Source organism: Oreochromis aureus, linkage group 1, assembly GCF_013358895.1.
Source record: "Oreochromis aureus strain Israel breed Guangdong linkage group 1, ZZ_aureus, whole genome shotgun sequence".
NCBI classification, from domain to species: Eukaryota; Metazoa; Chordata; class Actinopteri; order Cichliformes; family Cichlidae; genus Oreochromis; species Oreochromis aureus.
This window is the reverse complement of record NC_052942.1, coordinates 20,206,273-20,324,286: the sequence shown is the minus strand read 5'-3', so window position 1 is coordinate 20,324,286 and position 118,014 is coordinate 20,206,273. Positions and strand designations below refer to the sequence as shown.

The 118,014-nt window shown below is 40.5% G+C and overlaps 1 protein-coding gene across 8 annotated transcripts; it reads left to right on the top strand.

Annotated features, from left to right (window-relative positions):
* The first annotated feature begins 5,643 nt into the window (after positions 1-5,643).
* Positions 5,644-117,049, top strand: tjp1a (tight junction protein 1a). 8 transcript variants are annotated; one of them, XM_039610087.1, is made up of 30 exons: positions 5,644-6,169; positions 29,710-29,923; positions 86,690-86,746; positions 87,723-87,847; positions 87,989-88,091; positions 88,198-88,525; positions 88,744-88,847; positions 89,538-89,706; positions 90,010-90,145; positions 93,764-93,900; positions 94,773-94,878; positions 95,200-95,350; positions 96,666-96,774; positions 96,872-97,091; positions 97,525-97,709; positions 98,082-98,177; positions 101,124-101,206; positions 101,548-101,758; positions 102,342-102,442; positions 102,525-102,875; positions 103,848-104,096; positions 105,316-106,134; positions 106,261-106,343; positions 106,462-106,638; positions 106,800-106,906; positions 107,022-107,281; positions 109,017-109,171; positions 109,257-109,477; positions 110,993-111,136; positions 115,306-117,049. In XM_039610087.1, the coding sequence occupies exons 1-30, from the start codon at positions 6,078-6,080 to the stop codon at positions 115,398-115,400; spliced, it is 5,388 nt and encodes a 1,795-aa protein (XP_039466021.1). In that variant the 5' UTR covers positions 5,644-6,077; the 3' UTR covers positions 115,401-117,049. The 8 variants fall into 8 exon arrangements, with proteins under 8 accessions (XP_039466021.1, XP_039466050.1, XP_039466016.1 ...); XM_039610116.1 differs by having other exon boundaries at positions 5,645-6,169; positions 110,993-111,097; XM_039610082.1 differs by having other exon boundaries at positions 5,645-6,169; positions 106,459-106,638.
* Positions 117,050-118,014: the final 965 nt, after the last annotated feature.

Genomic DNA, 118,014 nt, shown 5'->3' with positions numbered 1-118,014 from the left:
CAGCAGATGGCAGAACTTCTTCTTTTTTTTTTTTTTTACCTAACATGTCTTCAACGAAAAAGTGTTTTTTAATCACATTTTTACCCTTTTCATTGTAAGTGTGACCAGAAATAGTGCTCATGCAGGAACAGACAAACGAAAAACACCATACAATGTGTGCATCTGTTTCTGCTGAGTCGCGTCCCATGCAGATCTCATGTACTTTTGCAAAAGTAACAGCAGGCGCTTTCCTTTCTACAAATGTTTCATTTACATATTGCATTACCCTTGGTTGGACTCATGTACTTCATGCATCCTCTGCAGCTGCCATATCTGGCGGTCCATGTGGGCCTTCTTATCACAACATTGCTCGCTGGCAAGTCTCACACACCTCACAGGCGGGTTTTTATCTTGCAGATACTGCTGGGAGTTATTGCTTTTTTTCCACTGTACATACATTGTAGTTCTCTACTTTATAGTGTTTTTCCCCCTTACCTTACATATAAACCAACGATAAGCAAGGTAAAGTACACACATTACATACATTCCTTAATTACACATAAAAGACATTTTAAAAATATAGCAAGCTCAACATTGCAATCTAACAATACATCATAGTTACATTGTCAAATGTATTTGTATAGCACTATTCAGGCAAAACTGTATATGAAAAATGTAAGTAGCCAGCATGACATCATCCATCCATTTTAAAGCTTACATTGTAGCATTTTACACTTTGCTATTTTTGTTTCTACTGAAGTCAGAAATGACCATAATAGCAAGCTTCAAGATTCTTCACCCTCAATAAACATGAAGCTATCATTTTGAGTAAAATGCAGCTGATATGTACAAAAACAATGTTTTATTTATTATAATAAATAATTGATCACTGAGGAAAATGTGCTTTGTGTAAACTGAACGTATACCAATCAAGTAAATTTCATATGACCAGATTCCATTAAAGTTAATGTTAATGTAACAAAATTACATGGAAAATTTACATGTACTTAAATTAGTTCAATCGTTGCAATATGGGTGCTGCACCAAAAACTTTCCCGTGATTGCTTTGGATGCTAGCAGATGGCCGTAGCTTGAATGGAGGATGCTGACTTAGTGAGACTGTAGGGAAACTTGAAAAATGTGACATAAACCGTGTGTGTGTTCACTGTACAGACAGGTACTTGTGCTATGTAGCATACAATAAAAATATTACAGGCTCACTAACAAGAACCTGAGTGCAGCCTTGCGGACCATCTATTTGTACATAAAGCACTCAGCAAATCAAATAATTTAAAAGATAATTCAATTTAAATGTGCCAAAAGGTACCAAAACAAACACCTTTGACAGGTTCAGTTGAGCGACCCCAATTATCTGAGGTGAGGGGGATTGACTCATATGAACAGCTGAGGAAGTTTTTAACAGTTCAAATTTACCAGCGGTCTTCACAGCCTCACAGTGACACCATTTTAGTGCTTATATCATCTTATTTAGTTTTATTTTAGTAACACTTTCATGTGCGTTGAGCAACTCAGAACTCGAATTATTGAACTTTTCCTTGTTTATCTTACATCATCTTGCTGTTGTGTATGAAGCCATATCAGGTGTCAGGGTAAAATGTGGCCAAGCCCAGAGACAGTGATGCTCTGCAGTGGAGTGTTGAGTTACAGCAGGAGTGCAGCATCCACATTGCACAGGGAAACGGCTATCCTGGTTTTGAGTCTTTTTTTGGATCATCGATAGGATGTGATGTTTACGTGGAAGACAGAGAAATCGAGGTATTCATACCCCCAAAGGTATCCTGGGTAATTCTAAAGCGGCTAACCCAACACTATATCCATTAAATGAACTTATCCGACTTTCCAGACTTTTCCCACTGTATGCTCTGGGAAACCAGAGTTGTGTAATCTCTGTACTACAGACTTGAATCGCCCTGCTTTGCCTTTTGCTTCTTCACATCTAAATTTCACACTTCCACTACAGAAAGACATAACTGATTTTCTTCATCACTCCAAAAGTGACAATTTGGCCTCTGGCAGTGGTTTTTTTCCTTCTTTGGCTGTCGTTGAAGGGCATGTGAGTACAGGCAACTTCAAAAAGCGGTCTATAATTACAACTGGGGCAGTCCCTGTGAGCTGTACAGACACCACTCAGAGCAGGGAGAGACAGATGACAGGTGAATGATGACACGCATCAGCCATTCGGTGACTAATTTTCTGTGCTTACTCAGACGTAATAATCTGCCGCTGTATGCTCAGCTGATGTGGTCCATGTGTCTGCTCCTGCTGTCTGCTTTTTGGTATGAAAGAGAGGCAGAGCAAGAGCGAGACAGGAGAGCAGTCCAAGGCTACAGATTTAATCTGGCTGCTGTGGTCATGTGATTAATCGTGGCCAGGGGCCAGTGGATAGTGTAATTTATGGCGGTGGGGGGGGATCAACACATTTGGATGGTTGCTGCTCCTGAGGGAAATCTCACTCTTAACCAAACCAGCATTCTTTTCCATCCCTCTTTAACCCACCATAACATCACATCTGTGGCAGCTGGGTTTGGGGACAGTTAGCCTTGTTTTGTTTTTTTGTCTGTGGCTATATAAGGAGGTATAGTTTTATGTTTGAGGCCATAAAATGAGTGCAGTAGAAGCTAAGTGAGGCCCAGAGAATCTATTTTAAACTTTTGGGGCTAATGGAGCCAGTAAATTGCATTTAATACCAGAGATTAAAGGGAATATCGACAGCCTGCTGAGGACCGTGCGTCAGTTTTCGCTGTCCTTTTTGGCTTAAAACCATATCACTGCTGTGGTGACCTCACCCTCCTTCAGACCACTGGCACGCTGGTGTGTGTATGTGTGTACATGTTTATTTAATCCTCTTCCCAACTCCAAGAACTGTAAATAAACATCAGAGGAGTTTCATGAGAGGCTGTGTTCAGTTTTTTGGGGTGAATTTTCTGTTGTTTTCAGAGCTGCCAATATCAAGCAGTGCTGATAACAGCAGTTTCCTCCTGACCTTCCCCACCAGCTGCTCACCAGCTTGCTCCATCCAAAATTTACCTGCCTTTGCATTGGCTTGCTGGTTCCACTGGCTTGCTTTGCATTGGCTTGCTGGTCAAAAATAGAGTTTATATCTACATTTGCTTTTTTCTGGTGCATGGGCCGTCTCAAGGGGACTATGGTTTATACTCAGTCCTTCTCCCATCCTTCATTCTGTTTATTAGTCTGAACAAATATGTAAATACAGGGATAGGGACATGCTGTTTCCCCTCGTGATGCAGCTTCATTATAAAATATGCAGGATGCAACCCAGCTTCATTGCCAAATTCTTTAATGGTAAGTGGTCCTGCCCAAGGGGTTTATGCAGAAGGAGTCTGTGAACTCTCTTTATGGTTACATCATAATCTAAATTATTCGACAGCCCTGAGAAATGCATTTCACTTGTTTGACAGATGTCACGCACACGGGGAGTAACTCCTCCTTAGGTCATGAGCGCACAGCCTCCTCTGCGTCCCCTCGTCTTTCAGGTCTCACTAAAGACTTGTGTTTACTGGGCATTTAAATTTGACACCGAATCAATCACTGAATTGATTATCATCTGTAGACACTCTGTGAACTATCAGCCCCTAAAGGGTAAGTAAGTGTAACCTCAGCCTTGCATTTAGTATGGCTTGGCATTAGGAGGTATAGCATGTATGTTAAAAACAAAACACATTAGTAATCCATCATAATATCTACATTATAATGTTAACTATAATATTCTTTAATCTAGTTATTGGAAAATGTAAAAGAACAATGTATTTATGTGTGTATAATATGCACCATTAGCAAGTATATTAAAATAAATTAAGAGGAGATATATATTTTTTACTTATTACAGTAATGTTGATTGTCCATTTTATTCAGTTGGAGCTGTGTGGTGGTTTAAGATGACCCAAGATTTTAATGCACAGCTCATGCTTCCAAAAAAGACTGGAAACTGAGTAAAATGTCTAAAAAAATAGCACAATGCAACAGTTTGCAAACCTTTTAAGCTCTATATTTAACTGAAAATATTACAAATACAACATGTTGTTGCTTATTTTGAATTTATTGCCAGTAATATGTTTCAAAAATGGTGGTACAGTGTTTTTTTTCACTGTTTTATCACCCCTTCTGTGAAAAAACAAAAAAAGAACTTGGGAAGTGGAGAGAATAATACTGAAGTATTTAAAGCAAAATGTTTTCCTATTCCAGGCGGACTTATGAGTTCGGCTTTAATAGTGTAGAGCAGGGATGTCAAACACGTTACCACATACGGCCCCCTTTGATCTTACGAGGGCGGGACCAGTGAAACACCCCTTTTTCTCAGAGTTACCAACTTTACACATTCGATCCCTGAGGTATTTTAATGAAAGAAAAAGACGTACAATTTCAATAGCACATCCCATTTTTTCTACATGATAAAGAAAAATCTGTCAGCATGACTCATTGGGCTTAAATGTGTAAAATGACAGAAAAAGTTCTGGTAGCTCATTGTGTAGACGGCCCTCTAATAATATTTTTTTTAATGTAAACCCATATAAAAAGCACAAATTTCTGTAGTAGACAGTGAAAAACAAACTTTTAGTCATTTAATTGTTTATCTATTACTTAATTAATTTGGTGTAATATGAATGGCTCTGGGACTGTGGGGGTGTGTCCATAATGTATGCTCTCCTTCACATTTTCGAGAGCCACCCAGGGACCCAAATTGGTGTCTTTGGTGGGCCAGTTTTGGCCCCTGGGCCTTATGGTTGACAGCCCTAGTCTAAAGCATTATTTTTTGTATTTTTAATTGCACTGAATAATTTTTACAATTGGTCAACAGACATGATGTTTTAATACATGCAGAGCGTGGTCATTAGTAAACGACATCATTAGTAAATGTTGCGCCACAACTTGTATTAAGCTTTCATGGTGCCTTCACAGATTTGCAACTTACCTCTGCTTCATGGTCAGATGTGCCTCATAAAATGATGGATGCTGGCTTTTGTACTCATTGGTCTCTTTGTCTTTAGTCTGGAAAATACGAGCTCAATGGTTTAAAATAAATGAAAAAACAACATATTTTGACTCCTGCAATTGGAGGACAGTTTTTTTCCACTTTGTGTGAAGCCCAGAAAAGGCAGCTGGTTTCCTGTATCATTTGCATTTATGTTTTTAGTCTTTATATAGGCACAGGAATACAGGAATAGTTCTCCTTTGTAATACATGGGGTTTTTTCATTCTTCATACTTAAAGGTCCAGGTTACCAAATCTGGTCACCTACTTGCCTCCTGATTATTTAATTCCATATGAGCTGATTTGTTCCTCTCCACCTCCACTTTATGATATTTAAATCCACCCCATGCTTTAATTCAGTTTAATGGACCAATCTCGCAGAAAACAAGGTCGAAAACACACCTTTGTCTCAGTTTTACAATCCTGGGATTTCTCTAAGCATCAGTTAGACGACGTCTCCCACCACACACACACGCACACTAAAGCCATTACATGGCTTCCTCTCTCCTCCTCCCTCCCTCCTCCTGTGTCACTCTCCTGCTCTCTCCCTCTCTGGCTGAACACACGCGCACTGTCTTTTCTACCTCGCAGACGCTTGGGTGCCGTCGCCGCTGCATCCTACCGCTCACTGTTGAACCGCCTCTTTCCCTCGACTCTTTTTCTCCACACAAACAAACCGGCATTTCACGGTTTGGCGGCCGGGAAAGTGTCCGCCATACGAGGCAAACCACAACAATGACCCGGTCCTGACTAAAATTGAATAGATTAGCCAATCTATTCTGAGCTCTAATGAGATTAGAGGGTCAGCGCGGACATGGGTCGCGGCGGCGTGGCACCTTTCCTTGAACTCCTCCGGGAACGTCCTCCCTGTCAGCGGTGCTTCCAGCGTGGAAATGGCGTTTTTGACACCGAGGATGCCGCGGATGACGCGAGGGGACAATAACAGACATTTGAATGCACGCTCACCTGTGCCGCTTTGGTGGCGCGCGGATTCCTAGAAGTAGCAGCACCAGCAGCAGTAGTTGTAGTTGTAGTAAAAGTAGCAGCAGCAGAAGCGGCAGCGGCAGCAGGAGTTGCAGAAGGAGAAGATGAAGTACCAGAAATATATAACGGTGATGCAGATGGCCATGGGAGTGACAGCCTCCAACAAAGACTGCCTCCCCGCAAAGAGACAGCTGTGGTGAGTATGGACAAAGAGGAGGAGGTGCGCGCTTTGGTTCGGAGCGTGTGTTGGTGCGTGTGGAGCGTAGGGGAAAGCAGGTTTGAAATGAACCTCTGGGCTTTGTTGTCTTGTTTGAGAAGCTCCAGTCGCGCTTTTCTGCTATGTCTGCTGTGAAGTTGAAGCTCAGCAGCTGCTGGCGGAAGCGACTGCCTCCATCCGCCTCTGTGACGCTCTTCCTTCAACAACAGTTTGATGTGCGCGCCGGTGACATCGACACCCAGCAGGTATTTAGGCGGGGAGGAGGAGGAGAGGGGTGAACAGTGCGCAGTCGCCCCTTCTCCGTGTTCCTCCTGGTGGTCTCTGAGTGTTATGATCCGCTGGTGAGGTTTTCACGAAACAGAGCAGGTGGATTTACAGCAACAGCGAAACGACGCGGACACACACCGCTTTCTTATTTTACCCGCACGCACTCGGCGATTTCAGTTTTCCGAGCAGCTCTCTGGTCTCGCGTCTATTTCTGCGATCACGTATAGTGGTAAAAAAAAAAAAAAAAAAACGCTCATCTCTTATTTAGCAGCTTCTTGCCACCTGCATTTGTGTAGGAGCGGTGCTTGGTGTTTAACTCTCATTGGCTGATCACGTCTCCGTGCGTTTCCATTTAAATATGTCCACCTAGTTTAATACACGTCCACGTTTGATATCATTTATTCGTCTAAAAATGTTCTCTGGTGTTTCCGGATGAATCAGCAAAACTTAACAGGCAAAAGACTTTTTTAAAATTTATTTTAGAAAGCTGTCTCTACATCTCACCTCTGTTGCAATTAATTCCCCATCGCTTTCCTTCTCTCCAAAAGTTCCCAGGATGCTTTAATACTGTAAGATTTCTTTTTTGAAACAAAACGAAACAAAATCTCTCTTCTCTGCTTCTAGCTTTCACAGCTACATGACAAGATGACAGCAAACGTAAGATATTTTGAAGAAATCATGTCAACATTTATAAACTCCAGATATTTTTTTTACATCACAAAACTATTAAAATTTACCTGAAAAAAAGTTTGATAATGCTGCACTGAGCTTCTCTTCAAAGATGATTTAAATATGATACCAATGACAAACTGACCTATTTCTTTATGCACTCGATGAATTGATTAGTTGGTGTCAGGGCGCAAGACGCTACTGCCTTAACCTTATTTGGCTTCTGACAACCTGTCAGAGGCTGTTATACTGTGATACACTGTGAATGTGTTTGCACTATAGGGCATAATAAAGGAAACTGTGAAGAACGCTTCTTTTACTAATTGAAATAAGGAGCATTATAAAGAAGAAAAGGAACAAAAAAAGAAAACGTGACACAGCAGAGTGGTGTTCAGTCTAATTATAGGATCTTATCACAATGAGCAGATTCAGTCTTTCTTCTACTGTAATCCACGCAGATAACATTAAGCACCCAGCACAATCCTTACAGATTTGCACTGCTTTACACTGAGAAGACAAACTCTGGTTCCTTGCGTAGGATGTGCAAGGCTTTGAGGGGGTCCATCCTACATGTGGGAGCAAATGGGTCCATTACTTTGAATCAGAAATGATCTCACATGGGAGAAAGGATAGGTTTGCTCCTCTCCAACCACTGTCAAACGTGTAGGACAGCGCACAGCGGTGACTTGGTTTTGACACTTCTCCCTTAAGAGAGGCGCGGTGGTATGTCCGGGGCCATCACATCACGGTGGGGGAAGGGACACGGCCATTAAAAGTGGATTACTGTATCGCCTCCGACAGCCACTTTAACGGAGCGTAGCTGAGCCAGCGTGTAGCTGCAGTGTGTGTTTCATGGAGTCACCCTTGGATTCTCTTGCCTGCTATTTCCGTCTTTATTCAGTGAAGTCAGAGTCCAGAGTCAGTAGGCTCACGTGCACACAAGTAACTCGCTTGCTGTGAAGACTGAGCTAATGCTTAAAAATGTAAGGTCTGACTTTAGGTTGGAATACCGAAGCAATGACCCAAGTTTAGGTGATCACCGAGCATCATAGAAGTTTAATCCTGATGTGTTTCAACCGGTGAGCTAATAGCAGTTGACGAGTTGTAGCTTCAACTTCAATCTGTTTTATATAACTGCTTTCATATTTAGAAGTAGTTAGTTTCTTAATTTCAGTCCTCCAGAGGGAAAAATGCATTGCTTTACATTCACTTTACTCTTTGACTTGTGCAACACAAGAAAGGAATTTAAACACCCGAAGAAGCCAGGCTGAACAGTTTGTATCTTCATAACTAAATGAAATGTCAGCGTCTTCTGAAAGCTTGAGTAAGTGGTCTGGTTTCCTTCCATTCATACCACAAGGTTGAGATTGCACAACGCAGAAATAAGCTGCTGCTGGAGGACCTAGCTCATACATGATTTATATCAGACTCACTTGCACTCAGGTAATGGGAGATGTTGTTCCTTAACGAGCGTAAGAACAGGACTGGCTGTGATGTCGCGACCAGAGACAACGAAAATGTCTGAAATTCAGCGAGCTGCAGCGATAACGTCCCAAATAACTGCTGCCAAGATCAAGTAGGCGTGTAGAGCGATGAACTAATCTCAGCATCGAGGTTGGACAGCGACTGCCTCCAGTACTGTCGTGGTTGCGACAGTACTGCAACTGGTTGGAGTAATTTTGACTGTCGTATAATTATTTTGTACAGTGTTGAGATCACAAATATTTGTCAGGATTCTTCACTGATTTTAGTGGCAAAAATTGTTTTATGTAAGCAGAACTTGCAAAGATTTGTGTACATCTTCACGTATTATGAGATTATTAGAATATTAAAGGTAGGGTCTTTCACTCCATTCCTTGTACCTGCATGATGGATAATATTAATAGTAGCTGTGAGATCTCTTTATTTTACTCCTGCGACAGGTTTTGTCTCTTTGGAAAAAAAGTATGTGAGGGGATAACACGTCTTTTGCACGGTGTGACCCTTGTTTTTATCAACATGTGAGTTGATGATTAATGTTAGCATTGCACAGTTTCTCTTTGACTTCATGCATTAATTATACTGCAGTTTTTGTTGTTTTATTTCAGATAGCTGAAGACGCTTTGTTGCTTTGCAGTGCAGACACACACAACTCTTTTTGCAGATTTTCTTCACTTGCACTAAATCAAAAGTATTTCCAAACAACAGACAATGATCTGTTGTGAGAAATTCGATTTTTGTCCCAAACATTTGAATTTGTTGTATCTGTTTTTGAATGCAGAGAACAGTTGGTTACTTTGTAACCTTGGTTCTCTGAGTGAGAGACTAGCTTCTGGCCGCTCTGGGACACGTTCCGATCAAACCATCACCGGTGCGACTTCTGGACAGCTGTGAGTGGAGAGATAGTTTTGATATGATAGAGAACAGCTGTGATTGGCAAATGCAAGCATGTGATTTAGGTAGCGCTTAATTTGTTTTGTGTTTTAATTGGCTGAACAGTCATTGTAAATTTCATGTGATCATGCTGGAAAACAAAATTGTTTAAAGTTTTACCTTTACAACTATAGCTTAGCAATCAACTTCTGATCACTGACAGATGGTATGTATATGAGCCAGTCCCTTTACATGCAGACTGGCTTTCTCTCTGTAGAGGAAACAGGAGGAAAGATTTGAAATGAAACTTTTTTCCACAGTCAGATAAGCAACAAATATGAAGAGGCGGCTACGCAGTGGCTCAAAACGCTCAACCCCCAGCGATAAATAAACGACTTGAGGCCATCGATCACGCTTAAAGAGCAGCTAATTGCACTGAAACAATAACAAATCACAAAATAATGAACTTTATGTACCTCAGCTGATTTACATCAGATGCTACATTTGCATTTCGCTGTTTTTGTCACTATTGTTTTGTACCTGCGGCAGGAAGAATGAGATTTAAATAATGTGGAAAACAACAGCAGCATCTCGTGTGTTTGTGTTTATGAAGCGTGTGTATTTAGAGAGCTCATTAAGAGGCCTGCAGTTTTTATATTTCCATTCCTGTGTTGTAATTGGTCTTTCATGACACAGTGGACATAAGGGCTAACATTGAAAACAGGCGAGGGAAAACAAACATAAAAGACACCAAGTTCAGATTGGAGTACTGTTTTGCTCCAAGTGCCAGATTAATCGAGCTTTATCACTGGCTTTATTCTTAATTGAATTACGACCTTAATATCAGATTACTTGGTTAAGGTGGTTAGCTGTAATAATCTGAGCATTGTCTTACTCTTCTTATAATAAGATAAACACAGTGAACCTCGAGCCACAGTACAGCCCCCCCCACCACAGCACAAAACAAGCCAGCACGTTGTTATTAAACAAAACACATGGTGTCCTGTGATAGCCAGGACACTGTAATTACTTTGTGATCATCCACGTATGACAATTAGCCCAATGACAACTGTCTAATCTGTAGGCAGCTTTCCATAATATGTGGGTGTATTGCTGTGTATTGTGTGCCAGATGCCTGCTCAGCTCCCCTCCATGGTCACAGCTCCGCCTGGTGTTCTCAGTCCACCTGCCTAATGATGCATAAAGTCAGCGCCCCCTCTACCCCCCGCCCTGTGCCACGAACACACACATGCAGCCCTCCTCTCTGCCCTCTGATTTGCCTCTCCACACTTCCTCCCTCCCAGCTCTTGAGAAGAACACACACACACACATATATAGATGCACATTTAACAACTCCTGTCTGCCTCCCCCCTACTCTCCACTCCTACAGACCCACTCACGGAGTCCACGATGCGTAATCTCACACAAACTGACAACGCCTTGCATTAGTTACCTCGGCGGGAGCCCAAGTTTATGGTGGCCCTGCCATGATAATCAGTACTTTTCTAAAAACGTGCTGACATGCTATTTTTTTCACACCTACACTCAGTAAGTCCGATCTTATAAACATGAGTCATTGCTTTAATCTTTGAACATACTACTCTTACTCTACGGCCTTCACGGCCCTCGTATGGTAAGTGCGAGGGTTCACACACATGTTTGTGTGTCTGAGTGTGTGTGAGTGAGTATTCAGTGTTTCTGTCCATTAGGAACTCGCATGTTCTTACTTTGGCAGAACGGTTGTAATCTCCTCTCAGATGGTTTATGCCACTAAAGGGAACAGATTACACAGGGTTTATTGACTCGTGGCTCACCCCCTTACCCCCTCCCACTCTCCGAGCATCCCGCGGGTGTGTGGTTGTTGCTGTCGCTGTGTGTGAGTGTGTTTGTTTGTGTCTGGGTTAGGCCCTTTAGTGATAACTTTTCTGGTCTGATTTAAATGCTGCTAACTGAGGAAAAATCGTTATTTTTTCGTAGTATTGGCTTTGTTGGATATGGTCATAATTGGAAATGAGTTTATATATGCACTGCACTTTATTCAGATGTGTTTTTACACTTCAAATTATGCAAAAAATTTAAAAAATTTGGTTTATAAGCCTCATAATAAACTGAACTATTTCTACCTTTGCGTTAAGGCTCACTGTAAATGTACCACTGAGCTCAATTCTGACTGCAAAAACATCCATTGGTCAATGCAGAAACGATGTCATCACATAACACGTCTGTCTGAGCAACTTTGATTCAGTTGTTTACCAAACTGTCGACATCGTCTGCAGCGCATGTAGCAACGTATCAGAGCTGAGCAGGTGGTGGTAACGCACATCTGTGTGTATAAAGGATGTACAAGGCTCGCAAAATTTCAAAATCTCTGGTAGCCCTTCGGGCAGGCACTCTTCAGTTTTTGGTAGCCCAAAATAAATTTAAGTAGCCCGAATAAAAAAGAGAGCAGTTTTTTAATGTTTTGTTTCCTTTACAATATTATACATTAAAGTATAATATTGTAACGGAAACAAAAATTAATCAGAAAATTGTTAAAATACAAATCACAACAACTGTATAAAAATTACAATCATCAACTCAAATACTTGTTTCTAATTGAACAGAAATTTCTATGAACTTGTAAGAACTGTTTAGAACATGAATCAGTCTGTGTCAGATCCTGAATCTGAAATTTCCACTGAAGTCAAGGGTAAGGGGTTAGTGGAACCAAGATCGAGGCCATTTGCTTTTTGAAGTTTGCAAAGACTGCTATATTTGCCCAATGGTAGTTCACTCTTTGCAACATAGTACGCTTTTGAAAGATTTTTCAGGACTTCTTCTTGTGCTTGGTTTATTTTTAGTATGTTTTTTGCAATTGCTGTTTGTTCTGGGAAAGATATTGCAGACTGGGCAATAATGCATTTCTTGCATTTCTCATGGGTTCTGATGGGGTCTTTCTTAAAATTACTGGTCCCAGTAACAAAGGCGCTTGTCGACTCAAATGAAATGAAACTCACGACACACCTGGCAGAACATCATTTATTTAGCTCGTCATATTCCAGCCACAGAAATTCTTTTGTCCATGAAAACCAAAAAAGCTGAGCTTTCTTTTTGCCTCATAGTCTGATTTGTCATAACTTTTCCGTTTTGTGGTAGGCTTTTATTTGGCTGCCCCTTCTTCACCCTGACCTGTCTTATTTGGCTCAGCAGAACTAAAATACCGGCGTAAATCCTGCTGCTTTTACACACGTACTTACATAACGGTCAGCGATTCTCTGCACAATCAACCTCTCACATGTTTAAGCTTGCTGTGGGAGATTTCACTTGTCACGTTTGAATAGTAAGCTAATGAGTGATAAGACGATGTCAGAGGAATTGGTGCGCAATTAATCGTGACTCACCAATCAGTGCTGCCGCTCTCTACACACCGTTCGCGCGATCGCAAAGTGAAAGTGAAAGCAAAAAACAAGCACAAATTCAAACGCGATTTCAATATGTCACGTATTGACAGAGGCTCATCGATGCCAGTGACATAATTACTCAGCTACATTTTCGAAAGAATGCAAAAGCATGGACATATATTTTCCTTCCTATGATAGCCCGACGGGCAGGGCTGAGGTAGATTTTGATAGCCCGACTGGAAAAATCGCTAGCCCCGGGACGTCGGGCTAGCGATTTTGCGAGCCCTGATGTATGGAGCTAATACACCGTATGCCATTTATTAGCTGTGTTAAAGCCTTGACCTTTTGGGTCATCTCAATGTTTGACTGATGAATATTAAAGCTTTCCTTATTTATTAGCATTTTGTATTGTAATGGGTATGAAACTGTAGAAGATGAGTATCAGTTTGTATTAAATAAGACTTTAAATTAGTGCCAGAGGCCATAAATGCATCAACAAAGTGTTCACAAAGTTGATTTACGAGGCTTTTTTGGGGTTGATGTTTTTTTCCCCCACAGACATGAAGTATTTTTGAAATCAGAAGAGTCGCTTACCGCTGGCCAATATAAATAATGCAGATTTAAGGTTAATGATAATTAAATGACCCCCGATGAGCAAGCAATTAGCGACAGTGAGAGGGAAAAACTCCCTTGGAACAAGAAGAAACCTCCGACTGAACAGCCATGACCGACTGGGAGTGAGAGGAGGGAGACTAACTGAGACGAGCTGAATAAGAACATGTGATGCACAAACTGCTTTACACAGTAAACATAAAACCAATGTAAAGTCTTTATAACACAGTATGCTGGAAAATTCTTAAAAGACAAAACTCTGAAAAAGTAGCATTCATAACAGAACATCAAGATGCAAGATGCATGTGTGGTTTCGTTTTCCTCTCCATGCAACTTGCTGTAGGTCACTGAAAAACTCAATTGATGATGTTATTGCTCCTGATTAGTTACTGAAATTTGACTCTGCAGCTGCATCCTCCTAACACAGCTGCAACCCAGCGCATGTCTGCGTTCATGTAATGTTGAGTCTAAATAGGCGTCTGGTAATCGCTGCTTAAAGAGCCTGCTGGCGGCAGTGATGCTAGCAGAGACTCATCGTCTCCAGTCAGAGTCAGGAATGACTTTAAGAATCTGTGAGTCACACGTTTGGGGCCTCTGGTGACTCCCGACTGTCACAGTGGCTCACTGGGGGGCCGACAAGATGGGATCCATCACTGCTACCCCACAAACCGAGAAGGACACAGCAGAGGGGATCTACTTAAGTTTGACAGAGATCCAAGTGTTTTTTTAGGATGTTATATTTGTACACGACCCTGCCTGTCAACATTTTTTTTTACGTAGTTGAAATGTCATTCAGCAGCACGAGTGAGTGATTTAAAACATTTATAAGACTGATTTGGGTTTCAAAGATCACGGTTTAATGATTTAACAATATTGATGCATGCACAAACAGAAAATTGCTTTTGAAAAGCTGGACAGATATGAGGATGCACACACTGAATGGCTGCTCGTCTATCACCGCTAATTAGCAACAAATGTCAGGTTTAATTAGTCGCTTCCTTTGACATAACCACCTCAGTGATAAGAGAGATCGTCTGACAGCTGATAGCTACTAAACATAGTGTTCAAAACAATTTAATATCAGTTGACAATAAGTTTGCCGAAAGAGCTGCAGACGGTGGGTGAGGTGCTGATCATGCACACATTTGCACATCCAGAGTGGCCTGCAGCTTTCCGAACATGATGTATCAAGGGAGGTTCCCTACTGAGACGTCACTGCGTTTGACTGATGTCAAAGTTTAACAGTAAACAACTTCTAGCCAAAGTGTGAAGACTGCTTAGCTTGACCAAGCTATTTCAAATTGACACTACACTTCCTTGGGTCTGCAGAAATGCATCCTCCAAAGCAGTGAGTGGATTGGATTAATCACACACACAGTCCTTTATTTATTAGACAGATGATATAATACCTGTAATCTGCGCAGGATGTCTAACGTTGTTTGATACTGCCGACCATCTTAGTGATTACACAATTCTCCTTTTCAAATTAAAAAAATAAATAAATAACTCATGCATAGAAACAGACCTAGCAATTAAATAGTTTATGACTACACAACAAATACAACCACACTGGGATAGTACTTAAAAGATTAACAGCTGTCAGTAAACATTAAATACTTTTGCTGGCAGCTGTTAAACATTTTAAGTGGCTTTGGTTTTCGGTCTTCTGTGAAACTCGTATGTTGGGAATAAGTGTGACCCTGCTTGCAGCCATGGGTGGTAATAAAAACGTTAGTGTTCCACTGGTACAGGTTAATTTGATTTAAGAAAGTTTTATGTCCTTAAAGGTTGATTTTGACAGAATACTGAGGTAAAACAAGTTTTGGGCATATATGATGTGTAGATACTGAGCGGAAGTAATTTATGATGCCTAAGCATGCAAAATCATTACTCAGTCCACATTAACTATATGCTGCAGTTATACAGTTTACCTTATTTTAGCATTTTCTTGCTAAAGTTTGCTTTTGCAGTGACTTGTCTTCACTGCAGATTTATGCTCATACATTATTCGTGCAGTACTGTGCAAAGGGCTTGAGCCACCCCTAATTTCTTTATATTTTGTTAGGAAACAGCGAAATAGTCAATTTAGTTAAACGTGCTTGTGTAAACAAATATGGAAATACAGTATATGAGGCAAAAACTGTTTAATTCTAATTGCTTTTCTTGGCATTTCTTTATTATAAGAAAGCTCTTCTTTGGATGTTGGCTCCCATTTGTTCTGTTTTCAGTCAAGATGATCCCACACAGTTTCAGTAATGTTGAGATCTAGGTTCTGGGGATCCATTGTTCCATTGTGTGTTTTTTTATCCACATGTGCTCTTACTGCATTATTTTGAAGGTGCTGCCAATCAGATGCCTTCCAGAAGCGATACTGTAGCATCTACTGTGGTGGATGAAAATCGGATGGTGTTTCTGTCTCTGTGTTCATAATTTCATCACTTTTGACAAGATGCTTAACTCCACTGGTTTAAATATAGCCCCAAACCATAACAGAGTCTCCTCCTTAGACCTACCACTGTTTTGTCCTTTATTTTTTCAGTTTACTTAATTTTTTAAGGACAAACTGAACACCATGTTGAAGGTGCTCTCTTACGTTTTCAGTTTATAAATCTTTAGGAATCACCAAAAATACTATTTCATGTCTGTCAAACCTTGTTATCTTTAGCATCTTTTGGATATTCAACTAAAGAAATCTGGTCTTTAAGTCTGATGTCATTAGCCATTTACGGGTCCAAACTCCGCTTCAGGTCCCAAAGTCAAACGAACACTGCAGCATCACTGAGAGATAAAAACTGTCGAAATTCTTTCATCTTTATTGAAATGATCAGTGTGGCTGCTCTTGACGGAGTTAGAAGTTAGCAGGAAGTTAGCTCGCTAGTTTCCACCCAAACATAATATACCATGTTCTGACTGAGGGATTTCTGAAAAAATTCAAACGTACACCTCTGCTATCACTTCTGACATAAATGAAGACAGAAAACTAAACAGCAGTGACATTTGTAGGGTTACCGAAGTTGAACTAGGTGGTATATAATGATGTGCTATGTGGTGGCTAGCTACACAGCTATGGTTAGCATAACATAAAAACCTTAGCATAGTGAAGTTGGAGGACGAACGCTAACTTTTTTCCACTCTATAAAAGTTAGCGCGAGGGTTCCCGATGCTATGAACGAACCAAACTTCAGTCAGGAGAACAACTGAGATAATCCATCCACAATACGAGGTTAGTCATTAATAATACTGCTGCATGGGCTGGGCTGTAGTTACATCGTAAGGTTTTAAAAACTGGGCTTTAAAATGAATAGTGGTAATAAAAACTGAGAGAGGCCGATAGTAATCACTGACTTTTTTTAAGGCCTTGTTCAGATTAAATAGAACAAAATACAAGGCCCCTTAATAAACGGATAATAGTTTGGACCTGGAAGCAGGGTTCACACGTCATCACATAAAGACCGGATGGGAACAAATAATGTGTTCTTTGTTATATGTAGACACAGCGCTGTGTTGTCCAATGTCCAATAAAAGACCTTCAGAAGCCCAGTTTAAAAAGTTACAAGAAAGTCTGGCTCCTTGAAAGCAAAATATAAAGTAATGAGATGTAATTTTAAACTTTTGTAGAGTTCTGTACAAGTGCTTTGAAGTTGTGTTTGTGCAATTTTGGAGCAGCACTTTTTGAAATCAGCTGCTGACCTTGCTGTCACCCTCCTCTCCGCAGGGGTCAGACAACACTCAGACATGACCGTTGTCTCGCCTTGTTTGATACATGTCTATATGCCTAATCTGGTCTGTCCATCTGTCAGGCCTGTCTGGCCTAATCAGAGTCTTGATCCTGCTGCAGATTTTCATTCCCGCTCGTTTCTGCCCAGGTGGCTTTCAAATGGCTTACAGGCTCCAGCTTTCAAATGTGTTTCCTTTGTTTCTTTTGCTTTTACACACCCAGTTAGTCATATGTTTCATTCCTCTGTTTGGGGACATCAGTGGGGTTTTCTAGATCAAGTAGGATGTGTCATGTACCTCTTGTCGCCACTTGTCCCATGTAGCAGGAGGGGCACCCAAGAGCAAAGTGATGCATGTTCATCGGCTGCCATCACTTCGAGCTGAACAGTCAGGCATTATGAAGCAGTCAGGGCGACCTCTGAGCCATATGCTGACTGTGTCCCTCTGTGCTTTGTCCCTTTGCATTATGGTCATTCTCCTTCCTTCTTTCCTTTGTCCTCTTTCCACCAACTCTGCCTCTCAGCACCATGTTCCTTTATGCTTTGCTCACCTGTCTCCTTTATTCCCTGCTTTCTCTTTTTGTTCTCAATTTATTTTCCCCACCTGTGCAATGGAAGCAAATGGTAAGTGTTTGTGTTTATATGGAAAGTAAAATGCTGGCTAGGTAAAAGCTTCTTGAAAAGGTCTAGGAATATAAATGGAAAGAGAAAAAGTCACTGGAGCTATTTTGGACGCGCCGCTGCTGCCTGATGAGCTGGAAGATATGAACAAAGACAAATCCCAGGGTGGAAAGGCATCCCAGGACTCTATTTAGCATTCTGGTTAGAGCACGGTCTATTGTTATTGGACATGAGCTAAACACATAGATAAGGGTCAAAAATAGTAAGACATCTGCCTGTAGTTGTAGAAAGATCTGACACCAATGTTAACTACTAAGTGCTCTCCAACTCCTCAGAAGAATTCCCCCCAAACTCCTACCTCATCTCTTTAACACCCATGAAGGAGGTTAGAGTTTAATTTAAAAATTGTCCTCCTCAAACATTTTTGAGCATTAGATGTTTAGATTCATATTTATCGCATAAAACAACAGTCAAAACACGAATTACCTTAGCAACAGTTAGAAATTTTTCTAGTCTTCTGTGAACTAAACTTCACGGCAAGCCGTTGCTAGAGTTGCTGCCACTCGGCAACATCATTGTTCGGTGTTTTGAGCTGGCAGCAGCAGTAGGGTGGTGTGGGTACTCTGAATCCTACCTACACCACAGGATGCTGCAATCCAGCTTGTATAATCTCATCACAAAGCTAAATAGAGAATGAGCACAGGTATTTTTTTTATCCCAGAGCAGATCACACTTTGAAGCCAATGTTGCTCCAATATGTAGTGCTTTCTGTTTGTTGCTGTGTCTGTTTTGTGCTGGTACGGAAGCGCGAAGCCAGGACATGAGTGCGGGCATAAAGCAGATCTTGCATCCCTTTCTCTGTGGCATGCTGATGCAATAAGCTGTTACAGAATATTTTAAAAATGCCTTGATTTAAGTATGAGACAATATAGCATTTCAATGGAAAAAGGGTATTTGTAGTTGGCTGTTCTTAAGTTTTTAGCCTTGAAACATGATATTTTTTGTCTGTAGTTGTGATTGCTTAGCCTTCAATAACAATTTTCTCTTAGCACTATTATTATATTATTACAATGTCATGAATCATTTTTTAATCCTGGAAACTAAAGTTAGCATCACCATATCATCTGTGTATATGTGGAGGTCTTGAATTGATCACATGATCTCCTTTACCTTCTTAATGTCAAGACGAAAATCTAAATAAAAAATCTTCACGTCTTTGAAATAAAACTGCTGATGAACTTCAAGTAATATGATCAAACGAGCTATGTTGAGACAAGCTAACACAACACGTGAAAGCTTTTTGTTTGCTAACGCTGAGCAGGTCTGCGTTCAGCTTTCTTACGACATGGTGGAACAAGTCTTACGACTGCCATTATTTCTTTTAAGATGTTTACCCAAATAAAAAAAAGGATGTTGCTTTCTTTATCCATGATACTCCACTCCATTTTATACAGGTAAAAATTTTGTGGCTCTACATTCCTAACTCTATTGTCTGCTCCACATGTAAACTTCTTTTACCATTACAAACAAAAAATAAATTACTATCAACAATTTGGCTCTTAGGCAACAGTACTTGAGTCCATGAAAATGAAAATTTACCTAAGTGGGGAAAAAACAAAGGGAACAAACTGAGGGACAGAACAAAAATACTCTAATGAAGGCATAATCCAGCAGTGGGCAAAAAGCTGTTGAACAAAAGGGTAGAGCAGAATTCTCGATGGACATGAAACAAAATGAAAGTAAAGTGATCTTACCTAATAAAACAGGAAATAAAACTGCCTCACTTAGTATATCTGTCTCAAATAAAACACAGCTAGCTGTACACATACTGGAAACAGAGATTTTAGTGTTGGATTGGGATTATCAGGCCAGCTGGAGTTGTTTTCCAGGCTCTGAACACAGCATGAACTGCTAAATACTGAAGCTCACAGTTCAACATGCTTCCACACCAAGAAAACCCACAACCCATGTAGACTTAGTGCCTGAAAGAAATCAGTTGGTAACTATAAAATCACCAATGGCAACTGTATCGGCGCTGACAGTGTACCCTTTTCTAACTAGCTTAAAATTGTTTGGTGACTACTTTTATGTTATATAGCGAAAATGACATGTACAAGTGTACAGCTCTCCACATTCAGTGCTCCACCAGGTACATGTTCCTCTACTTGGTAATGTGAATGCACTTATGCAGAAGTATGAGATCATGTGTAGTTTCTACTAAGCCTACTGAATAGATTTTTTCTTGAGGGTGTTTGTTTCAAACTGTTATTACAAAAAAGTTAGTCGAAAACTAACTTTTTTGCTTCTTATTATTGTTATTTATTTATTAGTATTATTTGAGATACTATTATCCTTTTCATATCTAACTCTAAAGCTCTTCCCACACTGAACACGTAACTTCATGAGCATTAAAAATACTTGTCAGACTCAATGCAGCCGTTCACAGATGTGATAATTTGGAAAGACAAAGTTGCAGCATTTATTCTTTTAGAATCAAGTTCAGTTTTTCAGATTTTCAAATGCATTCGGCAACAAGAGCACTCAAAACGTACTCTGGTACTGAATATGCAAGGATATCTACAATGCAAAATAATACTATTTTACCTCAGACACACAGCTGGATCCTGCTCTGGATCAGATGTGGTTAGGTCTATTAACAAATGCTTATACTGCCCCACTGACATCCTTAAATATACACAATAGCGGTCGTGATATATCTTCAACTCCTGGATCAAACCATGAAATTCTCCTTGCTGCTGCCTTCTCCTGAGAATTGGATTAACCCAGAATCTCAGTTTTCTCCTTTTCTTGTATATACAATATATATAAACGCACTGAATTCTTAATTTATGCTTGCAGCTTTCACAGAGCAGCATTTATAAGTGTGAGTAATTGAAGGGCAATTTCCATCCTTTTCCAATGAGCAGCTCTCATTGACCATACAGTTTTTACCTTGTTGTGCAGCATTATAGTATAATAGTAGTGATGCAGTATAAGTCAGAAATAAGTACAAAAGCAGGCTGGAAATTCTAAGTAAAAGTAATAAAATAACTACTTAACACTCTAAGATGACAAAAAATAAAGTAACTTAACCTTGTAACTTGTCAAGAGCTGCAAAATGTTGTCACCTAATAAGACTGAAAGATATTCTCTACCTGGGATGTTGTATCTTGGGTTGAGCTTTTTTAACAACTGCTTAAATCATGGGTTTTTCCACTATTTCCACCATGTACGGTTTGCTCTTCCTGTCATATAGAGCGAAGCTAGCGAGCGTTCCTGCAAAGCTCAGTTTAGCATCAATTGCTAGTTTCGTTGCTAGTATTGTTATTTCCACCTTTAGCTAAAATCAATTTTCTTGCATATTTTGCAAGAAAACATTTTGCTTTGTTGGAAGTTGTTGAAGTAGCTCCGTGGTTAGATGTTAAATCTAACTCTCGCTCTCAGATATGCCCGGGTTTGTCTCATTGTTGTGGTGCTAGGAAATGTAAATGCATGGCCTTGGTATAGCGATGATATCACAATATGACATTTTTATATCACATAAAAATTTATACCAGTGTTATCACTGGGGATAAGATGTGGCACAGCCCTACTTAAAACATTAATCAATTAATGTTTTTTTTTAATATAAATAACTTTACTTACTGGATGAAGTAATCTGTTAATCTTAGCTAGTGGTATTGTTAATCTGCGGACATGAGGGAGATTCTCTATTTTGGGCTGAAGTCTCATGTAATATTTATCCATTTCACCTCTCTCTGCAGTTAGTGCCTGATGTGTCTGAGTATTTCTTTACTTTTTGTGCTGTAAGATGCCGTCATTGTCTGTTCGCACTGGAGGGAACACTTTGAGTTTAGTTCCATGAGTGCACTCCAGCCTGTTTGTGACTTTCTCCGTATTCCTCCAGAGGCAGTGAAAAGTGAAACTAACGTCTGTCTGAACAGTCTAATCCACTGCCTTGCACAGCTAAAGATATCACACTAAATTCCTGCAGTACAGCTGAAAGTATAGTTTTAAAACCCCCCCACAAAAACCCCCAAATTGGGTTCAGAGGAAAATCATTTTTTAAAGAGTTTGGTTTCAGCAAAATGCTTTGAAAAAAGAAACTGGTGATGGGGCGCTTACCGCTGTATTGCATTACCTCTTATTTTAACAACGCTGAGTATTTCAGAGCTCTGGCTTTCTCCAATAGTCCAGTGTCTGTCAGCATAATAGGGGATTCATAATTGGCTGCAGGTGTGAACGTGAGCAGGAATTTTTGTCTGTCTCTGTGTCACCTGTTTCCCAATATTTGGGGGTTTTATAAGGTGCCAAATACAAGTGGGTGACAGGTCCAGATTGCAGTCAGGTCAGTTTATCGCCCGAGTCTTGAATTGCAGAGGTGTGCTCCTATTTAAATCGGCAGAATTTGGTCTGGCACCATCGTGCTCACATATGCAAGGCGTCATCTGGATGTCAGCGTATGTATTGTTTGTTCTTTAATGTCTCATTAATTAACAGCAAAAGCGAAAGACCACAGAGGAGGTTCAAGGACATTGTGAAGGAGGACATGGAGAGGATTGGTGTGAGGAGAAGATGCTAGAGATATGTTGAGATGGAGGAAGATGATTCACTATGGTGACCACTAAACGGAGCAGGTTAAAGAAGAAAATTTAACAAAAAAAATGTTTCCATTTTTGATGACATGTGCCCTTTTAAACTGCTCACATAACAAGCTGTAGGCTTCCTTTTCTTTTTTCAACCTAGAGGTCACAGCATCCATGGTTACCATACCAACAGTTTTCCACTTAACCAGAGTCCATCCTAAATGAGCTCCTACCCAGAGAAGGCAGCAGCATTTCCTGGTAGTTCATATGCATGTGCTTGTTTTCCTGTGTATGCCAAAGTCTCAATTTGCATTTTCGGATGAAGTGTGTTTACTGGCAGTGGTTTTCAGAAGTCTTTCTAAGCCCATGCAGTGATTTCCAGCAGAGAACTGTGTCTGGATTTTCTTTTTGTTTTTTTCAGAGATCACGACCATTCATTATTAGTTTTTGGCCTCGCCCCTTGTGTGCAGCGATTTCTCCAGCTTCTCGTAATCTTTTAATAATATTGTGAGCCAGAAATGATAAAACCCCATGCTGTGTTTCAGTGTGGCAAACACCCCCTCCATCTTTACTCAGTCTCTCTGTGCACAAGCCTGACCGTTCACAGCCAACATGACTAATAATGCGTGCAGATCATCATATAAATTAAAAGTCTGTTTTCCACGTTATGTCATATCATGGCTAATATGCTTATGTGTTTTCAGTAATCTGTTGAATCTACGGGTGATGTATGAATCTTGGTAACATCTGCATGAAGCTGCTGCCGTGTCTGAACCACATAACGATAATGAGCTATATTAAAATAATAAAAGTCAAATGGTGTAAGGAAAATTCAGTTTGCATTAGTTATGTCCTCATTGTGAGTTCTGCTTTATTGCCAGCAATTTATTATTATGATTATCATTATTTAATGTGACTTCAGTCTCAGATGCTGAAAGCCTTAAAAAAAAAGGCAAAAGTTTAAAAGTTAAACTGGATTTTTTTTGAGCGGGAAGATAAAATATAAGCAGGCAGGAGGGTGAGCAACTTTACTTAATACAAACATCTCTTTGCCTTTGTTCTGGTAACTTGTTTTTTTTTATTCCAGGCTTTTCAGGAAGTCACGTTTATCACTTTTACTACATTTATCCAGCTTGCATATAATAAACTGCTAAGAATGCACAGGCAGACATGTGTAAGCTCTAAGTCTAAACATTATAGTGTGACCACAGCAGACCCACATCAGCAACAGCTGCTGCTGCAAAGTTATGTAAGTGCAGTGAAACTCTGAGCAGTTCTCTTGTCCTCATGAATTCTCCTTTACATCTTTCCTCAGCCTCAAAAAGTATTTGAGTGCGGCTCCAGTCTTTCTTGCTCCTGTTCCAACTTTCCTGAAACACGTTGTTGGCATCAAACCCAATATTACCACGTAGTTTTATTGTAAATCACTGCATATGTTGTTTTTGTAAACGCTCCTGTAGGCTCCTCCCTTACATCTTTTATTTGGCAGATGTTTTACGCTGGAAACTCTTCCTGATGCAACCCCAAATGGATTTGTGTCTCCTCCCATATTTTCTTTGTACTTGCTCTAAATTAATCATATCAAATAGCATATCAAAGCAAACTATGGTGTTCTGGTTTTGTTTACATTTATTTACAGGATACCAGCTGCTGTTGGAAGCAGTGTTGTGCCTCAGCTGCAAGCGTGAACTTGTTCGTCTTCTGCTACTTCTAGTATTCTGTATAGTTTTTATATTTGTGCTCTGTTTTTACGGTTTTTGTGAAGCAGAAAATCAACAAGCTTACATTTTCTGACTTTCAGCATATATGTTATCTATTGATTATAGTTCAATTCCTGCAAAAATAAAAACAATTGTAAAAAAATGGCCCTATTCAAGGTATATTATATTTTTATAAAGTCTCCTCACAGATCTTGGAAAGCACTGCTATGATAGATTTAGATGAAACAATGATAAGTCCATTAGGGATGCAGGGCTGAAAAGTCTTAAAGTCTGTATTACATCATAAATCTTTTGCTCTCGTACATGACTCAAAAGTAAAGCTGCGGAAGGTCTCTCAAAGTTTTCTTTAGAAATTGGCTGCTTTTTCATTTTCAGTCCAGTCCTTGTACCTGACCATTTTCAAAAATGTGTTTGTTTTTTTAGTCACTAAACACTGACCTATGAATTATTCAATCATAAAAAGAGTCTCTATCTGAAGGGTTGAACCAGTGTTGTGGCTACACATAACAGACAACTTAGCAAAGAACTTATTTTAAATTGCATCTTTAGGCAAATTGTTACTAGCAGCCTGTCACAAAAAAGCTTCATTTGTCAGCATGGCAAGGATCCCAAACACACCGCTGTTACAGTAAAAGCATATCTGGTTAGAAGAACACTATCAGTCGTGGATAGTGAGAGCCTGGACCTCAATATTATTGAATCAGTCTAGGAAAGTAGAGCTTTGAATGTCCTTCAAGAAGCCTGGAGAACTATTCTTGAAGACTACTTAAAGGATTTACAAGAAAGCTCAGCTAAGAGAGTTTAGGCTGTGTTGAAGAACAAAGGTGGTCACACTGACTTGACTTTCAAGCTCATTAGAGTTGTAAAAACTCATTTTTTACCTTATGTGCTTTATTTCTTTATTTGCACGTTTCAATAAATTACTTAACCTATTTCTCATTTTCTTTGCATAATATAAAGAAATGGCTCAGGACTTTTGCACAGTATTGTATCTTGCCAAAAAAAACAAAACAATTTTATTTTATGTAAATAGACATCATATTCATATGAACATAAAATGCAGTGCCATATAAGCACTAATACCTCAAATCCTTGAGCCACATAGTTCCGGTTTCTGTTACCCTGTGATGTCATCTATTAGTGTAGGATTAGGAGAATGACCTACAGGTTGTAAACCAGCACACAGATACAGGCCCTATCAGCGCTCCTAATTCTTAGAAGTGTGTTGTTAAACCCACAGAGCTTCATAAGCTTTGTGTGTAAATGAAATCCCCTTGTGAAAATAACACTGGGATTACAGTGACAGAGACTAAATACACAGATGAATCAGGTGCAGGTCACACATAGAAAAGGCAAACCTTGAAGATGAAGTGCAGTGAAACTTTGCAAGTACTTCTTGATTCCCTCAGTGTTAATTAAAATGGCTTTCCTCGAGTTCACGTTGTGTTAATGATAATTATCAAATGCTGGCATGATAAGACGTTAAACTGAGATACTGAATATGGAGAAAACTGCCCTCTAACACAGCCTATAAAAATGAAGAACTCTACCTGATTTAGTACCCAATTTAAATTTGGGTGAGTTTCCTCTTTAATGCTATCACCTTGGCAAGTGCTTCCAGCACAGATGCTATTTTTAGATCTCTATTTTTAGATTTCTGTCTGAAAGCCCAGTTCAGACCAATTGCACCCGGGTCTCCGGCGCACACTCGATCTACTCCAGTATGTCAAAACAATCACAAATACAGCAGATAGGACTGGTGATGATTGAAGATTGTGTTAGTGTGTCCAAAAAAACTAGCTGGCATGCACCCAAATTCATTGCATTACGATATATTACAGTAGAACGTAATGTACAGTTTGACCCTCAGGATGAATTTACAGCACACGTTGTTGACATTAACAACATTATTTTTAAAAAAATCATGAGTTTCCTCCTGGTCACTCTCCTGACCAGATTTGCTACCTGCAGGTTTGGAAAATGTGGGCTCTTCCACTAAAAACTGCTTTTTGGTCTCTTTGTCGTTACACTAATAACCTGGGATCACTGAGAACAAAGCTGAGTTAGTTTGTCACAGATATTTGCCTTGCTGTAATCACAGAGGTACCAAAGTGGTCAGTGGTCCGATGTGGAAGTAGCAGCCACACTGGAAGCTGTACAGAGGTGCAGAAAAACATGACTTTAAGGAGAAATCAGCCAAATTTAAGTCAGGCGTGACTTTTTTTCCCCCTACCTGTAAAACACTATGTTAGCATTATCATCGTCGGTATGTTAGCATGCTTTGGTTAGCATTTAGCTTCAATCATCTACGTGCACTAAAGGAAACCTCAAAGAACTGCTACTTACATTTTAGATTCTCAACTCTTGTTAAGAACTTTGTTTTCAAAGTTGTTTAACACATTTGCTAAAGAATTGGAGGAAAATAAAATCTATTCGGTGTGTCACCTTTCTTCCATTTTTAAAAGATCAACAGGATAGCAGGGCACGATGCTGAGGTCTCAAGGCTCACGTTAGTATTCAGCTCAGACACTGTGAAGCTATCGATCTGCATTGTTTTTTTTCTCCTGTTCCATATTAAAACAGAGTTGGAGCTGCAGAAAAGGGAACACAAAAAACACAGTATATTTCTATTGAAAATGTTCCTCAGATTTCACCCTCTGAATGTGAGGCTATAACTGAGCCTTCTGTGAATAGACTCGTTTTGAAATCCAAATCCTTTGCTGGACAAAAACAAGCAAAAACAACTTTTATTGACAGTTTCAGGTCTAAATGCAGGTGCAAAGTGCTTAATGTGCATGCATTAAGGCCTTCTGATACACAACATACCACAAATAAATAGTGCTAAAATTACCACAAAGCGTGTGTTTTCAGAAACTACTATGGCTTTTGCTTCAAAGTTGGCAGTGAGAAGACTAGCTGGGAACAAATACCATCATATAAGAGGCTTAATGGGCTTTAGAAAGGAGCAGCCAGATGTATTGACAGTATAGGCGTATAATAAAGTGCTCTGTCATGTATGTTATGTAGCCATGTTGCCGTTGGTTGCTGTGATTTTTTTTTTTTCCACTGGTGAAAAGAACCAAAAATTGTAGCTTTGTTCGAATAATATAAAAATCCAATTTAAGAAATGTTAGTTAAATATATGTGATTAGGGTTTTTTTTTATATGTTTGAATGGCATGCAAATTATTACCAGGAAATCAGTCTTTAGTTTAAACGAGCCTTCAGAGGGATTGGATGGTTTCGAGCGCAGCTTGTGTAGCATGTGGTGCCACCTTCTCTTGTTTTTACTTCTGCTTGGTAACTAAAAAAAAAGGCTGGATATTAAAATGCTCAATAGACAGCGAAAACCCCTGATCATGTTCCTGCCGTCCTCATGCTCAGAAAGACTGACAGCCTGTCAGTAGGTTTATTTATTTTTTTCCTTGACACTGTCATGTGTTGTCAACTTTAACACATGACAGTATAATACTTTGGTACGAGCATTTGATTGATGACTTGTCATTATGATAGATTTGAAGTGCAACAAATAGCCCAGTGTTTGTTTTAAAAGGTTTTTAATGCAGAGCTGAGATGGCTTAGATCTTAAAATGACTTAAATGCACCGTGTTATTGTATATTTAAAAAATATATTTGTGAGCAGTTTGCTGGTCGGTCAGTTTGATGGTCTGAAGCATTCAAGCGTGTGTAAACACAAAGCCACAGAGAAAAGATATCAGCAATGATCTTCAGTTATCATCAGTTATCATTAATCATTAATTATTAGTTATTAATAATCTCTGTTGCTGTGAAAGCGTGGCAGAGCCAGCCACCCCTCCCTGAGCCTGGTTCTGCCTGAGGTTTCTTCCTGTAAAAAGGGACTTCCCACTGTTGCCAAAATACTTGCCAATAGGGGGTCATGTGATTGTTGGGGTTTCTCTCTAATATTCTAGGGACTTTGTCTTTAAATATAAAGGGCCATGAGGTGACTGTTGTTTTGATTTGGTGTTGTATAAATAAAACTTGGATTAAACTGAATCAATCTGGGAAGGATTCTGAGAACAATTTGAAGTCTGTCATTCTACAGTGAGAACGATTTTTCACAAATGGAAAACATTCAAGACAGTCACCAATCTTTCCAGGAGTGGACGTGCCAGCAAATTCACTCCAAGGTCAGAAAAAATCAAAGAGCTATATCTCAGACTCTACAGGCCTCAGTTGGCTTGTTAAATGTTAAAATCCATCACAGTAAAATTAAAAAAAAAGATTGAACGACGAGCTTCTTCTCTCTAAAAAGACCATGGCAGCATGGCTTTGGTTTGCAAGGACAGCAAAGTGCAAATGTTTGGCCGTAACGCACACCTGCACACCAAAACTATTACTAAAGGTGGTTTTACAAGCTACTGAATCATGAGGGGAACTTAGTTTTTCTCACACTGCTTCTGCACTTTGGCTTAGTTTTTGTTAAATAAGTAATGAAATGTGATATATCTTGCTCAACTTGTTCAACTGAGCTTGTCTTAAAGTAATTTTAAATTTTATAAGGACCAGATTATTGTTTCATGATGTCTTGACATGTTAAACCTTTGAACTGACAGAGTGTTCTTTATCTGTACCATGACTGTATCTTTATATCCTTTCCCTTGTAAACCATGTATGTAGGTGGTGTTTTTAAAGTATTTATTCCTTTGAGGAATTTGAAATAACTTAAACAATTGTATTCTGTTAACTTTTTAAGGCGTGATTGAGGAAACAATCAAAATTGCAGTGAACTGTTATTTTTCCAGGCAGTTCACCTTAAAATACCTTTGCAGCCAAGCATGTAAGAAGCAAAGCATCTTCATTGTGGCTTAATAATAGAAGACAAGTGGATGCTGCCTACCTAGTGCCCATCTGCAGGCTACCCGCTGACATTCAGCCCAATTATTCACACTTGCTTAAATGGCACTACAGCCAACAGGAGAAGATGTCCTTTAAAAAGTAAAGACAGCAAGAGGAAAGTTATGTCACTTTGATGCTTCAGGCATCTTTATGTTTTCCCTCAGATACAGCAGTGCTGTCTGCTAGCATGGTGTGTTGTTTGTGGCTCGCTCTTGGGAGAAATCATCTTCATAGTGAGCGCTGTTGTTTTTAATAGATGTAGCTACATCAAGTGTTTGAGCCCACGAACAATGCAATATGGGAAACATTCAAGATTTTGGCAGATTTTGTCCCCAGAAATGTTCAAAATGAGTGTAACAGGTGAATTCAAGTGAGACGTATGCGTGTGTTCATTTTCTCAATTTATAGCTATTTTCTCAAAGTTTTGAATGAGTAAGTCTAAATGCTGAGATACCTAGCTTGAAATTTTGAGATAATAACCAGAAATATTGACTTACAGATGGAAAAAAATAAAAAATAAAATAAAACCAGGGGCAGAAATGAGCTTCCAAAGATTTCAACCAACTTCTGCTGTAGATTTTTGGATTTTTATCAACTAAATGCAGTTTGGTGCTGAGTAGATACACTACATTTCCAAAAATAGAGTTGATTTGATGAGTGTGAAACTAGTTTTCTTGCACTTAACCCCACTGACTATTTCTTGACTTTTCATTGACTTTCTGTGTTTCTGTTGCAGGGTGACCCCGGCAGATGGAGAGTTATCCCCCTCAGGTGCTCCTGGATGTTTAGACGAGCCTACAGGTGCTACTGGTGGCGCTGGTGCTATGGCTATGCCTGCCACCTCCACTCTCTCGTTGCCTATGAGCCAAGGTAAACCTTCCCTGCGTCGCATCAAAGGCCGCATTCACCGCAGCAAGAGCCTGGACAGCCTCGATCTGCTTGACTCCAATGTAAGGCCCATGCACAGCTTCACTCTAACTTAACTTGTACAGAAATAGGAGGAGAACTGATGACAGATAGATACTAACACCCCGACAACTGACAAAGTTTAGGACTTTGAGTCTTATAGGAAATGTGCTGTGTATAGAATAAAAGTGTGAATGAGGGAATGTGGCTTGTAATGTGCTTTGAGTTTTTTTTAAGCAGACTCCATTTACCATTGCATTTAACAGAAACAGAGATGTTGAAGGGAAATGATTTACTGTAGTTTCAATGCAAACTAAAGGCCCAAGAGGTATCTTAATGATTTCATTCAGATTGAAGCCACAGCGTTAATACAAACACACACACAGAGGCTGACCTTCGGTTATGTAATATCTCTGTGGTTTTCAGATGAGCACAGTTTAACACTTTCCATATGTCTCTCTCTATGACTGGTTTATTCTCATAAAAGTATTAATCTGATAAATGATTGGGTAAGCTGCTTGGACTTAAAAACCCTTCCTATCTGTGGGATTGTCCATTGAGCTGAGAACGGCGTTTGGCCCACTCTCACCGCTGGTTAACTCGAGTGTACTTGTGTGTGTTTGCTCGGGTGTGTAAGTGTGTGTGTGTGTGGGCAGTTTGGTATTTGGGAAAGCAACCAACGGTTTATGATGTTAACAAATGCCAACCTGCTACTAATGCATGCTGGGTAAGGCTGTGGACACACAGATAAAGATCTCCTTCCCTGCACGGTGCTACTGTATGTCTTTCTTTTCCGTCTACTACTGTCTTTGTGTCTTGACCCTCTGTAGATGTCTCTCCTAATAAATGTTCGCAGCGTGATGTTTCCTCATCTGCCCCCGACCTTCCTCTTCATGCTGACAGTCTGCAGTGTGTGTGTGTGTGTGTGTTTGTGTGTACACATGTGCATGCTTGCTTTACTTGTTCAGTGCATCAGCCGGCCATAATTGAGAGTTGCCTGGTGTCTCTGTGCACGGAGCCTTTGTTCTTCACGACTGGGACTCGTTAAGATTACGTTCAAGAGAGGCAGCATTTGCAGCTTGCACAAGTTAATCCATTTTTGATGTGAAGGTGGTTTGAAGGTTGAGAGAAAAAGTCACAGGGTGGAGGTGACAGTCAGGAACATGCTCCGAGATGACACAGCACAGCATCGGTCTGAACGACGCAGCAAACACACACAAACACACACTTACGACCGCTTTTGTCAGTTTGATTGACTGCTGGCATGAGGTCTCCTGTCAGTTTCTAATTTTGAGACAGAGGCGAAAATATCTCATAGATTTTTAAAGCAACCTTGAGTGCCCTGCTGCATAATACTTGGCAGTGAGCCGTCTGGCCTAAATCAGAGCATTTTTTTTTTCTACCTTGCAGACGTGATTGAAGTAAGAGCAGAGGTGGGTTGCACTGGAGCTGTAGAGGCAGATGGTCAATGAAAGTTAGATGTGACTTTGCTGTTGTGTCATCGAAGAAAACAAAAACGTGCAGCACTCATGGCAGAGTTTTGGTTGAGTGGGAAATGAGCCGTGCAACTGCAGCAGTGCTGTTGCCAAGGATAAAAATAGGGCTGAAAGATTTAAGGAAAAAAGACATATAAGTAGGCATATATTTATTTCTTTTATTGACAGTAATGTGCTTTCTGCACTATTATTTCAGTTTTAAATATGTAGGCTGCAATAATAAAGACCCTGAATGTATCATTTTTTCCCTGCATTTCTTATTAAACCCTTTTGACTGGTTTCAGAAGGGCTTAGGGTGGAAAAGGTGATGCTTGCTATATTGGTTGTTTTTGCTAGTGTTTTTGCTAGTGTGAAATACAAAAGCACTTTTTTTTTTGCTTGAATCAGAATTTTTTAAATTAAGAAAAGTGAACATCTGACTGGTGTTTTTAGGAACTTTTATGTATGATACATAAACACTTAAGCACCAGTCTTATGGGTGTAGACCAGTTGGCAACCCACTGACTACCACCAGTCTCAAGGGTAGAACATGTTTATATACCAGCAAACCCAACTTCAGCAACCTTAAAAATATTGCTGCAGTTTACTTTTTAGTTTTCTGTTTTCTTTTATGTCCAAAGTGACATATTTGTTTTGTAGAAATCCCTCCATAAGAACTTGATATGTCGCTAGTTTACGGAAACTAGCGAGCTAACTTCCTGCTAACCTCTAACTCTTTTAAACTTCCTCTTTTACATGGATGCCTGGATGTTAAAATTTACTGTAACACCTAGGAGAGCAGCCACACTGAACATTTTAATGTAGATTAAGGAATTTGGGACATTTTAAGTAGTGCAGGAACTGAAGAAAAGTTTGGACCCAGTAGCTAAATGGCTAATGATGTCAGACTTTGAGAGGCACATAATTTGCATGGTAAACATGGACTTGTCTACAAACATAAACACAGTATGACACTAAAACTTGTGATACAAATCTGAAATAGAGAATATCTGGCTTCAAAGTTGTGTCGTACTACCAACATATTAGAAAAGGAACATATGTAAACCACTGAATACTGTAAAATGTTTGAATCCCCTTTCGAGGTTAGCTCCAAAAGCAGGTCAATCTCCATAGACTTAAAATGTCCAACTTTAGAGCAGAAACAAACATGTTTACCGCCTGGTACAGAAAACTATTTTGATCCTCATCCCTTTGTGACTAATGTACTCTGGGAAATTTTTTATTTGATCTTATTTTTAGATAAATCATCAATTTAAATTATATAAAAAACTGTAAAGCCTAAATTTCTCCATCATTCAAGCCCTGGCTGCTTTGACTGACAAGTGTATGCCAATTAGGTCAGTAGCTGTTCTGGTAGGAAGCACCACAGCCAATTTAAGAAACGAGACATCACAACCGAAGTCAGGGTAACATCAGCTGTCAGATGTGGATTACTGTTGGGACCATGGCAGTTGTGTAGTTTATTCCACTAATAACTAATAATAGTCCATTCAAGTCTTGTGAGCTCTAGTTTGGGGCAAGTTAAATTCATATTTTATTCATTGCTTAGATTTATTTTATTTAACCTCACAAAGGTCACTTGGACTGAAATATTGTATTTTAATAAAAAAATCGTGGTAATTGAGACACTGCAGTCAGTCATGGTTCCAAAACAAAAACTCAAAATGCTAAACTTAAAACTTTAAAACAGCAGTTTACCAACCAATGGGTGACATGAATGTAGGGCTGTGTGATATGACCAAAGTTTCATATCCCAATATAAGACATTTATCGTCCCGACAAAAATTTTACATTTTCTGTAAATTCTATGAATCTCAGGCAACTCGACTTGCGTGAAGTGTTTTCAGCTGGGCGTCGTGTACCTGGAGTCGAGTGTTACATAAGTTGAAACGGCCGCAATTTTCTTTGTGACTATTTATTACACGGCGTGCTGCAGGGAAAAGCCTGCTCTAAGGTTTATTTTTTAGCACCTGACGGCTCTTTTTAGCTTCTCATCCGTAAACACTCTGCATAGTATTTCATGTGATTCAGTTTATTTTGAAAAATCTGAACAGGATCTTCAGCTTTATTGTGAAAGGTTTATGTGGAAAAGAAATAAGTGGATGGCGGAGCCAAGCAATGGTTTTACCATCGTTGTTGCTAGCAACAACGCTTAAAAACAGTCGCTTGTCCGTCCGTAGTGTGGTTATATTAAATTTAAGAGAAAGAGAGAACTTTAAGAAATTCTACAGTGACCATCATAACGATGAAAAAATATTGCCTTAAACAGTTTATTTTGCGACAAAACGAAACAAATGATAGCGTAATATGAAACGATAGACGTTTTCATACCGTAATAAACTGTTTACCTGTCCTATAGGTAATATGTATAAATATTAGCAGCACTGGCATGAATGTACATAAAAAAGATTATAATTTTGTGTCACATCAAATTGAAAAAGAAAAAAACCTTGCTTCAGCTTCACGAACTTTTCACTTTTGTTCTGGCACAAGTCCTGCACTTCCTAATCTGTCAGCTAGCGCTGAATTTGTAACATGCGCCGATGTGACTCCTGCAGGAAGTATTTTAGGCATCAGTGTAGGGAAGCCAGAGTTGCTCTGAGACTCAGAGTCAAAGCGATGCTTCACAGTCTTGTCTTTAAAGACCATCCATCAGCAAAGATAGTCTTCAAACACAGCCTTGAGAAAACCTGTGATTTAAAGCAAGCCTTTCTTTCTTTCTTTCTTTCTTTCTTTCTTTGTGTTTATTTTTTCAAGCTTACGTTCTAACTGAAACATAATGAAAGTAAATCTCAATATTTTACATTTTGCATTAAAAATATAGACGCTGCAGACTGCAGGCTATCCATTTCATCTCACTTGCTCCACACTCCGTGTATCAGAGCATGTTACACAAATACATTTACTCCTGTTCGCTTGCCCTGCTGTGGACCTCCGCATGACGTCCATGAATGTAAGTTCGTAGCATGAATAATAGATGGAAGAAATGATCCACGTCGTAATGTAGTGTTTTCTTTCTTTCAGTTGCAGCTATTTTTGCACATTAAAAAAAATCAGCTCAGTGAGAACTACAGAGAGGAGAAGCTGAAAAAACTGTGGTTAAACTGGGTGAAGCCATCTGAGATTTCAGTTATTATTTATTCAGTTCATCTATTTATCTTCTAATGCAAAATACCTGCCAATGTATATTTCAGTAGGGGAAAACATTGATTCCCTACAACGCTGTCAGTGCTTAGATAGATGTGTGTATGCATATGTGTTGGTGTAAACTGTGAAGTGTGACCTGATATGCAGAGACCTTGAGCTGAAAGTACACAGTGTTTTAGTGAAATCTGTGGGGCACAGCGCCGCGTCTGCTGCACTGTAGCGTTTATTTATCACTTAGTCTGTCCAAATAAGAAAACAAGAACATCCAAAAACGTTTTGAATGGCAGTTATAGGAGAGAAATAAAGTATTTATCTCAGATTAAATGTTTTTTTCATGAGGTTTATATGTAAGTACTGCAAAAAGATCTCTTATCCCCAATTCCAGTGTCAAGCTCACAAGTTTTAGTCTGTGTGTTACTTACTCACTATGATTCATTTATTCCTTGTCTTATTATCAGAAAGACACACAGTATAAAAGATGCACATTCACTGGCTATGTCATTATGTACACCTGTTCAATTGCTCGTTAACGCAAACATGTAATCAGCCAATCGCATGTCAGTAGATTTAGGCATGTAGACCTGCAGACATGGTCAAGATGAACTGCTTTAGTTCAAACTGTACATCAAAATGAAAAAGAAAGTTTAAGTTTAAGTGATCTTAAAAAATGACTCACCATAAGCCAAATGTCTGTATCGCCCCCTGGTGTCTGGCTGTGGTATAGGTCTGTCGCCAGTTAGGGGAATGAAACGTGATATGAAACCTGCTGCTCACTTGTTTTATTCAAAGTTTCCATGTTACCAGTGCTCTGAGTGTATAATGGATGTAAAACTGTTTACATCAGTTTGTTTGTTTCAGTCTTATGTTAAAATCTGAAATTATAACATTAAATTTCAGATAATCCTGATATTTACAGTAACACTAGGCCTCTGTCTAAAATAACAATAATTAAAACAAAGGTGTGACTAATTATTCAAATATATACAGTATGACAGCTACAAAGGTGTTTAGTAATGCTAAGTAGCTAATAACAAGCCTTTAACACAGTGTGCATGCTAAAGGCTAATCTAGCTAGCACACTAACAATAGGAGCTACAGGGTGATATAAGATGTTGTAGCACTATAAGATGATAAGATGACTTTTTAATAATAGTGTCGTGGTTGTATTTACCTTAATTTAATGATCCGCCAGGCGCAGTGAAACCAACATCAGAGATCTCAAAAGTGATGCAGCCAGGATACGTAAAAAGTGCAGGGGGGTTGGCACACACGTCCAGCAGGTGTGTGGGCGGGGGTTTGGCACAGCAACACCCCCCAAAGTCGCTACTGCGCAAGCTGTGGCTCCAAAAATGCTACATGGTAGCCTCATGAACAGGAAGTTTTGGCTTTATTTTTGTAGAATGGGAGGAAGTGGAGCCATGTCATCCATCTTTTATCCAGTCATTGCAGTCTGCAATCTACTGACATCTACAGGTGATACCTTTACCAAATAGTGTTAAAACTGGGAGTTTGTTTGGATAATAAAAGGCAACAATGCTTCCTCAGTTATCACACAAAGGAGAAGCAATCTGGGAAGTTAGTAGTTAGCACTGAAACTAGAGCAGTTAGTAAGTAGCTCGTAAAACCAACTTTGGTAAATAACATCAGCTGCAGGTTCATAAGGTAAAGTTAATCGCACTTCCAACACCTAGTAGCTTCTGGACTTTTTGGGTGCGTTGTTAATATCTGGCAGGAACATATCCTGTGGACAGTGAATAGCCTTTGATGAGCAGTTGGTGATGAGGTAGGCTTGCCTGCTTTCTGTCGGGATAATGGCCACAGACCAGAGATGGCAAACCCACAAACACAGATTGACAGACGGGTGTGAAAGAGAGATTACAAAACAGAGTCATAAATAAAAGGTTATGATATGAATGGCCGAGGGAGGGCTGAGAGAGTGGTTTGGCAGCGGGGTTCAGTGTGTACCTCCTAGATGAATATATTTCCCCTGGACAGACAGAAGGCTCTGCAGACACCTTATAACTCATTCTCCTCGTCCCTTGTTTTCAAGGCACAGTGGTACAAAATTGCACATCACATAAAGTCGTTTATTACAGCAGCGCTGAAACAGGGTGCTAAAAACAGTCCGCAGCCTTTGTGGTTATGAACGATATGCTGTGCCTAAAGAGTGTGTTTGTGCGCGCGTGTGTGTGTGTGTGTGTGTGTGCATGGACTGAATATGGTATTACAGCAGCAACAGTGGTTATTTCTGAACAAATTATTAAATCTACAGTAGCGCTAAGCTTCTGGGATCATCATCATCAGTGTGGGAAATTAACAACAAATAGGAGCCAAAAGCTGGTGGATTTTGTAAGTTACATGGCTCAGCCAGCACTGAACTATGAAAAAAATATATCTAATCAAAATACATGTAAAACCTAAATTATAAAATTAAACAGATATAACTGAAGTTCATAATTAAAATCATGTAAATCATACCACCTTAATAGAGAGGGAGTATGAATATGCATGTGTCCTGTTGCCAGGTCAAACTCTTAAAGTGGTCCCGTTTCTTGGCTGTACAGTGTTACTGCTGTTCTGCACAAAAGCAGCCCTGACGACATACACCATCACAATGAGATCGTTAGATGTGATGCAATCGCGAGAAATCTGCAATAAAAGTCAGCATGCAACATCTGTCAGAGACCACAGCTCTACTCGTTCTTTGCCCGTCTCAAGTGGAAGCACAAACGCATTTCATGTTGAATCCAAAAGGAGGTATGGAGTGTAAAACAAAAACTGGCAACATGAAGTCAGATGTGTTTTGGCACATTATTATTATCAGTGGTGCACATAAGTGGTCCGCAGGTGTGCATTCGCTGTCAAAATAAAAGACGCGCACCAGATAAGAAGTTGCAACACGTGTTTGCGTACATATAAAAGGCATTGTTTTTGTCCGCTAGAGTGGGATTTTCACGGCATATTCTGCAACACATCTCTGTGCGTTCATCATTTGTTTGAAGCCAGCTCACCTCCTGCAACCACTTTTCCGAGAATACGCGCTTCTTTTGCGGTTCTTTGGAGGTGGAGGAAGACCAAAGTAATTGCTTAAAGGAGCTTGCTTCTTCGACATCTTTAGGAGTTCTTAACAAATGTTTGTCCTCCTCCAGAAATTCTTATGTACGCAAACGCGCGTTGCAACTTCTTATCTGGTCTTTTATTTTGACAACGAATTCGCACCTGCGGACCACTTATGTGCACCCCTGATTATTATTTTCTTGTCATGAAGAATGAAATGAAAGAAGCTACATTAAATAAAAGTTAAACATAAAGGGGAATTTAATTTTATTTAATTTTGTTGCGCAACAAATTGCATGTATGTACGGTGGCCCTGAGAGGCCAAACGGACTGCAACTTAAGAAAACACCAGCAATAAGAAAAACGCTGCAAAAGCACACAAAACACAACGGAAATAGGAAAAAAGAAAACAGAAATAGAAGAAAACAGATTTCCAAAAGCACAAGGGAAGTGTTTCCTGGGAGACAATAACCCAACGGACCAGTTGCCGCACTTGTGGTAGCTACCTGGGTTATGTGCCACTTCAGTATCTTCGATGAACTATTGCTGTGTGTTTTATTACTATTAATGAAGGCTGCATTACAACCTGCTAGCTACAAATAATCATGTGCAGTTCTGAAAGCAGACAGAAAGAAAACATTACTGATACAGAAATAGTTTTCTATGCGAGATCACTGCAAAAAGTGCAGCCTTACCTAATGTCCACCCTACTCTTACTCATTTTATATTAAGATTTAAAAATCTAGTTGGTATTGCTTTCAGAACTGCACATGATTATTTGCAGCTAGCAGGTTGTTAATGCTATCCATCAAGTCTAACAGTCTGCGGTCTATGAGCTAACCTCAACTAACGCCAGCTAACAATGTTAGCTTGGTGACAAGTAGCCTTTAGTAGTAGTAATAAATCACACAGCAATAGTACATTCATGTAGTTGTAAAAAGCATGACAATATATCAAGTAATCCAAAGTATTCAGAATATGTTTGTCACATTGAGTAACTTAACAGAATAAGTTACAAACTACATTTTGGGCCATTTTCTATTCTGTAATCTGTAGTGGAATACACTTTAAAAGTAACCTTCTCAACACTGATTATATTCAAGTATATGAAACTGATAAGACAAATAATGCTGTACGATTAATACTTTTTCTTTTGTTACCAGGATTCTTGCTTCTGCTCCTTTTACTTGAATAAAGAGATCTTGATTAACAAATGGGACATTCAGTGAAGCATTATCACTCCTCATCATTTGCATTAAGCAGCAGCACATCTATAGGCTGTAGCTTTCAGGCTCCTTATGGCTTTCGTTTTGATTCCAGTGATTCATTAACTTTTTAAAGACACAAAGGCCTCTGCATAATGACATGCTTTTTGCCTCTTGTGTTAGCTCGTCCTGCGGCCGCTGTGCATTAGTAATGTCAGGCAGGAAGGGCGTGCGGGATCAATGATGGTTCTATAGATAGATGAAGCGATGATCTATGCCAGCCACAGCATGAAAGTGAGAAGGCTTTATATTTAACACAGGGTCATTTGGAACCATTCGCATTAAACTGGTTTAATCAATCGCTCTCACTTTGCAGGGTCAGTCGGATGGGACATCAGTGATGATGTAGCTAAAGGAATTCCCGGCCTCATTCGTTGAAGGTAGCGTTCGTGTTGGTACGTCTGGCAGTCTGCTGTCCTCCGTGCAATATTGATTGGTCGCGTTAGGGAGTCTGCAGGTCAGCGTTTCTCTAATGGGGGCAGAAGAAGATGGAGGAGAACAGAAAGTAGGGGATGAGTAGATAGAATGAGGTAAGAAAGGAGGAGAAAATTAAAAGCGATGAGACTGACGGGATGTCTGACTTAACGTGTAGCTGTACTGGTGTTGTTTTTCTCACGCGACCTCAAGCTCAGCCCCATCACAGCCCTGCCTCACAGTATTGATTAGATGTGCTATAGCTAGTTAAAGAGGACCTGTTGTTCTCGCCATCATGCTCTTTGTTTACAGCATATTAATACAAATGTTTGCCCACCTTCACCTGGGCAACTGTCAATATTGAATAAATAACATCAGCGAGAACTGTACTTGCCTTGCGATGCTTACTTAATGGCTCAGAAGAATTAATTTTATTGATCAGGTCTGACTGGCTGGCATCACAATGGCACACAGTGCATCCATGTGAGATGTTTTTGGACAGCAAACTACTGGTGCTTGTGATAGGTAAGCTTTAATTTTGTCCTAATTTACATGCTATTCACTTGCTTGTTATTTAACAGCCTCAGTGAGTGGCAGCGTTTCCTCAGTGACCTTCGGTGGCTCTGGTGTTTTCGTGTAACTTTAGATCTTGCTTTCACATCCATCCTTGTTTGAGTCTCAGGGCTGTTTTAGTAGCGCTGAAATGTCTTCTTCTGAATAATTTATTATTCTTAAAAGCGACACCTTGAAGCCCCGGGTAAAATTAAGCCAAATGGTACGACGGATTCCCCATTGTTTGTTTGTTTTTGTGGGTTTTTAAAAAAATGTTTGGGTTGGTGATGTGTCCGCTGGAAGTAAACAACGGGTCCTGCATGAAATGTGTCGGATTATGAAAAGAGAAGATTGGGTTAATGTATGACTTCAACATTCATCTTGTACCGCGTGTCCACAGCAGCAGCAGCAGCAGCAGCAGCCGCGTCTAATTAGATGGGATGGAGTCTCAGCAGCTCCGCTGTTTCCATGGTAACACAATTACTGTGCCCTGGGTGGGAGGTTAGGGTGATAATGCATGTAGGTTTACACAATGTCAGCAGACAGTGTTTTTTTGTTTGTTTGTTTATGTGAAGAGGAAATATTATATTATGTTTAGCTTCTCTGATTTATTTTTTTGCTTGTGTGTGTAGAAGAAGGAAACACTCACTCAGTAATGGCGAACATAAAAATTAATATTTACCATCTGATGTCGAGGCTTCGTATATGATGTTATTCATGAGTGTTAAGAGCTTCAAATATTTGATATGGCAGATGTGATGATCATCAGTCTGTTCTATGTTTGTAGAGAGAAAAGATCCAAAGGAAAAGAAGAACTGATTATAGCATTATGTTATGTACTGTAAGTCTTATTTGAAAAGCAAAAAAGCTACTTTATGCACAGGCTACTCCTGTTAATGGAGTTGAATCACTCACAAATAAAACTGTTCCCTTGATGAAATATGCAGAGAAAATTCAATTCAATTTAAAGCTGGCACAAGAAGATGCAGACACTCGAAGGCATGGAAGTGGCAAAAAAAGACAAGTGCTTCAAGGAAGAAGTAGGATCAACCCACCACAAGTCCGACCAAGTCAGTCGGAACTCAGAGGGCAATGTTGATCCAAGAAAACAGATGAAAGCCATAACTCTGGGAACAATGGTCCGATTATCGTGTCATGCCCCTGTGGCATCATTGATAACCAATAGCATCACCGCTAGAAGATGAATGGTGCACCCGTTATGGTGGGACTATCCACCCTCCATAATGCACGATGACTCTTTACCTCCAGGTAAAGTGGAGAAAAGGGGTGATGATGTTGCAGTGGAGAAGTCTGCACCTCTAAGGCAAGAAATCCTGAAAGTCTGAAGAAACCGATACAATTATCTCCAAAGAGGAAGTTAGAAAAGATGCAACTTTCCAAAATGCTTCCACAGTTAAAAAACAAAAAAGCAAACAAAGAAAAAGAATAAAACAAACAAAGTTTGGACATTAAATTTCATATTAAAGAAAAACTAAAAAGTAAACCTAATTCTCCAGCGTCAGTGGGATAGCGCCATGAAAATATTCTGTACACACCTAGCAGTGTCTTGTACACACAATTTACACATGCCCAGTCAGCGTGTGGCCCAAAAAACAGAGTTTACATATTGACATACAATGATGTGATGACTTATTACTAAGTAGACGGATATCAGCTGAACAGCCAAAACATTATTAAGTTTTAACATTTGCCAACTCTTTACTTCTCACCTTGGAAGTCCACAGTTCATAGTTTGTTTGTTTTCTACTGTTTTCTACTGTGCACAATATGGTCTCTCCTTCCTGGGCCCTGCACTGCGCCCTCACCACACACTGCAGTTTTTTACTGAAATACCTGAGACATGAAGAAAATAAAAAACTAAATACACATCTGTTTAAATGCAGTCACACTCCAATTTAAAAATTAACCCAGCTGTCAGAAATATCCTCCGACTGGATCAGTGTAGTCACTCCACACACACACACTTATGTGAAGATGCAACGTGAAACTGTAATGAGGCCTGCTCAACTTATAATGGTTCTGATAAAAAAAAAAACATCTCTGACAGGACGTACACAGCACGATTTGGTGGGTAACTTAGCACACGTACAAATACTGATGAAAGACCACAGAATGAACACACACAAAGGAGAGCAGGCTAAAAAGAGATAAGTGAATACAATCAGGATCACTGAAAACACATGAGAATGATTGTCAAAGTAAAACAGGAAGTGGCAAAAGGATCCAAACAAGACAAAGTACAGAGGACATGAGGAACGGGAGAACACACTGGCAAGAAACACACACACAGAGCAACGACCATAAATATCCGCCCTCATTTGTAAACTTTAAAGTTGCATTTTGTTTGCCTTGCTTTTTTTCAGAGTTGATTATGAAAAAGAAAGTTGCATATAGTAATATAAAGATGATGTATTAGAATTTCCTAATATCACTTGTAGCCATTTTTATTTCTCATCAGCAGCTTGTAAAGCAGCATTGTTCTACTCTGCATCTAAGATGTGTAATTAATGACATCAGTGTAATCATATACCTGAAAAAAAATTTGACTTTTTCGAGCCATGATCAGACTTGAGGATGTCTTTTTTTTACATATAAAACGTATCAGAAGTCAATAAGGAATTAAATTAAAAGACGAAAAGTAGAATTTAGTGGTATAAACATTTTTTAGTCTCAGTCATAAGTTGTAGCTATGTTTCGTATTAGAAACAATATTGTGCATTCTTCTACAGATATTTTTGACTTGCTTTTTGACAGGTTTTTTTGTTTACCTAAAAATTGATTAAAACAAAAAAAAACCCCAGAATTTACAAACTAATTGCATTGTCTAAGCATTTTATGCAGACTACATATCTTGAAATGTGAGTATTTATTATCTTCTTAGACCCCTGGCTTATCTGATGTGTGCTGTAATATCAGTTAAAGCGAAGATGATCGCGTCTCTTTTGTCCCAGTACTTTTTATCATCTTTCTATGTTACGCTCTTTCAGCAATGTCAGCCTCCCCGATGCTGCTGTACACCGAAAGATCTCTCTAACCTTTCCTACCGTGCAGGCACGTTCAGGGGCTCTCATTACACGTTTGACTTTTATTTTCCCTCTCAACTAAATTGACCACCAGAAATTTGAAACTTTGTCAAGTGAGACACCCCCGGGGGAAGTCACGATGGCAGCCTGCACCCTGGCTCTGTGGCGTCTGTCTGCAGAGGGGACTAAATCGACTGAGTCGAACAAACAGAGGACGGGAAAAACAAGGAGAAATGAACGGGTTAATCAGATCCGATGGATGGACGGAGATACTATGTGTGTGTCTTTCTGCTTGTCACTGTATGCGTGTGCCTCAGGAGGACTGTTTGCTTGGGGACAAAGGGGCTCTCAGGATGGATTCGTCAGAAGCCGGGGGCTGTGCTGTGCACCATTAGGATCAAGGATGCTATTTCAGGATGCTACCTGCTGAGGGATGTACTCTGCTCACAGTTTTGATGGCCCCCTCCGCTCAAGTCCATTAAACAAGGCAGAGATGGCCTCTGTGGCTGCTGAGTAACCGTGATAGCGCCTGTTTTCACAAGCTGACCACCTATTTTAGGTCTGATATTGATATGTTTAATGCTTGCATTTTGTGAATGATTCTGGTCTTCATCTATATTTAAGCTCCTCACTAATATACAGTCAAACTCCATCACTGGCGAGCGTTTGATTTCATCCTTATCTAAGATGCTTGTCCTTAAGGCATGACCTTTTGTGGGGTTGCATAACTGTCTCCACTTTAGGTGGGTTTATAAAAGGCATGCAGAGAGTCTTCTGCTGCTTTCCTAAGTATTAAAACAGGTACAGGTGAAAGTTCTTATGATACTGAGTTTGTGGGGCTGTGAACATCTTTAAACAGTCACTTTGTACGTACTCAGCTTTTTTTGAATTAAAGTTTTTAAGTTTAAGATTTAATTTAGGTTTAGGTGAAGAGCAAGCAACTAGTCTTTATGGTGGTATTTATGTTAGGCACCTCACCGGGATATGAATATTCCTCTGTGTGTGTGTGTCTGTGTGTGTGTCTGTGTGTGTGTGTGTGTGTCTGTGTGCACGTCTGTTTATTTGAGGAAGATGAATCAGCATTGTTTGCTGACTGACTGGTGCAGCACAGGGATGCAGGGTGACCTTGGTGGCCTTTGGGGTTAAAAGTCATGTCTAGCTAAGACTTATGACATGTTATTTACATTTTTGTTTTTGGTTTTTTTTTGTTTTTTTTCCACGTAGAAGATGTGCGATTAAGTAAACTGAAAGGAATAAAATGTGATAGACTGGCAACCCTTCCGGGGTGTTCCCCACCTTTTCTCCAGGATCCAGCCCCCCTCCAACTCTTAATTGGATAAGTGATTTTTTTTTTTTTTTTACAATTAAGATGTGGTAACACTTAAATTTTTGTTTTTAGCACTTTTTTTCTATTTGATTAATCTTATTTTAAAAATATAGAGACTGTAGGGTGGTATTCTCTCCTTCCTCCTGTTGTCATAAGTGGCTTGCTTAGTGTGGGCTGTAACAAGTTAGTCTTTCTCCGACATTACTGTTCTGTAATTCACCTGTGTGGCCACTAAAAGTGCTTTTGCCGCACCGAAAGAATTAAAAAGGCTCCGAAGCACTTCTCCAATCAACCCGTCTGGAAAACAGTGAGGGCTTTAATCCTGCAGAGGGCAGAGTTTCACTACGAACCACTTTAACCCTGCTGCTGAGGGGACTACTGACCTCCTCAGCAGTGGTCTCCATTTTAAAGGACAGCATGATATACCCATGAGTGGATATATGTCATATGCTGCACACCAGTTTTAACTCTTACATAGATAATTATATCTCTACCATATTTTTGAAATTCAGTTTGTGATGAATTGAAAAACAAAGATCAAGAGGTCAGAAAAGCAAGTCATCAGCTTTCATGTTATTCTAAAGACAATTAGAATCAAACAGCCTGCTTTTACTGACATATGAACAGACATAATGAGAGTCGCCGCAGTGAATTTCTACTATCTCCAAATTCAACCACACTAATATCACATTGGATAAATATGTATATTTAATTTGCAATAAACTTCAAGCCTGTAGCTATTGTGCATCCCTCTGTGACTTCATGGGTTAGCCTTCAAAGCAGATGCCAGAAAACTTGATTAACTGAAATCGACATATCAGAAAGACCTACTGGGGATCGCGCTGCCAAGCAGAGAGACAGATCTGTGTACCAACGGAGAAACAGAGGGGCACAGGCACAGATTCATCTGCAGATTAATCACATGCTTCTTGCTAAACATGCTATCTAGTAGTATTTGAAAAATGAACTCGGAATCTGGCTTTAGCATGAATATAATCAGCATTACGTCTGCACTGAAGAGGAAGAATGTGTGAACAGTGAAGTATAAAAGTTCTGATGTTCTGTTCTTGTCCTGGTTCATGAAACTGTAAGGGGCGACTTGAACTCCCTGGCAAGGCTGTTCATATTTATGAGGTGGTGTCGAGCTGGAGCTGGAGATATTTTATTAAAAATAAGAGAGGGGGCAGAAGGGAGAGCAGGAAGGGATGACTGATCAGTCAGCTGACAGGGTTTTTATCATCCATGGGTCAGCGCCTCCACTTGAAGCCTGCCATGGAGTATTCTCTAGCTTTCTTTTGAACATTGAGTGCTGTGTGCCTGGTGCCACTGGTAGCCTTGAAGTTCAACTGGACTGTGCACAGTTTCAGAAACTCTGCATGGTCAGAGGAGCAGTGTTTAAAGAGGCACCCTCAAACAGTATATATCTCTGGCTCCTGTTCAGTGGACGCTCCCTCTGAGCCTCAGTGATGTTGCCAGTGGATTAGCTGTGCTCATATCCCTGTATCCTTTGTTATATCGTCTGCTTGTTTTCTTTTAATAAAGCTTGCTAGCCTCCTTAGTCCCGAAGGAGGCTGGCAGACTGACAGGCATACGAGACACTGAGCAGGTGGACAGGAATAACAGGTAGGGAGGGTGTGATGGTGACAAACTGGGCGGAGGGGGTGAGGTGTTGCGCGGGTGCTAGAAAAGGTCACAGCACCACAAACCCCTCTGCTTGTTTGGCGCAGTCACACTTAGCGTCACATCCTGCGATGTTGTCGCTTTGGATTGTGTCTTCTTCGGTGACGAGCTACGTTCTTGTCAGTCGGAGTTGGAGCCAGATTTGCTTTCATGCATATGGGCACTTTTACAGTCACAGGCTTTGGCACGAGCAAACCTGCTCGGGAGGGGGAACATCACTTACCTTTGACACCCCCTCCCGTCAGTAGCAAATCAAAAGGACGTGCTCTTGAAGATAAAAGAGAAACTCGACAAGAGTTTTAGGCTGTGAAGAAATTTTGATCCGGTAATCGTCCCAGTCTGATGACTAACAGCCTGCACCGGTTACAAATTTAGCGTGCAACCTGAAATGTTGTTGCTCATTTGATTCTCCGGGGGAGGCAGATGGATGTGTTGGTGACCCCTCATCCCCCCCCATCGACCGGCCGAGCTCCACCTCCCTGCAACGGCAACTTAGTCATCATAGCCACTGATGGTTTGTCCCTAATGGCGATCCATAAATAAAGGAGCAACCAATGAAGAGAATTGATTTCCACAAGCATGGAGGAGATTTATGCTCTGAGTTGGACTCCTCTTCGCAGCTCTATATCACTCCTCCTGAGATGTTTTGCCCTTCATCTTTTTTTTCTCTCCTGTCTCTGACTTTAACATCCAGAACAGAGAGCTCCCTTTCTCTTTTTTTAGATGATAACATTTGCCAAATGTCTTTCTCTTTTACCTTTGATCTTTTTTCACTTTAGACTCTATTTTATTAGCCCACATGCTCTTTTCACCTGGCCAGTAGCAATTGGGTTTTTCTCTCTGCTCTGCATCTGTCTGTTTTTCTCTTGCTTTCTCATTCACTCACACGCAAACACATCTGCACGCACACACACCTTCACCGAGTGAAACTGGCCAGACTCTAACACACCAGCCTCTGACTTTTCTGGAATTTGCTCATTTTGCTGATTTTTCTGTTTGACTGACTCAGGTTAAGGATCTGAGAAGTGGACGTTTTAACTTCAGCATATGCAATAGCAGTGCCGTATATCAATAAAAAGATGTTCTAGGGGGGGAAAAACAGTTTAATTTTATTAAACTGATTAATAAAATGTCATAATTTTCTTGCTTGCTGGTTCTTCAGCATTTTATTGACCTGATCTGTTGGGTCTGCATGCTTTAAAGGATCATACAGTTTCCTGTAATCCAGCCCTCTGATTCACTTACATAGTTAATCCACCAACACAGCTACATATGCATTGGTTTGCTCCAGATTTGCATTTCATGTAGCAGATGTTCTCTCTGCTTCTCTGTGTTTGTGTGCATGCTTTTATGCTGATCCATCCTGCCGTGGACATCCAGGTGCTTCTAACACCAGGAGCCATAACAGACCTGAGTTTATTAATGTTGTTCATTTCCTCTCGTCTGTTCGCCTCTGGCTGCCTCGCTGCTCGACTCTCCAGTCCAACATTCCACACACTCCACTGGAATTAAGGGAGAGGCCTGCGGCGAGGCAGGGAACGAGCTCAGGAATGTCTCTGTTATCACAGGGAGAGATGATGGAGGGAGGAAGGGAACAGGAGGTCAGGCTTGAGGGCCTCAGCGTTGTTAGACTGATTTCAGTCAGGACCGCTGGAGTCGTAGGAGTTCCCAGCATCAAAGCTTTGTGCACTACACACAGCTCTGCCCATAGGCTCATGTTACCACAGAGGTGCGGGCCTCTGGCCCAATCAGAACACATAGGAATCTAATTTTAGAGCTTCGGCTTTTTAAATCAATATCTCCAGTCCTATCAGTGGCAGTGTCATGTAGATTATCTCACGGCTTTCATAGATGTCACACCAGGTTGGCTCTGCTCTCAGTCCCCAGCGCGCACTGTTGAGGATCACCCCACATTCACTCACGCAGGCAAATGCACTGGCTCGCAAACTGCACGTGCATACGGAGGGGCACATACGCAGGCAAAAGCATCCCTCTGGGTTAACCGTAGCTGGAGTCAGAGCGTGTGCAGACATATGCACATGTGTGTGGTGAGTGAACGTGAGAAACGAATTGATATGGTATGACGAGGACAGATTAAAATCAAATGCCATATTTTGGGAGGTTAGGCAGAGGCATCATGTTTTGCATGTGAGTGTTTGAATATCCGTATGATTAATTCAAGCGTTTGGTCTTCTGGAGAAAGAGGATCAGAGTGTTATTTTGAAGGTAAATGTTTCAGTGCAACACGACATAAGGATATTTTCTCGTTTAACACTATATTTTGAACAAGAAGTACAAAAAGGCGTGCAGTATAGTTTTAATGGGAGTGTGTTTTTGTTGGTATTTTGTGCTCTGACTGATTTGACTCCTCTTTCAGCTCTTGTGTCTCTGTTGTGGGATTTGGTGATGGTCGTAAATTAGAAATGAAGAGGAAGAAATACAAGAAATACAGAGCTTTTGAACATTAATGACAGTGACATTAGAAATTCCGGATTAAACCAAAGTGTTTTCTGAGAGGTTCATAACAAAGCGAGAGCAGAAATGACGGTGGAGCTTGCTGTCGATTATTGTTTAGAGGCACAGCAAGAAAATTTATGGATGTAATATTAAAATGTTTTGGGTTTTTGTTTTTGACCAGCGAGGAGGCGTCGGTTTGTTTGGAACACAGAGCAAGAAGATCTTGTTTCAAACATCTTTCTCTCTACTTGCCTTGGTTTCCTATAAATACTCTAGATTCCCTCTATCCCAAATCCATGCATATTAGGTGTAATATTACAGTGTAAAAATTCCCTTCTGGTCTCTGCAGAGGAGTTGAAACCTGGGTTCTGCTCCTATAGTTTATGTGTAAATGCAGAGGGCACATTTCTCCTTGGGAAGTAAAAAAAAAAAAATGTTTATGGTGATGGTTTCATATTGAGCTTTAGCTGCTCTTCAGTTTTTCTCCTTTGTCATGTGAGAAAAATGAACTATTTATCACTTTTTCCTTACAGGCAGTTCAGTCCTTTAAACAGTTCACTGTGTCAGTGTGAGCTTTCAGTGAATGGATTTCTGTGTGAAATCCACTCAATCTTAGGCATGCATAATGTTGAATAGTCATTTTTTATTTTTTATAGTTTTAAGACTAGGCTTACCATGCAACAAATCAGAGTTACGTTAAATTCATTTGATGAATAAAACTGAATGGAAGAGATGTTTCCTCTAAGTATTTAAAAAGTCATGCTGTTTTTACAGTTTAACATTTTTATATCTAAGCAAAGGTTAACTGCTGTGATTCAGATGCTTTCTGGTAGAAAATCCTGTTGTCCTGTAATGTGTCATGCAATCTGACCTTCCCGCAGGACTGCTGCCCCTGCACATTACACACTGACTAACAGCATGACAACAGAACTAATCACAGCCTTGTAGCTGTGGTCTGCATAATGTTCCCTCACACACACACGCACACACACACACACACTGTGATTAAGGATATGCACGTTTCAATAGTTACACATAGCACCTATCAGAGTAGTTTTTAAATCCTTCGTAATTTTAAAATTGTTTTCTTTTGACACTGGTGTATTTGAAGTGTCGTCTCTCTCACAGTAGAGAGATGTGATGTAAATTTTGATTTTTTGATGAATTTTGATTTAGAGAAAAGATTTGGAATCTTTTCAAAATTCATGGATTTATGAGCCAAACTCTAATTTCTGTTTATTTTGTTTCCAAGGAGCCAGATTTCCTTTCCATTTTTTTTAAAGCGGTCTTGAGCAAAAGTTCTCCAGGATTTCTGAAGGTCTTTCAAAGTTTCCTTTGGACATTGGTTGCGTTTTTCCATGCAGTTCTTGTACCGAACCATGTTGTTTTTGTTTTGTTTTGTTTATAAAGCCTCCACTTAGCTTGTTGTGCAGTATTTTAGAAACTATGTGAAGCAGGACAAGTGGAGATTAGAAGAAGTGGCAGCCCTAAAAAAAAACTATGTACAACAGATAAACAGTATCTGAAAGTCATGTCCTTAAGAAACAGGGAAAAAATCCAGCAAAGATCTGACACAGGACCTCAGAGATGCATCTGGACCTTCACTTGATCCATATGCTGTTCACTGAAGCCTCATCAGAAATGGTCTCAGTGAAAAGATCCCAGGTTCAGGCTGCATTTTAGCCAGTGGTGTTTGGGATCTTTTCAAAATTCATGGAATTATGAACTCAAAAATGTTTGGTCACATTTTGATCCACTGTACAGTATTTGTTTGAGGATGACAATGATCCCAAACACACTTTATTAATACAGTAAAAGCATACCTGGTTAGAAAAAACCCACAATGGAGCACTACAGCCCGGACGTGAAAACAACCCTTGACAGAGAACAGAACAAAAGGCACTGAGCATTCAAAGAGAAGCTTTGAATGTCCTTCAAGAAGCCTGGAGAACTATTCCTGAAGACTACTTAAAGGATTTACAAGAAAGTTTGCCTAAGAAAGCTCATGCTGTGTAGAAGGTGGTCATAGCAAATATTGACTTTCAAGAGTGGTAGAATTGCTGTTTATTTACACCTGTTTCAATAAATTGCGCCACCTGTTTCTCATTTTCCTAGTGCAATATAATGAAATGGGGTTGGCTCAAGACTTAATATAATGTGTAATAGGCAGGTAATTATAATACTATCTTTCAGATTTGTTTTAATAATAATAATAATAATAATAATGATAAACTTTATTTATAAAGCACGCTTAAAAACCAAGGGTATCCCAAAGTGCTTAACAAGTAACATAGAGGATAAAAGGAAGATAATAGAAACGGGACCAAAGCAAGTACTAGGTATGCAAGCAGATAACTGTCACTGATGCATAGGAGAAGCAGCAGATACAGAACAAACAAGATATTAAATGAGCATAAAAGTGCATAATGTAAAAACATTTGTAAAACCTGTCAGATCTATGAAAGCAAAACTCAGCTGGCTTGTCTGCTCGGTAAAGTGAGGCTGTGGTGTTTTGTAGGTGTATTTTTTTTTAACTCAGTGATCCCTGGTGTTGTTATCCTGGCAGTGCTGCTTCCATATGCTGTTTACTGTACATGTCACATGGTTAGGCCAGTGGCACTAGTTCAGCTGAGGGAGGCCCCAGGTGATAAAGAGCTGTAAGCAAACAGAGGCAGATAACAACTCTACGCAAGCCTACATTCCCTGTTGGTGGTGCAGCAAACGCAACAACAACGCACACACGCTGCCATTTTTTTTTAAATTTCTTTCTTCTATTTTAAAATGGGACCAAAAAAAAAAAAAAACGTATTCCAAAATTCTCCCATGTGACTCTTAAAAAAAGGGTAAGTTCATTTTGTGTATTTTGAGAGTTTAAGGGGGTCATACAACATTAGAAACAATGGGCTTCATTCACACAAATCTGTGGTCAGACCACGCCGACAAATGAGTCACGCACAAATCTGGGATGTTATGTGAAAAAATTTAGAACTGCTTCAGAGAATCTTAAAACAGTTAAACACCCCCCAATAATAATAATAACAAGAATAAGAATAAGAATAGGTTCAGTATTTTCCAGTTTTCCAAGACATCAGCATAAACAGAATTAAGTAAAACTTAAAAATCTGTGTTTTTCCTACTCCAATAAAAGCTACAAAATTCACTAAAAATATAATCAGAGCTTTGTTTTTATTGTAAAGGATTAATAAAAATGTGTGTGAACATTTTTCTGCTTCTGAAGGGTCGATATTTGAGGGAAAAACCAGAACGCTCCAGGTTGAGCTTGCGCACTTTCACCTCTTAGACTATGAGTTTCCACAGGTGTCATATGGATTGCAGGACACATCAAATAGTTCAGAACCTCTAAGTTTGCTGTTACACTCCTGTTGTTTACAAAAATGTACATATCCGTTTTCCAGGTTGGCATCCATACACGTGTCACTACAAACTTTAAACTCAAATATATGCAAATGCTCTGTTTGCCTGGTGGATCCGGATGTGTGCGTTCAATGATCTCACAGGAACTGGCTATATACTGGAGGATAGGATATTGTAAATCCCTGCCCGCCACCCAACTCAGTCCTGACCCAGCTCAGGCCCCACAGCGTCCACCATCAGAAAGGTGGCTTAGAACAGCTTTTTTTGGTCAGCCCCCTTTGTGCTGAGTTCATCAGGCTCGTCCTCTAAACAGAGAGCCAGGGCTATTGCCTTGTGGCTCTTTCTTTCTTTTCAGGCAACAAATGTGCTAAAACAGCACTCCATAATCACTTGGCATTAGGGGCTGTTGTGTTGGGCATTAGAGGCTAGAATTGACCAGTGGGACGTTATAAAAATGAGTCTGACAAGGGAACACCAAAGCTGATGAGTCTGGATCCTGGCACTGGACGGCTAGAGGATTAGTCAGCTAACACACTGGCTGGGGCTTCTGCAGGGTCGGGTCCCATCGCATCTCATCATCACCAGGCTAGAAGCGGCCCCTGTGGCTGCCGTGTCTTCATCCGCTTCTCTGGCTGGCGTGCTAGCTTTGCTACCCATCCTCCACCGCTCTCCGTCCTCCGTTGGACCATCGTGTCTTCTTGTAGCACGGTCCTTTCACTGGAGGAGCAGTATGATGTCATAAGCTTAGGATGGGAAGGGTTAAGTGGCAGTGGAGGGGCATGATTCAGTTGAGTTCAGAGAGATTTTGGTTATCACAGGTCAAAACACTTATCAAACACACACAGACTATATTTAGTCATTTTCGAGTCCAGCTGAATGCACTTTGTCTCTGCTGAGACTCTCGCTGAAGTGATGTGTGTCGATAAGGAGAGCGAATACACAGCAAGCTGCTCAGTTCGCTTCTCATTCTCCTAATCTGCCGTATCACATTCGGCTTTGAAAACGCTTAATCGACACTAAAAAAAAGAGCACAAACTATATTTTTTCCCAAATGGAACTCAGATTTGATGTTTCCCTCGGTATTATCTGCCAGTCACAAGGAGAAACGCATTTACCTCATTATCAGTGAACCATTAAATCACATTTACCACGCAGCAACTAACCACTTATTTTGCTTTTGAAGTTAATTCAATGGATTTTTTTTTACTGAATTACAGCCGCTTTTGTCTGACAGGCACATCTCAGCCTCTCCTGCCTGTGCCTGTTTCTCTGGAAGCTCCTGCTGTTACCACTTCTTTGCCCAGTGTGAGCAGCTTCATACTGCTGGAATGTAACAGTAACAGGCAGTACCATGGGAAGAGTCACCGACTGGGGGTGAGCTGCACGCCCTTTATTCAGGCCAATGCCGAGCTCACTGGACTTGAGACATTTCCTCATTCATCATCATTTTTTTTCGCACGGTTGTATAGCTTGGCCCAGTCTTTGTTTGTGTTACCCCACCCACTGTTCTCTACTCATCAGCTCTCACTACTCTCCCTCTTTCTGTAATAAACTTAGTCTTCACTTTTAATTTCTTTCTTTCCCTGTTACCTTTTCCTGTTTTAGCGTTCCTCTGCTCTTTTTCACTTCATAGTCCTCCTAACAAATTATTTTTTCTCTCCTTTCAGTGTCTCGCCTTTCCTTTATCAGTTTCCTTCCTCTAAAACATGGGATCTCCTCATGATTTTGTCCTGTCAGCATAACAAAGGAAGACTTTTTCTCAGTTATGATAGTCTGTCAAAATTTACAAATACTTTACTGACATAATTAGCTGGAAATTAAACTATACTGCATTGGTTACACCCTCTTAGTATGAGGTCAGACCTGCTTTTGGCTTCAGAGCTTTTCCTACAGTAACTCTTCATGGTATTGACTCAATAAGCTGCTGAATTTTCTTCCATATTGACATGACAGATGGAAGCATCACACAGTTGCTGGAGATTTGTTAGCTGCACATCCATGATGTGAATCTCCTGTTAGGGATCTATGCTTTCATGTTGTTTATGCCAAATTCTGACGCTTCCATCTAAACGTCACAGCAGAAAATCAACACTCATCAGACCAGGCAACATTTTTCGACTCTTTTACTGCCTTATTTTGGCGAGCCTGTGTGAATTATAACTTCAGCTTTCTGCCCTAAGCTGATAGAAGTGGCACCTGGTGTGGTCTTCTGTTGTTTCAGCCCATCTTCTTCAAGATTTGACCTTTTGTGCATTCATTGATGCTCTTCTGCATACCCTGGTTGTAACTAGTGGTTATTTGAGTTACTGTTGCCTTCCTATCAGCTCAAAGCAGTCTGGAACATTCCCCTCTGACCTCTGGCATAAACAAGGCATTTTTTGCCCAGAGGATTGCCACTTGCTGGATATTTTCTCTTTTTTAGAAAATTCTCTGTAAACACTAGAGATGGCTGGTTTGGATTTTCCCAGCAATTTCTGAAATACTTCTGAAATGCTCATACCAGCCCATCTGGCACCAATAACCACATTCAAACTAACTTAAATCACCTTGCTCGCTTTGAACTTCAGCAGGTCGTCTTGACAATGTGTACATGTCTAAATGCATTGAGATGCTGGCATGTGATTGGCTAGTTTGATATTTTTTTTGTTGTATGTGATAATGAACTAAAGATTTGGAGGGGTGGGGGTCATGGTTAGTCAGACAAAACAAGTTTTAAAGACTTACTGTTCTATCTGTGAGAAAATGAACTAGCCTCTTATCAGTTATGGCAGTTGCTCAGAAAGAAAGTAATTATCAAATACTGATGTTTCTCTAACTCTGTATCTGTTCCTGTGATTAAAAGTGACAATTTCAGAACAGAGTGCTCTCATAGCAGCTTGTTCCTTTTTCAAGATACTGTATCTTTGTAAGGGAATTTTAAATGGATGCAACATGTTGATCAGAACTTTGAGAAAAGACAATTCTGAATACAAGCGTATTTGTGTTCAAGGTTGTAAGTTCCCTGTTGACATTACAAACAGTGGTGTAACTTGCATGGCAGCATATAGAATTTCTTTTTTTTTTGGTCAGCCAGAAAAGTTAAACAGTTAGAAGGAGTGAGTGGATCCATTCCATTCAACTGTGTTTATACACAAATGTATAAACACATAAAGACAAACAGTGCAATGACACTAAATGCCTAAAACCTGGTCCTTAAAAGCCTTTATTTACTTCTTTGTTTTAAAAATACTGACTTACTGACTTGTTTTTATGTTTTCTAAAGCATTGAGTTTCAGGTTTACATGAGCGACTGTTGGATAGCAGCAAAGCAAATCTTTCTAACAGAGGTTAGTTGTGTTCATACAGCCTGAAATGTGCAGTTGCCCCCTCTGTTAGTCTTGTAAGTCTTCACTCTTCCTTGAAAATCAATTACATGCCACTTAGAGTATGTGTCAAATGGCATTTTAGTGCCTGCTGCCCGCTGTCAACACAATAACTTGAGCTGCAGCTGTTGGACTTACCAAGACATAATCCTGACTCTCAGTTTAAGTGGGGCAGATTTGGAGGCCTTGTCTCCAAAGCTGCCTATTTATTAAGACGGAGATTCAACACATGCGTGGCCTCCGACATATGTTGACACGCTGACATTTGCACGCGCGCAAAGTCACTGCCTTTTGGAGAGCAAGACATCCCTCGCTTGGCATCACTTGTGATCTGTAGCCAACAGTTATTGGCACGCTGAAAATGTTAGGAGAGTGCTGCATTTTTCTTTAATTTGGCTGAATAGAAACACACTGGTTCTGACATAAAAGTTGAAGTAGTGACGCTGGCTGAACAGTGTTGAATTCATGCTCCTGTTCAGACAGGCAATGGAGCGGTTCAGATACATTATATATTAAAAGCACACACAGACCTTTTATGGCCACATGTAACAATTCTCAGCTGTTAGGTTTCAATACATAAAATAATACCTTTCTGAAAAAAACAAAGTGAAGATGGCTTCAGGATGGAGAAGGTCACCAGGAAAGTAACCAGCTGTGTGTTGATGCCTGCTGACTGCAGACTCATATGATGACATATGATGTTTGCCCTGCTTCACCTAAAATTGTTAGGATGAATTACAGATATATTGTAATAATATAGCTGTTGTATTGTTTCATATCCAGCTTAGTGGAATAATGCACGAGCAAGTAAAAAGCCTCATTATCCTAATACTTCTTGATTTGAATGTTTTTCTATTTGTGTTGTGATTTATGATGATAAAGAAAATAAACTTCAGGTAATTTGCACAGTACACAATGTGTTTCTGGACTGTTATTATAGCCTAAGGTGAGCCTTTATTGGAATTGATGCTAGACAGTTTAACTGCTGCTTTTATTACACCCCTTAACCCTGTGGTCCGTGGTGATATGCAGAAACAGTATGGGATAATTGCTGTATTTTTCTGCGAGGCTAAAATTGAACTAATAGCACGTCTCTGACACCAGTGTCACTGTTTGGCTGTTTTATTTTTGTAATTTAGACCTGGTAAAGCCTTAAAAGAGGAATTTACTACGTTGACATAATGGGTTGCGGTGTAACCTCCAGCTGACATGCACCTTCTGGAAGAACTCTGGCTGAAGGAAAGGTTAATGTCCTCTTGTCATGGGAACAAATTATGTGGACTGAGGAAGCTAAGCGTGCAAAATATTGTGACACATTCATTCTGTGACCTTGAGCACAGGTAAACATCGGCCATACTTGACAACTTCATCAAACTGTTTGCAGGAATTGCTTCCAGAATTCCCGGACGAATCAACAGTGCAGCTCCGGTGGTTTTAGGGCTTGCAGTAGCAAATATTAAGGCTATTCTCGGTTCCCAATGTGTATGTAATGTGAGGATTTTCAGTAGTTCCCTGCACTGATGCACTGTTAACTCAGAGTTTTCCCTTTTTAAGCACTTTCTCTCTTCAGGTCCACTGTTATAAAAGATCACAGAAAGTTTCCATTTTACAGACTCATGCATGCTTTCTTTGAATTTATGTATTTTTTCTGTACCTATTCTCACTCTCTTTCACATATTTCTGAGTTTCTTTTATCTCCCATAACCAAGGAGCTTGGAAAACTCTTATACCATGTCAGCAGAATATTTTCATGCACCAAGCTGTAACCTAGTGCGCCTTAGTGTGTAAGTGGGTGATAAAAATCACATACAGCTGCAGCCAGGGTGAAAGTTATTTGACACGCTTCTGTGATTTTTTTCTTACTTGCTTTTTTCCCTATATTTTTCCTTTTTTTGGTACAAGTTGCTTTATTTTGTTATCAGTCTGCATGGATTGTGGTATGAAATTTTGTAAAAACACTCGGCACTTTGTATCTGCGTAATGATTTGGAGGCCACACTGGCTTGGCACAGGCGCACTGTAATCCATTTATCTTAACAAACAAATGGGACTGGGTAGCAACAAAGTGCTGCTTGAAGTTGCATTTGCATTGTATGCCAGAGCAACAATGAAAGGAAAAGCTTGAATTGTTGTTCATGAGGTATTTACCGGGAAATCACACACACACACACACACACGCGCACACATGCTGAGACACACACACACACACACTAGATTGAGCTGAGAGTGTTGCAGCATGAGATTTGACATGTTTTCAATTTATTGTCTCATTCTGCAGCAAACAGTGGGGCTGTCACGTGGATGTAAAGCAAGACGTAATGGCTTAGTTTCAATAACAGATTTGTAAAGCACGCGAGTGTTAACGGGTGTGGCCCACACACTACACAGAAATAGTGATCTGACAGTCTGTATTTAGGTTTTTGAGGGGAAGAAAATCTTATCACCCTGCTGAATAGTTATTTGATAGACCTGCAATGAGGCTTAACTTTGGCCGTCCCTGGTTGAGCTGCTGTACTTCAGGTATTCACCGAGAAGCAGAGTGAAGTTCAGCCAGGTTCACTGCAGCACTGCTTCTGCTCTCCAGCTATAAAAGGCACAGCAGCTCCTGTCTGATGAGAAGAGAGAAAGAGGAAAACTTTCTTGGTTGGTTGATCACAGGCTGCCTCTTGGAGTAAATGTTTTCAGAAGATTAAAAGGAGCCAGCTTCACTATTATCAGCCACTGACCCACCATGGTAAATTTAGTACTCCAAAAGCTTCTTTTTTTCTTCCCTTCATCACAAGAAGAAGTGGAACTAAGTGTCGCTCAAAATAACAGCACTTCAGACTGTTCTCGCGCACGCTAACTTCGACTGTGGTTGTGAATGATTTGGATAAAAATATATATAACTGACAATGGCAGGGACGACAAGCCAGCTGCTTTTAAAAGTAATGCCATTTTCGGTTCGGTTTATATGTGCAAAGCTCCTGCAAAATAATGTGTGCTGTATGTAATCGGGCTTGATTGATGACTCACAAAAGAAGGGCCGCATGACTGGTCGCGTCAACAGGTTTAGAGGCTATGAGCGTGAACTCCTCGGCCCTGTGTGTCCTCTGCGAGAACCCTTTTCTGACACGTGGTGAGATATCAGCTCAGATAATGAAAGGCTTTGGGCAGTTTGTTATACTATTGTTTTTTTTTACCCAGTGTTTTGAATTATCTGCATAGTTTGGTTTTATGGATCAATAAATCTGACCTTGGAGATCAAACTATTTTTTATGACATGTTAAATCCATGTTTCTTGAATTCCTGAGCCCACATGTGTGAGCGTGCGCCCATGGGTCTGGTGGACACACAGCATCACTAGGTTTTGACTACAATTGAAGAATAAGAATTTATTTAAAATTCCTATCCTTAAATTTCCTTTAGTTTAACTCTGTACTTCTAGATTCACGGTGTCTATGTGTGTGTGTGTGTTGCACTTCTTGCACTCGATGGCATGTGTACTTTGTCTTCTTGTCCTACTTGGGTACACATAGGCTACGTCCCAGCACTTCATTTTGTTGCTACTGGCTGAAACCTTGAATGATGAGAGCAGTTAGTGCAGGAATAACGCCTCTCTCTTTCTCTCTTACACACACACACACACACACACACACACACACACACACACACACACACACACACACACACACACACACCTCTACACAAACACACTAAAAGCAGTCCAAGGTAGGAGGGAAACTGAGAGAACAGCAGATACTTTTATGTTGTTTTCACCTAAAATTTCCTTCAACATATGACACACAATCTAAATGTGTAATGAACAGACACTTTGAACTTTTTTCTATATGAATGACAGAAATGAACCTAGGCCAAAGTATTTGGTTAAGAAGAGAATTCATTGAATAAGTTCTTGTTTCACTAAACACTGAAATCAGATCCCACAATCCTGAACTTCACACAAAGCTTAAGTCCTCACAAACCCTGAACAATATTGATCTAGAAGGTCAGGGGTGCGTTGGTGAGATGCCTACTAATCCTGTCATATGATACTAATCTGGTTAAAAACAATTGACCTCTTACCAGAAATGTGACATTATATGCTGATCATTAACGATTCATACCACACCCCTTCCCCTTGTAATTTTTTTCTTCTTCTTTCATAAAATCCAGTCGAAAAGTATATTTAAAGTATAAAATTTAACTGATTGGATTGTAAACTAATCTCACTGCAAAATCTCACTGCAAAAGCAACACACACAGTTGTGTATAATAATAAAAAAATATGCTACTTGCATATTAACAGTTTTATTATTGTCAAAGCTGAGGATTAGCTATACTTCACTTGTGTGACACAGAGAACTTCGGTTGCTCTTGTCTGTCCAGAAGGTTTCTATTAGCATAAAGAAACAAAGAAACCTGTGCTGGATCTGCAGAGCAGCCTTGAGTCAACAGAGAGCAGGAGGGATCAGACGGCCTCTCAGAGACTCCTAACTCAGGACAGATGAAAACAGGGAGTCAACATCTGCTTAGGAGCTTTCTCCAGTGTTAAACAACTGGTATAGATCAAACATTGCATTCTTCTTTATTCATCATGGTGTAATTCAGTGCCTCAATGTCTGTAGACGCATCTACATCCGGCTTTACACTTTTGGGGTGTGCGGTGCACATTAAGCGGTTTCACTCTACATTAGGCTTTTCGCTGCAGGAGAGGCAGGGTTGAGTGAACCTTGTGATGTGCTCCAGCCGAATGCAGGTCTGCATGTTCGCTTTTGTTTTCCATGTGCCTGCTCTTCCATGAGCGCACCTGAGCTTTGAAGCTGCCTGTTGTCCAAAAGGAGCTACATCTCCGTGCTTGTGTGTGTGTGTGTGTATTTGTGAGAGTGAGAAAAAATAGAGATGGGATCAGGGATGCAAGCATAGAGGACAAAGATAGCTTTGATCACACGTGTCACTAATGTCCCGATCCTCTCTGTAAGAACATCTGAGGTACCATCACAGCTGCTGATGAGAGTGAGATGCGAGCAGCAGAGGAATTACTTCTGTTTTTTTGTCATTTTAGTGCCATTTTTAAAGGCGGTTAGTTGTATTTTTTTTTAAATTGGCTATTTTGATTTAAAATTATTGTTAGTTGACACCTGAGTGACCATGTTAAACATCCTGCTATCTGCCCTGATGGATCCTGACAAGCGTTTACGGAGCTTCAGGAGGAGCGAGCGACTTGCATCCATACTAGTATGTATGGCCCTGGTGTAAATGTTTTTTTGCCTGTTTTGTGCATGCACTTTTGCAAGACTGTTGTAAAAACGTTACCAGGAATCTTTTCATTTAATACACTTCAAAAGTGGTCATGTGTGTCCCTGTGTTAATTATGGCTGCAGGTTTTAGAGTTCTTTGTCTGTGTTGATCCTCTTCTCAACTTGACCTAGCCTTTTCCAGGGGTGACCATTTACTTGCAGCCTTCAATATATAACCTGACACTTCTGCTTGGTGGTATTTTTTTTCCTTGTTGGATTAGATCTGGTGGAATTAACTCCTTAGACCACCTACACTGTCTCCAAACCCTCCTCCACGTTTGAGGCACAGAGGAAGTGATCATTAGAGGAGCTAGATTGGGGGATGAGATTGCTCGGTTTGTTTGGAAAAAGACAGGGTGTGTCTTTGTGTTCATATGCTCCTCTTCACGTTCACCGTATGGCTGGACACTGAAAACTTTAGTTGTGTGCCACTGCTTCGTCATCTCTTCTCCTCTAGCCTATTTTAATATTTCAAAGGCCATTGTTTGCTGGAAAGAGAAGTAAACTGTGAAACAGTGCAAACCGAGATTGTTGCATCCTGAGGGCGGGTTCTGGTTTAGGAAGTCATAGAAATTTCACTGCATTGGCTTTTGGGGTTTCCTGTGAGGTGACTTATCAACCGCAAACACCGGCTGTGCCTATACGTGCTTTTAAATACGGTCTCCCTATTTAGTTTATCGACTCATTTTGTAATCTGCCAAGCTAAATGCCCCAATACGACCCACACAAACACAAAGGACAGGGGACAGAGTCTCGATCATTCCTTATGCAACTAACTTTAGATATTCTGCTCACGTTGTTTTGCTCTAAGGGCAGGCATCCCGTGGCCTATTTTTTTCCCACGCCGATATGCGGTGAATTTCACTTTTCTAAAGAAAAAAAAAAGCCCCCAAAGATGTATTTATAAACAGAATGCAAGCTGCGATTTCCCTCTCCTACAAAATTAAGATTTGAAAGGCTGCTGTAGTCCTTGTGTAATAAACCATTCCCTTCGTCACACAGGGAAAGTGAGCATTCAGCATCAGCAGGGACAGCGGCGTCGCTTCTCCTCGTTGTATCCCGGACTGTTAATTCCAAGCGATAGTGGGGGTGTGCACTTTACCGGCAGCGGTAAAAGTAGATTCAGAACAAGAATAAAAACAAAAACACGATGAGGTAATAATATATGGATGAGTAAAGTTTAACAGGAAAATGATAATAGAATGGTCATAAATAAAGTAAATGCACGATGCCTCTGTTTCCTCCCTGAACTCACACCCCTACTTAGGCGCATTGGTCCGCCCCGCACAGAGACGACACTGCCGTTGCTCAGTGAGCGGAGAGCAGGGAAAGGTTTACTCAGCCTGCCATTGCTGCACACCGTCCTGGTGATGCCTACTCTTTCCAACTTTTCATCCAGAGGTTAGCGACGGAAATACCAAAGTAAGGAGGTCTTGTTTGGGTCGTACTTTCCTTTTTTTCTCCCTCCCCACAATCCACACTTCTTCCATGACTTTGTACCCGAGTGGACTAACGATTCTGGTGGCGAAGATAAGATAATGAACTTTAGACTTTCCACACGGCTATTCGTGGCGTTTCCCGTCGTCCTGGATCAAATAAAATAACAACGTAGCCCGGCGTGGCGGCAGCTGGGCGAAAAGTGAACTGGACTGGAGGGAAAATAGCGCAATCAGCCAAGTGATTATCAAAACAGAGACAGGGACAACTTTTAACCTGCCACTTTTCAACCGGAATAGCGGGGGAAATGACCTCCAGAGCTTCAAATAAGGTGGGTACCTGGCAGGGAAAAAAGTCATGTGTGGACATTATGCTGCTGCCTTATGTAACGCGTGTGATATACTGGAAGGCTAGCACAGGCCAAAATACAAACAAAGGTGAATTTTCCAGCCAATCAGCTATTTATAAGTTTGTAGAATATCAGTAGGCTTGTGATAGTGAAGGATGCTTAATGGTGGTGGTGTTCATCGGTGTGTGTGTGGCTCAGAGGGTGTTTTGAAATCCACACCTTGTAACACAGCCTGCAAGCAACTATGCAGTTTCTAGTAAACTAGATTAAAATAATCTGTCTTTTATTGATTGTCAGTGATAAGTCGCCTGGTGGTTTTTATACCAGGTCTCAGCTGAGCTACCTGTTGATTTTTAGTCCTCATTTTATTAAAAGGGTGGCAGGAAATCCCCATGGATATGAAAAGTAAGTGAGCCTCTGAGGCAGGAATTCTGCTACGGGATCTTCCTTTCTTTACATTTCAGAGACCCAAGAATGGATCAGACCACAAAGTACATTGAGTTTTGGTGGGATTACAAAACTCACAACACTTTTAGGAAACACCTGCAAAACTGTCAGTATTGCTGCGAATATGATGAAAACACCACTCTTCATAAGTAAGAAGCAATCTTATTGTAGGTGGTCTAACTCTAAATTAAGTTGATTGTACTGGGACGTCCCTTAGCATGCCTCTCAGGTCCCTGCTGTGTGTAATTATCCATTCATCTGTCTAAATATCTGCTAAGCCTTGATAATTTCCTAGTTTATATCAAATGTAAGCTGTGTACTGATGGTATGATGTATACCGGGCGTTTATTAGCAATACAGTTACACACATGTGATTGTGCTGTTTTATAAACCACTTGTATTTTACTCATGTCTAAATAAAAATTTCTGGAAAGAGAATTTAAGTAGATTAGACCTCGTGTTGGCTCTAAAATACCTCCCAAAGTCTATTGTGTAGTCTTTTGTCTTTTAGGGTTTTACAGTTTATTAGTTTTTTCCTCACTTTGACGAGTTAGGAATGTGCTGTGTTTGTCTATCACAAGTAGTGAGATTCAGGTTTGGGCGGTTGTTCCAGTCAGACGAAACCTCCTCCCTCATCCGAGCTGATGACGATATGCTGTACTGTATCTTATGGCTGTAGTCACACCTCATACAACTCACTACTGAGTGATACTTGAGGCTGGTAATGAGCCCGCTGTGGTTAACCCTTGTGTTGTCCACGGGTCATTTTTGTCCTCTACAGAAATCTTTTGCTATCAAAAATATGTTTTTTATTCATCAAATGGTCTGAAAATAACAGAAGTTATTCATTACTATACTATGCATGATTGGAATAAGTTTTAAGTAATTTGATTTATTTATGGGGTTTTATTCGATTTTATAACACCTGTTGTCCTCGTGGACAAAAATGACCCCAAAGTACAAAGTGTTGCAAAAGGCCGTATTTTCACAACATACTGCTATCAAACATCTTTGATCTTGGATCACTGATGTTTGGGGTCAAGCACTGGTCATAACAACCACAACAACAACAACAACAGGCAGCACAATGAGGAGGCAGGTGCTCTATATTCAATAAAATGTTATTTATACTGCGCCAAATCAAAACAACAGTCGCATCAAAGTGCTTCGTATTGTAAGGTCGACCCTACAATAATACATACACAGAAAGTATGCTCACAAGCCTCCATTGCACTAGAGATTTGCATACTTTGATGAGCATACTTTTTTTTTACCATGTTGTGCAAAGCAATGACCAGTAGGACAAAGCACATATTGTCCTCTAGTATAATGAGGAGGAAGAATCAATGTTCAGGAAGATCCAGGGTTAGAAGATATAGAAAATATTGTCAATATTTAGAGCACATGCTACCCTTTCTCTGAAAAAGCACATCACCCACCTGCAGAAGTGGAAGAAGGCTATGAAGTGAAGAAAAGTGATGAAGAATCTGAACTATGTTCAAGTAGGTTCTTGGGCATCCAGGGCATTGTAGTCTGAGGAACTTGGAAAGAAAGTGACTGGGCTTCTTGAAGTTTCTTGAGTTTTCAGAATGTGAAACTGGAATAGAAGATGTGTCAGAGGACTGCACATCATCCATTTCAATTATGATGAAGACAAAGAATCAAGCAGGAAAGAGGAGTCAGCTGAGACGGAGGAATATTTGCAGTAATGTGAGGAAACATTGATCTGGTCTTCTAACATCCCAATGACAGACGATGCATGACTCTCTCATGTGCCACAGAGAAAGATAATCTATCACAGTCCAAGCACATATGCCAGGTCCCATACTCCTTCATTGGCTTTTCTACTCGAGCACTGAACGCATTATACACAGTGTTCTGCTTGTATTCTGCTTTTTAACGTTCACATGCCAATGGATGCATCAGAGACCAAGTTGGGGTTCAGTAACTTGCCCAAGGACACCTTGGTAAGAACTCCAGACTAGAGCACACAGAGACTGAACCAACAACCATCCAATTAGCAGATGAGCTGCTCTACAGCTAACTCTATGACGAACAAGGAGGGACAACAAGAGGGGAAAAAAATGGATCGAATGCAGCTGTAGTCTTATGTGGGTATGTTGATTCTACATCCGGTGGAGTCGCTACGGACAGTTTATGACATCCTGAGTCTGGTAGAGCAGTTTTAAAGGTGACACAAGATTAATCATAGAAGCGCAAAAGGATATAATTTCTTGATAAAGACACAATAGATGATCATCGTGCAGGGCCCGCCCGTCGGGCTATATGATCGCCCGACTGGAGATATCACTAGCTCCGCGACGTTGGGCTAGCGATTTTGCGAGCCCTGTCGTTCATGACACAAACGCGCCCCATTTGAGGTGTATGGAACAAGTGGGTGTTTCTCCTGCTGTGATGTAAGATCCTGATACTGATGTGACTGTATGAGCACAAAGTCCCGTTCAGAGGACTCTGTCCATTCCAACAGAACATCCCAAGTAAACCTATGAGATAAAAACATGGCAGTATGTCATGCCAGGTCCAGCTGTACATGGAACATGCTAGTGTACCGATGGCAAACGTCTGGCCTGCAGTCAGGACACGCGCGAGTTGTCCCTAACATTGCAGGTTTCAAAAGAAAACAATCATCTGTAACAACTTGTTTACTGTATATGACCCTTGCCTGCAACTGCAGAAAAAAGCTGTCCATGATGGGACCAGTGCAGAGGAATAAACCTGAACTTCCTCCTGCACTTGTGTCAAATATGGACATGAAAGTTTGCCTTCACTCAGACCCATGCCCTGGTGTCCTACCATGCCAAAATATAGAAAACTGTCAGGTAATGAGTTGGAATAAAGTTGAATAAAACCTTGAAACACAGAGATGGATGATATTTTATACTTATGGCTTTATAAACAGTCAAAGCAAACAGGGTCATTTTTGAGCGCAGAGGACAACAGATGTGATTATTTGCTGCCAGTAAAAACTTGTAGTTTAAAAACAGCTTTCTAAATTAACTTTGACATATACCCGTCTGTGATCATCTGCTAAAGCAACTGACTCTGGTTGTGAAACGATAATCACAATAACTGATGATTTGATTTATTTTTTACCCGAAAACAAAGAAAAAATTCATTTTTATGAGGTTTTTAACAGACTTAAATTTGAAATGGAATAAAAAAAATGTGTCAGAATGTTTGAATTAAGTTTTAATTAAAAGTGGGGGAAAAATCCACTTCATAGTAATTAAGTATCAATCAAACCAGATGGGGACATTTTTGACCCCTGAGGACCACAGGTGTGATTATGTGCTGCCATTTAAAAATTATAAATGGTTCAAAAAAAACTTTTTCACTAAAGTTCAACATAGAGCACTCTGTAGTTAGTCAGATAGTCAAAATTATCTGAACTTTTAAATATTTTATTTTCTTGTTTTGTTTCCACTCGAAAACACAGTGTATTTTATGTAAACAAGGTCTGGTGGCCCTAAAATGTAAAATGTTGGGTAAATTTTGTGTTAATGTGTTGGTCTTAAGTAAAACTAAGACGTAACATTGAATTGATTGACAAAGTATACTTTATATTTTAAAAACAGTCAAATGAAGTGGGGACATTTTTGACCCCTGAGGACCACAGGTGTGATTATGTGCTGCCATTAAAAAATGTAAATGGTTCAAAAAATTTTTTTCACTAAAGTTCAACATACAGCATTCTTTAGTTAGTCAGATAGTCAAAATTATCTAAACAATTAAATATTACATTGTCTCATTTTATTTTTGCTCAAAAACACAGTGTACTTTATGTAAACAAGGTCTGGTGGCCCTAAAATGTAAAATGTTGGGTAAATTTTGTGTTAATGTGTTGGTCTTAAGTAAAACTAAGGTGTAACACTGAATTGATTGACAATTTATAATTTATATTTTAAAAACAGTCAAATGAAGTGGGGACATTTTTGACCCCTGAGGACCACAGGTGTGATTATGTGCTGCCATTTAAAAATGTTAAATGGTTCAAAAACAAATTTTTCACTAAAGTTCAACATACAGCACTCTGTAGTTAGTCAGATAGTCAAAATTATCTAAACAATTAAATATTTTATTTTCTTGTTTTATTTCCGCTTAAAAACAGGGTGTATTTTTGTAAACAAGGTCTGGTGGCCCTAAAATGTGTAATGTTGGGTAAATTTTGTGTTAATGTGTTGGTCTTAAGTAAAACTAAGATGTAACACTGAATTGATTGACAATTTATACTTTATACTTTAAAAAACACTCAAATGAAGTGGGGACATTTTTGACCCCTGAGGACAACAGCTGTATGGAAATCGGGAGGACATTATGAGGGTTAATATGCTGATTGATGTAAAATTAGCTCCTCAGTCTTCAGTTGTTCTCTGTCTCTTGGGGAATCTGTGCTGAAACGCTGACTTTTACTACAGCAGGTAGGACTATCTGTTTAAAGTGAAACTACCATCAAGATGGCAGTTTCAGCCGGTTGCTTTTAGCACTCTGCTAGATCACAAGCAGCCAGTTTCACTGTTTAAACTCAGAAGTAAACCAAAAAGGGTAGAAAATATATTTGTTTAGCTGTAACATGATTGCTAACTTAATTAAACCAGTTAACATTTTCTTTATATGTTTGTGAATAAAAGCTTTTCTGTGCTGTCTCGAAAAATTGTTAGCATTAGTAGTTAAGCAACAGTAGCCCACATCCACTACTATTATGGAAAGACTGACTATAGGTTTAGTAACACTGATGAAGGCGGGAGCTGAAGAACCACAGTTGCCTGACCATTACACGTAGTAAGGGCAGGTTGGTTGATTATTTCACTAGATGATCAAGTTTGTTACCTTTGATAGCTGGCACCAGTGGATAAAAGCTGGTGTGGCCAAACTGTCATGCCACGCCAGTATTATTCATATTTTCCTTGTTAGAGCTACAGTTTTACATAGCTGCCCTCTCTCTGCATACCAGTGCCTTAACATTTTAGATCAGCAAGTTGGAAAGTAGGATAGATGTTTTGTATTGTATTGTCATCTAGAAGATGAAAATGGGCTGTGGCAGAATGAAATGCAAGATAAACACAGATGACCATTTTAAACAAAGCGGGTGTGTAGACTTGCTAGCACTGCAAACGTTAGCCACACTTGTTGTGTTTTCTTGTTTTCAGACTAGTCAGTTAGCCTCCTGTGTCACCATCTATGTAGTTGTTGGGACAGTTTCCAGTTGATGCTGTTGAACAATTCTCCAGTTCATGGCTCAGTTTGATGAACTGGTGTAATTCAACACTTTCTAGTTATGGGAAGCAGGGATGGCTATTTAAAACAAAAATACTGTTAGATTTTTACTGGAAACTGCTTGACTTTTCTTGGAAGATCACCCTCGCGTAGTTTTGGTACAGTTGCGACATGCTTGTTTAACCTGACGTAGTTTGCAGGGGGCTCGTTACTGTTTATTATTTAAAGAGTTCTTTGTGGCTGTAGTCATCTTTGGCTTTGCATGTTTTTCCTGTTTGTTCAGTATTGTCTAATCGCAACAGCTAACACGTTTTATCAGTTTCATGCCTGGTGCTTGAAAGTACATTCTTCTTAAATAGTTGTTGTCCAACAAAAACCTTCTTATGCCTTATCGCACATTACATCCGATCATGCGGAGGTAAAAAAACAACACAAAACATACATTTTGAACAAAAAACTGCTAAAAAAAACCAGGATACAATTTTGTAACTTAATATTTTCGCATTCAAAACTCATGCCAGAAACAATCCCTAATGGGAAGGTTATGTTTCAGCTTTGGATAACTTTTCACACTTACTTCTCGAAATCAAGGGTCTTCTTTTCAAATTCAAGAAACGGAGCCAAAAAACAACCCAAACTTTTTTTAAAGAAATTCCATCTTCCACTGTCAATAATAAAATTTATACCTTCTGTTTGACTGTGTTAGCGTTCCTGTATTCCTGCTGTTAGCTGTGCTCTTAACGTTATTTGCAGTCCAGTATCAATAGCCACATGTTAACTCCCACTAATGACTAGTGCTGGATTCCTATGCCACACCAGTATTTGTCACATTCCACAGAATTCCACAGTTGATGATCAACTGTAATAAAATGTTGCGGTGCATTGTTTCTGGAATAGAGTTACATATGTGGGTGTGTTGGCCTCATGTCTCAGAGGTCGCTGGTGTTATTGCACAATACTGTACACTGCTAGTGTGCCATTGGGTTAGTGTGATTTGTTATAAGCATTTAACTTCCAGTCAGTTGTTACAAAGGATATTAGAGTGAATAGGAGTAAAGCCTTTTATCTAGCCTAATCTTAGTTCAAGTTGCTTTTCAGTTTGTTTTGGTAGATCTGCAAAATAAAATAACAGTTTGGGGAGAATATGTCTCTGTTATAAGACTGAAAGGGAAACCTCTTTCCATTGGGTGCCAAAGGTCATGTTATGGCACTGGGAAGAGAAAGGAAACTATATCTGGCTGCATTTGTTTCCAGAATTTAGTGAAAAGTGTTTAAGTAATCACTATAAGACTTGACTTGTCATACCTAGCATTTATGGATTTTCATTAAATCACTATGTAATATAATCAGTCATTTAACTGATATCTAACTACTTGAAATTGAATACACGTTAATCCAGCGAGGAGTTGGTCCTAACTTTCCTTCACTACAGTAAATGTTGGCCTCATTCTGTGTTTTTGGCCTCCAGTCATCCCTGCTTACTTCTTTGAATGTACCACAAGAAAAGAGATGCGGTTTAGAGAAACAGCCATCCCTCTGGCTTTTTAGACGGCTGTGTTTTGAGTAGACAGACTGAAATAAATGGAAATTACGTTTGGATGGAGGAGGTTGTATTAATTAGAGTTGCACAGCGGGCCAAGAACAGCCTCTGTTTTGCTTTGATGATTACACATCTCCATTTACATCACTGAAGGAGGGAAATGCAATTAGACAAGCAAGTGCTAAAGAGAGAAAAAGAGTCCTGATGATGTTTTTGTCATGTGTCTTAAACTCTCCATCCTTTTTGAAGAACTGGGGCTTATATGGCAAGTGATTAATATATCAGCCCTTGTGTCGCCTTGTGACTTTGACACAGAGTTGCACCATGAGTTTATTAATTATTTATCCAGGCTTTTGCAGATACACTCCTGTGAAGATTTCACACAGCTTTTGTTGTCCCCTTACAATTCTGAACAAATAAAAACTCCCAAAATATTTTTAGGAATATCCATGAAGACTGGACATTGTTCGAAACAGATGTGATCACATGATAGAATAGATATTTGTACATGCAGATGCGTTTACACATGTTTGTCATTGCATACAGCCTGTTTTGCACAAATGCTGGGCGTTGTGGACGCCCACTCGCCCACTCTTGGTCTCACTGAAGGTCATTTTGAGATCTGCACATGGCAAAGAGTGATGAGTGGAGGGTGGGTCCTGCCTTTCTGCTGTCTGAGCACGCAGCAGCTCTGCGATCTTTTGAGAACCTCAAAGGAGACCAAAATCCCAAACACACCTACAGATGGGTCTTTGATTAGCTCTTGATTCAAAGTCCTGTCTCAGCCCTTTTGAGAGCAGGTCTAAGCTGTCTTTGTATAGGATGAGAGGGATGCCAGTTGAAGGCAGCAGCCGGGAGCTTGTTGGTGCAGCTGGACTTCAGTTATTTTGTGTTTTGTTTGTTTTTTGGCTAATTTGTCCCCGGCTGGGACCAATCTAAGCATGCTATTTTGTCTGGGACAAATGTTTAGGCATTGATCCATGAAAAAAGACACAATGCAACTTTTAAAACGCACGGAATGTAAACTTACTTTAAGAGTGGTTATGTTGCAGAAGAGCCAGATAGTGACCTGTTATGCTGTAGGCATTACCTTATGCCGTACTTTAAGTAAACGCGCTGAAAGAAAGCAGCTGCTTGTGATGTTTCAACATCAGGGGACTCGAAAGTGTGGCAGTTATCAAGGATATCTGACCTGCTTATCCTTTCATCTCTGGAGGGAAATCCAGGGCAGATACACACAGCAGGAGGCAGGTGGATAGCAGAGAGAGAAAGAGAGAAGGAAAACAGAAAATGCCTTCTGAGGGAGGAGGGGTTATCGGAGGGGTGAAATGGAGAAAAGGAACGAGCGGGAGGGAGAGATGCACCGGCTATAATCTGAGTCACATGGCAGATCTTAAAAAGACTGCTTCTCTCTTCTATAATCGTGGCATTATAACTTTAGTCTAGCCCATTAATATCTGCTTCGATTTAATTCAGATGCAACATTAAAATAGAGGGAATAAATTGAATTTCCCAGTGTGGGCCAGAGGCTTTTGTGGCATAGCACTAGTAGTTTTGCAAAACAGTCCACACATTTTGTTTAATGCATTGCATTAGAGTTGATGCTGTGCTCTGTCTTGAGATGGATGTTGAAACTGGTGAACAACAGATTAATGACCAGTAATCCTATGTGTAAAAACCCTTAAACGTTAAATACCACAAACACTCCTTGTTAATTCTTCGTTTTTTCTCATGCTGTATAAATATAAGCATTTCTGTCTCTTTTCCATGTATGTGATTGCTTCACTGAGACATCAATGTGAATCCTTGTAGTTTACTGAATGAGTGCACCACATCCTTGGATGTCATTGTTCCACAACTCTGATTTTGTGCAATAGCATCGGTGTGGTGTGAACTCTTGCTGAATTTCTCCTGCCACCATAGTCAGTTTAAAACAGGATGCATTAAGTTGGCAATGAACAACGTGATGAATTGCATTGCATTTTAGTAGCTGCAATGGTTCGGGGTTTGATGATGCGGTTGTTTTGTTGTGGCTCACTCTTGAAACTGACTGGGCTGAAAACTGAACATGTTGTGTGTCTGTGTGAGGTTGTACAAGCATGTTGTTTTATGCAAAAAAGATCATAGCAGGGGTCTGCCCAGGAAGTTTAAACCTTGGTTTAGTTATGAGGTTTAAGGCTAAGTTTAAATGTCATGTAGCTCCCTCTGGAAGATAGACTGGTTCATTCGCAGTTGTAATGTCATCTAGGGCTGTGGGAATAAAATAATTCACCACCTGTCTCGTACCTGCTAATGCCGGTGATTGGGATTCAAATGAATCTGTTGTTACTCTTTGATAGTTACTTGTTCCTTACCATAAAGCCCATCCAGCCAAGCAAGGACCACTCCAAGCCGGCCCTGCGTCCTTTCTGGCAGGGCAGTGCAGGGCAGGACTCCGCAGGGATTTATCATTCCTGCTACAGGCATAAGGGATTTAACACTGTGTGTGTGTGTGTGTGTGTGTGTGTGTGTGTGTGTGTGTGTGTGTGTGTGTGTGTGTGTGTGTGTGTGTGTGTGTGTGTGTGTGTGTGTGTGTGTGTGTGTGTGTGTGTGTGTGTGTGTGTGTGTGTGTGTGTGTGTGTGTTTGAGAGAGAGAGACAGAGCGAGAGCAAGCGAGAGACGATGAGAGAGAGGGGAAGAGGGGAGGTACAAGAGAGAGTGCATGTGGCAGCCGTGGCTCAGCTGGTTAGGGGAAAGAGAAAGAGACTGGAACAGATTCATCCCAAGGCTTGTTGCCCTACATGCCTACACACACACATACACACAATCTCTCTCTCTCTTTTACTTTCTGTCTCTGCCTGCCGTGTGTTCATTTGCTTATCTTCCACAGTGTTGGGAGTACTGCACTGTCTTTTCATTTTGGCAGACAGTCGCCAGCCTATGGAAGACACTTTCTGCAGTTTTAGCTCAATGGAATAATCAGATGTCAGAATTGATCCTCATGAATTTGCTTTTTTAAAATTTAACAAACTGTTTGTATAAAAAAGGCTCTGCGTTCATACACTAGTCTAATATCAACACATATTCTGCCTGCTAGTGACACATTAGCTCAAAATTGGTATTATATATTCACCAAATCATCCTCAGCTGTCACTGCTGTTCTCCCTCAACTCTCCCATCAGTGTGTGTGTTACGTGATAATCAAGCAATTTGATCCCAGCATCATGTTGTAGGCAAGAGCCCATCGTTCATCATCATTAACCATCATCAACAGCTTAAGCACTCTCTATAAACAACCCTTTGTCCATCCTTATCTTCTCTTGCTGTTAGTTTGGAATCCTTTATCTTCCTCTCTGTCTCTATATCTGTTTCTCAGCTTTAGTGTAAAATAGATTGGCCCTGTAAACTGTATTGTTCAGTGTTTGGGGAACTGCTGTCATACTAGTAAATTTTTAAACCTGATATTTGTTGCTTTTGAAGATCATTTGCTTAAGGTGGTATGATTAAAACATTGTGCATCCTCTGCTTTTTCTGTTAAACTGGCAGTCAACAGTGTTTGGGTAGCACAATTGAGCCTCCATTTTTCTGGGACACTTCAAACCTGGTGGCAGGCAGAATTACAGAGTAAAACTGAGACATACACGGAACCAGTCTAAACGATGTCATTGTTCTGTAGCCTTTGTAGCATGTCATTTTCATAAAAGAAACAACTTGGTGAACCTGCAATCTCTAACTCACTCTCTAATGTCTCTAGGTTGTAGTTGTAGTAGTGGGACTATAGCGTTTCCCTTTTTTAGGTTCTTGTACATGTGCACGTCCACACACATGCTGTCCTGAATGAATGATTAAAAAAAATACCATTTATAAGTTTTGACTCTTCAAATATTTGAATTCCCTAGTTGCCTTTGTGAGTTTAAACAAAGTAAAAAGGAGCCAATACATTCTGCTGCCTCTCTAGTGTGCCTCCTATGCTGCTGACAGACTCCACCAACTTGCAGCTGGCTAGTGAAGTTCTCGTTCTGCTCGGTAACCACAGCTCGCAATAGATCTCCAGTGCAGAATCAGTTCCACCATTGCCAGCTGAGTTAGTGAGTCTGATTGCAGAATGAGATCCTCTCTGAAGCAGCCAAGCAGGTGATTGCAAAAGTAAAAAAATCAAAGAGATGCGTTAGAGGTAGCTGGTTTGCAGTGTTTGAAATTAAAAATAAGAGCAAGGGATTTGTTTGCTAGTAAACTGATTGTGCATGGAGACGTATAAACAAAGATAAAAATAACAAATGCTCAGTGAGTCACCAGGTGTTTCTCTACCTTGGTAATCCAAGTGTGAGAAGCATAATTGGTTTCCTCAGAAAGTCAATCAAGAACTAAAATATTGATTATTCTAAAGGTTCTCCAAAAACATAATCCAGCATTTTATTCATTGATCATCTTGTAATTTTCACATTCCTGCTGTATTATAACATTAATTATGTAAGATTCTTGGTCAAATTTAAAAAAAAAAAAAGAAAGAAAGAAAAACTTTAAAGGCTCTTGACTTAAAAACTCAAATGAAATGAATTTGTTTCATCACTGGAGTAATATGTACAGCTAAGTTCCCACACATTCTGCGTGCTGATAACCACGTATCATGCTTGGATAGGACTGAAATTAAACAGGAATGTGCTTACTTGTTGTATTTGCCCTCTGAGGTGCTTTAGCTTCACATGCTCATGCATAGCAGTTGTACTGCTATGACAAGACATTTGCAGTGCTTACACACAAGATCGTCGATGGTTATCTGCATGAATCACTGTAACACAAGGGATAAGGATGCACTGATTATGACATTGGGGGAATCTTATCACTGTCATTTTTTTTCACAGCAGTTTATCAATATATATCACAAGCTTCAAGGTTCATTTTTACTGCTGATATGTGCAGAGAGGAGGTTAATTCTGGTTTAAGTATTCTTTATTGTTAGTCAGATGAAGACAAATACACTGTAGAATAGGGCTGCCACGATTAGTCGACTAGTCACGATTACGTCGACTATCAAAATCGTCGACGACTGATTTAATAGTCGACGCGTCGTTTGTAGCTTTGTAGGATCCCAAAAGACGCAGGAATAAGTAGTAGGATTTAAGAGTGTAATAACGGACTGAAACAGAAGATGGCAGCACTGCATGTACAAGGATGCCAGCTGCTGTTAAACCCCGAAGAAGAAGAAGCTGTGTCCCAGAATTCATAGCGCAGCCCAGCTCAGTTTCCAACAATGGCGGCAGCTAGTTAGTTTTAATGTTACTTTTATTATTCTTTCTGGGTCACAAAATAAACGTTTAACATATTTTCAGGCGAGAATGTAGCTGTGTAAACCTCAAATATCTGCTCAGTTTATCAAGACACCACATATTTTCAAAAGCGCTCCGAGGTTTTCGGAGACATCTGTTACCCACCAGCTCGATAGCTAGCCGGGGGCAAGGCTCACTAGAGCCGGTGAGAACACCGGACTCCCGGCAAGTCTTTCCTTACTCAGCTTAAACATGATATATAAGTCACTTAGATAACTTAAAAATGTTATTTTTTGGCTTTTTTCAGTATTTTATTTGTTCATGAGTAAATCGGTTTGGCTGAGATTAAAGTTATAGTTTTTACACAGCTGAATAAACCTCAAGCAGACACCTGATTATCAGAAGTGTGAGATGCTGGAGAATATACTCCGGTGTCCTGTTATATTTTAGATAGCAAGGAGCAGACGGCTGCGTTTATTAAACTCCACCGAAACAATCTGCAAATTTCATTTAAATTTAATAAACTATCATCTTGTCTTTACTTTTAGTTAGCACATACCTTAAACACTTAAAGTTGTAAGCTAATGATAGTTATATAAGAGCAGATGCATGCTGGTGCAATAAGCTGTACGTTTTACGTTCAATGGATGTATGACCTGATTAGTCGACTAATCGCAAAAATAATCGGTGACTAGTCGACTATCAAAATAATCGTTTGTGGCAGCCCTACTGTAGAACAGCATAAAACTTTAAATACATTTTAAATGAGTAACATAGGCATATATAATAGAGTAAAATCTTAATTCGTACAAGTAATACGCTCTAAAGTGTTAGAGAAGAACACAAACAAAATGGAAAACTAAATTCTTTGGTCAGTTCTAAATAAATACAGTAGATATTCATACAAAAATAAACATACAAAAAAGCACCTGTATACTGTAGCTTTCCTTTTTTTAATAGATTGTCAATAATGTCAAACAGTTTGAAAAACTCTACAAATCAATAGATAAAAAACCCCATTATGAACATATCTTCAGTAGCACCGTGAGGCAGCTGTTATTGTGATTTAGCGCTAAATGAAAAAATTGAGTTGAGTTGAATTGAATTTAAGAAATGTTTCACGTGTGAACATGAGGGGGAGGGTAAACAAACTCGTACATTCACTCAATTGTGGTCACCCTTTGCTCCGAAGCAAAACAAAAATACATTTTTTAAAAAGACGCAAGAAGAGCAGTAGTGTCTCAGTGCTGTCTGACAGAAATGTTTATGGCCAGGTTGGTAATGAGGGCCAGTTACTTAAATCACAGAGTCTAATCTAATATTTTTGACTGTGCTTTTACAGTAAAGTTTTTGTCATAAGGTATGGTACGGGGGAAAGCGCCTGGGAGTGTATGGTTTTGCATTGTGTGTAATCTAAAGGATGGCACTGCTTCACATGACTTGTGGTGTTACCTGCCTTCCACACAGTCCTACTTGGTTTCTATTTTGGACTTTAAATAGCCAGAATTTCTCCCTTTTATCTTGCTAACACCTCCAAATACTGTGTATGGCTGCGGTAGTTCAAATGTTAGCATATGTGCTGCACTACACTTTGTGCTTTGTGTGTAAGCCTAACCTGACGTGGCTCATACTCTATTCCAGTCATATGATTGGTTCAGTGTGGCCATGTTCTCATTGTCATTGGCCGTTCATGTTGTTTGTCGAAACATGGAAGGAATGAGTTCAGCCAACTTTATATTGACCAGCTGTGTTTATGGCTTTATTGCCAAAGCCCCAGCTGACGCAATTTTTTTTTTCCCTTTGTTTTTATTTTTGTGTGTTGTTATTTCTTCCCTTTTTTGTGGGGGTCAGGAAAACAGTGAAATGATTCAATAAAATAAAATAATTAAATATATTGTAAGATAACAAAAACGTTCTTCTTAAAACGTAAAATATCAATTGAATAGTGATAAAAATCTATTTTTTTTTTTTTACATGTGAATGTGTGAATGTCTCATTTTTCGCAAGCAGTACAAAGATTCATAGATTCAGATAATATTAATAATACATAAATGACCCACACCTTTTGGTTACTGGATGTTCAGATGACTGAATAGTGAGGTAAGCCTTTATTACTCATTTGCGTATTCTAATTAGATGAATTACAAAGATAATCTTCCTTGCTCAATATTTCTTCTTGTTGTCTTGGAGTAGTTTTTGGTGTTGTTGTCTTTTTGTAGTTGTACATCTTTGTAAAGAATGCACTGACCCCTCCCAATCTGCCATCACTTTGTGGAACGGTAATTGTGTTGCCAGTTAAGTACTGGGAAAATTTGTGCTCAATGGTAACTCATTAATTCACTATAGATTCTGGCCCACAGCATGGCTATTGTAGCAAAGTCCTCAGAAAGCTTGGGAATGCCATTGAGTGGGTTGGGCCTCTCGTTTTATGGCACCATGTGACTCTGCTCACTATGAGTTGTGGTTTCTGAGTTGCGTAGTTTGAGAATGTTGTGCAATGTGAAAGGCATCATGTTTATACTTCTGTGGATTACTAAAATTCAGCTCTTATCTTCGTAAGCTCACAGACTCTCTGTACAGTGGTTTTTGCTGCTTGCAACTAATTTTTCCACTCCTGGAGTGACATGAGTACAGCGGAAAGAGGCATTGCTGAGTCACACCTGTGCTTAATGTGTGCATACGTGTGTGTGTGTGTGTGTGTGTGTTTGCCTCCTTGGTCTGTGTAGTACAGTGACTTCCAGCCACAGTGTAAAGCAGAAACCATAATTTACATAAACGAAGAATCCCAGTGTTTTGTTTTGTCAATGTTTGGTGTGTAACACGGACACTCTTTGAACTCTGCTGCTTGGCTTTGCCATAAAACAACCTGCTGTGTGTCAAATGAAATGGTTAGGCTCTCCATGAGTAGTTCCATATTCATACTTATTTTAACATAATCTTAGTGTTGATTTAAACTCCAGGAAAAGGCATACCACAAGCAGTGACACCTTGGCTAACTACTCGTGTAAATGCTCAGTTTACCCTTTGCACACAATGTTTGCATAATGTCCCACAAGCATAATAGTTAATATAGCTGAAAACATTTAAACATTCTTATCTATTTTTTGAGCAATTTTAAATACAAAATGAAAATGTATAAATGGTTTGCCGTTGCCCTAACATTGCACCTGACATCCTGATGCTCCCACTATAATCTTCCTTCTTTTAATAGCTTTTTATTTCCTGACAGTGTGTGTCTGTTTCCCATCATACCCGATCAGCTAATCAAAATCTTAACTTTAGTATAAATCAATTGTCAGTGTCAATCCACTGCTTTCCATTTGACTCTCCCATCTCAACAGCCGAGAGTTGTAACCAAGCCTTGGCTGAGTGCCTGTCAGATGGTTGTATTTCACTCCTTTGTCAGGCACAAACCGCACAACACAGCCGGGGAAGTTTCTGGCAAGCTAGCAAGACACAAACAAGCTGAGAGATGCACAACAGTGTTACCAAGATACACAGACTAGAGAAGGATGCCCTCCGTACTAGTACATCAACTTAGCATTACAGTTATTTGCTGATATCAAATTTGGGGAGGAGAAAATTTGGGCTAACAGTGTAACTGCTATTCACTCTGTATTTGTTTTTCTCTTTTCAAAACCAGAATGACAGTCTTTGTTTAATCCACTTATCAAGTTCCTAGTAGCACATTAGCACATTATAGACTGAGGGGATGTGGCTGCACAGCCATACATGGTACATAAAGATGGACTGTGATCCCATCCACTGGTTTTTAAAGTCCTGTTTTGAAGCTGAGTTGAGCCTTTCCATGGTTGTCATTGTGGTGTTTTAAACCTGGATTTGACAAGCGAGGGGTGCCTCTGACTGTGAAATTGCACACTCATTGACTGATTAAAATCACGTTCAAGTCATCAGCCTGAAAAAGATCATTTTCTGAAACTTAGTGTAACCATAACTTAAACGTACATCTGTTATGCTGTCTGTGCAACCAGGTCTGCACACATTTGCACAGAAAAGTTGTCTCTCTGGGTGGGAGAGGGTGCGCTTTTTTTGTATCGCATTTGGAAAAAAAAAAAAAAAAAAAAAAGATGTGACACACAGAGCAAGCTGCCAAACATTAAGTATGTTCGAGATATTGTCCATGCTTACTTTGATGCCCAAAACATAACTGAGATTCTTGTTTAAATTTGTATATATATTATAGGTTAATTCTCTTGTTGAACTTGCGGTTTCTTGTCATTGGTTATTAGTTAAATTAATAAGAGTAATTTAGATTTTAGTACCCCTGAAGTACTGAATTTATCACACCTCTGAGCCAACATGTATCACAGTACATGGCAGCACATGTCTTCGGGTGAATAGATGATTACTTACATTGAAAGCCACTGTGGGTTATTGTAATTTTTCACCAAAATCTGAATCTGATGTATTTTGTTTCCCTCATATTAAGTCACCTCAGTCCCATTCACGTTACACTCACATTTTCACTGTTCTGTTCTGTGCCAGAGTTTTAATTTCGTGCTCATTGAGTGTTAAAAGGAAAAGGAGTGAGAATGAAGCAGTGAGGGCGGTTATGGCAAAAAGCTGCAGAGCCTAATGTGAGGGAAACCATTTGGAATGAGAAATGAGCTGAGTGAGAGCCTCGTCTCCTTATCTGTGCATTCCTGTAATGTGTGCATGTGTGGGAAGGGAGGGGTAGGGTGGGAAAACTGATTGTTGTGTGTTCGGTTATTGGCTGAATTCAGAGTTCCAAGTGCTGGATCTGGTTATCATTCCAGTGCTTTGGCTGACAGTTTGTTTCCACCGACACAAAAATAAAGCACAGTAGTGGATGTTTGTGTTCTCTGGATACAGTTCACAGTGGAAAAACAAAAGTTTCACCTCCTGTATGTGTCCTTATGGCATTGAGGATACCACACTTTATCTCCACTGCAAATATAGATACCTAGATACCTGCATAGAGTTGAATGTGATAAACCAAAGACTGCTGATAAACTGACTGTTAAATTCTACGAAAGAGATTGACTCGTAAAGCGATTTCTTCTCAAGATTTCTTACCCTGTCTCACATATATTTTGATGTTTTGTAGAATAGTTGAATACAGCCTGTAAAGCATGTTCATGCATTGGATTTACGTTCATTGGTTTATTCCACACCCATCTGCACACAGAAAAAGAGAACAAAAGAAAACTATGAAATCTGCTCTTTTAAGCAAAACATTGCCCACTCCTTGGATAAAAATCACCAAAGTATAAACTGCTATCAATGTGGCTGTTTGAATTTTTTAATTTCTAAGAAACCCGCAGCCTAAACTAAACTTAAAATGGAAAGTCAGAATCACACCAGAAGTTACTGTTGTCCTCTATGACCTCAGCACTTCCTGTCTCCCTAGGCAGAGAACAATTAGTGTGGTTGGGCTGAGATGACTTTGCTGCTGGACAAGCTGCACATGAGATGTTAGCCTAGCCTAGCCTAGCCTAGCAGTGTGTTTGGGTCAGTGGGTAGCAGTGAACAGCCCACTGCACACCAGCTCTGTGGAGCTGCACTGTGGTCAGTGACAATAAGCAGAAACTGCACCTGACACAGAGCCTCTAATGAAGCAACAACATCACTGCATTCATTGCATTAAGATCTAGATACAAATATAAGCTGCAAATGGACATTATGCTTAAAAAAAATTCAGTGCAGTCACCAGTATAATCTGGTTAAATGCTAAGAGGTTCTGTATAAATGATCTAGATGAGCAATTTCTTTACAGAGGCTGTAACTCAATTATCTGACAAGATATTCACCCAAAATCGAATTCAGAATCAGATTTAGTTCAAGCTCTGACTGGTCCTTTCCTAGTTGGCAGACATCCTCAGGGTTAAGACACGGTTGTTTGCATATATGTCCAGCTTCTTTCATTTGAGTCTTAGCAGTTCTGCAGTTTACTGTAAGAGCCATTCTTGCTGACAAGAGGTGTTATACATCTATCCATCCATCCATCCTGTTCTATCTGCTTTCATGAGACTGCAGCGGTAGACTTCACAGAGAAGCATGGCTCAGATTAACATTTTAATCCAAAAGCCTGGATTATAGGTTTTGTATTTTATTCCTACCCTCACTATTCTAGCACTGAGTCTGTCAGATAATTTTAGTCGGAGGTGTGTGTGTGTTTATGTTTTATTTTTTGTGAGTGTGTGTATCTTGGGTGTTGCGTTAAGGAGAGTCCTGATGGTGAGTTTTCCCCCTCTCTCTCCAAGGACCTGTGTGACAGAGTAGAGCTGCTATTTGAAACTAATTAACTCAAGCATATTTGAGCATGTCAGCACAACCGTACATCATCGCTGACTGAGGCTCTGCATCACCGTCATCACCGTCATTGTCATCTGCCTATTGGCTACACGCGCTCGTCCGCGCGCCTCTCTCCTCCCATCATAGTAACAACCTGCCTTTAAATTTGCTGCTGCTGAATTCATCTGTTTACCACTGAAGGTGACGGCAGTCACTTTGTTGCGGTTGTTGTTAAATGTGTTCTTCGTGGAGCTGCACAGTAGACATTAATCTGAAAGACAGGATGTAAAAGCATACCACTAAGGCTTACACATCGCATTTGTTTGCTGTTGAGTGCTTGCCCTCCGGAAAGAGCGTGCGTGTCTCTAATTAAGTGTTGTTTGAGTGTACTGCTGCCTCACTCTTTCCTTTGGGTCGATTAAGAGGGGAGATATGGTTTCCATGGATATAAATGCCCCAGTGAAGGACTGAGTTTTTTTAGTAAAGGGTAGTGATACTGTCAGAGTCACCAGTCTATTCATCTTACTATCATTCGCTATTGTACATGATGCAATGCTAGCAGCTGATATTTATCTGTTGTGTTGTTTATTAAACTGTACCGTTACGTTTTTTTAAAGGAATATTTATTGGCTTCGCTAGCCGAGAAAAAAATGAATGAGAACAAAATGAAACATAGAAATGCTGCTGTTAGCCAACTTTGTACTTTTAACTGCAGTATCAGCTAAGAAGATCGTATCAGTGCATCCCATCTACTCCTGTTCGATCTACATATGCTTACAGATTAATAAAAAAACTTTTTCATTCTGCAGTACAATCGAGCAGGTTGGCAACAGGGTCAGCTAGTAACAGCAATGTGACCCTGGTATATTTGATTAAGATCACAGTGAGATAAATGGCCTCCTGGTCATCATGCGCTGGCCACTCCCCCTCTAACGTTCCCTCCCTGTGAGCTGTGAGGTTTCATGTTATAAGATAATGCTATGCACAGAATAGTTTTTAATAGTTTGCACAGAGATTTCTCTGGAAGCTGGAGCTATTTCCTGCAAACAGGAAATGGAGTGTTTTCCTGTGGGTGCTGTGGCTGTGCTTGCCTACATCCTGCCTCAGGCTATCAGAGAGGAGCAGGCACAGTGACCTAAACCTTTGCAGGAATTTGCCTCACACTTGTCGGCATCTCGACACTGGCTTTCACTTGCCTGCAGTTCAGTATTTCTCTCTGTGCCGCTGAATAACTTAATGTGAATAATGAGTCGCTCTCACTCTGTGGCAGAAAGGTCAGTGCTGACCAATTCTTTCATCTTTTCTTCTTTACTCATCCCACATTTTCACCCCGTGGGTTGCTGTCAAAAACGGCACCTTGGACTTTGATACGCCTTCGTTATAAAGCATTCCTGTGCTTCAAATGAAAGGAAGGTAAAGGAAGGGAGGTGGTGAGTAATGGGTTACTGGACAACAGTTTCATTGGTGAAAACTGATAAAGAGTTTGTGTTGTTCTCCTTGAAAACCTCCCCTTAGCCCATGGCATTACTCATAAGATGACCTCATGGTCACCTTCTGCTTTGTCAGGATCCTTTCATGCTAATAACTGGATTAAGTGAGTAAAGGTGATAGATAATTAAGCCTGTGTTGCATATGTTGTTTTTTTTTTCTTACTATTTTGTAGTCCGTGCCACCACCTGGGGGTATGAGACCAAGTTTTTGCATTAGTGGATGTTTCCAGCTGAATGCTTGAATTTGTTTACACAGAATAGATGGGTGTGTAGTACACGTATTTTAAATGCGCTGACATTGTGCACACAGTTTGTGTAGATTCTCTGTAAACATGCACACATTTGAAGACTACAGGAACTGAAATGCTCGTGATGAAAACTTCCACGCATGTCCTGGACCCTATTTATCATTTCTCTCTGCAGCAGGTTATTATTGTCCTTTTCATCATTCATTTCATTCCAGTCGGTTCATCAGTATGCCCCAAAGAACTGGATTAGTCTGCGTCTTTGAAGAGCCTGAGTGAGCTGTTATCATCTGTACTGGACTGCGTGTTGTGGTGGGCCAGGCAGGGCCAAGTAAGTCTGGCTGTAGCTTGAACAAAGAGGCCCTGTAGTGTTAGATCATGGCTGGTGGGTGTGTGTTTGTGTGTGTGCACGGACAAGTACACATGTGTGTAGTTTGATGGCTGCTCTTTGTTTCTCAGCCCTAGGCCTCGCTGGCCAGGGCTCAAGCCTGACTAATATGGCTGTATAAATACACTAGGCTGCCGTCAGTTTGCGCAACATCAAGCGCGCCATTGTTTCACGCAGCTCTGGGACTTCAGAGATAATCCTCATCGTTTGTTCCCGTCTGTATTTTTAATATTGTTTTGCTCCAGAAAACGAGACACACTTGTGTTCATATTTGTTTTGGCCCCACGTGTTAACTGATCTTTTTTGCATGATCGAAAACATTACTGCAATAAAATATGAGCTCACCGAATTACCTTTTGACACTGAGCTTGAGTTTGATAAAATCTTTTCCACACAGAAAATTCCTGTCTGTGTTTATTTGTTTTACACAAAATGAGAGCACACATGCCTCCCTTATCCAAAGACCAATTAATTAGCACTTTTGAGCCTCTGTTTGTTATTCTTTTGATGTCTCTTAATAGATCCTTTGTTTTAAATATGCTAGTTATTTTCCTCATGGAGTGCTTTCATTTACCCTTATCCCAGTTTTCCTTAAGCTTCATTGCTGCCTGCTTTCCATCCTACTTATATCTCATACTCAATCAGCAAGGCTGTTAATCGGGACTTCATATTACAGTGTTTAATTACCGCAGTAATCTCATCTGAGAGGCCTAGCTACAGCTAGGCCCCAATAGGGTAAATGTTAGAAGTAGACTAAGAGGATGACACGGTCTCTCTTCTTGACCATCTTTAATGTAAACTTTGTGTTTATAATAAACACTGTATTTCTTATGTGGCATATGTCATTAGGGAACCTCCTTTTAGTCTTAGAAACATCAGTAAAGACAGTGTTGTTAGGTTTAAATCCAAATTAAGTAGTACGGTCAATTTTTTTTTTTTATTTTTTTTTCAGGCCTTATGATGTGATTGGAAGTACAGCTGACATGCTACATGTGCAGTTCAATCGAAAAGCACGCTTTCTCTCATACCGCCTCCACTCAATATTAAATTGGAATTTAATTAAATCCAGGCCATTATCAGTAAATTTCCCATTTTTCTTATGAGTCTTGTAATTAACCTATTGCCCCTCATGGCTCATACACTCAGTACTAACTGTACGCCCTCCCGAGCGTGGCTTGACATCAGTGTGTGAGCGCTGTAGAGTTTGGACGTGTGGGACACTTCAGTGTTCAAAGCACTCAGTTTTAATGGAGCAAAATGAGTTTCATCCCATTTCTTTTTGTTTTCTGAACACATTCAGCTCAGTGTTGTGCATTTGTGCGTGTCTAAGGAACAAACAGGAACTCTTCTCTCAGGAATCACATGCCTACGGTTTAATGTACAATATTATGACTGTCAGTACCATATATTGAATCTATATGCAGCCAGCAGTCACACCCTCCTGCTGCTCCTCTCTCTCCCTGCTTATCAGTGCAACCCACAGTTCAAGAACAAGGCCGCCTGACCGCCTGGTCACATGACCCCAGCACATTGTTGTTTTTTATAGTGTAGCCCCACTCTGCCTGTCTGCCTGGACTGTTGGCTGAATGAATGGATGAACGGATGGACGGATATGTCACAAAAAACTTTACAGGAATGGATGTGTTTAGGAATGTAGTGGGGGTGCTTTGGTTAAATGGGTCAGGTCCCCACACACTATAGAAGTGTTTCTGTGGGAATCATACTGGCTGACAGGAGGGGAAGGCGGGATTTTTGGGCGGGGATGGTAATAGAGGGACACCCAAGCCCTCCGCGCCAATTATGGACATAAATAACATACACACGGAGCTTCAATGGAAATTGGGATCAAGGGGTTAACTGTATTCTAAAGATTCAAGCCAAGTAATTCATTGGCATCGAGTTCAGAGGAGTAAATGGGAATGACTGACCACAAACCCAGTAATAGCAGCAGAGGCTAGTGATTACAGAAACACCCTGCTATTATTTTAAGTACTTAAACATGCAATTTTTACACATTTAGTTGTAGTTGTTTATCAGTAAGATTAATCAGCAAATATTCTGCGCATGAAAAAATGTACAGGCTTGCCAGAATTAGCCCAAATATAACTTTTGGTTATTTGAAAGGCTCCTCTCGTCTCCTCCTTTCACCAGGTTGGTTCTTTCCATCGGATTTCAGCAAATGTAGGTATCTAGGCTCTTGCATCCATCTTCTGGTTTCTTCGTGTTTAGCTACACTATAATGTGAGGCATGTCAGCAAACACCAGACACTGACTGTTGGTCACATGCAGTTGGCACCTCCTGTAAGCTGTATATTTAGGATAAGGGACGGTGATGACAGTAATGACCATGATGATGTCGAAGATGATGGGTGAGATGGTTTGGGGATTAGGTGATGATGAAGGGGTGCTGCAGTGGGATTATCACGATGACAGGGTGGACAGATGACATGGTGTGTTGTTTTTTTGTTTTTGTTTTTTTTAAGGAAGATTAAAGAAGGTGTAGTAAATAAGCACCCTTCCATGTGCAGTGGTGTGGGATGTGTTCCTTGTTTTTTTGCTGTCTACTTTCACAGTGGACTGTACTGAGCACTCTGCCACAGACAGCTGTACCATCACTCCCTGCAGGCAGGCAGACATGACAGCAGTGTTGCGTCATCAGCTGGAGGAAGGCTGTAATTTAAAACTAGATCCATAGCACTGTGGGAGTTTAAATAAACAGTGATGTTTGATAAACAAACTGAAGAGTATCTTTTTGACCCAATAATAGCAGGAATGTGGCAAGCTAATAGTTTTATTTTATTAGTTCAAAGGCATTTCCCATTTTTCATGTAGATATTTCATATGAAATATTTAGAAGTAAAAGCAAAGGGAAAAAAGAGGAAAACAATGCATAATATAACTTTATAAGTAAGGGCAAAATGTGCCTGCCTGGAATCAGTTTAATCCAACACAGCAGCACAAATAAGCAGCTAAATACCTTGGTTGCATCGGCTCTCCGAGTTAACCCAGCCAGGAATAATATAGGAATGCTCACTCAGTCTTTGAGGCCTCAGTTAGTCTCTGGCAGCGCTTTACTCATGCTGCTGTCATTCATAATCTTTCCACATGCAGACTTTTGGTACTCCAGGACTTAGTCATGCAAATAAGCAAGAGAGGTTACCTTGCTGGTAACCAAACAACCACGCCGTCTCCTGACAGGGAACAGAATATGGAAATGTTATTTGTAGCTGCAGTTTAGCCCTGTATAGTTATATATTTAAAATCCATTAGATGTTGTCATTAGTTTAACTGAGTGAGATAATGTCAGAAATCTAAAGGAAGCCACATAGATGATGATGTGCATTCTTAACACTGGTCACTTTTTTTGTGCGTTGAACTAAAGTAATAAAATGTCTTTCCCTTTGGTATTATGCTTGTTTGCTGATCAGTCAAAAGGGTTTTACACTATAGGCCACATTCACCCATTTGCACACATTTTCATGCAGTTTTTTATCTGTTTTACATAAACTCGTGCATTGATGGATGCCTCAGGGTCAGTTTGAGGTTTACTTTTTTCCCCCCCCAAAGATGCTTTCACAGTAGCCAGGGATTTATAGAAATATGTTTGGGTTTTTTTATTTATCAAATTGCATTTGAGTGCACACATGTAACGAATTAACAAGCTGCAGGACTGATCCTTTCTCTCTCGTCTCTTGCTTTGCAGAGTGCGGCGATGGAGGAAACCGTCATATGGGAACAGCACACAGTTACCCTTCACAGGGTAAGTGTTTACAGTTCTTTAATCCACTCTTCCCTTTCTCCTCTTTTGTCATTCTGCCTCTCTGCCTGTCTCTGACACCCAGATCCTGTAGTATGTCTTCTGTGTTTTTCACTTTTCCCTCCCTGCTGCTTTCTGTCCTCTGCCTGTCCATGTCTGTTTCTCTCTGCTGAGTCGCCCAGCTGTAGCTGCAGGATGTGCAGTAGTGAAACAATAGTCAAGGAATCCAGATGGCAGGAAACAAAGCAAAGGAAGACAAAAATCAGCATCCACTTCCTCGCTACTTCATTTCACTTCCTTCCTGCTGGCGATATGCTCTTCTCTTTAACACAGCACTAGAGAGCCTTTTTATATGTGCTTTTTGTCCTGTAATTATGATCAATTGCACCACCTAACCTCTGCAGCTATTGTCAGATTGATGAATCACTGACTCACCACTCTGGTGCAATTCACATCGTCAGGCTAACTGTCAAACTATCAAAGAGATAGAAGAGTGTACTCTCTGTAGGCTTAATGTCTGAATGTACTTTGCTTCGAGACCTTAAACTCTTGTTAGTTGATACTGTTGTGTCGTGAGATTGTCTTGAGCACCTGTCTAGACTGCCCTGCTTGCTGTAATCTAATTAGTAGTGGCTTTATTGAGACTGAAGGAGTGGCCCAGTGCAATCTGTGGTTCTCAGCTTTGCAGCTCTCCTGTATTGTTGTGGTTGTAAGATTAGCTGTTGCATCACATATCAAGATCTGTTGATGTGAAGACAGAAACAGAGCTCTATGCTACAGTTTTTGCAGATAATTGTCTGAAGATCGGCTGCTAGCAGATCAGAACAATACTAACCCAGCTTTTCTCCTTTGCCAGTTTGATCAACATCGCACAACCTTACCTATTAACCTAAATTGTCAGATGTTTACAGCAAACTCCATTACAGTTACAATGCATTTACCATTTGTCTTATTGTGGTGTATATTTGTCTTTGTATAGGCCCCAGGATTTGGGTTTGGCATTGCCATCTCGGGTGGGCGAGACAACCCTCATTTCCAGAGTGGTGAAACATCTATTGTAATATCGGATGTGCTGAAAGGAGGTCCTGCAGAGGGTCTGCTACAGTGAGTGTTGACTGTATTTCCTTTATTTCATTGGCAGTAATATTTTAAGCAGCATTACACGGTTGTGAGCTGCCCTAATATACGTAATGTTGACTCATTTTTCTGCACTGTTAATTATTTTCTATTTATTTATTTTTTCAGAGAAAATGATCGAGTAGTAATGGTCAATGCAGTCTCTATGGACAATGTAGAGCATGCCTATGCTGTTCAACAACTTCGAAAGAGTGGCAAAAATGCAAAGATAGTAAGTACACCACTGAATATATAGCATGAGTCAGGGCTAAGTACTTCATGGTCGGAGAGCTAGTGACTAACAGGCTTTTAACATCGTAAATGTTCTCTCTTTCAAGACTATTCGCAGAAAAAGGAAAGTTCAAATCCCAGCGTCACGGCACGGGGACAGGGAGACGATGTCTGAGCACGAGGAGGAGGACAGCGACGAGGCTGATGCTTACGATCACCGCAGTGGACGTGGTGGACAAAGTGCCTATCCAGGTGCAAGCGGAGGCACGGGCACTGGCAGGCGTCATGATCGGGAGCGTAGCAGCAGCGGGAGGCGGGATCACAGTGCCTCACAGGAGAGGAGCATCTCACCACGCTCCGATCGCCGATCACAAGCCTCTTCTGCTCCACCCAGGCCCTCCAAGGTCACTCTTGTCAAGTCCCGCAAAAACGAAGGTGGGTGATGTGTCACCAATCAAAAAGGGTGACTTCTTGCTTTTTGAATCCATCCAATTTGAATAAAGTCAGATTATTGAATGCACAAGTTTCTCATTTACTGATATTCACAGTAAGGTCAATCACATTTTTAATTACCTGCTAACTTTATTTGACCCAAGTGATCAGCAACTGGCTTGTAGTGTAACTTTGTTATGCTTAATCACCCTTGAAAACAGAATATGGACTGCGGCTGGCCAGCCATATCTTTGTGAAGGACATCTCTCCAGAGAGCCTTGCAGCCAGAGATGGAAACATTCAGGAGGGAGATGTTGTACTTAAGGTGAGAGGAAAGACGAGCGTATTTGTCTGGCCTGAGATGAGTTTTCAAAGTGGTTAAAGCACAATAACTGGGAAATCAGCTGGTCAAAAAATGTAATCTCATTTAACAGTAGTAGAGTAGAGCATTTATCGGACGCCCTTTTTACTTGAAGTTCTTACAATTGTGCCCTTGTAGTTGGCGATATGCTGAAAGTGGCTTTCAGAATGAGGTCACAGTTCATTAGTATTCAGACTCACCAGCAGAAATACAACACGTTGCATTATTCCTTTAATTTTTTTCCCTATTCATTCAGACTTTGAATAGATAAATCCCCCTTCTTCCCAAACAAATGCCTGTTGAAATCCAGTTTAATGTTTCAGTTTTACTGAAGAGAAGTTGAATCATTTTCTAGTTGAAACCTGATCACTGGACAAAGTATTACATAAAATAATGTGTATATATAGAATAGTTTTGCTTTAATATGTGTAGTCTTGGCTTATTTTCACTCTCTTTGCTTATGAACACACCCTCTGTGTATTATAAACACATTAAACATGTTTATAGCTTCCTCTTCTTCTTATAGGCTGTGCTCCTAACTTTTACTCTCATTAGTTTGTTATCACAGCACACTGTAGGCTCCACAGAAAAACTGCAAAGAGGATATTATGTATGTTTACTTCTTGTGCTGACTTGTTCCTCTTCCTCTTGCAGATTAACGGCACAGTTACAGAGAACCTATCACTGACAGATGCCAAGAAGCTGATTGAGAGGTCAAAGGGCAAGCTGAAGATGGTAGTGCAGAGAGACGAGCGGGCCACGCTGCTCAATATTCCTGACCTTGACGACAGCATCCCATCAGCCAATAACTCAGACAGAGATGGTGAGACAACAAACGCGTACTCGTGGATTGCAGCTAACATTTGATTGCACAACTTGTGTGATGATGTTTTTTCCAAGAGATGTGATTTATTTTAATGACTGCAATGTCAAGAAGACGGGTTTATTTATAGAGCGCATTTCAAAACACCTCTACAACTACAATGAGAAACAGAGAACAGATCCTCACAGATCATTCCAGCCTCAACTAAAATAACATGTTTTTATTGTTGTTCCAAATCTCAAATGTCGATTTATTTCATTTATTGATAAAACGGTAATACGTACTTCAACTCATCTTTCACAGACATTTCAGAGATACATTCACTGACATCCGATCATTCCAATCGATCCCATGGGAGAGGAAGTCAGTCCCATTCGCCTGACAGGGTTGAAACATCCGAGCATCTCCGCCACTCACCGCGGCAGATCAGCAATGGCAGGTAGGACACACACACACACACACACACACACACACACACACACACACACACACACACACACACACACACACACACACACACACACACACTGGACAACAAATCTGGTTACAAGGCACACTGTCACCCACCCTCTTCGACCTCATATATCTTGCTCAAGACATAACATACATAAACCATCACAGTCCCTCTGAAACCATCAATAATTTCCAGCAATGGATTTCTCTGGGAAAGAGCTGAGGAAGGAAGTAGGGATTGATCCGCTGGCAGATTAATGCCTTGCTTTTAAAGTATACTAGACTGTTTAATATTAAACACAAACCTGATTTTGAACCTTGCCGGAATAACTCTTTTAAGTAGCCTCACCATTGAACCTTTAAAGTGGAGTATATATGAATAATAACACACACTTTTAATGATTATAGTCCAATTAATAAAAATGATCTGCACACATTATGTGTTGTTCTTTCTATCAATTTACTGTCTGTCTTACTTTTTCTTACTGCCCGTTGCATCTTTCAATATGTTGTCAGTCTTTACTGTCATTTAGATTGCATAGGTTTTTGCAGCTGGTTTATAGATGGATAAAGATGGCTAACACAGGACACTCTCAGTGGGTGTGGAACTTGGGCATTGAGTGTGATGAGGTAATTAGCTTTTCAAGACTTTAATCCAGTTAATCAAACAGGAATGGGTGGTGAAACAGGAATGGTAATGTTAAGAAAGAGACCCATTTTGCAATGAGAACACGTTACTGGTTTGTTAATGTGGTCCACAGTAAAAGTCTAACTGTGAAGTAGGGGTGTTGAATCAGGGCCCTCCAGCGCTTGTTCCAGACGAAACTGTCACTGTTTCATATCAAAACTCCCTTTTATTATTCTTGCATGGCCTTTGGTTGCAGATACAAACTAAAAATGCTACAGAGACCGTATTTGTAGCTAGATAGACCAGAGGTTCTTTGTGAAGGATATTGTCATTGTTACATTCGATGCTAATTAACATCATCTTTTGATGTTTCTGTGTTTTTGAGATGATCTTTGTGCCATATGAGGGCAAATAAAAAAGGGTGAATTCCTCAAATCTCAGTGGGGGAAAAAACCACAACAAAAAAACTCCAGACCAATAAAAACTTGACTTTTTTGAGATGGTTGTTGAGAGATTTGCAAGGTGTTCCTGATGCTCTTGCTTGTTTAACTGTCTGGTGTATCACGCTGTGCCCGACTGTGGCGTGACCCTGCATCAGGATGAGTGCAGGTTCGCCTTTGCTTTGACCACACTCTTCCACATGTTGTGTTTTGAACTCTTATCCCTCTGTTATCGGAGTATATACGCACAAAATGTTTAAAGATTTTGTGCGTATGTCAAAGTCAAAGACGCACATTATATTTTTCATGCATCTGTTTGTGTAACGGGTGAATCTGATAAGCATGGAGATTGTCATAAGGAGGAGTTGCACCTGCTTCTCATGTGGCTGTGATTTATCAAGTGAGTGAGTCTGACTGTCACCACATGGTGATGTAAGGGAATGTTTTTAGGAGCGGTGAAAGGAATTTGACATACTTCCCACAGTGCTTTGGCCCAGACGAGATGGTTTGTTGAACCTGATTGGCGTGCAGCGCGGGCATTGTTTTCTCTAGGACGCAACGCTGGTCCAGGCTTTGTGTGTCCAACAGATCATCAAAAAACAGCCCTTCATTAAGAGTCTCTCTGTGAGCTCGAGTAAAAGTTGTGCGCAGGCAAAGGGCTCCCAGTGTTGACTGTCAAGGAATTAAGATCAAATCCTTTAATTGATAATGGTTGAGCTTGCAGATGCACATGTGTGAGTAATTATTGTTTTCTTCTTAAAATATTTTACAGATCTTTTTTTTTTTATTGTTTTCTAGTTTAAAATTCTGATTGGGCATACTTTGTTTTGCTGAAATGTATCTAGTCAGTGTTTCTGAGTGAATTTCTTTTTCTTTCTGTAAATATTCTGAGGCTTGTTAGTTATAGATAAAGGGATTGTTGTTCAGTGTGCCTGTGCAGCCACTTCTCTCCTGTTTCTTCACTTTTTCTGCATCTGCCTTCCTTGCTGTTATTTTGCCTGTGCCCATACTATGAAATGTGTAAGTGAGGGGGTTGAACAGAGGGTTCTGTCAAATGGTGTATGTCAGTGTGACGCCTTTTTTAGCACCATTCTGCAGCAAGGAGCAGCAGAGATTTAGGCCACTCCACTCTCTCTCTTCCCCTCTGTCCCTTGCTCTTGCTCAGTTTGTCTCTTTTCTTTTCCTCCTTCTTCTCACACTCTTCATTCATCCATTCATTAAATGCACTCTGCGTTTCTCTTTCTCCAATTACAGTTATGTTGTTTATCCTCGGGGAGATTTAATTGCACTGAAGGAGTACATTTGTGATACTGAATTGTCGTGACAACTGCTGGACAAATTTGTGGGACTAGAAAAGGCCAAACTGTGGTGGAAACTATTGCAAATAAGTGCCGCATGCTGCACTTACTTTATGCATCAGTCATTTGTGTGTGTATGGATGTGCATGTCTCTTTGTTGTATGCGCATTAATGACTGCAGTGTGCATTTTATTTTATTGTTTTGTGGGGGGTTTGTACTATGAGTGCTAAATTGAAAGGGCAGGAATCAGCAGAGCTGTGTAGTCTGAGCTGCCGGTGCAGCCTGCACCTTCATGTTCTTGTACAAAAGCTTCTGAATACAGCTCAAGTACTGAGCCAGCAGTCAGTCATGTGATCAGATTGGAATTCAACCATTGTTTTTAAGCAGCAGGCCTTTCTACCCTCTTGGACATGACTTGCTAGACTTACACACAGACACACAGTTTTCCCTTATTTATTTTACCCAGGTTAAACAGGAACTGAGACTGAAACGTATCCTAACTAAAGAGTTTACACTGGGAGCTTCAGTCGGCTTTCTCTTTGTGCCTGTATGTGTAGTCTATAAAGTGTGAATTTATATCAATCGCCAGGAAAACTAAAACATTTATAAACCTTGCCTGCTCCCATTCACCCATTTTTAGTCAGATTCGTCTTGGAATTTGGTTTGCCACCTACATACTGCATAGACCACACAATGTGAAAAAGGAAGAAAGAAACACACAACTTTGAATCACTAGCAGATGTGCAGGATCTTTTTGACAGAGCCACACATCCTTGTTTTAATTGCTTATTGTCTATTCATTAAATACTTTTGTCCACGTGCCCTTATGACGTAATCTACTGTTCGTGCTATTTCCTTCTAGGTTCATTTAGAGAGTGTGTGTGTGTGTGTGTGTGTGTGTGTGTGTGTGTGTGTGTGTGTGTGTGTGTGTGTGTGTGTGTGTGTGTGTGTGTGTGTGTGTGTGTGTGTGTGTGTGTGTGTGTGTGTGTGTGTGTGTGTGTGTGTGTGTGTCTCTCTCTTCCTGGTAATGTCAGCACAGGATGAAACTACCACCAGTCAACACATAAAGTCATTCTTAAACACACTAGGGGGGGAAAAATGTTACTGTAATTTAAGAAATTCAATAACAAGTCAAAACTGCTGCCTTTAAATTCTCCTGCTTATAGTTTTGATTGTCCATGAGTACTAAATTCCCATTTTCATTATAATTATTTATTTAATTTTTTTTTCATTTCAGCCATCGAAGTCGAGATGAGGATCGCGTATCCAAACCGGGGTCCATGTCCACACCAGTCAAAAACTCTGATGATGTCCTGTCACAGGCCAGCGACCAAGCCAGCTCCAGAGATGACAAACAGTTACCCCCACTGCCTGGTAAAGAAGCCTGACATCTTCATCATCATCACCACTATCATTATCGTTAGCGTTAGTGTGTTCTCTCGTGTTTGTGTCTTTCACCACCTTGTATAGCTCTCTCTGTTGGAACCTTTAACGCAGTGAAGTACAGTTTAAGTCTTAAGGCAACCGGATATTAACTCAAGCTGAAAACAGACTGCTGCCATGGCACATCATATGAAACATGTCAAGTGCCGCCCTTAGCATAAATAGGAAGGGTTGTTCTGCAGTAGATCAACACGAAGGGCACACACAGCATTATATGTCTACTTTGTTAATGCTGTAACTGATTATGTTAAATGTTTTTTTATATATATATATATATATTTAAATGTAATTAAATTATGTATGAATAACCTGTACTTAAACTCTTTCTGTATTTCACCCATTACAATAACCTGTGAATTATGATAGACCATGAGGTGAATGAGCTACTATGTCTAATGTTCTAAGTTTCTTTTACATTTTGAGGATTCAGTGTTACATAGCTTGGGCTGTATATATGTCTTTCATCCTTTCGCCCTCTGCTTTCCTCTCTTTCCCATCACCCCCAACACATCACAGCAGATGGAACCAGGCTCGATGGGCATCTGTCTGAGATTTCTTCCTTCCTGTTAAAAGGGAGGTTTTCCCTTCCTCTGTCGTCACCATGTGGTTGCTCATAGGGGGTCATCCAATTGAACACAACTATTGTTCAACATATTAAAGTAACCGTGACAGTTTGGGCAAAAAAACCCCAAAACAGTAACATGTAATATATAAAACATCAGATGCTTTAATTTTTATGGGTGGTTTCGCTTTATCTCCCACTTGGCCATTTCATTCATATAGTGTGTTTTTGTTTACGCCAGAACCAAAGCCAGTTTATGCACAGCCTGGTCAGCCTGACGTGGACCTGCCTGTCAGCCCATCTGATGCCCCTGTACCCAGTGCTGCACATGATGACAGCATTCTCAGGTAAATATTCTGGATGTGGTGTCTTCCAAATTGAGTGCAGTATATACTCTGTAGATAAAATATTATGAGGGTGTGAGTGCCTTTTGAAAAAAAAAATGTATCAAAAAACAAAAACTGAATAAAGCTTTGTGCCACTTGTTCAAATTGTAGTTCAGATTCAGGCAGAAACTCTGCTTTGGCTCTGTTGTTATAACCTGTTATATTTGCTTGAATAACTGGCTGAGGTTTTTTTGTGTGTGTCTCTTAGAATGATTGTTTTTAAATGCGTGATTTGCTGACCTTTTTACTTAACTCTGTGTGTCCACCTGTGTTTTCCCGCAGACCAAGTATGAAGCTGGTCAAGTTCAAGAAGGGAGAGAGTGTCGGTCTGAGGTTAGCAGGCGGAAACGATGTGGGAATTTTTGTGGCAGGAGTTTTGGAAGACAGCCCCGCAGCCAAGGAGGGGCTGGAAGAGGGAGACCAGATTCTCAGGGTAAGTGTGTTGATAAATTAGGAGAACTCTAGTTTTTTGCTTAAGAAACCTGACGTTTTGTCTATGCACTGTACCAGATTTTGGATGCGAGAACGTGTTGCTGCACTTGACTGGTTCAAAAGAAAAAAAAGATAAAGATCAGACATAGATCTCTTCATTTCATGCCATGTAACTGCCCTGTATGGTCTTGGTATTACGTAGCTTGTAAGATGATTATAAGATATTCTTGTCATTCATGTTTTTGTCCTAACTGTTGCTATTTTTGCCATGTCACATGTTCGAGAGTGAAAAGAACATCTGGTGTTGTTAAAATAGGCGAGCCATAGCGGCTAATACTAACTTAGATAATATGTAGCAAAACTATGTAATCCGTGGCCACAATAGATTTGCTTCTGCACAGAGAGACCTTGGGAATACAGTACAATGTACCCATCAGTCCGTGAGTCATTCTTAGGCCCTGCTTCATGTCAAAACTCCCCTTGTTTCCAATGTGAAGACACAATAGGGGTCGTTCTCGCATTCTGACCTCGGAACAGTCGACTGCCTGTTTCACTGAACACTAGAGTAACATTGTGGATGAGATGATGGAAACCCTCTTGATGTCAGAGTTGGATCTATTCTGACATGTTTATACAGCAGCGAGACACCTGCTGTGAAGCCACACAGTTTAACTTGTAAATTTAGCACAAGCTGGGAGGAATTGAGACTAACATTTAGAAACTGTTTATCTATTAAACCATTATGCTATCTTCTTCTCTTAATGAACAAACAATGTCTTATATTCCTCCCACTCTACGCTGTAGACCTCTTTTGTGCCTGTGTTCTCGCTGCTGTACAAACAGATCTTGGAGACTTCCAGGACATTGTTTTCCATCTTTAGGTGGTTTCCCCTCGGTCATGGTGTGCTAGCTGGAGATAAAGACGTCAAGCCCTTCTGTTTCTGAGAAGAATAAAGGTGTCTTTCTGTGGTTCAGTGACTCAGTCCATGTGTTTCTGGTTCCCCTGCTGCCCCTCAAGCAGAGTCAATAAACAGTAGTTATTGTTTTAAGGGCAGCAGCAGGAGATGAGGGGGTGGCTGCTCGGTTAAAAGGGGAATGCTTTCTTTTCTTCTGTTCCTTTTTATCCCCTAAGAAATCAGATGAGTTGTGGTCAACAAATAAAGTTGCCGAGGCAACTGTGGAGCCAAGTAAACTTAAATCCAGTAGCTTTCAGCAGCTCTTATAAGCGTTTAACAGCCATTATTAAAAATAATATTAGCCTTGAGTTGGCTTGTGCTGTTTGTCCTTCAGTAAGTTCATTTCTTCTGCCTCTGCAGGTGAACAACGTGGACTTTGCTAACATCATCCGGGAAGAGGCTGTGCTTTTTCTGCTCGATCTTCCAAAAGGAGATGACGTTACTATTCTGGCTCAGAAGAAAAAGGATGGTGAGGGGTGACGGCGTTGAGTAACGTTTTGTAGTATAAACATGAAAGATTGTACGTCAAAACTAATCCTCTCTGTTATTATCTGCTTTGGCTTCAGTGTATCGAAGGATAGTGGAATCGGACGTGGGTGACTCCTTCTACATTCGAACGCATTTTGAATATGAAAAAGAGTCACCGTATGGGCTGAGCTTTAACAAGGGAGAGGTTTTCCGTGTGGTAGACACACTCTATAATGGCAAATTAGGCTCCTGGCTCGCTATCCGTATCGGCAAGAACCACCAGGAAGTGGAAAGAGGCATAATCCCCAACAAGAATAGGTAAAAGATGTTTGATGGCATACACATTAGTATCTGTACAGTTTGTTCTGGCATTTGATGAGTGGGCTAACAATGCAGGTAGAGGAAATAAAGCAATATAAATCTGAAGAAGTAATTTTATGATCTACTGTATTTCACACATTTATCACAATTTATGATTAAATTATCATACCAGCCCCTCCACTGATGACCTGGGCCTGCCGACTTGTTCAGCTTAACTCAGATGGTTGGTTAGCTGTACAAACAGGGCTTTTAATGACACAGACAACAGTCACCTTAACTACTAATCCATAAAGACCATCATAACTGGATAACCAGTTAGCATTCAGTGCTCTACTATGTTGTTGCAGTTACAGTGGGAGTATGTTACCGTGACTTTTCTCTCCTGTCAGTGTAAAGTGTGACACTTTTACACCTTTTCTTCCCTGTCCAGAGCCGAGCAGCTATCCAGTGTGCAGTACACCCTTCCTAAAACGCCTGGGGGCGACAGAGCTGACTTCTGGAGGTTCAGAGGGCTGCGGAGTTCCAAGAGGAATTTGCGGAAAAGCAGGGAGGACCTGTCGGCCCAGCCTGTTCAGACCAAGTTCCCTGCCTACGAGAGGGTGGTGCTGAGGGAAGGTAAGAGCACAGAAGCCAAAGGCAGTTACAGCAATAAAATGGGAGGCTTTCATACTTATTATGCTTTCTTCTATACTTTACTGTAGGACTAAGAAATTTTTAGGTTTGTGAGGTAGTGCTAACTAGGATTTGCTTTGTAAACATTGAAAAATACATGTACACAAAACAAAGGTAGGCTTTTGTGTATAAGCAAAGCTTGGATAGTTCGGTGTGTACCAGTTATCTCAGTGCACTAACAGTGTAGCTTCACTTTTCTCCTCCATCCGTGTGGGGTCTTGAATCTGTGTGGTTTTACATCAAAATGCATTGAACACGTCTACAAGAACTGTCATGTAATATTTGTAACACACATGCTATGTTGTTCTGATACAGCTGGGTTCCTGAGGCCTGTGGTTATCTTTGGGCCGATTGCAGACGTGGCCCGAGAGAAACTGGCCAGGGAGGTGCCCGAAGTGTTTGAGCTAGCCAGTAAGTAACAAAGTACCCTCATGTCTAATGTCTCATGTTTCTCTGTCCGTTTTATTGAGACCGTATTCACCCATCACACACGCTAAAGCTGAAAGCTGCTTAAGTCTCAGCATGCAGTTCTCACAGGAATGATTAGTAGCGAGTAGATGTTAAAGTCACTGTTATGTCCTTATTATATATGCGACATCTTTAAAAATCCACACTGCTTATTTATATAAATAAGGTCCTTATTAAGGATATATAAAAATTTTGTTTATGATAACATGTTTTTAGCCCATCTGTGTTTTAATTTAATTGATTTAACATAATGATCAGAAGTTGGGGATTAAAATAGTCGTTATTCACAGGGCACAGTTTGGATTTCTTTACAAAACATTTGCCCAGTGAATTTGTTTTTTACTAGATGACCTCCTCCTCCTATTACTACCTACTTCCTGTTCTTTTAATAGGCCTGTTAGTCAGGTTTGTCAAGCTGTGTTTATTTCCCCTGTCACTCTTTCAGTCTTCCATTTCCTCTGTTTATCTTTCACTCTTTGATACTCCAAGCAGAGCTAAACACTCGTCATCCACCTCCTCTCACTTGTAGAAATTTCGAGCATCCTTTAATGTGCGGTTTTCATTTTAATACTCAGTGTTGAAATTCAATTACCTGAAGTGCAGAGCCGCACATGCACCAGTGTACCCAAACACACATTCAGTAGACACATCCACACAAAGTGTTTCCAGTCGTTGATGTTAATTTGCACAACTCAGTGATGTTTGTGTAACTGTATTTTCTTTTCAGAAACACATCAGCAACAAGGAGGGGAAAGTATGTGACTTGGTGCATCAAGTTTTGTTCCTTTTATTTAATTGAGTGAATGGCAGATAATCTATAAACTAGTGTTTGGTGGCTAGTTCCCTATTCTGTAGATGTTTAAAGAGCTATTGCCTGGTTTATGCATATTAGGGAATAGCACTTTATTTAATTTTCTTTTGTCATCACATTTGGGAGTAACTCTCCTATTATTACATTTCGGTCAGTGACGCACAATCTTGCAAAACTTGACACATGAGACTCGAGACAAAAGAAATATTATATTGTACTGACTCGCAGCTTTGTAGTGCATGTCTCTGTTTAATTAAAACGTGGAGAATCAACTTTTTGCTGTTATAGAGTCTGCACAATTGACGTCTCTGATCCTGTGTGTCATCCTGATAGCTTCTCTTGTCCTAAGTTGCAGAAGAGATTAGCACGTGCTAATGAATGACAAACGGCGTGCTTCCTGCGCACAACAACATTTTTGTTCGAATTAAATCGAGTGCTATTCTCCGTCTAAATGCAGGTTTCATGTTGAATGACAACAGCAAGGCTGCATGACGAGCCGTGCAGTTTAACATGCAGTGGAGACTGAGCTGGTATTTGAAAAAACACATTGACCACCTCAATACTGATAATAATCATAGTAACGATAACCATAACAGTATTGATGATCGTAAAAGGTATGAATGAAGATCAGGATTTACTTGACTAAGAGCACAGACTTATATTTGTACTTTTATGTCTTTCATCACCTACTTTTTGCCCATTAATTACACCACAGTTAATGTTTAAAACTACAAATATGGAGGCTCATGAACACAGAATCAAAGTGGATCTACTATGCTTGTTTCCAGCTACATATTTCTTTTTCTTGGACTCCAAAAAAGTAGCTCTGCATGATTCACAGTTCCTTCTTTATTACATGGCGTGTCTTGGTGGAGCCCCTCAGTTCATCATCAGTCAGAGCTGTGTGCCTGAAATGGCCATGTCCGTGAGAGGATGTCCTCTCTCACTGACATACAGAAACAAGAGTATTAAAAAAGAACTGGATTATTTAGAGCAGTCTTTTTTTTTTCAGGTACAAAGACTCTTGTTGACTATGGGCAAAAAGCAGAATTGGTGTCTTTTAAGTGGAAGTGCCAATTCAGAAAACTGCTCAAGTTTTAAGGTTTATTTTTAGTTCGTTTTCTTTATTATTGGATTCAAGTAAGTGGACGATCGAAAGCAGGAAAATGTAAAATACTGTCATAACTTACTGCTGGTGCAAAGAAGGTTTTCAATACATTTGTGGTTCTTTTGACAGCTAGTGTCAGTGTCTTGTTTCTGTGCATGCGCCCATCGCAGATTTAATAACAGATTTATTAAGTGACTGAAAATGGATAGATGTCTCACTTACTGGCCTTTTTAGAATGGCAGAAAAAGAACTATTGATTTTAGCATTTACTTTTTAACACCGCTGCATATGCTTGAACCTGTGCATGAATGGCTATGTTTATTTGCCCTTTAATAAAACCCTTTTGATAGTTACGGCCAATGATTGCAGAGCTTAGATGCTACTAGATGGGGCCCTATGATGTGTTTGAGTCCTTGCTATCTATTGAGCCTCCTGTGGTGAGATGACTGCCCTCTTCTGAGCCTTTCTATGCATTTCTAGGCAGGAAGCAATTGCTTGTCTTTGTTTAAATTATAAACCTCTCTTCACATCCTTGCTTAAATCCCCTAGGCTTACAATGGCACCTCAGTCTCATTAATCCCAAATGACCCTCCTGCTATTGTATGTGCTTATTTAATGTCAGTGTTCCTCACATAACACGTTTCCTGCACCATGTTTTAAACTGCTATATGCACTTGCACACACACATTTTAACGCTGGATTTCATTCCCTGAACCTCCCCAAAAATCCGTAATGACCGTTGCATGAGTTGGCTGCTGTCCTCATTTTGTGTTTTATTACGTAGCTGTTTGTATAAACGTACACTTGTCCTCTCCTGTGCGAAGATCGTCATTCTGTATTTAACTGCTCTATTTATGGGAGTCGACAACTGCACGCTACAAAGATGTCTAATTGGGCACAGCCTGTGTTTCTTGTTGTCGGTCTCTTTTGTTGACGTGATGCAGTGACTCTGTCCATTTGTCTTCCAAAGAGAGTGAACCCAGGGATGCAGGAACAGACCAGAAGAGCTCTGGCATCATCCGCCTGCACACCATTAAGCAGATCATTGATCGAGTGAGTTGAAATGAAATATACACATGTACTGATTTGAAATTATGGAGGATTATGGATAGAAAATGTCTTTGTGGCCCATTTGTTTTGGTGATTTTTAAAAACATTGAAAGGAAAGCCAATAACATGCGCAGCTCACTGCTGCCATCTGGTGTTCACTCAAGGAAACTATACATCACCCAAAGTAATGTGCTAAGCTCAAGATTGCCTGTATGTGAATAGCGGCAAAGATTACCATGTGGTTCACAAAATTCTACTTTATGGAGACTCGGTCCTTGTTAAATGGCAAATAATCACATTTATAAAGCGTGTTTTTTGTTTTTATTTCTTGTCTGTACCTGAAGGACAAGCATGCAGTGCTGGATATAACCCCGAATGCAGTGGACCGACTGAACTACGCTCAGTGGTATCCAATTGTGGTGTTTCTCAACCCGGACACCAAGCAGGGCATCAAGAACATGAGGACACGGCTCTGCCCCGAGTCTAGGAAGAGCGCGAGAAAGCTTTATGATCGAGCCCTCAAGTTAAGAAAGAACAACCACCACCTCTTCACCAGTGAGTCCAGTGGAAGGAATAAAAGGGTTCATCCACAGGGCGGGAGGGGTGGAGGGTTTAAGTGGGAGATTTCACAGGGAGCAACGACGAATTTCACACAGTTGACAAGTGAGCGCTACAGTGCCGGCTGCTGTCGCAGCAGCGCACTTGTTGTGCCTGACCCTGTTCTGTTAAAGTCCTCACGAGTGTGCCCCCAGGCCTCTTTCTCAGCGTGCAGTCTCCCTGTCAAAGGATGTGCTCTAACCATGTTTGAGGAGCATCTGTTGAAGATAAACCGAGCGGGCCGAGAGAGCATTGCCATCAGCTTCCATTCAGGCTTAAACACACATTCTTTTCATAAATCATCTTTCTTAACATTATCGTGCAACTGTGCCCCTTTTAAAATCAGGATGTTTATCTGGTTATCGATCTGTAACAGCATACATACTGGGTCACCAGTGGAGAAAATGACTGTCATTTAGTTTTTAGTCCAGAGTCATATTGCTCCAGCGTGCAAAACTTAATTTCTAGAAATAAGTGGTACAAATGTTTTTTTTGTTTTATTGTGAGTTTCATGTTTGCCCTTCCCTCTTTCTGCCTTCAGCAACCATTAACTTGAACAACATGAACGATGGTTGGTTTGGAGCACTGAAAGAAATCATCCATCAGCAGCAGAACCAGCTGGTGTGGGTTTCAGAGGGCAAGGTAAGACATGCGCACACATACACAATATTAACGATATTTCTCTTATCTCAGTCCCCTTCTCATTGTATTCTTTATTTCACAGGCTGATGGAGTTGGCGACGATGACCTGGACATCCATGACGACCGCCTTTCCTACCTGTCGGCGCCAGGCAGTGAGTATTCCATGTACAGCACCGACAGCCGCCACACCTCCGATTACGAGGACACGGACACAGAGGGAGGAGCCTACACCGACCAGGAGCTGGATGAAACGCTGAACGATGACGTGGGTCCACCCACGGAGCCTGCCATCACGCGGTCCTCTGAGCCTGTCCGTGAGGACCCGCCTGTCATCCAAGAGCCCCCTGGCTATGTCAGCTACCCGCACACAGTGCAGCCGGACCCCCTGAACCGCATCGACCCGGCTGGTTTCAAGGCACCAGCGCCGCAGCAGGTAGCGTTTCTGAGACCTGTACGTCTCCCCTGTTGTCTGGAGGACGCGGTGTGCGTTAGAAGGGTTTTCTGGAGGCGCTATTGAAGTCACTTTTTTGTATTTGCAGTTAATCTATTAACTGTTATAAAACAATATCAACGGGAAAGTGAAAACTTTTGTGGTCAGGTATTTATCATAATACATATATATATATATATATATATATATATATATATATATACAACTATAAAGAAATATATATCTTTATTTATTATAGTATTTATTTACCTATTTGCCTCTATGTGTGTGTTTGACTGATGTTTGTGGGCGTGTGTTTTTTTTTTTTAATTTTGAAGAGGAGAAGACTTCATATCTTTATTATTACTCTTGCACTCTGTATTACCACAAGCTGTCTTATTAGTGTGACTATTCCTAATGTCACCGAGAGAGGGAAAAAAAGAACCAAAAAAAACCCACTTCTGTCTGTCTAAGTGTCTGTATCAGTATTCACCTATGTGCACTTCCTGCCTTTGTTCTACCTATGATTGGGACTGTGACAATATGACACCAGAAAGTATTATGTGCATGTTGGAAATGCCAGTGTTAATCCAGTGTACCTGTGAAATGTATTTATCACTACTCTATTGGTAGTTGTGATATTACAGTCTAAGCATTTGTCGTCTCATGATGTGTTAATGAACATGAAAAGGGAGAAAACAACTTACTGTATTGTAACCATAGAATTAAACTCGAGTTAGTATCACCTAACCTTGAAAACTTGTCCTGCTGCTAATTCCTAACCCTCATTTGCTATTGGTTGATCTGTAGCTACTGTTAAATGCGGCGGCGAGTGATAGGCTGTTTGTATCAATGTAAACTGTAGGGGTAAACAAAGAGCAGACCACTGTAGGGGGGGCTGAGAAGGTAGAAACACTTGTACTTCACCACAGTGTGTCAGCGCATGTTATTAAACATTTCTGAACCACTTCACAGAAAGCAGAGGCCGCTGCTGTCCCTAGCATCTCCCAGCAGCCTGAGCCCAAGGCTGAGACAATGCCCCCTGCTGTCGACGTTACTGTAAAAACTGTAGGGGCTCTGAGCTCTGAGTCTCCTGCACCTCCCTACAGCCAGTCAAGCCCCATCCCAGAGGCTGGCTCACTTAGGAGGCCCGCACCTGAGGTAGCACCTCAGAGCATCTCGCCAGAACCTCTACAGTCTGGACTGGGCAGTTCAGAACCAAAGGTATCCATCTGATCGTCACTGGATGCTCCGTGACCCGGCCCGGCTCGGCTCGGCTCAGCTCGGTCTGACCTGGCTGAACTTCTGTGCTGCTGCTACTGCTGCCTGTCCTCCTATCTTCCTCTTGCTGCCACGCTTCTCTCTTTCCTTCTGCCCTGCATGTCTGCTGACCACAGTGCTGCCCAGAAGAGACAGATATGTGTGTGTGTGTGTGTGTGGGGTGGGGGTGCAAATGTGTGTGTGCAGATGCTGGTAAACAACAGTGGGCTTGAAGGGTGATGGCTGCGCTGATAGGCCTACATGTAGAAGAGCAGTGGATATCCTGCATCTCTGACTGTTGCTTATTCTTTGCATGGCTGAAGTGCGTTTGCCTCTGTTAACCAATAGCAGCAGATCTCTTTGGGCTGTGTTTATCAGTGCAGACTGAATGGATTGTTTCTTTGTAAAAGTAGCCATTCATTTTCCTGCAGTTTTATCTTCCTCCTGTCCCGCATGTAGCTACGGGGACAAAACATTTGGCCATGATAACCTTTAACAGAAACAGTGTTTAGATGTGGATGGAGAATTAATGGTTACTTCTTAAATATCAGGGTTTTTAAATGTGCTTCTGTAAAAGGAGTATGTGCTTCGGTCCTTAAATACTGTGCGTTTATGTTGTTTTGCGACTGCACCAAGACAGTGGGTGACATTTTTTTCGTTCCCGTTTGTTTACCACAGATCGGCGCGTCATGCCTGAAGCAACCAGAAATTATTTTTATAATTAGTGGAAGGCGTTTTAATAGCGCAGTTTTACGCACTTAATTTTGTAATTTTATTCTAATTCTTTTAGTAAAGGCGAGACAAATGAATCCCATTGTTTTGTTGCATATTTCAAAAACTTTATTCTTTTTTTATTTAAACTCTGTTTAGTTTGGAGTTTCTGTGGTACATTGTGATTTTTTTTTTTTTTTTTTTTTTTTTTTTAAGCTGGAGTTTTTGGCTGTGCTGCAATTTCTGTTAAATCTAATATATTATCTGACTAGTAACCCCTCCCTCTCAGTTTCTCTATTTCAGGTCTTTCCCTTCTCGTTTCGTCTTCTGCAATTCATTTTGCAGATTTGTTTTTTCTTTAGTCTGCGTGTGTCCAGTTTTCCATATCACATAATTCACATCTTTGCAGTATATGTTAGTGGAACCTGTGAGGTTGTTAACCTCCTTTCTTTGTTGTGTATTTCTTCGGTAGATGTTTCAGAAGGATCCGTACAGCACAGACAACATAGGCAGAGGTGGTCACGGCATGAAGCCTGTGACGTACAACCCTCAGCAGGGGTATCACCCCGACGAGCAGCCATACAGAGATTACGATCACCCACCCAGCCGGTATGACGTCAGCAGCAGTGGTGTCGGCGGTGGCTACCAGGAACCAAAGTACCGTAACTATGAGAGCTATGAGAACAGCGTGCCTCACTACGACCAGCAACCGTGGAACCCCTACAACCAGCCGTTCTCCACTGCCAACACCCAGGCCTACGATCCCCGTCCTCCTTATGGTGAGGGCCCCGACTCTCATTACACCCCTCCCCTGCGCTACGACGAGCCGCCACCTCAGCAGGGATTTGACGGACGGCCTCGCTACGGCAAACCGACAGTTTCAGCACCTGTCCGTTACGATGATCTTCCGCCTCCCCCTCAGCCGTCTGAATTGCACTATGACCCAAATTCTCACCTGAGCACATACCCCTCAGCTGCCCGCTCACCAGAACCCGCTGCCCAGCGACCCGCCTATAACCAGGGACCAGCATTGCAGCAGAAAGGTTACAAACCTCAGCAGTACGATCCTGCTCCCGTGAACTCTGAATCCAGCCCCAGCCTTCATAAAGTCGAGACGCCCTCACCTTCACCTGCTGATGTTCCAAAAGCTGCACCTGCAAGAGATGAGCAGCAGGAGGAGGATCCAGCCATGCGGCCTCAGTCAGTACTGACGAGGGTCAAAATGTTTGAGAACAAACGCTCTGTGTCCATGGACCGAGCCAGAGATGCCGGGGATTCATTTGGGAATAAGGTAAACTGGCAGGATACAAGTTTACAATTCTTCAAGTTACTTTCAACTTTTAGGAAATTAGCAGCTTAGAAGAAGAAAACATTTGTTTTATCCCTCTGATAAATTTCATTGCTTCTCCCGCTTCAGGCAGCCGATTTGCCCTTGAAAGCTGGTGGAGTAATCCCTAAAGCAAATTCTCTGAGCAACCTGGATCAAGAGAAGACCTTTAGGTAAGCCTATAGTTGCTGTTCAAAATGTTTCACAGTTTAATTTTGGCTCTGTATTGTAAACTCCTTTTCATCTTCTGCCATGTGTTTTACCTTCTCGACTGTGTTGTTACACCAGCAGAGGGCCAGAGCCTCAGAAGCCTCAGTCCAAGGGATCCGATGACATCGTGCGCTCCAACCATTATGACCCTGATGAGGATGAGGACTACTACAGGAAACAGTTGTCTTACTTTGACAGACTGCAGACTGGCTCCAATAAACCACAACCACAAGCACAGTCCAGCCACAGCTTCCCCAGGTGATTCTCACTTTCCCTATTATTTCCATATTTGTGTAAAACAAGTGAGATTTTTTTTTTTTTCCATTATACACATTTTGGGTATTCAAGTGTCTTTCTTTTCTTTTCCTTAATGTTTTTTATATTTCTATCTAACTTATGCTTTTGATTTTGTGATGTAGGATGGACTCGGTGGAGAAACCAAGCCCACTGGAGAAAAAATATGAACCAGTTCCCCAAGTGACACCAGCTGTGCCACCGGCCACGCTGCCCAAGCCCTCACCTGATGGTAAAATTGACTGTAGTCAGGATTTTTATCTCATATAAGATCGTGATCAAAGGGGAAATACACTTGTGTACTGTACTGTAGAGCTCTTTGACTGATGTGCGTTGCTCTTCCACAGCCAAACCTCCTGCTCGAGAGGACACGGTCCAGACCAACTTTCTTCCTCACAAGAGCTTCCCTGAGAAGTCTCCAGTCAATGGCACCAGTGAACAGCCTCCAAAGACGGTCACTAGCACCGGGGGTTTGCCCACATCCACCTACAACCGCTTTGCGCCCAAGCCCTACACCTCCTCTGCCAAGCCTTTTTCGCGCAAGTTCGACAGTCCTAAATTCAACCACAACCTCCTGTCCAATGACAAGCCTGAGAGTGCTCCCAAGGTAAACCGATTTTGGCCCGAGGTCTCACAGAGTCAAATATATGATGGTGCAAGGGAGGTTGCAAGCTTTAAAATCAATGTGTGTTTGAATCAAAGTCAAATAACCGGATGGCGCTCTTAATGTAACCTCGGCTGTCTGCCTTCGTGTCACATTAAAATCACGAACAGGGTAATGCAGTTTTTAAAACATAAAGAAAAGTCTCCAGTGTTTTTTAAAATCTTTTCAATATATTGACCAACAGGTTTTTCTGAAATGTTGGTGGCATATGCTGACATTACTAAAATGCTTAAATGAATAAAGTGTCTCATTTAAACTAGAGATGGACCGATCCGATATTACGTATCGGTATCGGTCCGATACTGACCTAAATTACTGGATCGGATATCGGTGAAAAATAAAAAATGTACTCCGATCCATTAAATATCAAAAAAAGCATCTCACAAAACTTGCAACACGGCGTAACTCGGCTCATAACCGTAGCACGTTGCAGCAGTATGCCTCATGTGATAGAGCGGCTGTGTGTATTTGTAGCCTCAACCAGCATTTCATCTCTGAGGAAGTGATCCCAGAGAGAAGTAAAGCAAGTGTGTAAGTTCATCTCTGAATGTTTGTAAAGCATTCCCATGTTAAGCTTAACAACCGATATATGGAGCGACTGCCTCTCTCTCTCTCTCTCCCTCACCTTCCTGCCGCTACTTCAATCGTGAAACTGCTTAACGATCAGCTGATCGGCTTTTCTGTCGGGAGTCCGTCTCTCTTCTTTGTTTTTGGCCCACTTCTCACCAGATAGAGGAAACCAGCGGCTCAACAACAGCAGCACGTTTAAGCTTGATAAGCTGTTGTTAGAATTTATTTAATATTACTTTCTACACCAGGATCCTTTTCTACGTAGCTGATGGCTGATAACTGTGCAGGGGCGGATCTAGCAAAGTTTAGCCAGGGGGGCCGACAGGGCATTAACAGGGAAAAGGGGGCACAAAGACATACTTTTCTTTCTTATTCTCATTTAAAATATGTAGCTTTTAATAAATAATTATCTGAATCTTACACCAAAAGTTTTAATCTGATGTAAAATGTATAGAAGTCCATTACTATATATAGTAACTCTTAAGTCTATATACCCTAGTAAGCTATAGTACTTTTTCCTTTGGGAAGGTACCGTCTGTGAATTCTGCAATTCTGTAGAAGAAAGATTTTGAATCTATTTAATTATTCTTGAAAAATAATTTGTTTCTGTGCATTTTTTTCACCCTGCATCAAATTAAAGTTGATTACATCGATTAAGCATCATGAGGTAGAGGGTGGGTGGTTCCCTATTTTTTTTTTTTGCTGGGAGTTTGCAACCCTATTAGTTAGGTTGCTTAATATTTCTGCTAAGTACTCTTTAAAATACCAGAATAGGGAGGATGGAGCAGGTTTAAGTTAGGTTTTAAGTTAGGTAAGGTTTATTAGATTGATCAGTGTTGCTGAACCATGAAATATTTTGGGTGCAGTGTATTTTTTACACACAGGTATAACAGAATAGCTTTAGTGTTGTTGTTTATTTAAACTTGAGTATGAACTTATACAAAATGCAGCAAGATATTAAAAAAAACAGTTTTATTGATTAAAAAACACAATATCGGATTCATATCGGTATCGGCAGATATCCAAATTTATGATATCGGTATCGGTATCGGACATAAAAAAGTGGTATCGTGCCATCTCTAATTTAAACCTCTTGCATCTGTAACAGGGACGGAGCTCGAGTCCGGTAAAGCCTCAGGTACCCCCACAGCCCCAGAACGCAGACCAAGACAGTGGCCTGGACACTTTCACACGCACAACGGACCCCCGATCCAAATACCAGCAGAACAACGTAAACGCCGTGCCCAAGGCCATCCCTGTGAGGTAGGAAGCTATGTCTGAGTAGATTTAAAGGTAAAGGTTTATTATTAAATATAACAGTGTGACACTAAAGGCGTTTGTCTCCCAGCCCCAGTGCCCTAGAGGATGATGAAGATGAAGATGAAGGTCACACTGTGGTGGCAACAGCTCGTGGCATCTTCAACTCTAACGGTGGCGTTCTGAGCTCCATCGAGACAGGTGTCAGCATCATTATCCCACAGGGTGCCATCCCCGACGGCGTGGAGCAAGAGATTTACTTCAAGGTCTGTCGAGACAACAGCATCCTGCCGCCACTCGACAAGGAGAAAGGTAAGATGTTAAAAAAATGGAGGAAGAAAGAAAACAGGGTTTGTTTTTGTTCTTCTGCTGTCCATATGTACGGCCATATATCCATCTTACTGATCAACGCCATAACAAAAGGAGTGATTCTGAGTATCCTCTGAAAGAACAGTCTGTTCTGTCTCTCCCTGATGAGGCTGTTATGAGTCCAGTCCAGTTTGTTATGGAATTGAATGTTAGGGTAGTTTCTTTATTTCCCCCCCGATGATGAAAAAAATGAAGAGGTGAAACTTTCATTCCTCTGGAGTCTATCACAGCTTTTTGAGCTTAAGATGATCCTATTCCACCATGTAATGAAGCTCTAGATCAGTCCTTGTAACACAGTAATTCACTATAACCACACAAATCAATAGATACCTTAGTTTTATTAAATTGCCTCAAGGTCTTCACTCCATTATTTATATGAATCTGGACAGAAATGGATGTAAGCTGTGCAGGTTGACTGGATGGTAGAGGCAGACTTTATATTCTTAGATCAGTGTGACCATTATGTGGAAATATGTGACAGCGTAGAATGGTTCACTTTTAGTGATGCACATTCAGAGAATCTGAAACTGCAGCTGCTTTTAGGTTTACAGTGAGACTTCACTCAGCAGGCAGCTGTTTTTAGTGAACCATTTCTAAACACACTACCTGCTCAGCATCAAACTGCTGGCAGACGGTGACTTGGTGGTGAACGTACAGAAGAATTCAGCAGCTAAGCAGACAGATAATTCCCTCAGGAGCTGGTAGAGAATAATCAGAGCCAAATATTGTAATCAGTTTTGTTTTAAAAAGTAGTGATGCTGGTGCTGTTACAGTAGCGAATGAAGTTGGAATAAAACATGTTATTAGAACTAGTATACTATAAAAACCACCATTTTCTGCCGATGCTACATGTGAAAAAGGAAGACTGCTGAAAATGTCTACAGCTGGTTCTCCTGCTGTCACAAAGATTTTTATCCCTTTGTTGCAGCCATTATGATCCACATTGTTAGAGTCTTACCAATTTATTGGCAGGTTGATATTATTGGTGACTATTTTGTCGATCTGTCAGTATTGGCATTTAGTTAAAAGTAAAGAAGAGACGGGAGAAACCCCCTTCAACCATGTTATGAGTGCTGATTGTGCACAGTTTGTCCACCAGATGGCACTCTGCAGCTTTCCCGTTTGGATCGCCACAAATGCAGCATTCAGCTGATGGGCCAGGATCATTAAAAGACTCTGATTCTGTATTTGATGCTGTTGCTTGGGTGTTGCATTGATTGAATGGATTGAATGGTGGATGAAATACGTAAATGAGCATTTATTAGTTCAGTTTCATCTCAAAACAAAATGATGATTCAATAAATTGTTGTATTATATAGATTGTCATGAAACCCAATCCAAATAATCTCATATGCCTAGAAGTGAAAAGCCAACGAAAGCTTTAGGCTAAAAGGACATTTTATACCCGTGTGGGTTTGTAACAGAATGTTTAACCCTGCTGTGTGTTTGTATTTGCAGGAGAGACTCTGCTCAGCCCTCTGGTGATGTGTGGACCTCACGGCCTAAAGTTCCTGAAGCCTGTGGAGCTACGCTTACCTCACTGTGCGTCAATGACCCCTGATGGTTGGTCTTTTGCTCTAAAATCCTCCGACTCCTCGTCGGGTATGCTGTGCTCTCTCTGTTCTTCCGGGGTCGTTTGGGCTGGCTGTGTGACAAACTGAGGGTTTTGGGGTCACTGTTTTTAATCAGCTTTTACCCCTAGTTTTGATTCTTCTCTTTATCAAACATCCAACTCTCAAAGAGAATCAACCAGATGATGTATGACACGATGTTTGAGAATCAATGTAGGGGGGAAAATCTGCCTTATTTCATAATTCTGGCTTCAAGTCGATTCATTTTCATTATTTTTACTGACTAACCCACAGTCTCTTACACTGTGCCACTGGTTTATTCATTTCACATGCTGAAACTTCAGCATTTCCCTCTTGCTTCCCTTCAATTATCGTAACAACCTGCTCATTTTTTCTTTTCCATTTAACATGCATGCACTGGATTCTTGGCCGTACTATAATTGAACTTCATCAGGTGTAATTACTCTGTAATGCATGCTTCTGTGCTCAGATTCATATTTTTCACATAGCCACCCAATCCTGACCTGAAGAACAAACAGCTTTCACAGATCTTCTAGAAACTGGGACGCTGTCATAAACGATAATTTCTGTCATTATCCTGCATAAAAATCAAAAAGACCACACAGAGACATGTTGCTATGATGTCAGGCTGTAGCTTTCTAAATTTAGCTTTCATTTTTCAAAGTGTTCCTATTTGAAGGCAGCTTTCAGGTGGTGAGAAATTGAGTTTTCATGCTAAGAATTCTTCCAGACTTACTTCAGAGTCCGGTTGTTGAAATGGATCAGGGAAAAGAGAGGAAAGCAGAAGGATGCAAATACACTCACAGCTCTAAATTGGCTGCAGGAGGAGAGGTAGCAGCATCCATCCTACAGACTGTCAGAGTTCAGCACTCTTATCAGTTTATAGCTAGTGTCACTCTGCTACATAGCTCCAATAAATTTGGCTACAATTACAAGTTAAACATATGCAGACTGCAGAGTTAGAGGGCCTGCAGTGTGACGCAGGACTTAGTTTAGTTCAAATATGTCGCTGCAGGTCCTTATCTTTTTGTATTTGAGTTATATAAAGCAGGATATACACTACAGTGTCAAAGTACAAGTAAAACCACAAAGAAGATTATTTCTGAATACAGAATTCTATATTTATACTGTACTGTAGACAAATAAAAACAAACCACTTCAAACTGGTTTTCATTTAATCTATAACGTAACTGAGCAAAGTAACCAAGAAAGACCCAAAGTTCGAACCCAGGTTAAAGCTCTGCATACAAAGAAAAATAAGAGCTGAACACATATGAGGGAAGCAGCTAAATGAGCCTTTTCTTCATACTGTCCTTCCCATATCCCATCTTCAAAAACAGTGGTCATTTTGGCAGTGGTCAGGATTAGCTGTTAATTAGCCTCATTTTAAGGATGAGACATGGAAGGCTGAATGAGATGTCAGCTCACTCTGTTGTCCTGCTGAATTGTGGGCGGATTATCGGGCTGCGTCGTAATCCTCTTATTGTAAAGCAAGGCCACTCTCCAGCCTCCTCCTGTACCCTTCTGTGGTTTTCTTCGCACTTTGCTTTGTGCTTCTCTCTTTTTTCTTTTTCATTTTTTTCACCCATTTGCAAGTCTCTGCTTCTTGTTGCGTCCTCCTTTATCTCTGCTCTGTTTAAATACTTACATTACAGCCAGTGTGATGCAGTTTTGCTCTGTAGGAGAATTTGTTTGTTGTTTCTAATAAAAAGCAGAAGTCTGGCATTATAGTATATTTGAAGGGTTGATCCCATCAGTGACCGGAGAGTGAGATGAAGCTACGATGCTGTACTTTGATAAGTAACTGTTTTCTTTGTAGCTTATGCCCCGTACAAACAAAACAGACCTCCTTTCACACATTTTAGGATACACCTGTAGTGCATTTGTTAATATATGTTTATTAAGGATACAGTGAGGGTGAAATGACTGATTAACAGAAACTTAATCGACTGTTTTGACAGGGTTTTTTTTTGTCATCTGTAAGTAAAATGTCAGATTTCTGCTCTCAGGTGTCATTTTCAGTTGATATTTTCTATTTTATGGAATTTAAAGCTGATTTTTTTTTTAACTGCTTTATCATACAAACACCGCCACAGAATAGCTTCTGACAACTGGATATGAGATTTGTGACTTGCACATTGGAAGAAAGTTGGCGGCTATTCTTGTAAGGTCACATACTGGCATCAAAGGAAGGAGGCGAAAGCCCGGAACTCATAACTCAAATGCAGTTTTTTATTTGAAGTTTTAAAGGTCGGCATTTTGGCTCTCTGCCTTCCGTAGGATCAAATTTTATGTATTGCAATTATCATGAACATCAAGAATTACTTGCAGACAGACTTTATTAGTGTCTAGGCTACAGGCGCTCTGTGAAGCACGTGTGAAAGAACATGGCGATGACTGAAGGACAGAATTGAAAGCTTGTTTTGTGCTTATGTCGAGCACATAAGCAGTCAGCTCGAGTGCAGAGCTGACAAGCGGCCAACGAGTTCATCGAAATGAATGTTTTTGTGTTCTGTTTGGACTAAAAAGGAAAGAAAAATGTTGGTGAGGCGTGTTAACAGCTCTCAGAAAAAAGGCAAACAGGTGTAGACTCTGCACACATAAGCTCTACACCTGAGCCTCAGTCGGTGCTGTTATTCAGAGCACTTTACACACAGCTGCTTGAACTATAGCTCGCACGTCTGTGACAGTAAGCGGCCATGTAAGTGCTGGACTGACCACTGGGAATTAGTTGCATCCCGCTATACCTTCAGAGCCACAGCCTGCCCACAGTAAACAAAACTTTCAATTAAGGCTTTCATCTGAGTTATAAGTGGAGCTTTTAATTTACCCGAGCAGAAGACGTGGTTATCTTCGCTTTAATCTCTTCCCTGGTGCTGAGTCTTTAGATTAAGCCCTCCCCTTCTTTTATACAAAATATGTGATTTTACTCATTTCTGCTTCTTTTGGCTGTAAGACCATCACTGTGGAGATTAATGTGCAGTTTGACACTAGAAAGCTGTTTTCACATCATTGTGGAAAGCTCCACGGTGCTCACCTGAAACCTAATTTCTACTATGTGACATGACAGCTAAACTTGGCACAAAAAGTACGGAAATTCGTGTTTGATCGATTATTTCTTTGTTGTAATGATGCTTCTTGGCATTGAATTTTATACCGTTGGAAAGCCTGTTTATTTTCTCTTGATTAGTGCCACATTTGAAAGGAAAATGTGGGTTGAGCAGCAGAGTTGAGTGTCTGGGTTGCCAGATCTTCTCTGCCGATGCCAAACAGCCTATTCTGTGACCAACACAACCACAACTTGGTGACCAGCATGAGGAGGAGGAGCCAGGCTGTCGTGGCTATTTGTAGTTCTTCCACATTCTGCCGAGGTCCCTGTTTGTTAATTGACAACATGTCTTGTTTCTTCAGACTACAGTAAACGACAACACTGCACCACTCAACTCTGCTGCTCAACCAACAAAAGCATTTTCCTTAGAAACGAGTCAACATTTAAGGGGAAATAAAACGGCTTTCCAACGGTGTAAGAGTTTAACGCCAAGAAGCATCGTTACAACAAAGAAATCATCGACCAAACACAAATTTTCTTACTTTTTTGGGCTAAGTTTAGTTTAGCCAGCAGCAAGTCCACGTATACACCAGGGGATAGAGAGCGATGTCCACCAGTTAGTATTTTCATGTCAGACACAGACTGTCTGACACAGATCTAAAGTGGAGCGTTTCTCTTTTAAAGTACGGCTGTATCAGTGAAGAGGCTGCACACACACTGTGACATGCACTGTGGTCAGTCGTGTATTGATGGACCTCTGCTGAGCTCGCTCTGCCTCCTTTGATTGATTCCTCTTGGCACAGATACGCATGTTTATAATTGCAATTACACTCAGACCTCACGGTGACCAAGGTTTAATTTGCAGTCAACAAGAGGCTGGGGACATTCAATAAAAACACCAAAGAGGTTTTACTAGTCTCTCGCGCTCCTCCGCCTCGGATATGGGCTTTAAACATTCACGTAACGTGGCTCACAAACCATGAATATCATTAACTTGTGCAGGCAGGGCTCTTTTAAAATGAAAGCCCGAGTTCATGACTGTTAAAGAGAGGTTTGGGTGTGAATTTTTACATTTTTTTAAAAAAAGCAGCTAATATCAACCCCCCTGCCCTCCATCTGTCTGTCCTCAGGTGATCCAAAAAGCTGGCAGAACAAGTCTCTCACCGGAGACCCCAACTACCTGGTGGGAGCCAACTGTGTCTCTGTGCTCATTGACCACTTTTAAAGAAGAAGCAGCAGGTATGATGTTACTGAATGTGGAAGAATGGCGGATGAAATGAAGACGATGGAAACGCACGCAAACACACACATATACCACTACACACACACTGACAGACGCACTCCAAGCAAACCAACACACAGCATAATGGAGTATGAAGAAGACCCAGACAGTGCTGGACGAAGGAGAGACACCAATGATCGTTACGAGCTGTTCTTTAAACTCAATTTCAAAGTTTTGATGTAAAATGATGCATGCCCAACGTCACTGACGATTGACACTTATATAGAGAGCAATGTTTAATGTAATTTTTCTTTTTTCTTTTTTTACAAAAGTATAGATGGATGTATGGCTTTTGAGGCAGCATACATGCTTGAAAAATCTGTGTCAATGTATTTATGCTATATATGCCTACAGTATATATAGAAGAATAGAGAAGAAATTGGACTCGAATTCGATCGCCAGTCAACATCTTGTTGTTTTTTCAGTTCAGGGGACTGGATTTTTTGTTTGTTTGTTTGTTTTTTTTTCCCTTCCACATTGAAGGAATCTTACTGAAGGTTTGATACAGTTGGTTTAAAGAGGTGGCAAGACATGAGCTGGACATGAACCCAAGCAGCAGCAACAGCACACTTTTAGAGACGTTCTTCCTACACTTCTCACTTTGTTCTTCCTTTTCTTACCTTTTGTAGCTTCCTCTCTTACTGAGCACCACCTCTCTCCTTCCAGCCTGAGGGAGATCTATGCATGTTCTTTACTCAGGTCCAGTAGCCTCCTCGGTTCCTTCCTCACATCTACTTAATATCTTTCCTTTCTCTGTGCACTCTTTGCACTCACACAAATAAGCAGTGATGCCTTATCTGCAGATTATTCACTTTTCATTAAGAAAAAAAAGTAAGTTATGATAAATTATGGTATAATGTCATTTGTTTTGCCATTTTTTGTGAACCCTCTGTATAAATAAACTTGGGTTTAGCACACGCAGAAACAGTCGATAAAAGATAAAGGTATGCTCTTCTTTTATCTGCTATGCATTGCTTAAAAACAAAAAACCATCAGAGAAGAAGTGGCTGTAAATAAAGCTAGCATATTGCCTTGTTTCTTTTTTGTTGTAAATGAACTTTTTGTATGTCTTTCTTTTTTGTATAAAACTTAGAGAAAACATGTTTTAAAAAAGCAGAAGGAAGTGAAAGTGGTTATCTTTGTATTATGGGCATACCTTCAAGCCTTTGAATTGTAACCTAACAATAATACATCACACCTTTTCTACCGATATGTTGCCGCCGCTATTTTACGGTCTCAAAAAGGTCGTCTTTTTTTTTTTTATTTCTATTTTTATTACTTTGTCCACGTAGGGTTAAGGAAAGTATTTGCGGCTCAGATGCATTTAAAACATCTTCATTTGGAAGGGTGTGCTCTCAAAGTGTCCCTCTCACTGATTTCTGATACTGGATGCTATATTGTGTGCCCTTAAATGTATTTTTGTACTAATAGACAATATATTACGTATGGCACACCAGTACTGTTTTACTTTTAGATATAACACGGCTTTATTGGATATTAGCTCTTCACTTGTGGCTGACTTTTTTTTCTCCTCTGCAACACAATTTTAAGTATACCACTGTATTAATAAATAAAATCATTTTTAAATTAAAGAGTGTGTAAGGATTTTTTATTTTTTTTTACCCTACAGGGTTTTGTATTTCCGCCGCTGCTTTCTGAGTGGAAATGGGCTTCCTCTGAAGGGTGGCTGGGCTCTCCCTTAGGGATGGGGTAAGGAGTTCAGCCATCCAGGAGGGGCTCAGAGTAGAGCTGCTGCTCCTCCACATTGAAAGGAACCAGTTGAGGTGGTTCCTGGGTGAGGGGTTCTGGGCTGCAGAGATTATATCTCTCGGCTGGCCTGGGAATGCCTTGGTGCTCCCCCAGACAAGCTGGAGGAGGTTGCTTGGGAGAGGGAGGTCTGGGCTTCTCTGCTTAGGGCTGCTGCCCCCGGGACCCGGCCCCAGATAAGCGGAAGAAGATGGATGGGTTTTGTATTTATACATAATATGCAGTATAGTGCAAAAGGTTTTAAGAAGCCTCCAATTTCTATATTCTTTTCAGGTAATTAGTCATAACAATGACCTCGAACACACTGCCAATGCAGTAAAAGCATACCTGGATATAAAAACACAAGGTCCATAAGACCCACTGCAACAAGTTTTATGGAAAAATGAATCCAAATGTGAAATTTGTGGTTAAAATTATGGTCAACATATACAGAGGAGTTCAGGAGAGAAGTGCAACACTCAATGTCTACATTGGATTTGTCAGAGGTCAGATTTTGGCCCACCATGCAATTCCATCTGGAACGTGTCTGATTGGCATCATTTTTCAGTATGACAGCGATACCAAACACACTGCCAGTGCAGTAAAAGACAGAAAAACGACACCATGACACTGTCAGTCATGGACTGGCCTCCCCAGAGCCCGGACCTCAACATTATTGAAGCAGTGTGGGATCATTTTAACAGAAAACAGAACAAAAACACAGCCAACATCCAAAGAAGAGCTTTGAGTGTCCTTCATGAAGCCTGACGAGCTATTTCTGAAGACTACTTAAAGAAATGAAAAGAAAGCT

What these genes read in the sequence shown, in the direction of transcription:
- tjp1a (XM_039610082.1), top strand. Translation starts at nt 6,078, where the DNA reads ATGAAGTACCAGAAATATATAACGGTGATGCAGATGGCCATGGGAGTG. An exon ending in ACACAGTTACCCTTCACAGG is followed by an intron (nt 86,747 to 87,722) that starts GTAAGTGTTTAC and finishes GTCTTTGTATAG; the next exon opens with GCCCCAGGATTTGGGTTTGG. An exon ending in TTAAGCAGATCATTGATCGA is followed by an intron (nt 101,207 to 101,547) that starts GTGAGTTGAAAT and finishes CTGTACCTGAAG; the next exon opens with GACAAGCATGCAGTGCTGGA.